The sequence below is a fragment of the Phoxinus phoxinus genome (genome assembly GCF_949152265.1).
Source record: "Phoxinus phoxinus genome assembly, chromosome: 22".
Lineage (NCBI taxonomy): Eukaryota > Metazoa > Chordata > Actinopteri > Cypriniformes > Leuciscidae > Phoxinus > Phoxinus phoxinus.
The window spans coordinates 9963329-10085224 of record NC_136897.1 but is presented as its reverse complement, the minus strand read 5'-3'; the positions used below and the strand labels follow the sequence as shown (position 1 = coordinate 10085224).

The 121896-nt window shown below is 40.2% G+C and overlaps 4 protein-coding genes across 4 annotated transcripts; 1 reads left to right on the top strand and 3 right to left on the bottom strand.

Annotated features, from left to right (window-relative positions):
* Positions 1–2755: 2755 nt before the first annotated feature.
* On the bottom strand, positions 2756–78084 carry gdf11 (growth differentiation factor 11; the record flags this gene model as incomplete). The annotated part of the gene is made up of 3 exons (XM_079596582.1): positions 2756–3162; positions 3981–4354; positions 77667–78084. The coding sequence occupies 3 exons, from the start codon at positions 78082–78084 to the stop codon at positions 2782–2784; spliced, it is 1173 nt and encodes a 390-aa protein (XP_079452708.1). The 3' UTR covers positions 2756–2781.
* Positions 78085–94350: 16266 nt separating this feature from the next.
* On the top strand, positions 94351–97182 carry LOC306990473 (uncharacterized protein; the record flags this gene model as incomplete). Its single annotated transcript, XM_079597349.1, has 3 exons — positions 94351–95723; positions 95806–95902; positions 96239–97182. The coding sequence occupies exons 1-3, from the start codon at positions 95646–95648 to the stop codon at positions 97180–97182; spliced, it is 1119 nt and encodes a 372-aa protein (XP_079453475.1). The 5' UTR covers positions 94351–95645.
* A 418-nt stretch (positions 97183–97600) lies between these two features.
* LOC306990239 (uncharacterized protein) lies at positions 97601–99581 on the bottom strand. Its single transcript, XM_079596793.1, has 2 exons — positions 99148–99581; positions 97601–98685 (listed from the first exon to the last, which is right to left on the bottom strand). The coding sequence occupies exons 1-2, from the start codon at positions 99563–99565 to the stop codon at positions 97634–97636; spliced, it is 1470 nt and encodes a 489-aa protein (XP_079452919.1). The 5' UTR covers positions 99566–99581; the 3' UTR covers positions 97601–97633.
* Positions 99582–102917: 3336 nt separating this feature from the next.
* On the bottom strand, positions 102918–107380 carry LOC306990958 (uncharacterized protein). Its single transcript, XM_079598318.1, has 9 exons — positions 107245–107380; positions 106763–106967; positions 106575–106679; positions 106159–106352; positions 105793–105934; positions 105071–105645; positions 104695–104834; positions 103890–104043; positions 102918–103225 (listed from the first exon to the last, which is right to left on the bottom strand). The coding sequence occupies exons 6-9, from the start codon at positions 105219–105221 to the stop codon at positions 103008–103010; spliced, it is 663 nt and encodes a 220-aa protein (XP_079454444.1). The 5' UTR covers positions 105222–105645; positions 105793–105934; positions 106159–106352; positions 106575–106679; positions 106763–106967; positions 107245–107380; the 3' UTR covers positions 102918–103007.
* Positions 107381–121896: the final 14516 nt, after the last annotated feature.

Genomic DNA, 121896 nt, shown 5'->3' with positions numbered 1-121896 from the left:
CCTCTTGGATGAGACCGTCTCTGGTGTAGAGCCTTGTTTGGCCTCCTCTCGTTTTAGAGATTCGTTTTGCTGAGCCCTCCTCTCATAGAGCTCTGTAAAGACAGTAGCAATAAAGGTGTAGCGTTTAGTCTTTAAGGCTGAGGGGCAACAATGAGAGTGTTGTCTCTCATTCTAGAGCGTCGTCCTGCTGAGGCCTTCTCTCCCCAGGGCTCCACACAGACAGTATTGTCAAGGTGTATGGCTCTTTGGAAATTAACCCCTTTGATAAGACTGTCTCTGGCATAGAGTGTGGTTAGGCCTCCTCTCGGTTTAGGGAGTAGTTTTTGCTGAGGCATTCCGCTCTTTGCTCTGTTTAGCGTGTATGGTTAACGCAGAAGTACTCCCCTTGCTTTTGAGGGTCGTAATGCAGAGTACTTCGCTTTCTAGAGCTCTGTTCGACAGTAATATCAAGCTGAACGACTATGTGAGCCTCCTTGATGAGCTGTTCTCAAGGTAGAGTCTGGATAGTACTCCCCTCGCTTTAGAGGGTTGTAAGGCAGAGAACTCTGTAGCCAAGAGCTCAGTGCACTTACATTAACAAGTTGTTAGGCTCTGAGAGCCTGAGCTTATATTGATGTATAGATCCTGGATAGCCCTCTCTGGCCATGTATCCCTCGCAAATCCCTTGCGTTGGGGGCATCTGTGTTAGTCCTAAATCTAGAGATGCTGCTTAGGCAAACATGTCATAAGCTTTTTCTGACAAAATAGTGTAACTAGCCTGCCTGGTGGTTTTAGGGGTTACGCTGTTGTCACCCTGAGGTGACAGGCTGGGGTTAATGTAATTATGGCTATGGTCATATTCCCTTCAAGGAATATATTTTTTAAGTATGATTCCAAGCCTTTGACCATTACCACTGGGCCTAGCCATATTTGGCCCTGCGAGGGAAGAAGCAAGGAACTGTACCTTCCTCATTTAGGGTACGTAACTTGGGCAGTGGCCGTAGGGGAAGAGTGAATTTTGACTCCCTCAGGTTGGTAGAGTCAATGTTGAGTGCTTATGTCACAAAGGCAAGCATTCCCCTCAGCATATCAGAGTGGGTATCTGTTCCCAATAGTGTCCTCTAGAGCACACAGTGCAAATTCCCATTTGAAAAGGAACATTGCACGTTACGCATGTAACCCTGGTTCCCTGAGAATGGGAACAAGGCACTGCGTCTCATTGCCAGGCTTCTGGGATGCCTGCAGTCTCCTTCAGACAAAGAAGTAGATAACGTGTTCCTCATGTGCCCTTTTATTCTCACATCGCACTGGTAATGACATCATAGGCTGTCGCTGGTCAATGCAATTGTCGCGTTTAGATACGCGCTTCAGCTACCATGTCATGTCGGAAGCATTTCCCATTGTGTTCTCTAAAGGACGCAGTGTCTCGTTCCCCTTCTCAGGGAACCATGGTTACATGAGTAACCTGAGACGTTTTCTACCTTTCCCCTTCTCCATCCTTTACTTTTTCAGCAGTCCTATATAAGTTTACTGTACCATTAAAGGTTGGTAAGGGGCAGGAATGATATTTGATTAAATACAGAAAAAGTTAAATGAAATTATTTTTCTCTGAATTGCAGACACTGATTCAATAAGTGTCTTATGTACACAGGATAGAGCATTATAGTTGTGATCCACAGTGACATCTGTTATTTTATATTGATGTAAATAGTAATACCTTTGCCAGCATAGGGACCTATACTCAACTGTGTTCAGCACAGCTGAAATCTCAGCTGTATTCAGTACAAGTGAATTTAGCCATGAACATGTATTATTTTGTTTTACCTTGACACTGATTTATTGATACCAGACTTTTAAGGCAGAGTTTATATAAGCAGAGAAGACATTTCTAAAAATAGCATTCATGTAAAATTATAGTTCATGGGAAACTTTATCTTTACACAAATTACTATTAAATTACTATGTGTGACACTCTAGACATGTGTGACATTATCTTTTTTTAAAGTTATTTTTGTTATTTCTGTTAAGATGATCTTGTCCATTGCATATGATGAAACACATTAATAGTGCTACAAGCACTATTAGTTATGTTCCTTTTTGTTTTCTCCTTATATAATAATTCCTAATAAAATTCTTCCTTTCACTTCCCATTTAATTTTGCTTTTTACAACAAAAAAAAGAGTAAAAAGAGGATCAAACTAGTTGAGAAAGTGTACCTAGATTATTGAGAATGTCGCACCATAGTGGTAGCAGCATTGTGGATGGGGTGGGGTCGCATGTGTCTGCTGTTAGAACAACTGAAAGAAGAGTGTGTGTGTGTGTGTGTGTGTATGTGTGTGTGTGTGTGTGTGTGTGTGTGTCCTAACCAGCTGTAATTCAGATTTCCAGCATCAAGAATTGTTTCTGTTCTCTCTAAATGTGGAATACTGCACAAATCTTGGCCAATGAGAATATATTTGCTGGACCTATGGATTTTGGACCTATGAATTTATTTGAATGTGGCCAGAGCTACCCAGTGCAATGCATCAAAAATATATGCAACCAAGTCTTGTTGTGTGTAAGAATTGTTTGTAGAACAAAAATTTAGATTCAAATTGATAAATCGTATTAGGATTTATCCTGGACTGTTCTGCTGGACTTGTGAAAGAAACTACAAATGTGTTTTTGTTCTCTGTACATTTTGTAGTATTCTTTCCAAAGAATGTAAGGAAAATTTAAGGAAATTGTAGAGACATGCAGATTTTAGACTGCATCCCTGACACCCTCCATCATTTCCCCTTAGCTAAACCAAAACGCACAATTCTATGAACAGCCACAACGGTCCACCACCATTCCTGGGATTTTGCCATGGATTATCTGCTGTTTATCATTGAAGTAGAGCATGTTTATTGGCGACATCTTTGTGGGTGTGCAGCATGGCCCTGCTGAGCCTCTGGGATTAGCATGCTGCACCAGATGAGTATGTGGGTACTTCTGCATGAACATGTACTCACACTGGCCTGAGCAGTAGTTTGCCTTGTAACGTTTAGGTGCAATGATCCAGTCCCAGCCAAAAGCTTCAAAGTCAACTGTGAGCGGGTAGCGACAACAGCGGGATTCTGTGGAGTGTTCATCACAGTCAAGACCCAGATTCCTTCGTGATCGCTTGGTGGTTTCAAGAACCTTGACCTCCAGGAATGGCTGCTGGAGATTAGGGGAGGAAGAAGACATACAGAAATGGGTCAAGCCGCTGGGACAATTTTTTTTAAAAAGTTTTACATGAATGGTTGTAAGTCCAAAACTTTCTTTGAAACAATTAATTCGAGTCACTTTAAATTCGTATCAGGTTATATCAACACTTTAGCCTCATCAGCATTTTAATCAATACTTTGCACCTTGAATAAACATGAATCTGAAATGTATGTAAATTAATGTTTTTGACCAGATCGTGTAATGATATTTAAGATCTATCACTGAACAATTACATTTGAGTCTTTTCCTCACACAATGGAAATATATGGCTTCAGAAGAATTTGAAAAACTGAGCATGTGTATGGACAAATTTTATTGTGTTTTTGTCTTTTTTAGAGTTTAGTAAAAAATCACCATCATCTCTTCTTGGATCCTGGTTTTGGAAAATAGATTAATTAAATGAAATATACTTTATTGTCCCCAGTGGGAAAATTTGGTGTGGACTCAGTATTCAATGTTTTAACATCACCTGTTACTCTTCCTAAAAATTATCCTAAAATACAGTACAACACAATACAGACACAGAACACCCTTATGGGAATAAATAACTTGTCCTTATTTAACAATTTGATTGATACAGGCACAAACGAGTATTCTTCCAAAGATAATTTTTAAACTTCTGAAATGAGAAAACTAACTAGTAGAATGATTAGGAATGCTAAAGCTGTCATTTATTTGCATGGATGATTCTTCGATGAACAAAAATGTTAAGATTACAACGTTTTCTTTGAAACAGAAATCTCTATTTTAGCAGGTCTAAGGGTCCTTACCAGTCCTTCCTCTCCAGGCCGCAGAGACGTCACAGCCAGGTCATTGCCACTCTCGTCATAGGCGTTTATATCAATGCCCCAATTTGTATGGGGCTGCTTGAACCAGTTTTGCAACACATGTTTGAAATCAATGCTCTGCCAATGACCCGCTTGAGAATTGAGCTCGATCTTGAGTGACCGGATGCGGATGTGTCTGCTTCCTTGCTCAGTGATAGGTTTAAGGCGAAGGATCTGCAGGTAAACAGTGGAAGTTTGCTGTAGTGGCCGCAGATAAACCCACAGCTGGGCTTTCAGGACCTTGGTAAACATCAGTTTTGGACTGAACTTGAAGAAACAACAGCTGGGTTTCCCATCCACCTGCACCAGAGGTTCAGCTGAAGGAAACAAACAAATAAAAAATACTATTAATCACTGAAGTCAAACAGCATGATACCAACAACAACAACAAAAATCTAAAATAGATTCAAACTAAAATTTGACCAGCTAGGCCAAGTTATGTCCATTAAAGGTATGTAATGAAATCTGCACTATTAATATGATCTTGGCACAAAGTATCTAGTCCATTTCAGAAATAGTTTTCTTAAGACACGTTTGCCTTACAATTGGCCTTTATCGGTGTCATTCAAAAGATAGCACACTTTTTGGATGGAAGAAAAAAGGATCAGGGAAAACAACTGCGAAATTTAAGATTAAAGATAATGGTAACTTTACAAGAAGGTCTCATTTGTTAATCAACTGCTCATGAAACTGTAAAGGCCCATTCACACCAAGGACAATAACTATAAAGATAATAATAAAGATATAGTTCTAAAAAAATCTCAATATTGATTAGCAGAGTTCACACCACAGGTATAACGATAACGGCACAGAGAAACGATATCATTAAAGAGACAGACAAGCACATGCTTAGAATAAACAGAACGATATCGTCCGCTGGTGTGGACGCTAATATTATCTTTATATCTCAATTATCATTCTTGGTGTGAACGGTCCTTAACATTAGTTTAATTTGAAAAGTGCCATAGATACTGTATGGATGATATGGATATATGGTAGATATGGGCAGCATCCATTCCAACAGGGAGTATGACAGACCAATGATCTCCACATGAGCGCAACAGTGAAAGATTTATACAAACAGTTCCCGGGTTCTATTTGACCATTAACTAGAAAAGTCTCCTGCCATTAAGTGTATAACCAGAGCTATACATACATAATGTAACTTTTGCTTTAAATAAAAATGCATTGTCACTGAATACTTCAATCAATGTTTATGTATCTGTTTTATATAACCTTGTATGAAAATAACATATGAAAAGTAAATTCAGGATTAAAAACTGTTTTGCAAGACATAAGGGCACACATTTAGTAGAAAACATGACAGTTTAATTGACCGTGTTGAAAAAAACTTATTTTTTTCACCATCGCGTCATATTATTACGTCAAGTCATCTTCATTTATATAGCGCTTTTAACAATGTAGATTGTTTCAAAGCAGCTTTACAGAGATAAAGGTATAATTTAAGGTAACAGAGATTGTTTGGGCTTTATAGCGGTTCTTGAATAATGTTATTTTCCAGCTAAAGTTAGTTTTGACTGATTCACTTCTGTCAAAATGATCATTTGTTATTAAATTAGGGGGCGCTAAGACGACATCGTTCTCTCTAAACAGACTTTAAACGCGAACCTGTGAGAAACGCTGATGGCGCGCACGTTATGGAATTATTTTTGTGCCGATAATAATGAACGTAACTTTTCAAGAAACTGATGAAAATATCAATTGAAACTGAAAAAAATATCTTTGAAACTGAAAAAGAATAAATCGCGGGCACATTTTTTGACTTCGTTTTTAATACACTGCATGTTTTGCTAACTATTTCTCATATTTCTTTCGCTGATCTGAACTTACAAATGCGCTTCCAGAGTTTTCATCTGAAGTTTTCGTTTACGCTCCCTGAGTTTGCGTTTGCAGTTCTGACACATAGCTCTCGTGGGGGCGGGGCTAGTAGCAGTGTGTTCTCATTGGCTACTGAGTTTTTGATTGACAGCTTCTTGACCTGGAAGTGAAGACGTCAGCGTCTGAAAGCGCAGCTTTCTATTTCATTTTACTGATATTAAGTTTGTATCTGTATTTATTTGCTGGTAACGTTACCCTATATTGTTGAGATTATTTATTATAGAAGGAATAGTACAGACGAATGATATCATTATCATTAGTCATCGTCGCTCTATCAGGATACTCGTGGTAAGTCTTTTTTTTAAATCTTTTTTTATGTTTTTTTATACTTTTGTAATGCATTACTTTTGTAATGCATTACAAAAGTAATCATATTACAGTAATATATTACTGTGAAGCATTTTGCTATAAAGCAGTGATAAAAAGCATTACTAATAATATTTTAGTAATAGTAGGTCCTATCTTAGTAACGTGCGTTACAACATTGCATTTTAACCCGAAATTATGTGGTTTCTTTTTTTTATGAATTTGCCAACACCGCGAAACATTCCAGCAGTAGAGAAAATTAATTCTGTAAAATAGTATGTCTGTTTCCTGTTGCTGGAATTCAATTCAATGGTTGAGCTGAATGCAGAGACGGATTCTACATTTGTGAGATTGACATACTTGCATTATTTTCAGTTCGTTAGAGAAAAAGACAAGAACATCGAGTCAAGGGCAATCTATGTGCGACACTGAGGTAACTCTCTACTTCAAGAAATAACATGAGTAACCTGAAAGAAATACCTGGACTGGTGCCACGCTAACACTATGCTAACTGAGAGAGCTGCAGGGTCGGAGAATAGAAAGATTGTGGCAGACGAGAGCGCAGAAAAGAGAGAGCTACAGAAATTAAGTTTCTCTCGGTCTTAGATGCTGCTTGAACCCCAAAAAGTGAAGAGACTCGTGGCTTGTTGTAGAAGATATGCAGCCTCTGTCAAAAGCAGAATCGCCGGCTTTAAGAAAGCTTGTCAGCAAAATCCCTGTCAACACCAGCAATGACAAGGTAAGCTAACATTGCTATGGTTCATATACAGCAAGGCCCGACATTAACACTTGTGACTTGTCTGGATTTCCAAACAAAGATCGCAGCAGAACCATCGCGCATCACACAGCAACACTCAACCGTGTTTTTAATACTGAATTATTCTAGCCTGACTTCGTCATACTCATATTCTAGGCAGAATGTGAGTCTGATACTGCTCCATAGGGCTTTGATTATGAGGCGTGTCTTAACTGAATCAGGAAAAAAACAAAACACTCTGCACTCAATTGGATAGACCTACAACCAATCAGAGCAACGCATGTTGAGTGACGCATAGTTGTCAACAGAGCTCAACTGCACGCACGCTGGAAGAAGTAGTAAATTAATGAGTGGATTAATGATCTTTGCCGTTGTTGTAAAAAGAATTTAAGAATTTGTGTAGTACTTACAAGGTGTGAAATACAAAAGGTTTATGTGTATACGAACAAGTTCTCCGTTTAGAATTAGATCTCGACAATAAAGCAAATAAATCTTCTCGCATTTGTCGGCCCTGTCTCAACCTTATAACACGGTTGCAATGCGACTTGACTGATTTTAACAAATGGAAAGACGACGAAAGAGACCAGGCTGAAGACACGCGTTCATCTGAGGCTTCAGAGAAAAGAGATTGTGAGCCCATCCCTTCCATTGGTTTTCATCGCGTCCCATCTTCTTAGCGACCATCGGAGCCAGCTGATAAATTACATTTTTGCCGAAAACCGTAGGAAGGACGGCAAACATATCTTTATGATCGACAAATGCCTTGATTGCGGTTCTCTGTTCCGTCTTTTCAAATTAATGCGCTGTCGATTTCTTTTATAACAGACGCGATAGCGGAATCTAAACATCAGTCATCTTTGTTGAAAACCAATTTAACTCAAGCGCTCTTTGATGACGTGGGTCACCTGTCCATCATCGATTAAAGCCGCCCTGGCAATTTGATTGGCTCGGCCTTCTGGAGCCGAGCATAATTACTCCTCAACGGATCGAGTCCAGACCGAACTTCCTGACCAAAAAATGCTGTGGGTGGGGTTTGGGCTGGCATCCAGGCTAGAATGATTCAGCATTTTGAATTTAAAAGATTCAATGACCCATCCATAAACAACTGCCTCATACTTGAATGAATCAGCCATTTGAACGAATCGCTTGAATGAATGACTCAATGACTCGCTCATTAAGATGGTCACCTGCCGCGACCTACTGGTGGTTTCATTTAAAAGTATCATTCTTTCCAAAATGTCTTATTTGTATATTCAAAAAAATATTCAAATCAATCTCATAACCTTATTAAATCATTAAATCAGTTAATTTGATTGGTAACAGCCCTAGTGTCTTATCATTCTAATTAAATTTATTGATCTTTAGGAATTTTAAACGAAAGATGAATCATGCATTTAATTGGATCAGAGGGGAAAAATGCAGAATCAAATATGCCAAAGATGATAGATCACAGATCAGAATAGCCTATAGTTTCAGATTAAATCATATTTATTACAACACACACAAAAAAAAAAATCCGGAAAAGCAACTTTTTTACTCGGACAAGTGAATGACGGATTTACTTGTCCGAAGGACAAGCACGACAAGGCTTAATGTTGAGCCCAGTACAGTAATGATTACTAGGCCATGCCTATGCTATCTACCGTGTTATTACAAACAGCAACTTAAACTACAAAGTAACGTTGATGTAGGCCTATATACTGGTATATACATATAATTTTGCCCATTTTAACATAGCATGAGTTTAATATCTAGCCATTTTCTTAATATTTCAGCATGTACTGATAGACAGAAAGACATTTTCCAAAGAGTTGGATAAAGCTTATGCTGACATTGAACAAGAGCTGAAGAAAACAATCAAAGCATAGACATATGGAGTGCCAACAATAAACGTTTTTGGGGAGTGTCTGTGCACTGGATCGATGCAGATACCTTGAAAAGAAAGAATAGCTTGTAAAAGATTGAGGGGTCGACATACACAAGACACAATTGTAACAGAGCTAGAGGAATTTTTTTCTCAATATGGACTGACCAATGATAAGGTGACTCCATGTGTAATGGACAACAGGAGTGACTTTGTGAAGGCATTCAAGGAGAAGCAGCAGCAGCAAGTGGAGTCTGATGAGGAGAGGGAGGAGGTGGAGGGTGACAGCAAGGTTGACTTCACAGTGCGCTTAACGCTGATGGTGAAGATGCTCAGCACAGGCTATGTGTATTGCCTCCCCACCATAGATGGGCAGCCCACACACTCTACACATCTAATCCAGAATCGAGGGCTTTGTATCGTAATGCTACAGCCAAATGTTCTGCGCTGTGAACAAAGGCCACTCTCTCCACAGTTGCAAAAGAGTGCCTGTAAGAGGTCAGTGATAAAATGTTGATTGTCCCCACAGCAACACGGTGGAACACATTCTATGACGCCTATGCTCGGATCTAAGGAATGCCTCTCACTGACGCACTGGACATCCTACAAGGTGAGGACACTTGTTTTTATGGAAGGCTTCAACCAACGCTAGAAGTTCTCATGGTCAAAACATTAGCAACAAAAATGGCATATCGCAAATGACCACTGAGCTGCCTGAAGTTATTGTGGGAGCAATCAAAACTCGATTTGCCGCAACAATTAACTCAAAAGAAGCGCTACTGGCCTGGTTCAGCCAGAAGAAACCACATCAATTTCCTACTCATGAAGGAGTGCCGCTCCCTAACACCAGAACAGCCTGCAGCCCTGATGCCCGATGCCCCTCAGCCTGCTGTCACCTCCAGCCCGGAGGACTTTTTTTTTCCTTTGATGAACATCCCAATGCCATGGCTGATGCACAGCAATGTCAATGGAGACTGAGGTAATGTCTTATATCAGTTCTGCCCCTACAATGGAAAGCCTGCAGCAGTGTCCAAGAATAAAAAATAAAAAATAATAATAATAAATAAAAATACAAAAAAAATCACTATATAAAAATATAGTATATAAAATATATAAATATCACTATAATGCCCCATCAGCATCCAGTGCAGCAGTAGAAAGACTCTCAGAAGATGCTTTCAGCGCCTTGTCCTGATGCGCTTCAAAAGATATTTCAATCAAGTGGGTAGTTGAATAGCTAGCCCCCCATAGAAAAATAAGTATGCTACAGATATTGGCCATAAGTGTCTTCTAGTTCTATTTTCCAGTGCCCCCGTGTCAACAAGCTTTAATTAATTATATTTTAAATAAAAAAATAATTTTATGGCTTGTTGTCAAGGTTGTTTCAGATCAACACCTGCAAATGACCACTAGGTGTCACCGTTGAGACAGGTGTCGGATTGTTTCGAAGCCTCGACACAATATGGCACATTTGCTTCAATTGTTTCATCGTTTCACGAAGCCTCGATCTGCCCACCACTAATAATCACACCAAACAACGTTATGTGCAATGCGCAATTTGTCCTGTGGGTGGCAGTAATGGGAAAATATTTTTTTGTGCCGTAACTTTTATGTCAAGAAGAAATTACTCAAAGCGAGATTGTGCATTTTAGTCGAGAAGCTTCACATGTTCATCAGAGGTGAGCTACACCAAAAAAAAGATACAAGTAATAAAAATATTTACTTTCAGTCATGTTCACGTAGTGAGAAATAATATTAAAGGGCACCTATTATGGAATTTTGAAATTGACCTTTCATGTAGTGTGTAACATAGATCTAAGTGAACAAAAACATCCTGCAAAGTTTGAAATATGAAAGTGCACCGTATATAAAGTTATTGTCTTTCAAAAGTAAGAGTCGACTCTGAGTCATTTTTATGAATCGTTAGAAGACCGAAGCTTTTTCTCTGACTAGATGACGTCAACTTGTCAAGTTATTTGAATACGATACGCCCACTTATTGCGCTCCAAGCCCAGGGAAAACATCATGGCGACGAGACGCTGTGTTCTGAAGTGCGACTCAAACTCAACTTTTTTCATCTGCCCAAGGAGGAGCATTTGAAGACTAAGTGGCTACAATTCATACAACTATACCACAGAAGTATAGTCCGAGCCTTGTGCTTTGTTCGCGCCATTTTGAAGACGATTGCTTTTTAAAATGTAATCAAACTTGGATTCGCGAGCCGGCTGATATTGAAGGAAGGTTCAGTTCCAAGTGTATTTGCATCAGCTTCCTCCTCCGTATCACAACCTGTAAGTGTTATTAATAATTGTTGCTTTTATGTTTTATGTAGCATGCTTAATAATTATTTTGTTTGTTGTGTAAGCACCGTTTAGCTTCTAGGTCTTCAATGGCAATTGTATTGAGATATGTGAAGTGTTTGTCGTTGTTTTCGGAGTTGTCTTAATGAATAGAGTAACGTAACGTTAACTGCATTTTTTTTTTTTTTTTGTAAAAACGTTATGTTTATGCATCGGGCTAATGCAAACAAAGACTGATTGTGCTTTTGCAATATGAACTCTGGGCTATGCTCGCTAACGTAACATTAAATTCTTTATCTTATTTTTAGTTTTTTACTACAAACTACAAAGCAGTGGACTATAATCATTATTATAACACGATTTAATTGATAAAAGCATCATTGTACTCCATGTTAAACAAGTATTATCTCTGTAAACACTGCTGGGTCATCATCTGACCAATCAACGCAGATTAGCGTCGCTCAAAGGAGGGGTTTGGAAAAACGAGTCGTTGAACGAATCATTTGGGAGTCGGTGAGCAAATCAGGTAAAAATAAATGCATATTATACGAAAACAAAAGTGTTTTTTGACATTGCATGCACGTAAAACTGTTGTTGGGGACTCCCTAAACAACATTAGGAACATTTTAAATGTCATAATAGGTGCCCTTTAAACTATCTGCTGTTGCTTATATTAGACTTTATAAAACTACATATCAAGTAATCATGAGTCATGATGACTATGCAAAGAGTCAGCAGCTACCAGAGAACAGATGTACACATTAAAGAAATTTAGATTTCAATATTTAATTTATATCATCCAGTTTTGCCCTACATTAATTTCTTGCCTTTTTAGTAGGTGGTATAAAGCAGAATCGACTGTGCAAAGTCTTTTATTAATTACAAATGATTTGTCAATCACTCAACGAATGAGGTTTTATAAGTCCAGAATTTAGATTTAAAGGAATAACCTTATCAAAATTGAAAATTCCCTCAAATAATTTGAATCTTGATATATTTGTTGATGTGTTTGCAAGGAACCACAAAAACCGCAGATTACAGCTTTTATGAATGCATGATAATGTTAGAGAAGATTATCATAAACACATTTTCAGATGACTGCCTAAGTTGATATGTTTGGTTTTCGTTATATACGTATATGTGTCATAGTTTACAGATATAAAAAGTGCCTAGATGTGCTTAGATGCTAAACATGTGTTATCATTATTGATCATTATATCACATTACAATAGAAAATTACTTGTCAAATAAATGAAACATTAATTTGAGTTGAAATTGTTTTATTAGCTTCTGTTTACACCAGGCCACTTCTTGCGTTTTCTCAGATTGGATAGCTATCTGATTTATCAAAACGATTCCATTTACACCTGGTCACATACCGGTAAATGTGTTTTGCAAAACAGATATAAATTCGATTTTCAATTCCCGCGCTACATGCAGATTAAATTGAGTACACGTCACCGAAAGCAACAGTTATGAGCTGCATTTTATTGATCATCAGCTAAAATTTCGGAATCAAAACCCTGGTAAGATAATTTCGGTTCTTTACTTTTAATGAAGATAATTGTGTGTTAAGCCTCTGCGACTTACTTTTACTTTGATTTGTGATAGTTTGCACGTTGGATTGATGAATAGATGCTCATCTGCTAAGCTGCGGCGATGCGTGTTGCAGTAGCGTTCTCATATCTGGCTATAACATGACATATAGCCTATAACACGCTCTCACACGTTTATTTTTAGCGTTTTTGGGAGGAGTAAAATTTACATGTGCATAATATATGCATTTACACTTGTCCAGTTTCGTCTGGATTGTGGCCCAGACCTCCTCTTGAAGTGGTTTGAGCGATCGGATTCAAATCCGTCTCGAATGCGTTTTGGAGGGCATTTACACCTGGGGCCCTATTTTAACGATCTGAAACGCAAGTATCAAACACGAAACGCAAGTAACTTTGTGGGCAGATGCCCGACGCAAATCTAAAATGGGTTGGTCTGAAGTAGCTTATTAAATTTTGGAGGTAACTTGCCCAACTCTGTTAGTTAAGTACACATGGTACTGTGTACTTTCACTTCGGTCTGGTGGTTTATTCTTGGTTTTGTAACAGAGCCCTGACACAAAATGTATCATCTTTTCTTTGTGCAGTATGCGGCTTCGAGTGGTGCTCGAGCCGTGAGCTTTCTTTTCTACCACAAAGCATAGTGTTCGGATCCCGCCACTCTTGTTTAGGTCGGTTTTGGTTCCGTGTCAGGGTTCGTACATTCATCGGACATTTGTCTCTTGGTGTGAGTGCACAGGATGAGTGTTCAGTCACTCGCCGTGCGCTCATGTGTATTTGTAGGGTGCCTGGTTTGTTTTCATTTGCCAGGCGTTCTTGTGTTGTTGTGCTCTATGTAGGATGTGGTTCATGTTTTCATTGGCCGCATGCTTTCATGTTGTTATGGTTTGTGTAAACACGCTGCTTGTGAGTAAGGGAGCTTCGATCAGGATTTTTGGAGCCGGTCACCGATCGTCAATCACAGGAAGCAGTATCTGCTAATACGATCACCGATATCAATCTATTATTATGTAGAATTATTTATAGGGATGCTCCAATCAGGATTTTTACAGAGATTCATTTCAGGCCTAAATTTCATTTTTTAAAAGGGGGTTAGAGGGTCTTTTTTTTTTTTTTTTATAAATATTTAATTATCTCACCTAAATGTTTGATAATGCATGCAGTGCATTATTGTTTTTGTCAGGACTTCGGTCTGATCTACTGTGTTTTTGTCTTTTCTCGGTGTGCCTTGTTGTCTTTTGAGCACATGTGCTTTGTTTTGACAGCTCGCCATGTGCTCTGCTGTCATTGTGGCGTCTCTCCTCCCACTCGTTTTCCTTAACTATCCTTGTTCACTTCACACCTGTTGTCAATTAATCCCTCATTATCTCCACTATTTTAGATCATCTTGTGTTCAAGTCTTTTGTCGATCGGGAGAAAGCAGAAGAAAGATATACTAATAGGTATGAAATCAATGGTTTTATGAGAGAAAATGTGTATTCTTGTATAGAGATCTATACAGATCTAAAGACCCAGTCGAACAAAAAGTGGGAGTAGGAGTATATATTCTGAAATTTGAGATGAGTTGAGTGACAAAATGTCTGGATATTCAACAGAACTAACTGCTAGTAGGGTTGCAGTGGTTAGAGCAGACTAAGCCAAATAGGATGTCGACTATAATTGGCTCAGATTCTGCATCATCACTTAAAAGTAGGCTATATTGTTAACAAAAACTGACAGAGAAGACCTGCTAGTAGAAATTTAGTTGGGTGCCGGCACATATTGGGATAGTAGGAAACGAAATGGCAGATAAAATAGCAAAAGAAGCATTAAGGAAAGACTTGATAGATATTAAGATACCTTTAGGAAGAAATGAATTTAGATCAATAATTAATAGAGAAATAATAAGAATATGGCAACAAAGATGGAAAAGTAGCAGTACAGGTAGGTGGTATTATAGTAATGTAAAATCAGTAGGGAAAAAGAACCGTGTTATGGAAGACATAGAAAGGAAGAAGTAACGATATCTAGACCAAGGATGGATCATACAGGGTTAAACTGAACACTGGCATTAATGGGAAAGCATAGAAATGGTATGTGTGATGAATGTGGTGTTGTTGAAACAGTTGAACATGTGTTTTTTAAAGGAGAACTCCGGTCAATTTTAACATTGAGCTCTTTTTTTTGTAAATTTGGAGTGCTGTCAATACGGAGAACAACGACAAAAATCTGTGTTGCCTACACCATGTTATCCTCTTTTTAAAATTTGCACCCTGTTGACTTCAATGGGGCAAGTTTTAAACCTGCTTTTATCCTCTTAACATCCTTGATGTGTCATTACAAGTGCCCAGCCATGTGAGTGATTCCTTCAGAGTGAACACGAGTGAATCTGACTGCAGTAGATGTGAAAGATATTAATAAAAATGATGTTATATCAGCCAGCGCACATACCTGTATTTACATCCTGTTTTCGGTCGAAGTCCAAAGTAGTCGATTGTCGAGTTCACGCGCTTGATCATAAGTAACTAAACCTATGCGCGTGAACTCGACAATCGACTACTTTGGACTTCGACCGAAAACAGGATGTAAATACAGGTATGTGCGCTGGCTGATATAACATCATTTTTATTAATATCTTTCACATCTACTGCAGTCAGATTCATTCGTGTTCACTCTGAAGGAATCACTCACATGGCTGGGCACTTGTATGACACGTCAAGGATGTTAAGAGGATAAAAGCAGGTTTAAAACTTGCCCCATTGAAGTCAATGGGTGCAAATTTTAAAAAGAGGATAACACGGTGTAGGCAACACCGATTTTTGCCGTTGTTCTCTGTATTGACAGCACTCCAAATTTACTAAAAATTGAGCTCAATGTTAAAATTGACCGGAGTTCCCCTTTAAGTGTAGTAAATATGAAGAACAGCATGTATCTGTCTTTTTAGTAATATAAAGAACAGGCCAGTGAGTATCATGGACCTATTGGGAAAGGGTTTGATTGATAGACAGAGGTTTAAGGACGTGATACAATTTTTAGCGCTTATAGGACTAGATCACCGGATCTAGAGCCCGAGGAGGAGGAGCAAGTTGCTCTGATCATCCTGGAGGTTGAGGAGCTCAGTGTGGAAGCTGGAGGAGCTAAACACGCAGCTGAAGCTTGGGCTCCTCCTCTGGGATGTTAAATGTTTTTTTTCTTCTTCTGCAACTCGGATCCATTACTCATGTGCGCAACGTATACAGTAGGTGGCGGTAATACTTTCTAAGGAGTGAACACCCATGAAACAGGAAGAAGAAGTCTTTTGTCAGGCCCAGGGTGGATGTTGGAGGAGCTGAACATGCAGCGCCAGCAGAAGGTGGGAGAAGCATTACATCCACAAATAAAAGGAGAGAAGAGGGAAGGAATGTATATAAAATAAAAGGAATATACAGATGCATCACCAATGTTGGCTGTACAGTAGGTGGCGGTAATACTCCTAAGGAGTGAGGGGCCAGTAACAAGAAGTCTTTTGTCAGATTGTTGTTGTTTGTAAAGCCTTTCCTGTGACCAACTTTTTCTTGCCTTGTCTTGCTACTTCAGACTGTGTTTTTGTTTTTGATTTTTGTCCTGCTTCCACTGTCTCCCTCTCGTCCTGCCAGGCCTGGTTTTCTCGACTACCTGTCCAGGCAATTATCTCTTGTTGGGACTTGGATGTACCACCCCAGACCCTCTCTGTGTGCTCATCCCCATTCATCAAGGAATTCAGTGTGACTCGGACACTGCGTCGGGTGCCGTTATAATTGGTTTCTTTTGAGAAGTGCTCTACTAAAGTAGTCTCTAAAGTAGTCGATTGTCGAGTTCACGCGCGTGATCTAAGTAACTAAACCTATGCGCGTCAACTCGACAATCGACTACTTTGGACTTCGACCGAAAACAGGAACTAAATACAGGTATTTGCGCTTGTTGAATTAACATCATTTTTATGAATATCTTTCACATCTCCTGCAGTCAGATTCACTCGTGTTCACTCTTAAGGAATCACTCAACATGGCTGGGCACTAGTAATGACACATCAAGGATGATAAGAGGATAAAAGCAGGTTTAAAACTTGCCCCATTGAAGTCAATAGGGTGCAAATTTTAAAAATAGGATAACACGGTGTAGGCAACACCGATTTTTGTCGTTGTTCTCTGTATTGACAGCACTCCAAATTTACTAAAAATTGAGCTGAATGTTAAAATTGACCGGAGTTCTCCTTTAAGAAGGATGGCTCCCTGCAACCCTACATTGACTACTGGGGTCTAAATGATATCACCATAAAGAACGGGTATCTTCTGCCTCTGATGTCATCAGTTTTTGAGTTGTTATAGGGAGCCAGGGTCTTTACCAAGCTAGACCTCCATAATGCCTACCATTTTATCCGGATACGTGAGGGGATGAGTGGAAGACAGCCTTCAACACCCCAACGGGACACTTTGAATACCGGGTGTTACCATTTGGTCTCACCAATGCCCCAGCTGTCTTCCAGGCCCTGGTGAACTTTGTGTTGAGGGACATGGTAAACAGACTCTGACGTGTATAACAAACCAAACCGTTTGAAAATCGGTAGAAAATTTAGCAAGTTATGGTTATTTAAAAAGTACATGCACCATTAACCCTCTGGGGATGGCAAACGCGCCGGCGCGGTTTGCTCTTTTTTTTTTTACATAGCAGCAAAATAGATTTAAAATACTCCGTCATTTTTGGTCATACATTAAGAAATATGAAAAAATAAGCTGTTAAATGTCAATTTTTTTGTCAAAATAAAACATTGTGCTTTTGTAAAATAAAGAAAAATAAACAGGATATAATTTGTGCCTCTCCGTCTCCGTGAACTTTTTTTTCTGTCTCTGAACATAAACAAAACTCAGCGAATACTATTCACCCAGGCATGAGCAATATATCTTTATAATCATTTAAGTGTGTACTTTTAAATTATCTAATTCAAAACTAAAACAAATATTCTCTGTTTATATAATCTATATAAAAAGAGCGAGTTCTCATTTCAGCTCATTATAGCTAGTTATCTTTATATATATATATATATATATATATATATATATTATATTTTTTGTAGCATTTTCAGACAAATAGACAATACAATCACAGGACAGGACCAAACACAACTACAAAAAAGAAAAAAAAAGAAAAAAAGAAAAAAACTGCTTCAGTTAGATTCAAGTTTGCAGATAACCACATCACCAGGCACAGGCAAGGAAGGTCAAAACAGATTTTTGCCTAGTGTGACATTATAGACCAGGTCAGATTGTACAACTGGACCATATACATAGGTATCTTTACATTGAAGACAGAAGTCAACGGAAATGACAATAAAAAAACATTAAAAAAATAAATGAATAGAAAAACATTTTAAATAGCTTCATCATTGTTGATTTTTAACAAATGATTGAAAAGAGGCCTCCAATAGGCTTCAAATGTATCTATATTTCCAGAAATACTATATCGGAGTCTTTCCACATGCAGAGTGGAGGAAAGTTCTGACAACCAAATCTTGAATAGTGGCTTCAAATTTTTCTTCTAAATGCAGAGTATAGATTTTTTGGCAATCATCAAACCATACTGTATAGGCAATCGGGTAGCATTATTAAGGCACAGCAAGGAGGCCGACCAGCCAAGAATGGCAGTCGCAGGATCTAAGGGAAGCTCACAAGCATAAGCTTCAGAAAGAAACTGAAAAACTTCTGACCAGAATTCACCCAGTTTTGGGCATGCCCAGAAAAGATGACCAAGAGAGCCCTCTGCAGATTCACACTTATTGCAGAGAGGGGATATAGTAGGATAGAAAGAATTAAGTTTAACCCTTGAGTAATGTAATCTGTGCAACACCTTATACTGAATAAGTTGGTGCCTGGCATTAATAGAACAGGTGTATATATTTTTAAGACATTTTTCCCAGTCCTCCTCAGAGAGCTGAACATCTAGTTCCTCTTCCCAAACATTTTTCAGATGAATAGTGAAAAAATCTAACTGACTTTTGAAGAAGTCAACAAATTTTGTAACTAACTTAGGAGTGTTGAGAATGCAAGTAACTAATTTATGTAATTCATTATCGGCTGATAATTTTTCAAAATTTTGCACAGTGGAACGAACATAATTTCTTATTTGTAGGTATCTAAAGAATTGTGAAGCAGGAAGGTCATATTTCTCTGTTAGTTGAGTGAATGTGTCAGAAATTATTGTCAATATATAAATCTCTCAAGGTAAGGATTCCTTTTCTAGCCCAACCTGCGAACACTGGGTCTAATAGTGAAGGTTTAAAGGCATGGTTACGACAGACAGGAGCAAGAAAAGAGGTATTTGGCAATTTAAATGCCTTAACAATCTGAAGCCATATTCTAAGAGAGTTATTAATCATAAAATGGGATCCTACTGTAGTTTTAAAAGTTGCTGGGGCAGCAAAAAGTAATGAGGAGAGTGACGAATTTGAGGCACCTTGCTCAATCATAAGCCATGAAGGGATGTCAGTTGAGGGACTGTCGGGGCGGGGGTCCTACCAATAAGTTAAGGCTCTACAATTGGCAGCCCAGTAGTAATGTTGGAAATTTGGCAAAACCAAACCCCCCAGCGACCTAGGCTTACACACGTGTATTTTAGATATTCGATGTGCTTTGAAGCCCAGACAAAAGGCAGCACAATAGAATCTAAAGTTTTGAAGAACTTTTTGGGTAAATAAATCGGCAAATTCTGGAAAAGATACAAGAATCTGGGTAATGTCACCATCTTAATAGCATTCACACGCCCCATCATTGATAGTGGTAGTGTCCTCCAGCATTTTATATTGTCCTTTAGGTTTTCAAGCATTGTTAAATAGTTAAGCTTATATATATCCTTAAGGTTTCTAGGTATATTAACTCTGAGATATTTCAAACTGTTTATGGCTATTTTAAAAGGTAGGCTACGCCTAAAAATTGGATTGATGATGTTAGTCACAGCCAAGAATTAACTTTTTTGCTAATTTACTGAGTAACCGGAGAGTTTACCAAATGTTTCCAACAGATTTAGTAAGGGTGGAATAGACTGTTCAGGGTTGTTTAGATACAGAATAATGTCATCTGCATAGAGGGAGATATGATGGTTAATTTGGCCTAAATTCAAGGGCGAAATTAAAGGGTTATTTTTAATTGCAAGGGCGAGAGGTTCCATTGCAATTGCAAAAAGCAAAGGCGAGAGAGGACAGCCCTGTCAAGTGCCTCTGTATAATTGGAATTGCGATGACTTGTTAAAATTGGTAAGAACTGAAGCCGAAGGATGGAGGTATAATAACTTCACCCAAGAGGCAAAAGCATCACCCATATCAAATTCTCTAATCACAGCTAAAATATAATCCCACTCAATTTGGTCAAATGCCTTTTCTGCATCTAAGGCAAGAATTGCTAGCCTGGTAATACCAGACTCTGCTACTTCACTTTGCTTCATAGACAGAGTCTGGAATGGCATAATAGAGAAGTGTTTTCTCTCTCGCTAGGGGGCGCTTGTCTGAAGTTTAAAATCATTGGTTACCCGTAAGCAGTGTTGGGTGTAACGCGTTACAAAGTAACGCGTTACTGTAATAATATTACTTTTTTCAGTAACTAGTAGTGTAAGGCATTACTCGTCTGAAAATGGTAATATTATTACAGTTTTCCCGAGCTAGTTACTTGCGTTACATTTGCCAGTAGCACCATCACACACAAGGCACACAACACAGAGAACAGAAGGGAAGGGGAGGAGGGCGTGAATGTAACAGTGATTGGTCTGGGTTTGGCACGAGGTATCATTTACCATCACCGATTGGTCGACACCCGGCAGTCAGCCGCAGAGCGGCATCCTCAAAGACAGATGGGGGAAAATGGAAGCGTCAACAACGGCAAGCTGAGGAAGGTTCCCAGCAACAGAAAGCTAGTTTCGACGGGTGGAGATTCAGTAATTATTTTGAATATGTTCAACGGAAGGAAAATAACTTGACGGTGAAGTGCACACTCTGCCCGGGGAGAAAGCTGCTCTCCACCGCTTCCGACAGCACGGACACATCAAGCTCGTTGCGAAGCGACAGAGTGACATGAATGAGCAGCCCCGCAAGCAGCAAAAAGTTTAGACTTGTTATCCCATACGGAAATGTAATATATGTACATATATGAAATATACATATATGAAATATATCCACATATACAAAATATACCATGACCATATATAAAACCTATAGAAAATGGAATAATTGACATATAAAACCAGCCCATATATTTTATGTATGTATAATAGTTTTTGTTTTTACATACATGTCACATATATATAATTATCAGTTTTCAAATAGGCTATAATTTGTTTAGTATTTGTTTTGTTTTTATGAGCTGGTCAAGAAGAGGTAAAATAATAATAAATAATAGCTACATTTTATTTATAAAAGATTCGAAAATGAAATGTGGATATGTAGACTTGATCTGTAGACTTGAAATAAATAGTTAAATAGTAAATAGTTTGGCATATATAATAATAATTTAACATTTCCGTATGGGATAAATTGACAATCAAATTTATTGATTGTTTGCACCAGACGGTGTTTGTTAAACATTGAGTAAATTAATACTTGTTTTTTGTACTTGATTGCACAAGGACAGTTGTTTGTAGTTATTTGTGCTAGACAGTGCCAGTCTGTTGTTGGCGTAATAAAGACCCTTAAGAACACTCCTCCTTTGTATGTTCTCCCTCCATCTGATGCATCTCAGGCAATTATAAAGTAATTAAGAAAAAAAATGTAACTAGTAATATAACTAGTAATATAACTAGTTACTTTCTCCAGGGAGTAATAAAGTAAAGTAAGGCATTACTATTTTTGAGAGTAATATGTAATATGTAATATATTACTTTTTTGAGTAACTAGCCCCAACACTGCCCGTAAGCCAATCAGATAAGTTTAGTTAGGACGTATGTTATGCGCCTGTACAGCCGCATCGAACTCAAATCTATGATCAAACTTCCACTGTAAACACATGATGATGCGAGCGAAATACCGGAGTGAACATGGCTGTAAACAACTTTTGCAGATTATGCGAAGTTAATCTACGCATCCACGGTACAATCACGACCTCTAAACTTATTTTTGACAGAGTGAAACAAGAAAATATTTGTAGCCAACTCTCAAATTTAGGATTAGATCTTTTAAACACACCCAGTGCCGCTGCTGGCCATTTTGGTGCCACAAGCATCAATTCCTTTATGATGCCCTCTACCCCGAGAAGCTTCATGAGGCACGCGCGCGGTCTCTTGTTCTCTCTCCCTCTCTGCCGTGTACGCGCTACGCGGTTTGGAGCACAGTCTCTGTCTCGCAGGGCGCGCTCGCTCTAGATTCCGGAGATTTTAACTAATTCGCGGGCATCAGTGAGCCGCTATCAATATGCGGGAGACTCCCGGGAGGCTATTTTTTTGGTGCCCCTTCAGCTCTTGGTGCCCTAAGCACAGCGCGTGATGCGCGTGGTGGGAGCGGCGGCACTGGTTCACCATAACAGAGCGAATTGCATCCCGTGTCTCGTTTCGGTTTTCGATTTCTCTGACCTACAATGTAAACTCGGCGCTTAGCGTCTACGTCACGGCTCTCAGCCCGCCCTCTGTTCGTTGATTGGCCCGGCCGTCCGAAGGGCGCTGAAAAACTGAAAGAAAGGCTGCTATCTCAGACTGTCTACAGGAGCGAAATGAAATTAGCCGAAGTAGGAAGTCTGACGTAGTCAGGCTAAAGAATTGCAACGCTAGCTTTAGATTCAAATCTGGTGTATAAGATATTCATTAAACGCCTGACATTAAAAAAAGAAAAACGGCCAGGAATAAAACCAGATTGGTCGGGATGGATAATTTCCCCGATGCAGTTATTTAATCTATTAGCCAGAATTTTAGTAAAAATGTTAAGGTCAGAGTTCAAAAGAGATATGGGTCGATAAGATGATGGGTCAGTTTCTTCTTTACCTTTTTTAAGAATTAGAGAAATATTTGCATCATACAAGGACTGAGGAAGTTTATGTTTGTCAAAAGAATGATTAAGCATCCTCAGCGGCAAAGGAGAGAGCACCTGCGCAAATCTTTTGTAAAATTCAATCCCAAAACCATCTGGGCCAGGCGCCTTGCCACTGGGGAAAGATTTAATCGCAGCTAGTATCTCATCCACCGTTATGTCCGCATTCAAAGCTGCCTGCTCTGTGCACCCCAACTTTAGAAGATGTAATGAATGAAGGGGTCAGAACAACCCTTTGATTTGTATAATTTTTCGTAAAATTCTTTGAATGTATCATTGATTTCACAGGGAATTGTTAGAACGTCTCCATTCTTGTTTTTGATTTTATGAATTGCTCTAGAGGCTTGTAGCCCCCTCAGCTGACGAGAAAGCAATTTGTCTGGTTTATCCCCAAGTTTAAACTGTTTTTGCTTCACTTTTAACAACATATTATTAACTTGGTTCGAAAGAATCAAATTATATTCCAATTTAAGTGCTGTAATTTCGTTAAGCACTTCTGAGTCTGCTGGATCTCTGTAAGTGTCCTCCAGCGATTGACGATTATCAATTTCTGAAAGGCGTTTTACCCTTTGCTTTTTTAGACTGGGACTCGTACGAAATAATATGTCCTCTCAAGACAGCCTTTAGGCTTTCCCATAGTGTCGAGTCAGAAACCTCGCCCGTGTCATTAAATTTGAGAAACTCCGCTAGCAACTCTGTTAATTGTTCACAAAATTTGACATCCGAGAGCAGAGTGGGATTAAAACGCCAGTTATAGCTGGGCTTAATTTCTACGAGATCTAGAGAGATTGTCACTGCTGAATTGTCGGAGATGATTGTGATGCATCATTGATTTTACACAGGGAATAATTTTAGAGTCAACTAAAAAGAAATCTATCCTGGAGTATGATTTATGCACTTGCGGAAAAAAAAGTATACTGCATGTCCGTTGGGTGTTTTAGTCTCCAGATATCAACAAGGTCAAACAGAGGTAGAGTTGGCCAAGGGTATTTTGCAGAGCGAGAAGGAAATCTATCTACAGTAGGGTCCAGCACCAAGTTAAAATCACCGCCTATTATCAGGTGCGTGTTCAGTGTTTGGTAAAAGATTAAAGACTCTGCGAAAAAAAGCAGGGTCATCAAAATTAGGTCCGTACACATTAAGCAGAGTGTCATGAATTGTGGAAAGTAGACCAGATACAATTAAATAGCGCCAGTTAGGCTCACTGATAGTGGATATGTGCTTAAAAGGAGCTGGCTGACGAAACAAAATAGCTACTCCTCTGGCCCTGGATGAGAAGGTAGATTGAAATACCTGGGAGATCCAATTGCATCTCAGTCACCTTTGATCAGAATGCCTAATATGCAAGGCCGGACTTACCATTGGGCTTGACTGGGCTCAAGCCCATGGGCCCCGCTCAATAGGGGGCCCCGCCCTTTTACGTTTGATTTTTTCAATAATATATCAGTCATTTAATTTTTAATTTAAAGCTTGTTGATTGGTCTGGTGGTATTGTTACCTGGCCCTGCCCTGCAATGAAAAATGTAATTTAATTAGCTAAATTAAATGTCAGTCATCTTGAGGTTTCCTGATTGGTTATTGGTAGTTACGTTGTGCCTCGTTTACTGCCGTTGAAAAAACCTGTCCGCATTAGACAGTGATGTAATGGCGGACAAACGGTATCAGAGTGGCGCGCTTAAAAGAAAATTAAAGAATGAAAGACAGCAACGCAAAAAGGAAGTTCTCAGTAAAATGAAAAGGATTACTGGATTTTTTACACCCATGACACCACAACTTGACGTGCAAGCGGAGAATCCAGAGGACAACATTCCGAACCCGCTGGAAGAAACGGTTGGAGATGATTTTAATTCACGAGCAGAGCAGCCCATCAATGAATCATCATCTCTTCAGTCAGAAACAGCGACCGGACAATGTCCAACTACAGATTCTTTATCCACTGATCCTGCTCGCTGGGGTAAAATTGATGAAAACGTGCGTGCTTATTGGGCGCGAAAAGGTCCAGAATCCGTACAAAATAAGGATGCTAATGTCAAGGCTTCTGAACGCCACTACAAACATCAGAAGAGACTGTTTTCAAAAACTCATTTCAAACGCAAGCATTTGAATGGTGAGTACTTGCCCAGAGAATGGTTGCTCTACTCACCATCCACTGGTTGTGTATTTTGTTTTGCTTGCCGCCTTTTTAGCGAGGGTGCCGGTCAATCCCTGTTTGAGACCGGCTATAGTGACTGGAAACATGCTACCAGACGCATTGCCGAGCACGAGAATAGTGACAGTCATAGAAAGGCTATGTTTAATTACATAAACAGAGCAGCAGCTGACGGAGTTATAGATTCAAAGCTTAAAAAGCAGTTCGAGTCGCAATGTAATTATTGGAGTGAAGTTTTGCAAAGAGTGGTTGCAGTTGTAAAATTTCTGTCAGAGCGGGGTTTGGCTTTCCGAGGCTCCAGTGAAATATTTGGTCGAGCTGACAATGGGAATTACATGGGAATCCTGGAACAGATCAGTGAATTCGACCCATTCTTGAAATCACACATACAGGTATATGGCAATGCTGGGGTAGGAACCCCCTCATATCTCTCATCAAAAACGTGCGACGAATTTATCGAGCTAATGAGCAATAGAGTGCTTTCTGAAATCATCGCTGAAGTGAAAGTGACAAAGTACTTTTCCATTTGCGTTGATTCAACTCCCGACATGACGCACATTGACCAGCTTACATTTATCATAAGGTATGTTTCACCCGAGGGCCTCGTAGAAGAGCGATTCTTAAAATTTCTCCCTTTATCTAGCCACACAGGGAAGGCACTCTGTGATGCAGTGCTCACAGTTTTACATGAGATGGACATAGATATTAGTAACTGCCGTGGACAGTGCTATGATAATGCCGCAAACATGTCAGGAGTGTACAACGGGCTGCAAGCTCACATCAAAGACATTAATCCACTAGTAGAGTGGGTGCCGTGCGCAGCGCACACGCTTAATCTGGCTGGAGTTAATAGCGTCAACTGCTGCACAGAGACCGCCGATTTTTTTAACTTCATTCAGACTTTGTTCAACTTCTGCTCGAAATCCACTGCTAGATGGAAGGTGGTAACTGCAGGTTTGCAGCCTAATGAAAACCACCGCATTGAGACACTAAAATCTCTCTCTGACACCAGATGGGCTGCGCATGCACAGGCCACCAAGGCACTGTGCAGAAATTATGCCAATATTCAAGAGTCACTGATGAACATTGCAGAAGACAGCAAACAGAACCCGACAACACAAAATGATGCTTGGTCACTGCATAAAAAAATGAACAGACTTGAGACTGCTTTTCTTTGCACTATGTGGAATTATGTTCTCCAACGCTTTCATGGGACAAGTGTTGCACTTCAAGCTGTGGATCTGGACCTGTGCAATGCTGTTGATTTGGTGAGGTCACTGCGGGAATATATTGTTGGTTTGAGAAATGAATTTGATTTGTTTGAAGACCAAGCAAAAGCGATGTCTCCCACCGTTTCAGCAACATACAAACAAGACACACAAAGACAAAGAAAACGCAAGACTCACGTGGGTGAGTCTGCAACACCTGAGGTTCACTTATCAGGAAGAGAACGGTTCTCATCTGGTGTGTTTCTAGTTGTGATGGATAGGCTGCTGGCTGAACTTGATCGCCGTTTTCAGTCCTATAATGACCTCAACAGCACTTTTGGTTTCCTGAACAACATATCTACCCTCTCTGCAGAACATCTTCAAAAAAAAGCAGCAGATCTACAGAAGAGATACCACACTGACCTGGAAAATGAATTTTGCGAAGAAATCATCCAGTTCAAAGAATTCATCTGCCATGATGAGCCATCATCTGCTAGGGAACTTCTTTTGTGCATTAAAAAAAGAAAACTGCAGACCATCTTCCCAAACGTGGATGTTGCTTTCAGACTTTACCTGACATTACCAGTCACAAATGCAAGTGGGGAGCGCAGTTTCTCCAAACTGAAACTAGTAAAAAATAGACTAAGATCCACAATTGTACAGCAGAAATTAAATCATCTCACTCTGATGTCAATTGAGAGTGACCTTCTACGTAAAGTGGATTTTACTGATTTGATCAAAGACATTGCTGCAAAGAAATCCAGAAGATGCCACTTCTAAATGGTACTATGTTAATATCTTTAAAATGAGATGACATCCATTAAGTCATAACCTGATTACCTTTCTCTCTCTTTCTCTACCTTGCCTGTTGTTTTAAATGATCAGCCTCTGGATTCTGTTGTTGATGTCATGCTTTCTTAAGATATGATAGTGTACTATTTTATTTTATTGACTGTACATTTCTAATCTGTGTGCATAGTTTAGTTTTTCACTACAACACTTACGTACTGCACACACACAATTTATTTTGAACTTTGTTCAATGAATTATTTTGCTATATTCTTGCAATTGAAGGCACTTCCTATATTATAATTGCTATCTTATATTAGCCTACCACTACATTTGAACTAAGTTAGGCATGTTCTATGACGTTCTATTTATGTATTTTTGCTAGAGTACTAAATTACATCTAATGATCTCTAAAATGCCATGGTAATGAGAAAATGCTTATTTCATTTTGTTATACATTATACTCTAAGGTTGTAATTTATGTGATGTAGTAGACATACTGTAGGTCAAAGTCAGCCTAACACTGCCTATATGTATTATGGAGATGTATATAATCTATACAATATGTCAGCATGCACTTACCAAGAACAGTTTTTTTAAAGATTTATACACTCATATATTTAGCTATTTATATGTAATACAAATTATTTGTTATGATTGCAACCTTAAAAGGTATTTGTTTTTCAATATGGTTTCCAGGTAAATACGTGTTTTATTCTCATTCTGACCAAGACATTTGTGCATTGCAATAAACACATGATCACTTTGAACTTTTTTAATCATTATTTATTTAGGCCTATTGGAAAAAACTTTTTCAAGCTTCAATCAGTGGTCATATAAATAAATTAGCACGGTTTTTACATGTAACACTGTATACTGTACCATGTCACCTTTTGAAAGTAGCTTTGCACTTCAAATAACGATTGGATCGATTATATTGTTACGCCACCAGATGGCGACAAATTACTTTTAAAAAACATTTGTGATTGAATCGTTCATTCAGGAGATTCGTTCAAAGATGCTGATTCATCTATGAAACAATTGTATTTGATTGAGGAATTAAATCATTCATTCAAACCTAAGTTTTTTTAATAAATAATTCAGATTAATTAAACATTTTTGTAGACTTCAGCAATTAAGATAAATTGTTATTTTTTTAGTTGTTTGTTCAGAATCGTGATCTCTAGTTTTATTCTCAGTTTATTCAGAATTGTGTTGCTCTAATACATAGCTTGTGTATCATTTTGTTCTATTTAAAGTAATGTATAGACGGTAGGGCCCGAAAGTGACTCAAGCCCAGGGGCCCCCACCACCCTAAGTCCTGCCCTGCTAATATGCATCTCTTGTAAAAAAATATTATGTCTTTTAGTCCATTTTTTTGGTTATTTATGGTTATTTAATCCCCGGACATTCCAACTGGTGAGAGTGACATTGCCACCTTTAAGTGAAGACCCCCTACTTCACGTCATGAAGTATAATATCTATTGTAGTCGCAGCTGCAAAATGAATTCGAAGGGATATTAACCACTGAATAACCATTGAAGGAGATGTACAGACACTAAACACGAGACAACAACCACACAAAAAAATACAAGACCACCCACCCTCCCCTTTTCATCAGCTTCCCCAAATGACGCCGGGGAAAAACCCTCATATGAACAGCGGAGCTGCAGGGCAGTATACGGAGTAAGAGGAAAACCTGCCTACCAAAATAACCTCTAAAAGAGAAACCAGGGGACTCCCACGCAGCCTCCGTATAACTAAGTTATTAACAAAAGAATTGCTCTATAAAGCTGAACTATAGTGTGTAGCACACAGCCCTTGTAACACAGAAATATATATATTTTTTTTAAAACACGGTTTAAACTATATAAATTATATATATATAGGCTATTTTTTCTTTTTTCGAATTTATGCAAAAAGAACATCCGAGAAGAAAATGAAATCAAGTATACAAATCAAATCAAGCATAAAAAACAATAATAATCAACAATAGTTACAGCCAAAGACTTTTTTTTTCTTTTTCTTTTTTTTACCATTGTAATATATTCTATATTAGAATATATCTACCATTCTATATAAATGTATTATATGACGGATAGTACGAACATGTACGTGCAGATAAGGCACTAATAACATGTATAATCTGACCAAGTAACATGATCGTAAGCAGTCTGTACAATGTCTCTCTTTTTTCTTTTTTTGCTTGAAAATACTCACAACCTCTTACTAAAGGCCGCCGGCCGGCAGACAGCAAGAACGAGGATTTAAGTCAATCAGCCATGGAAACAGCATTGAAAAACAATCCATCACAGGAGATCAAGAAGGGTCTTGAACAGTTATGGTGTTAATGAACAATTCAGCATCCGAAACCGAACCAAAGATTTTCTTGTTAGTGCCATGGGTGACAAGAAGACGTGCGGGGAACAGCATTCCGAATTAAATACCAGCCTCCTTCAATTTTCTTTTCACTCTACGTCAAACGCCCTTCGCTGTGAAAGTACCTCAGCCGTGAAATCTGGGAAGAAGGAGATGATGTGAACTCCCTCATATTTTAGAGGCGAGTGCAAGCCGCAGGATCATCTCCTTGACCGGGTAATGATGTATCTTCGCGAACAGAATTCGGGGATGCCCTCCTTTCGGCGGTAAAGGCCCGGTGCGATGTGCACGGTCAACTTTAATCCCTGCAGGAAAGTTATCGGCTCCCAGGAGGTTCGGAATAAATTTTTCCACAAACTCAGTGGGGCGACCAGACTCCACGTTCTCGGGAAGGCCGACAATCGTAATATTCTGACGTCAGGAACAGCCCTCGAGATCATCCAGTTTAGCACGTAGGGCCTTATTAGCTGATAGTATTTCCTGACAGGAGGCCGCCAGGTCAGAAATGCGGCTTTCGTGCTCAGCTTTAACGCTCTCAAGGTCCGCGATACGCGAGGTGGTTTCAGACAGCGCTGTTTGCAACTGAGATAGAGTTGCTTCCAGCGAGTTAAATCTGTCGTTCATACCGTTATTCATGGTTTGAATGGCTGACAGGATAGCAGTCCGTGGCCGTCTCGCGATCAGTCTCGTGCTCAATCGACGACGGATTCTCGGCCAGTTGTTCAACTGCGCTGGTTGGTGAATCACCTTTCTTGGGCTTAGTCTTCTTCATCTCACTGTTAGATATTGTTGAGCAAACTTTCGCGATGAAAATAGTCAAATAGTACTAGTTTATGGAGGCTTGTTGAGGGAGCTCCCTAAATTTGCGTCCACTCCATGTGGTGCTCTCTAGCGCCTTCCCATAGCTAGTTATCTTTTAATGTGACCACGCCCACGGAGAGCGCACGCTATTCAAACGCAAATGATCTGAGGCAATACATGCAAACCGGCCACATCAACTCGATAAAACACTAAGTTTAATCAGATGAATGTACTGTAATCTTGCGAGGAATAATCCTGGGAAATTTACCTCAGAAGTGCTGGGTTCACTTCGAGGAGCAATGGATCCAGTTGAGGATTAGTAGTAAGTTTTTTATTCTTATAGGCTTTGTTCTAATCACGATATGGAATAGTATCTGTAAACCGCAAAAGACTGTTTAAATATGAATCGCGTTTCTGTGTGTGATGAATGAACGGTATATATGCACGCTGTTACTACTTGTTGTGACTAGTTTTGGATAGACTATAAAGTTGTTACTGTAAAATAGACATCAAATAAGCTTTTGTTAGCCAGTTTCTGCTCATATGTCAAATATATAGTATGTTTTGTCAAAAATAAACTCCTCAACTAAGATGTTATAGTGTTTGTTCCAATGTAACATTAGGCTATATCAAACTAATGAATCCTTAACTTTGAAATATGTATGATACTTTAAAAAAAGAAAGATTACACTTGAAATATTGTTAAAATTGTAATTGTTGTTGATTTACATGTGAACACTTTTTAATAAAATAGCAAAAAATGTAGATGTAAAATAATCTTTATAGGTCAATATAAGCCTTCTCATTAAATTATTTATTATTGTTTTTTATTAGTGACACATTTTGGGCAGAGGATGTATTCCAAAACTTTCTGAAAATACAGTATGAGAATTAACTGCACAATTACTAGAAATGTTTACCTTAGTAGTAGCTAATGATATCTCCTAATGGTAGCATATACAGAGTGAACAGCAGCGGTCCTAGTACTGAGCCTTGTGGTACGCCATACTGAACTTGTGATTGATAAGACATCTCTTCATTTACTGCTACAAACTGATAACGGTCAGATAAGTATGATTTAAACCATGCTAGTGCAATTCCACTAATGCCAATATAATGTTCGAGTCTATTTAAAAGGATGTTGTGGTCAATGGTGTCAAATGCAGCACTAAGATCCAGTAATACTAATAGAGAGATACAACCACGATCGGATGATAAGAGCAAATCATTTGTGACTCTAACGAGAGCTGTCTCGGTACTATGGTACGGTCTAAATCCGGACTGAAAATCCTCGCAGATATAATTTCTTTCAAGAAAGGAACACAGTTGTGAGGATACTGCTTTTTCTAATATCTTTGACAGAAATGGCAGATTAGAGATCGGCCTGTAATTGACTAGTTTTGTAGGATCAAGTTGCTGTTTTTTAACAAGCGGTTTAATCATAGCTAGCTTAAAGGTTTTTGGTACGTAGGGGGAGACCGGGGACAGTTGCAACAAGGGATGGTTGCAACATGTCATTTTTCTCCAATCAGAAAGAAGCTAGAGTGATGACACTCACACTGCACATGCTCAGTTGGATGCCCCTCCCTTGCAGAGAAACATCAAGGAGATTCCTGAGCTTCTCCAGGATTTATTAAAAAAAACTGTTTTTGAGGTATGAAAGTATTTATTTTCTTGAGCTTTGTTTTTGTTAAAATGAGGTGATTGTTTTTTGTGATTCAGTTCAAACTTATATGGTTTAAATGAGTGATATGTTAACTTTAAGCTAATATGGTTAACATGTTTCAATGCCACCTTGTTTAGCTAGCACATGAGGTTTTATCATGGCTGACAGGTAAGGGGACAGTTGCAACAACTGTTGCAACTATCCCCATACAATGCATAAATATAAAAACAGACCATATAGCAGTATTTTTAACATTAAAAAAGTTCTTTCATTATTTTTCATTCATCTGCACACAAGTTTTTACTTAAATATAATATAGTTCATCAAGTTTTGACAGTTGTTAAAATGAGAGTTATTGCTGTAAAGTTATTGTTAAAGTAGATGCAAGATGCAGTTATATTGTTGACATTACATTGTTAACCTTTGTTTTGCTAAAATGAAAAATGATAATAAAAAATATAGTTTAAAAAAAATGTTTTACATGACAATAGGCTAAATAAAAGTTAATTGCCTCACAAATCGTTCCATTCTTCTTATTTTACTAAAAGCCTACTGTATTTTATATCAATTTGAATATTTTACATCTGCACATAAGGCCTATTCATCTAGAAAAATCTATAATTGTCATTAATCAAAGCTGATGAATAAATATTTGATAATAATCATTTAGCTAAAACTGACATATATTCCTATTTGTAACATGTTGCAACCATCCCCAAACAGTGTTGCAATTGTCCCCGGGCACGGGGTCAGTTGCAACATCTGACTCCTTACATTCAAATGCAAATTGTGAAAAATGTAGATTCTGGAACAATCTTTAAATGGTTTAGACTATTAACAGACAGATGTAAGTTTATTGTATAAAAAATTGGTTTGTCTAATCCAAACCGTCTCCGAGTAACAGAGCCAAATGCAAAAAGTGTTGCAACTGTCCCCGGTCTCCCCCTATCCTAGAGACAAAGATGAATTAATGATATTAAGAAGAGGATCTATGACATCTGGAAGCATCTCTTTCAGCAGCTGTCACGGTTGGTAGATCCACTGTCTCATTCTAGTCTGTGTGTTTACGTGTGTGAGGGCGTGGGTGTGTCTCGGTTCATTCATTGTTTCATGTGGGCGCGGTCACTGATCATCTGATTAGTGACAGCTGAGGGTAATCTCATCTGCCTATTTAATGCCCTGTCTTCTGTCTCATGTTTGTCAGATCGTTGTTTGATGTCTCCCTGTCTGCGTGCCGGTTCCTGCTCTCCCTCGTGTTTCGCCTGCACTGCACTGACTGGATTACTCACCGCCGATCTCACCACGGACTCTTCACCTGCACCCTCACCACGGATCGCCTGTCTCAGCCCCTGTGTCACGCTCCTCTTCTCCTGCTGTGTCCTGGCGATCTCAACGAGAGGATTTCGTCATCTGTCATCTATCTAGAGTATTTTTTCATCAATAAACACATTGTGCACTCGCACTTGTTTCCTCTCAGTTTGTCATTACAGCAGCTTAGTCGGTATAGGGTCTAACATGCACGTTGTCGATTTAGATGATTTGACGAGTTTGCAAAATTCTTCCTCTCCTATAGCAATGAACAGAGGCGGACAGAGTACACAGCTTCATTACTTGAGTAAAAGTATACCCCTTGCTAAATTTTACTCAAGTACAAGTAAAAGTACTACAGTCAGATGTCTACTTAAGTAAAAGTACTGAAGTACTTGTTTTTAAAAGTACTTGAGTACCAAGAGTACATTTTCTAAATATTGCATTACTACTGCCACAGTGCTTACATTTATGTACAGAAACGTCCTACATGGAGTTGTGAAAAATGTTAATGTTAATACCTTGGAGAATGTAAAAGGAATTGGAAGTAAAATCAAGTAATTGAAGTAATTTTCATATTTTTACCACGTTGCTTTATTTAACATTTCGCACTTGCCCACAAGGCAAGCACAATGGCAACGCTCTGACAAACCTCTGCTAGAGTTTTAATGGATTTTTTGCACCCACATTTGAACTAACAATTGTGTGTACATGTGAGTTTCTCTGTTTTTTCATCAATCAAATCAATAAACCTAAACCAGCAAAGAAGGCAATATAGCAATGTTCTGACACACCTTTGAACCACACCTCTGAAAGGTGATTGCTGATAGGCTGTCCCAATCAGTGACGCCTGCACAATCCAGTCACGCTTGAGAGGCAAATTGAGGGTTTCCGAGATTTTTATTTTTATTTATTTTTTTAGAAGAAGTAACGGGTACTCAGTACTCACGGTCAAGGATAGAAATGTAGTGGAGTAAAGAGTACAATATTTGCCTCTCAAATGTACTTGAGTAAAGTCATGAGTACTCCCCAAAAATGATACTCGAGTAAAGTACAGATCCCTCAAAACCTTAAGTACTGTACTCAAGTAAATGTACTCCGTTACTGTCCGCCTCTGGCAATGAATGAATCAAATTTTCCCTCAGGGAGACTACAATGCACTTCCTGATGCGATACTGTATTAGACGGTTGCATAGTTATAATTTTGTCCCTGATATTATCGATCTTATAAGTGAAGAAGTTCATAAAGTCATTACTGCTGTGTTGCTTGGAAACTTCTGGGCTTGAAGCTTTCTTTTTCGTTAGTTTAGCCACTGTTTCAAATAAATACCTAGGATTATGTTTATTTTCTTCTAATAGGGTTGAAAAATAAGCAGATCTAGCAGCTTTTAAAGCCTCTCTGTAAGCAATCGAGCTCTCCTTCCATGAAATCCGAAACACCTCTAGTTTTGTTTTCTTCCAGTTGCGCTCCATTTTTCTGGCTGCTCTCTTAAGGGCCTGAGTGTGCTCGTTGTGCCACGCCGTTGGACTATGTTCTTTAATCTTCTTTAAGCGCAGTGGAGCAACTGTGTCTAAAGTGCTGAAAAAGAGAGAGTTAAAAGTTTCTGTTGGCACAACGAGCACACACAAAAATGGAGCGCAACTGGAAGAAAACAAAACTAGAGGTGTTTCGGATTTCATGGAAGGAGAGCTCGATTGCTTACAGAGAGGCTTTAAAAGCTGCTAGATCTGCTTATTTTTCAACCCTATTAGAAGAAAATAAACATAATCCTAGGTATTTATTTGAAACAGTGGCTAAACTAACGAAAAAGAAAGCTTCAAGCCCAGAAGCTTCCAAGAAACACAGCAGTAATGACTTTATGAACTTCTTCACTTATAAGATCGATAATATCAGGGACAAAATTATAACTATGCAACCGTCTAATACAGTATCGCATCAGGAAGTGCATTGTAGTCTCCCTGAGGGAAAATTTGATTCATTCATTGCTATAGGAGAGGAAGAATTTTGCAAACTCGTCAAATCATCTAAATCCACAACGTGCATGTTAGACCATATACCGACTAAGCTGCTGAAAGAGATGCTTCCAGATGTCATAGATCCTCTTCTTAATATCATTAATTCATCTTTGTCTCTAGGATACGTACCAAAAACCTTTAAGCTAGCTATGATTAAACCGCTTGTTAAAAAACAGCAACTTGATCCTACAAAACTAGTCAATTACAGGCCGATCTCTAATCTGCCATTTCTGTCAAAGATATTAGAAAAAGCAGTATCCTCACAACTGTGTTCCTTTCTTGAAAGAAATGATATCTGCGAGGATTTTCAGTCCGGATTTAGACCGTACCATAGTACCGAGACAGCTCTCGTTAGAGTCACAAATGATTTGCTCTTATCATCCGATCGTGGTTGTATCTCTCTATTAGTATTACTGGATCTTAGTGCTGCATTTGACACCATTGACCACAACATCCTTTTAAATAGACTCGAACATTATGTTGGCATTAGTGGAATTGCACTAGCATGATTTAAATCATACTTATCTGACCGTTATCAGTTTGTAGCAGTAAATGAAGAGATGTCTTATCAATCACAAGTTCAGTATGGCGTACCACAAGGCTCAGTACTAGGACCGCTGCTGTTCACTCTGTATATGCTACCATTAGGAGATATCATTAGGAAACATGGAATTAGCTTTCACTGTTATGCCGACGATACTCAGCTGTATATTTCTTCAAAACCTAACGAAACCTACCAATTCACAAAATTAACGGAATGCATAGCTGATATAAAAAATTGGATGACTAGTAATTTCCTACTACTAAATTTAGAAAAAACAGAGATTCTAATTATTGGACAAAAAACTTCCACACGTAATAACCTAGAGTACTGTCTAACACTTGATGGCTGCTCTGTTAAGTCTTCGTCGTCGGTTAGGAACCTGGTTGTGCTCTTTGATACCAATCTTTCATTTGAAAGTCATGTGTCTAGTATCTGTAAAACCGCTTTCTTCCATCTTAAAAATATATCTAAATTACGTCATATGCTCTCAATGAATAATGCAGAACAATTAGTTCATGCGTTTATGACCTCAAGGCTAGATTATTGTAATGCTCTACTGGGTGGTTGCCCTGCACGCTTAATAAACAAACTACAGCTAGTTCAAAACGCAGCAGCTCGAGTTCTTACTAGAACCAGGAAGTATGACCATATTAGCCCTGTTCTGTCAACACTGCATTGGCTGCCTATTAAACATCGTATACATTTTTAAATATTGCTGATCACTTACAAAGCACTAAATGGTTCAGCTCCGCAGTACTTGAGCGAGCTCTTAACGCATTATAGTCCTTCACGTCTACTGCGATCTCAAAATTCCGGCCAGTTAATAATACCTAGAATATCAAAATCGACTGCTGGCGGTAGATCCTTTTCCTACTTAGCACCAAAACTTTGGAACAGTCTTCCTACCATTGTCCGGGAAGCAGACACAATCTGTCAGTTCAAATCTAGACTAAAAACACATCTCTTCGGCCTAGCATACACATAACACATTATAGACTTATAATTAGGCTGCATAGTTTAGAACAGCCGGGACCGGGAACACTTCCCGTAATCCTGATGTACTTGGTACATCATAAGAAGGATGGCGTCTACGCTAATATTAGTCTCTCTGTCTATCCCGAGGTTTACTGCTGTCCACCGGAACCAGGCCGTATCCAGATCTGATGAAGGACCAGCGCCAGGACACGACGCCGCTGACCTGAAGTGTCAACCAGTCTCTCCTCCTCTCCACTCCGACTTCAACCAACCGGAACTGGACAAATACTCTGATTCATTCTGAACTTCATACACTGTTCACTCATTGGCCAGAGGAGAACTGGCCCCCGACTGAGCCTGGGTTCTCCCAAAGTTTTTTTCTCCATTCTGTCACCTGATGGAGTTTTGGTTCCTTGCCGCTGTTGCCTTACCTTCTGGCTTGCTTAGTTGGGGACACTTAACCCTCTAGGCGCCACGGTCGAGTTTACTCTACAAGATGCGGCACTGAATAAAACGGCCGATTTTGTCAAATAGGGTGTCAAATTTCCTTCAACCTCCCATCCACTAGTTGGCAGACATGTTATACTTCATCCCAGACTCAAAAAAACTTCATGCTTTTATACAATATCTTCGAGCTAGAGCGCATTGAATCAGCGCGAACAAAAGCGGAGCTAGTGTGCGAGTGAGCCATTTTATCAAAGCAATATTGTCAACGTCAGCGAGTATTTGCATTAGATTATAATAATTATTATTATTATTATCTAATTGCATCAATAAAGCTTACCCACAATGAAGTGTTGGGTCATCTATTCGCGGACCCTGGTTCTGAAGGGAAATATCTGCCTTCAGAAGTTGACGGTGATATGAAAGTGAAAGTAGCCCATTCGTTACACCAAGCACAAACAGTGAATCCTTTGCCCAATGTCAGTGGTGGGAACAATGTTTCCCGCGGTCGGAGTGTTCATCGCGAAGTTAGCAGGTGTGTTATTGTTGTGGGGAACGAGGCGGGAGATTTTTTACCGCGCTAGCCATGTAGTTTGTCTTCTGACCGTGTGCCTCTCCGCAATCGCGGCGACATTATTGTGGTGGAGACTTTGTCTAAAGCTACTGGGTATGTTAGACGAGGTCAAAGTATTCACAGGACAGTTATGGGGCAACGTGGAGGCAGGGTGGGGAGTCGCAATGACAATGACAGTAGTCCGAGCTGTGCGCACTCGGCGCGCGCGCGAGTAGCAGGAGCAGAGGCGGTGTGACACGGGCCAACTAAACAGGTCTTGTCTACTTGTGTTTGTGTGTCATATGAATAATATATATATGTAATATATATATATATATATATATATATATATATATATATAATCAGAGTGCCTACTGTATGTAGTAAATGGAAAATCTCTACAGCAAAAGGCCAACCACTACATGCGTTCGGTTTGTTCCATTTATTAGTAATGATTTACACAGTTTGTTTACTACTTACTATTTACCTGAGCATTCAGTATTGTGCAATATAGCATACAGAAGGTGAGGGACATTTTGGGGGGAAAGAAGTGCTGCATTTTATCATTTAAATTTGTGAATTTTCATGAAAATACTATAATCCAAGATGACCGCCACCATATGACGTCACAATATGCAAATTAGATGGGAAAATGTAATCCCTACATAAACTTTGGGTCATCCTTAATATTTCTCTAATTTACAGAAAGTCTCTATCTTTTATCACTTTTAAGATATAGCCTTTTGAAATTAAGATGTCAAAATCAAACGTTTTAGGAAAAAAACCTCTGGCGCCTAAAGGGTTAATATTCAACAATATTATAGATCTGCCTTAAAGGTGAACGATGATGAAATTATTTTTTGTATTATTTTCATGTTATCACTGTGAAGCTGCTTTGATACAATCTGTATTGTAAAAAGCGCTATATAAATAAAGATGACTTGACTTGACTTGACCTTGGATATTATAAAATTTGCATAAAATTGTGGGGGGAAAAAAACACTTCAAATAAATTTTTTCCAAAGGTGTTTTCTATTATTTTAGGTCGTTTTTTTTCACGCTGATGTAAATTTAAGTGTTCGGGTTTTTTTTATAAGTTTGGTTTTAGTTCGTTATTTTTATGCTATAAAACCGGGAATGTGACGTCATGATTGACAGCTGTGGCCACGCTACATATGGGGTGAGTACCAAACACCATCTCCTGGTACTCACCTGACAGTTATGTGCACCCCTGGATATAACTATAGCCTATATATAATATTGTGCGCAATCTGTCATGGCCACTGGGTGCTTAATTATCTTGTTTGAGTTTGTTATTTATATGGTACCTTCTCCTGCACTTCATTGTCCAGTTCCGTTTATGCGTGTGTGTGTGTTTTATCTGATACGTGTTTGAATCACTACCGGTTTGGAGTATAATATAAGTAAACTTTGTGTTGGAACCTTACTCTTCTGTGCCTTCGTTTGCCTGCCTGCACACACCGTAACAGATGACCGGACAACAAGAAATGGATTGGAAAGCTCATCAGGAGGGAACCAATTTTCTCTCATTTACTGCTGGATTTTTCGTCTTGCCATCACCAGCCCACTCGACGACGAGACCTTGAAGACCTTGTTCTGGACGAGGGTGAACTTTCACCAGCCCATAGACCTGCCAGACACCACATGACTTAACTGGAGGGAGGCCATATGTAGGTGTTTGGAGAGCGTCTGGCCCTGATTCAGAGCACAGCCAGACCCAGAGCCGGATTTACCACCTTCGACCGCAGAGAATTTGGGAGAGCCCCCCTCAGAAGTTGACCCGCCACGAGTGAGCCAGAGCCTGAGGACAAGAGGACAGCGCTCACCATTGATTCTAATTATTGGACAAAATACTTCCACACGTAATAACCTAGAATACTGTCTAACACTTGATGGCTGATCTGTTAAGTCTTCGTCGTCGGTTAGGAACCTGGGTGTGCTCTTTGATACCAATCTTTCATTTGAAAGTCACGTGTCTAGTATCTGTAAAACCGCATTTTTCCATCTTAAAAATATATATAAATTGCGTCATATGCTCTCATTGACAAATGCGGAACAATTAGTTCATGCGTTCATGACCTCGAAGCTAGATTATTGTAATGCTCTACTGGGTGGTTGCCCTGCACACTTAACAAACAAACTACAGCTAGTTCAAAACGCAGCAGCTCGAGTTCTTACCAGAACCAGGAAGTATGACCATATTAGCCCCGTTCTGTCAACACTGCATTGGCTGCCTATTAAACATCGTATAAATGTTTAAAATATTGCTGATTACTTACAAAGCACTAAATGGTTTAGCTCTGCAGTACTTGAGCGAGCTCTTAATGCTTTATAGTCCTTCGCGTCTATTGCGATCTCAAAATTCCGGCCAGTTAATAATACCTAGAATATCAAAATCGACTGCTGGCGGTAGATCCTTTTCCTATTTAGCACCAAAACTTTGGAACAGTCTTCCTACCATTGTCCGGGAAGCAGACACACTCTGTCAGTTCAAAGCTAGATTAAAGACATATCTCTTTGACCTATCATTCACATAATGCATTATAGACTTCTATAACTCAATGTTAGGCTGCATAGATTAGGTCAGCCGGAACTGGGAGCACTTCCCTTAAATCCTGATGTACTCGCTACATCATAAGAAGAATGGCATCTACGCTAATTTTAGTGTCTTTGTTTATCCCAAGGTTTTCCTGCAGCCTGCCGGATCCAGGCCGTATCCAGATCTGACGAAGGACCTTCGCCTGGACCTGATGACAACGCAGTGCTGAAGTGCCAACTAGCCTCTCCCTATGGAGGATCCCTTTACCACTCTACAGATAAAGCATTCTGGAAATTTGCGTATCTACCCCGTAGTGATAAAATAAAATTCTGTACCAAATTTATAGGCAGGACAAGTAGTTTGTTTAGGCTTGGTTTGTAGAGAATTACAAACATGCGCACATATATTCAAACGCATATAACCATAGAATTAATTCTTGATGCGCACGTGAGCGCCATCACCGCCCCTAATTTAATAACAAATTATCCTTTCGACGGAAGTGAATCAATCAAACCTAACTTTAGCTGGAAAATAACATTATTGAGGAACCGCTATAAAGCCAAAACAATCTGTTACCTTAAATTATACGTTTATCTCTGTAAAGCAGCTTTGAAACAATCTACATTGTTAAAAGCGCTATATAAATGAAGATGACTTGACTTAACTTGACTGACCATTGCCCCGGAAGTGGAGCCCCCGAGCTAGTCTGATCAAGGTTGTGAGCCCGCGACACCAGCGGCCGTGGGAATGGGAACCGAGGACTGGCTGATGGACGTCAGTGAGGAAGGATCGATTCCCATCCTAGCCCACCCAGCATCTAATTTTTCATCTTTATTTAAAGACAGCACTAAAAACTGCCTGAACGATAATTCTTCTGTTGTACCTTCATCTCTGTTTAAAGACAGGACTAAGAGCGATATGGATGGTGATTTGTTCATTTCATTGATCTATGTGGACTGTCCCTTACTCAACTTCATCCTGTCCAGTCTCGTGTGACCTCCATCACCACAGAGCTCAGACAGTCATCTAGCCCCGTTGACTTGACGGCTCCGCCTTGGCTCCTCCCACCTTCAGCTCCACCAGAGACCCTCGGCCTTGTGGCTCCACCGGGTTCCTTTGTCCCACCGTCCGCGTTCCGTCCCTCAACCTCTACGGCTGCAGTGGGTTCCTCCTTCCCTTCACCATCACCTCTGTCCTCAGTTACACCGACATCAACCCAGTCCTCAAATACTCTCAAATACTCCGTCGCAATGGCATCACCTAGGTATCCAGCACCAGTTATGTCGCTCAGCTCCATCGGCTCTCCATCTGCACCTTCGGATCCTGGGCCCTCATTTCCGTTGGTCGTCCCCCAGATGTTGACAACCACACCTACTACATTGTGGCTCCTCCCGCCTTTGTCTTCGCCATGGGCTTTTGGCTCTGTGGAGCTCTGGTTCTGCGCCATCGGGATTCCTCCACCTTCACCATCGGGGTCTCATCGTCCTGCCATCACCATGCCTTAGCCACATCCTCGTCCTCCTCCTAAACCCCCTCCATCCCTCCCTCTGCCATCATTCTGCTATGGTGAGGTCGTGCTTTGCCAGAAAGGGTGTGTGATGTCACTGTTATGTTCAGTTTGTTTCTGTTTTCATGGCCTTTCAAATTTTTTTAAATTTGTCACGTCTTCAGATTCCCTCCACTCGTTTGTCTCCTTGGTTACCGTCTTATTAGTTTGTTTGTTTCAGCTGTGTTTGATTAAAGGGGGGGGGGGGGGGGGGTAAAATACTTAGTTTCAGTCAATCTCATGTTAATCTTGAGTACCTATAGAGTAATAGTGCGTCCTTCATATCTCCAAAAAGTCTTTAGTTTCATCATATTTATAAAATAAAAATACAGCTTTCCGATTCTAACCGGAAAAAGCCGAGGTCCTTGATTCTGGGCGTGGGCGGAGCTATAGAGTCAAGCGGGAGCGCCCGGGAAGGTTTGCTTATTATCGATCGTGGTGCGGTAGGCCATATTACTATATAGTATTTGGTTTGCAAATCCAGCGACGACCTGGGCCTTGTTAATAAAACATTCGTCACTGAAATGACCAGAACACAAAACCGCACTTGCCACACTCCTTTGCTGTCCCGGAAATACAAACTGCATCCACTGTTCCAGTAACACTGGGTTCTTTGGGAAGCTGAACAAGGTAAACTTTCCCTCACATCCCAAAACACACTTTTTTGGAGACATTCTTGACATCAACCATTCCTATTTAGCGCGGCTGATGATGATTTCCGGTAGTAGCGCGTCGATGCATAGATATTATATAGAGATATATGATGTCTATGCGTCGATGAGCGCGGTCTTTCTCTCCTCTGGTCGACGTGTGCGTGAACGCGCTTTTCCGAGAGCAATGCTCATATAAGGAGTTCCACTCTGGTCTACGTCATTAGATCTACGATAGAAAAAAACCAGCCGAAACGTGTTGCAATCCGGAAGTATGATTTTCAGCACAGAAATTCTCTGTTATTCGTTCAAAATAACTTTTCAAACTTTGGCCATTATTAGCATGAGAATCCATCTCTTTAACACTGTAAACAACTCTGAATACATGAAACACCATTGTACCCCCCCTTTAATGATCTTGTTTGAGTTTGTTATTCATATGGTACCTTCTCCTGCACTCATTGTACAGTCACCTTTATGCCTATGTGTGTGTTATTCTGATATCTGTTTGGATCTCTACCCGTTTGGAGTATAATATAAGTAAACTTTGTGTTGGAACCTTACTCTTCTGTGTCTTCGTCTGCTTGCCTGCACACACCGTAACAGACGTAGGACCACCGTTTAGGAGCCACAACCACAGAAATCATCACGAACTGTCAACTTTCGACTGGGACAGCCCATAATCATACAATGTGCACTGGGCAGTAAATAACATCTACTGCAAACAAAATCAATGATATCTCACCCGAGGATGCTTTACTCCAAAAACAGTCATGTTCACTTATTATAAACCAGTTTGGCTTCATTTATTTCATATAGTACATGTACAAAAGTTATTCAAGTCTGCCACCATTATCGTGAGTAGTATTCCCTTTAGATGGGATCTTGGCCCTTTCATTTATTCATTTATTTATCTTACAGCAATTGTTGAAAGTGCATCCTAGCACTATTGTCTAAAATTATTTTGTGCTCCTGATTGCAGGGACTTACCTGGGTGTGAAAAAAGTTTAACATACAACTGCAACATGTAAAGAAAAAGCAGCAACAAAATGAGAAAAAAAAATAGAGGGTTGAGGTATGTAAAGAAAATCATTAGCTGCACTTTTATGCCAAAAAAAATCTACTTTTTTTGTTTGTACATGACCATTGGACACTGAATCGTATGATTAAGTTTAGATTGTTGCTTACCTAGTATGCTACATTTTTTTACCCTAGGACCTAGGTGGTACTTTAATACAAATATAACTAGAACTTATTTCTGTCTTTTAAAAAAAAATATATATATTTATGTTTATGTATTTTACATTGTCATGAATTTTAATAGTACAGTTTAATACAAGTTTAATAGCAGCCATCACCCTGTGGCCCACCATCCCCAATAAAGCTGGTGTGGTGTACGTTCTGGACTGGTGCAATATGGCTGCCATCACATCATCCAGGTGGATGCTGCACATTGGTGGTGGTTGAGGAGATTCCCCCCTTCTAATTTGTGAAGCACTTTGAGTGCAGAGAAAACGCTATATAAATGTAACAAATTATTAGAGGCCAAGCACCGAAGGTGCGGAGCCACCTATTGTATCTGTTCCCGTTCTGAATATTATTATTATTACGTTTCTTCTTCCGCTCTGGGAGTCTATGACAGCCCATTTGGCACACTGATTGAGGACAGTCTGATCTGTCACCATAGCAAATTTGGAGTCTCCAACTCAATTCCTCTAGCGCCACCAACTGTCCAAAGTTGCACTCATGTTTATGCTAATAACTTTTGAACCATAAAGCCTAGAAACATATAAACCCTATGACGTCATTTTCTGTCATAAAAATTTGTCCGCCATTTTGAATTATTTGAAAAACCTACTTTTTCTATCTCCTCCTAGGCCGTTGCTCCGATTTTCATGAAAATTGAACCAGATAATCTTCAGACCCCACCGACAAAAAGTTATGGAATTCATAAAAATGCTTCAAATCGTTCTCGAATACCACGCAAATAAATTTGACTTAGCACTTACGAAGCAAAAATGGACATAAGGCTGTATCAGGAATGGTGTTCCGCAGGGTTCTGTCCTCGCACCGATGTTATTCAATATCTACATCCATGACTTACCGGAAACAACATCCCGGAAATATGGTTATGCTGACGACCTGGCCATTATGATGAGACGACAAACATGGGAGCAGATGCAGGCCAGCCTAAACCAGGACATGGACACCTTGGCAGCCTACCTGCGTGAGTGGCATTTACAGCTCAGCATCGGCAAGACAGTTGCAGCAGCTTACCACCTGAAAAACAGTGAGGCCAGACGGGAACTGGACATATTCGTTAATAACAAGCGTCTTGAGTTCCAGCAAGCCCCACGGTACCTTGGCGTACGCCTGGATAGATCCTTAACATTCAAACAACACCTTAAATAAAAGTATAAGTTTTTACAGGTTTGCCTTTCATGTGGTTTGGTATTCAGTTTCAGTCAGTTAATTATTGATATTGTTTAGTAAACTTCCATCTATAGGTGACACAAAAATTCAAATATTGTTTTTCTGTTACAGTTAGTTACACTTGTTAACTAGGGCTGCCCCCTAATTGTCAACTAACCGTTAGTCGACTAGAAGAGGCTTGGTCTAAGATTTTATTATTATTTGGTCAGTCGCGGAAAAAAAACTTTAATCCATATAAAACGTGCATGTAAGGCTACTACTGTCACGGATGCAACAGGAGTCAGACGGGTGGTAAGTGAAATAGCTTTTTTTAACAGAAAACACAGAACCAGATGGAGATATGGTAAGTATGCAAGCAGATGATAATCAGTCAGGAACTTAACTGAAGAATAATCAGAGTCTCTGTTACAGATGGCGGCTGGAGGATCTCAGGAAGAGAGCTGAAGAATGAGGAAGGCAGACGGGGCTTCGGATATAGACGGGAGGCGGATGAATCTCGGGTGAGTAGCGGGTAAGTAGCGTAAGAGAGTCTGTGTGTCTTGTAGAGACGAGACCAGACAATGAGTGTGAGGAGAGGAGCTGAATATAAAGGGTGGTGTGATGATGAGATGCAAGTGATGATAATTAGTAGTTCGGAGATGATGAGCGAGTGGGAGGAGTGAGTGAATTTGGTGGAACCCTGACAGTGCCCCCCCCCCCCTCCCTCCCTCCCGCCCGAGGCGGCTCTTGACGACTGTGAAGAGGGACGACGAGTTCTACCATGACCCCTGGGGGCAGGGCGATCAGGATGGTCGACATGGAACTGAGTGAGGAGAGCTGGGTCCAGGATGTCTTCGCGAGGTACCCACGAACGTTCCTCTGGGACATAATCTTCCCAGTCGACCAGGTATTCTAGACGAGGACCTCGTCGCCGTGAGTCCATGATGGTGTGGACTCGGAAGATGGGCTCCTCTTCGACAGGAACGGGAGGAGGAGGTACGTCACCGGCAACTGGGTCTGTGGGAGGAGGAGCGACAGGTTCAGTGAAGGGGTTTAACAGGGAAACATGGAAAGAAGGTGAGATCTTGTACTGCGGAGGAAGGTTTAGACTGTAGGTGACTTCGTTTAGCTGCCTCTGCACGGTGAAGGGTCCAACATATCGAGGACTCAGCTTACGGCAGGGCAGGCGGAGGCAAATGTCCTGGGTCGAAAGCCATACCTTTTGACCAGGCTGGTACTGAGGAGGATTGGATCGACGAGGATCGGTTCTTGTGCCTCCGCACTGCCTGTTGGAGTTGCACGTGAGCCGAGTCCCATACCCTCTCGCTCTAATGAAACCAGTAGTCGACAGCTGGAACCTCCGAGGGCTCACCCGACCAGGGGAAGAGTGGAGGTTGATAACCCAGGATACACTGAAAGGGGGTGAGCCCTTTGGTGGATTGCAGAAGGGAGTTCTGGGCGTATTCTGCCGGGTCGGTATGATACGATGAAATCAAAGTGGGTAAAGAAGAGGGCCCATCGTGCCTAACGAGGATTTAGCCTTTTCGCCTCTCTGAGGTATTCCAGGTTGCGATGATAGGTTATGACCTCAAATTGGTGATTGGCTCCCTCCAGCCAATGCCTCTACTCCTCCAATGCAAGCTTGATGGCGAGCAGTTCCCGATTCCTGATATCATAGTTCCGCTCCGCCGGGGATAGCTTCTTAGAGAAGAAGGCACATGGATAGAGTTTGGGAGGATCACCCTGCCGCTGAGAAAGGACCGCTCCAACCCCTGTTGAGGACGCGTCGACCTCGACAACAAAAGTCAGATCAGGGTTAGGATGGACCAAGATTGGAGCGGTCAGGAAGGCTTCTTTGAGACATTGAAAGGCTAAGATGGCTTCAGGAGATAAGGACAGAGACTTGGGCCGGCCCTTTAGAGATGAGGTCAGAGGAGCACTGATGAGACTGTAGTTATTAATGAATCTTCTATAAAAAATGGCGAACCCGAGGAATCGCTGAAGATGCTTCACAGTTGAGTGCAGGGGCCAGTTCCGGATAGTTTCCACCTTCCTCTGGTCCATCTGGACTCCATGTTGGTCTATGATGTAGCCCAGGACCCCAAGGGTCATAGTTGGCAGAGGGGGTGACGAATGCCATCTTCCATTCATCACCCCGATGAATACGAATCAAGTTATACGCACTGCGTAGATCTAACCTGGAAAAGATGCGGCTGGGACCAGAGGAAGGGGATGACTAAACTTCAGCGTTTGAGAGTTGAGATGTCGATAGTCTATGCACGGCCTCATGCCTCCGTCCTTCTTAGCCACGAAAAAGAAGCTGGAAGCGGCAGGGGACATAGATGGACCAATGAACTGCTGCTGAAGAGCTTCTTCCACATACTCCTCCATGGCCTTCTGCTCTGGGATGGACAGAGGATAAACGCAGACTTTAGGTAGAGTGGCCAGTGAGGTGAGGTGGTAGCTTGGTCGCCAACTGCTTGCTGAACACATCCTGGAATGCCCTGTACTCTGCAGGAATCTCCACCTGGTGCTGGACTTCTGGATTCTAAATGGAAGTGGAGCAAATGGGAATCTTGGGTCTTCCCATTGAAGATGAAGAAGGGGAAGAGGGAATTCTCTGGATCTTCTTAACTGGAGCTAAACAGGTATGAGAACAGTTCTCCCCCCAGAGAAGGATCGATCTCCCCAGATTTCCAATCGATGGCGGGTTGATGTTGTACCATCCAAGTGCGTCCCAGGATGAGCTCAGCAGTGGACTCCTCCAGCACTATGGAAGAGATGTTCTCTGAGTGTAAACAGCCTATCCGGAGCTTCAGTGTGGGGGTGAAATGGCGAATTCGACCTCTGCCCAGCGGTTTTCCCTGGATGGTTTGGACTCTGAGATCTTGATGACTCCGGCGCTTACGGACGTCCAATTTTTGAAGGAGCTGAGTTGAAATGAAGTTCCCCGCTGAGCCGGAGTCGAGGAGAGCTTGCGCTGAGACACAGACACGAGAGGTTAACAAATGAACAGTAGTGCGATTCAAGGTTTAAATCTTAGGAGGAATTTGAATGGAGCTTACCGCTGTGGTCGAACTGGGCAGTTGCTGATGAGGTGTGTATCACCCCCACAATAAAGACAGGGGTTGAGTTTAATACGGCGCTGACGCTCCGTAGGAGAAAGATGAGTGGAGTCGATCTGCATAGGCACGGGTGCTGGAGGAGCGACAGATGGAGCCGAGGGCGGAGGACTTACAGTGGTTGCAGGGATATCACAGGCAGACAAGCGTTGAGATACTCGAATGGTTTTCTGAATGAGGCTCTCAATCCCCATGGAATCATCATATATGACCACCAGCTGATGGATATTAGGATTGAGACCATGTCGAAAAGCAGTAATCAGGGCGGTCTCATTCCAGCCACTAGATGTCGCCAGTGTGCGAAACTAAAGAGCGTATGTACTCAATGAAGAATTTCCTTGACGAAGGTTGTAGAGTTGATCGTGAATGGTGAGATCTGAAACTGCCTGGCCGAAAACTTCCTTGAAATGTTGAATGAAGCTTGAGAGGGATTTAACCACTTGAGTATTCAAGTTCCAAAGGGATTGAGCCCACTGGAGAGCTCGGCCGGAAAGCAGGGAGATACCAAAAGCCACTCAGGCTGAATCATCGGGGAATTGATGTGCCTGCATTCTTGGTCTGGTCTTCAGTCATGGATGGAACAGGAGTCAGACGGGTGGTAAGTGAAAAAGCTTTATTTTAACAGAAAACACGGAACCAGATGGAGATATGGTGAGTATGCAAGCAGATGATAATCGGTCAGGAACTTAACTGAAGAATAATAAGAGTCTCTGTTACAGATGGCGGCTGGAAGATCTCAGGAAGAGAGCTGAAGAATTAGGAAGGCAGACGGGGCTTCGGATGTAGACGGGAGCCTAGCTCTCACAGTACGTCGTCATTTGGTCAGCGTGACATTACTTTATGACAACGTTGTGAGGACGTCGTGGTAAAGTTCCATTTTTTATAATCTTGGCTAACGTTCCAGAAACATCGTGGGCACGTCCTCAAAAGACGTCGCTAGTTTATCCCATGGAGAACGTTGTAGAGACGTTGTCCACTGGTCCCCATGTATTTTTAATTATTATTAAGCGTGTTAGTAAAAACAACAATACAAAATCTTAAATTATAAAAGTGACACTTCACGTGGAGTGGCGGCATTTTGCACATATGAGCGGGTCGAGCTTCAAAATGACTTTTAAATTCATGAGATTTTTATTAATGCAGCCTAATGTGTTAATTCTAGACGTTTATTTATGTAAATGCTGCTTGGCTGACTATGGGCGTGTGCGTTGAGCATGCGAGTCGCTTTCAAACACTGGAGTGGTTGCAATGGAAACGGCGCAGGACCACTGCAACTGACAAAAACCAAAACTCCATCTCTCGCTGTTGTTTTCACTACTTTCAGGTGAGGTAAGTCTAAAATCACACAAATAATACACACAACTGTTCCTGACATTTTTCTTACGTGTTATTGACACACATCTGTTGAATATTTACTTCATAGAAATAGTTTAGTGTCTTCGAAAAAGTTTGTTAGCATCTCAACCGTTTTCAGAAGAGGTAACTGTTAGGCTAACCTAAGCTCTTGTTTATAAAAGTTTAGGCTTTTAATCACATCTTTATGTGTAGGTGAGATGTTTTGTTAGTTTTGCAAAGGATTTGCTGGCAGTTTAATGGGTGATTGTAAGTTGGCTAATTAATTTATCCAACTGATAAATCATCCAATATTATATTATATATAAATTAGTATTTGCTGTTTATCGATGACGTCACTTACACAGAGCCACTGATCTAGAATGACTGGATAGTATTAGAAATGTTAGAATGTTAAAGAAATGTTTTTTGAGCATCAAATCATAATATTAGAATGATTTCTGAAGGATCATATGACATTGAAGACTGAAGTAAGTTAATGATGCTGAAAATGTAGCTTTGATCACAGGAATAAATTACATTTTAACATATACACAGTCAGGAATGAGAGATCTCAGATTCTCTCTGAGAAAGTCATCATGCTCATTTTCTTGAACAAAAAACTCTTGATGTATATTTGGGTGGGTGAATTATAATTATAAATTATAAAGAGTAGTATCAATAAGAGTATTGATAAGTATTGAGAAATTGGGAAATATTCTTTCTGTGTTGGAGCCCCTCGTGACTGAACAGTCTTCCTGCATCCATTCGCTCGCTTACGCCTTTTCCTCTGTTCCGAACTGCTTTGTTAACACATCTTCAGAATACTTGTCTATGTTTCTAGCATTTCAGATTTAGCATCGATATGTGTCATGTTATGTATGTGTGTATATATGAGTGTGTTTGTGTATGTATGTGTACATATATAGTTATGTTAACTTTGTCAGTTATATTTGGGATTATTGTGTTATATGCAATATGTTACACCAGTTGTTCTCAAATATCTCACACCAAACACCCCTCTTAAAATGCTTGACTTCCAAAGCACCTTCATGCTGAGTCCTAGATTAAAAAGGTTTAACTTAAAAGGGGTATAAAATAAAATGTGTTTAGTGGTATACATACCACAGTTTGGGAACCACTGTGGCTTACTTTACTCTATCTGTGATGGGTGGGGATAGTGAGAGCTTGTGTGTGTGTGTGCGTGCGTGCGTGTCCGTATGGTGCGTGTGTTTTTTTTATTTTTTATATATATATATTATGATTTTTTGTTTTATTTGATTGTATCTACTCTGTTGTTTTGCTGTTCTAAGTTGTTTGGACATGATCCTGAGGACCCCCATGAAAACGAGATGTTTCATCTCACACTCTAAAAAATGCTGGGTTGTTTTAGACCACTACGGGGTCAAATTTGGGTCAAATATGGACAAATCCAAACGTTGGATTAAAAATGCATTATAAAAATTTAACCCAACGGCTGGGTTTGTCCATATTTGACCCAAAATTGGGTTAAAACAACCCAGCATTTTTTAGAGTGCATGGGGTTGATCCTCTAATAAATGTTTATAAATAAATAAATAAATCAGTGGTAAAATTATTATTTAACTTATTATTTTAAAAATTATTATTTTTTCAATAAAAATAATACAACGTTTTAATAGTTGGTTACATTATTAATTGATTATGTTTTTTGATTAATTAATTGATGTTTCATTTCTGTACTCGTAACTTGTTAACACTTTACATGGTAAAAATCGTTAATATTCAAAATGTATTGGCTTAGTAATTGTACAAAGTAACACTGAATAAATGCTGATTAATAAATTAATACAGTGTGGGTTTTGGGCCATTTTCTATTTGGAATTTAATAGGGGTTTGTATTGGTTTCCATTACATATATGCATTGATCCCTAAATGTATTAGCTGAAAACGATAGTACACAATTCCCTATTAGAATATATAAGGTTTTACTGCAAATAATGAAATGTTTGAGTTTATCAGTTCTATGTGGATTTCGAGGTTATGGATCAAGCACATCTTAATTCCCAGGACTAAAGGTGAGAAGTATGTAAAAAATAAATGTGAACGTAGTATTTTGGTCATTAGGAAGAACCAGCCACGTTCTAGCAACTACCACTATAATTTCGCCACGACGATTATGGGAATCACAGTTACGTCGCTGGAACGTTATGTGGTACGTCGCTACGACGAATATGGTCCGGTCCGGTTACGTCTTCACAACGTAACTGTGTTAGTTGGGAGGCAGATGAATCTCGGGTGAGTAGTGAGTAAGTAGCATAAGAGAGTCTGTGTGTCTTGTGACGAGACCAGACAATGAGTGTGAGGAGAGGAGCTGAATTTAAAGGGTGGTGTGATGATGAGATGCAGGTGATGATGATTAGTTCTCCGGAGATGATGAGCGAGTGGGAGGAGTGAGTGAATCTGGTGGAACCCTGACAACTACACTAGGCTACTGTGGAGATGGCGATTTTATATAGGGAATAGAAGTCGCATTGAAAGCTACAAAATGTTTGTTTTTTCACCGCTGGGGGTCACTAACCTATTACAATAACAAAGGCGTAGCTTGATGACGCAAAGTTCCAGCGGAGTTACCCAGCAAACACATTTATGTTGTGGCAACGTCTCTGGCACGTTGCATTTCTGCTATGGCAACGTCGCTGTCTACGTGCTTGCAACATTGTAACAACGTAGAATTGTAAGACGTGTCAGGGCTGTAGCAACGTTGTTATGCGTCATTCAGCAACTGAGAGATGACGTTCTGACAATTTTTTTTATATGCTGCTACTACATATGCCTATATCCCCCATTTAGCAATTCGTTAGATAATTATATACTTTTTAGATATTGTTTATCCTTATTATTATTTAATGGGGCTATGAGTAAATTAGTCTAATTATAATCAACAAGTGTACACTTTGAAAAGTAAAAATGACAGAAGGTTTCGTTAATTCAACTTTATTAAAACTGCATATGGTAATCAAATTGCACTTCCAAAAGTCATACATTTTTGGGAAAAAAAAAATATATATAAGTTTACGATGCGGACTCGCCATGAACGCCAGAGAGAAATGCACATTTCATATGGATTACATAATCAGAGAGTAGGCTAGCCTATTTATTTGGTTTTCAATAGTTTCATTATAAAGTAGACATTTCAAGCTTATCTATAATAGATAGAACCTCCAGTTCATGTGCAATGCAAGTGATCGTGCCGGCACCTTATTGGATTTTCTGCTATATATTTGCTTCTTATTTATTAAATACAGCCAATTAGTTGATAAAACATTGATCGAAAATCTTATAAAAATTGTCTTTCTACAAAACAAAACTCAATGAAGTGGAACCATGGAGAGCGATCGCGGATAGGTACGTCCTATGCACTGAAACATTTTACAATGCAACAAAATATTTAAAGAGCATCAAGCTATTAAAATCTCTATTATGTATACGCACAGATAATATAACAGTATATTAGTCAGTCATTTTTATTAGGTTAAACAGTGATTGGATAAAGTTTTTAATTTAAGGCCCACCCACAATTGGAGCCACTTGTCTGGCCCATCCAAAACTGGAATCCTGGCGCCATGCCTAGGATAACATAGATTGCTAATGAGAGACAGATATCAGCGCCACACGCGAGTACCGCAGATATGTAGGGTGCTCTACATGTAAGCTCTACATGTAAACATGGGTTAAGTGCAGACAGTAGGACATACTGAAAAGTTGGTCCTACTGTCTGTAATGTATGTAGACAAGGCAGGGATATCACAATACATGCTGCAATCTCGAGGGCTGGTTTGAGTCCTGCAAAAATGCCAGATTGGTCCCTACAACACTCACTGAGCACCTTCTTTTGTTTTTAGTTAACCTGCACGAATAACTGGTGCAAAAAGCTGAAAGGGAACATGCTGGAAGAAACATGAGGACAATGGTGATTGCATGGTATGAACAGAAACTGATTTGCAGTCCATCCAAGAAGGGTTTCCTATTTCCTTCCCCCCTACTTGAATTTCCTCAACCCTATTGAAGTTTTTTTTTTCTGCCTGAAGGTGGCAGTGGTCATCTGCCACATGATCAAATGTCCCTGCTGGATGCAATGGATGCCAACTGCAGAGACATCTTAGCTGAAGACTGCCAAGGATGGATAAGTCATGAAAAGCGTTTCTATTGAAGGTGCATAGCAACAGAGGACACAAGATGTGATGTAGACAAGAACAAATGGTTAAATGCTAAAGATCATATAGATTTTAACGAGAACATTTTTCCCCCCTGTGTTTTATTTTATTTTATTTTTTACTGTAATTGTGTGTTTTTTTACACATTTGGAACCACGTGTCATGTCTATTGGATTTCTTGTTTATCACTGGAAGCAATTTCATGTTCTTAATTAAAGCTGCAAGCAGCGATTGCGGGCCCAAGCCGGTGGCACCGCCACCCGGTGCCTTTAGTTACACTAAAGGCACCGGGTGGCGGTGCCACCGGCTTGGGCCCTCCATCGCTGCTTGCAGCTTTAATTATATATATATATATATATATATATATATATATATATATATATATATATATATATATATATATATATATATATATTAAAAAATATATATATATATATATTATGTAAATAATTTTTCCCCCCTATTTTTAACATATATATTATTAACATTTTTGGATGCTAAACTATTCTTTTTATAGGCTTTGTACTTTGTACACTCACGTTCCAATATAGAAAAATTATCCTCTTCAAATGCGCAAAAATGTGCTTGGAAACATCACAGTGGAGCGGTGCTTACTATGAACGGCACAAACTGTACAAATGACTATTTAAACAGAGCAGTGTAATTTTTATATGTAAGGTTGACTATTTTATTATTATATTTTATTAAGGCTATAATGAACATTCTGCGATGTCAAGATTGCAATGCTGGAATGCTGTGTGTGTGTGTGTGTGTGTGTGTGTGTGTGTGTGTGTGTGTGTGTGTGTGTGTGTGTGTGTGTGTGTGTGTGTGTGTGTGTGTGTGTGTGTGTGTGTGAGGCTCGATCGAACAATGGAGACATAAAAACACACTCCGTCATTTTGTTCATACAGAACATCATTCAAAATGCAAAGTGTTTCCTTATATTTGTGTACACTCGCAATGAAACACAACATTGTGCTACTATAAACTCTTGTCAAACTGTAACCTACAACTGTCACCCAACCAAAATCACACACATACGCGCACACACACACACACACACACACACACACACACACACACACACACACACACACACACACACACACACACACACACACACACACACACAGAATGGCAGAGAGACAGAGAGAGAGAAAATACACATTCAAACCACAATATCTGACTTCCTGTTGGTCGGAGCTAATGACTGTAAATTAGAAAGTTGTCCGGATCGAAGAGAAGAATATACGTACCGAGTTTGGTTACTGTAGGTAAAACTATAACTAAGTTATAACACACTTTATGCATCCTTTTTTAATCATAAATTTGTTTCCTCGCCACGGCCAAACCGTTCGAGATATCAAAAATCCCCTGGCAATTTATCATCTTCCATGTCTTGACTTCATGCTGACCGAGTTTCGTGGTCATCGGATGAATTCTCTAGGAGAAGTGTTTCAAATGCGAGAGCAAGCGTTCTCCAATCAACCCGTAATAGCCGACTTCCTGTTGGGCTGGCTTAAAACTTGACCCAGGGAAAGTTGTTCGGCCCGATTAAATCTATATGTGTACCGAGTTTCATATTAATTCATGCAAGCGTGTTTGATATACGGACAAGTGTTCAAATCCCATTCCAGGGGGCGCTGTCGAGCCCCCCTGCCACGCCCGGGTACCAGCTTCAGCCCGGCCCTAATGGCCGCGGGTTCTGACCTGTGTGCAAAATTTCAAGAGTTTTCGAGCACGTTAAGGCCCTCAAAAGTGCCAGAGATTTTGCACACAGCAGAGAAATGGTTAAACTAAACTAGCCCCCCTCCTCACATACACACACACACACACAGAGGGGCAGAGGGAAAATGCTCCAAACAGTACACATTCAAACCAAAATATCTGACTTCCTGTTGGTCGGAGCTAATGACTGTAAATTAGAAAGTTGTCCGGATCGAAGAGAAGAATATACGTACCGAGTTTGGTTACTGTAGGTAAAACTAATACCCCATTTTTGACTAAAGATGGCGCTACTGAGCCCCTTACCACGCCCGTTTCTGAAACTTCGCACAAGTGTACTAGGCAATAAATGTGATATGCATGTTGAGTTTCATGCAATTTGAAGCATGTTAAGAGCCTCAAATGCATCCAAAAAGAATATAAAAGTTTAAAGCGTTGCCATGGCGACAGTATTAAAGATATCAATAATCCTTTCACAGGTCTACATCTGTCGTGTGTTTACATTATACAGATGAAGTTTGAAGCAAATCGGGTAAAAATAAGAGGGTGATTTTAAAGCATTTTGAAAGTGACACACTTCCTGCTGCCAGTTGGTGGCGCTATAACTTTGACTCACAATAGTCACATCCATGTGATGGGCCTCTTACAGCGAACACACTGCTGAAGTTTCATCAAGATCAATTAATGTATGAGGATGTTATAACACACTTCCTGTTTCCAATATTCGCCATAAATTCGTTTCCTCGCCACGGCCAAACCGTTCGAGATATCAAAAATCCCCTCGCAACTTTTCATCCTCAATGTCTTGACTTCATGCACACCGAGTTTCGTGGTGATTGGTTGAATCGTCTAGGAGGAGTATTTTAAATTCCATTGTATGTGTTTTTTAAACTACGCCAAATAGCCGACTTCCTGTTGGGCTGGGGTAAAAAGTCAGAGCATGAAGGATATATGAACCGATGAGATCTATAAGTGTACCGAGTTTCATATTATTTCATGCAAGCGTGTTTGATTTATGGACCAAGTTTTCGGACCCCGTTCCAGGGGGCGCTGTCGAGCCCCCCTGCCACGCCCGGGTACCAGCTTCAGTCCGGCTCTAATGGCCGCGGGTTCTGACATTTGTGCAAAGTTTCAAGAGTTTTTGAGTATGTTAAGGCCCCCAAAAGTGGCAAAAACCTTGAAAAAAAATTTATTATAAAGAAGAAGAAGAAGAAGAAGAAGAAGAAAAACAAAAAACCCTTAGAAGAACAATAGGGCTCTGCGCCCTTTCAGGGCTTGGGCCCTAATAAAGCTTTTACTTTCAGCAGTTCTGTCCAACACGATCTCATGAAAATACGTATCTATAGCACGAATTGTATTTATCATGCAAAAAAATAGTTTTTACGTGCAAATGATACACACTGTAAACCCCTTGAGTAGGATTAGTGGTGTGGAGTACGCGCCTATTACATGCCATATAGTGCGTATCATATGCACCCGAGAACTGCGTATCATATGCATGTAAAAACTATTTTTTGCGTATAAATTGCACGATTGATGTAAATACAATTCATGCTATAGATGCACTTTCATGAGATCGGGCTGTTCTGTCAGTTACTATTTTTACTAGTGTACATTTTATAAAGTAATGATGACTGATCACTTTTAGATATTGTTGCCAAAAATGCATACATTTGACACTCATGTATGTACAGTGTAAAATGTACAGTGGATTACAGTAAAAGGAAAATCAATTATTAGTAAATTAATTATTTAAAAATCTAGTATTGCTGGTCACCAGCATAAGGTATGTTTTGCAGGCCCCAATAGTATCCCAGCTCTAACCAGCATAAACCAACCTTGCTATCATGAAGGAAGTGTCAATCAGTAAAAGCTTGCAAAATTTTATACACATTATCTGTAGAAATAACCTAAAAGGAAATCACCTGTACATTACTTATTGGACATCAAAGAGGCCAAGCACTGCTACAAGCTAAAGATAGAGGGACACTTTTCCAACTCTGACCCTCGACGCATGTGGCAGGGCATTCAGGCCATCAGTGACTACAAACCCTCTCACTCCACCCCCGCAGCCACTGATGTCAACTTCCTGAACGAGCTGAATTACTTTTATGCTCGCTTTGAAAAAGACAACAGAGAAACTGTCACCAAGCTCAAACCCTCAGCTGACCTCCCACCAATCACACTCTCCTCCACAGATGTTTGCAATGCACTAAGCCGGATCAGCGCGCACAAGGCTGCTGGACCAGACAACATCCTTGAACGTGTACTCAGGGCATGTGCGGAGCAGCTCGCTGGGGTCTTCACAGACATTTTCAACCTGTCTCTTGCCCAAGCAGCTGTACCAACATGCTTTAAATGCACTTCCATTGTGCCAGTGCCAAACACTCCAGCCCGATGTGACTTAACGACTACCGCCCTGTAGCAGTCACACCCATCGTTATGAAGTGCTTTGACCGGCTGGTCCTGGCACACCAAAAAGACTCTCTATCATCCATATTGGACTCACACCAGTTTGCCTACCGTAGCATAAGGAGCACAGAGGATGCATTTTCCATGGCACTGCACTCTGTGCTCACACATCTGGACAATAAAAACACTTATGTATGCTTGCTGTTTGTTGACTTCAGCTCAGCATTTAACACTGTCATCCCAACCAAGTTAACCCTCTGGGGTAAGCAATCACGCTCTTGTGATTTGCGCAATTTTTTTCACATATCAGCTGAATAGACTTAAAATACTCCGTCATTTATGGTCATACAGACTTAATAAATATGAAAAAAGAGTCTGTGAGATGTCTACTTTTGTATGTGTACACTTATAATCAAAACAAAACGTTGTGCTTTTATAAAATAAATAAATTAAACAGGGTGTGCTTTCTGCCCCTCCGTCTCGTGAACTTTTTTTCTTGAGCACGTCTCTAGACATAAACAAAACTCAGCGAATACTTGTCACACATTTATGAGCTCTATATCTTTATAAACATTGAAGTGTGTAGTTTTAAATAATCTGATTCAAAACAAAAACAATTATTCTCTCTTTAAGTCATTTGTATAAAACCAATAAGATATCCAGTTTCTCTAACGCTTGCTCATTAGTTTTAATGTGACCACAACCACACGCGCAAAAGATCACATGCAAATCGCGAACGTGCTCATTACCTCAAAAACAAAGCGGCAAACTTCATCAGTCCTCTGCTGTCGTCGAGTTTGGAAGACACGCTGTGAGCTTACATTGGATTTACATCAGAAGAAGACAATTTGAAGACAAGAAAGATTTTAAGGTAAGAAATAATTCTGAATTATATTAGTTAGTGTTATTGTTGCATAAACTTCACATTGCCATTGAACTGTTGCTCGATGCTTCAGTAAATGTTCTCTGCACGCGCTGTGAGTTTGAGTCAGTCGCGCGACGTGCGTTTGAAAAGCAAAATGCACCAAACATTATCATGGTTTTTACTCCAATCTCATTTCATAACGTCATATCGATTGTAAACATTTGAAGTAACATATGATAATCAATATATTTTTCTCTAGTGTAGTGTTACTGAAGTGCTCTTTTTTAACAATGCCTGCTATACTATTGTTATTATTATTTTATTCAGCCCTGCACGTATATGCCTACAAGGCACAACAAACCTGGTGTTCATTATATATGTAGGCTATATATATATATATTATATATATATATGTGTGTGTGTGTGTGTGTGTGTGTGTGTGTGTGTGTGTGTGTGTGTGTGTGTGTGTGTGTGTGTGCATTTTGTAAATTTTAAAAAGCAATTTTAACCAGAACAAATCTAAAATGTATTCCCAAAATCGTGCAGCCCTAGTTTCTCTTGATATTAGCATGTTCACAGGTTTTTTTTATTTAGTTTTTTTTTAGGTACCAGTCCTGCTGACGTCAACATGAGCAGAACATGGTAAAGTGAAAAATCAAACACCTTGGAAATGACAGGTATGTTTCAGGAATGGCACAAAGGTGTGTGACTGGTTAAGTCTCTGTCTTTAGTTCAGTGTGTTAAATAATGTGCTTTTTTTTGCCATTTGTTGTGTATCTTTGGATTATGTTGTGTTGTAAATAAATCCAAACAATCAAAAAGCCATTCTTTTTTAAATCTCCTCATTCTTTTTGCAAGGTTCCTCATAATGATAGGCCCTGATAGCTCCTAATAGGGCCATTATGGGAGGGTTTTTGTCTCTCTCATGTGTGAAACATTCAATATTCATGGTGGTTTACGCCTACTCGCATAAAGCTTTCTTACACAAGACATGTCTTACAAATTTTAAATCAATATATTTTCTTATCTGAATAAGGATTCAGGGTGATGTTCACATAGTTTTGTGGCTACGTGATATTAGGCTACGTGATACCATTTTCAAAAGTCTTGTGAAGAAATAATCAGTTTGGGTTTCATGACCTTATTTCAGTGACATTTTTTTTTGTCATTTTCACAAACCACGCATAAATGTTTGACATATTATTGTAGCAGAGTTTGTTCTGAATACAGTGTAATAAGACTTTAGCCATGAAAATGTCACAAGTAACAGAAATAAGCACAAATGTTAGAGCATGTCAGAACACCTCCAGGACCCAGAAAACCCCTCAAACCCCAGAGGGTTAATAGCCAAACTTGGAGACCTGGGCATCAACACCTCCATGTGCAACTGGATTTTGGACTTCTTGACCAATAGACCCCAGAATGTTCGATCAGGCTCCACCTGCTCCACGTCCATCACACTCAACACTGGTGTACCACAGGGCTGCGTGCTAAGCCCGTTTCTCTATTCCCTCTTCACCTCCGACTGCAAGCCTGTGTACGGATCTAATTCCATCGTCAAGTTTGTGAACGACACTAACAATGATGAGACTGCCTAAAGGGAGGAGATAGAGCACCTGGCCACATGGTGCACTGAAAATAACCAGCTCCTCGACACCACCAAAACGAAGGAGCTCATCGTGGACTTCCGGAAAGAGTCAAGAGGCACACACGACACCATCCACATCAATGGAATGGCTGTTGAGCGTGTTTCAAGTTCCTGGGCCCAGTTTTTAAAAAAAAAAATTATCTGGATCAAATTGATCCGGATTTGGAAATCCCATGTTTTGCTATCCAGGATCACCGGATCCATCTTACTTTTTTGCCAGTTTTTTAAAGGAACCTTGGTTTGGATCACTGTGATCCAAATACCAAATTTCAGGATTCCCAAATCCTGTTTACCAGAGCCTTAAATGGAACCAACAGTGTAGCTTACTGGCTTAGCAAAGAACAACAGGTAGGCAAATCATTCTCTCATATACCTAATCTTCAGACCAAGTCTGCAAAACTGCAAGCACATTATATGCTTTACATTCAGTTTGCAATTGTAAAACAAACTTTTAGCAAAATGATGAACATATATATCTACATTAGACACATCATTTAAAACGAACAGCTCTTGTGTTTAATTTAGAAAACACTGCAATTTAAGTACCACAATCATTTCCCAATGACCTACACCCAATGATCATGTGTGAAAACACTTATACAAAAACTGATCGCAGAAATCAAAACTTAGTGTTTTTAGAAGAAGAAAAAATTGTTGTACCCTCTTGCATTTCTGTTTATATTGTAAATATACCTAATATTCTGAGAAACAAATACTTTGCTCAGCCTTGCATTTCTGTTTATTTTCTTGCATACTGTTTTTCTTGATTGCTTAAACACATTTCTTGAAATGGTGACTCCTTTTCTCGAAACTCTAAAACGAAATCCATAACTTGTCACCCAATTCCCCATACTTCCTATTTTTAGGTCAAAATCAAGCTCTCCACTCAAAACCCTTCTATCTTGCTATAAAAACAAACAAAACTTTGTTCTCAGACATGACACACAAGCCCTCAAAAACACACATTCACATTCACACACACACACACACACACACACACACACACACACACACACACACACACACACACACACACACACACACACACACTATAACATAGTCTTACACACTAGTGAAATCAATTCAAAACTCTGTTACAAAAACCTACTTTTGGCAATCAGGAATCATTTTACAGCTCAATGTCTATTACAGCATACAACATATAAATAGAGCAGATATATGTTAAATATTGCAGATAGAGTGAAATTCAACAATAAGCTTTAAGAAAAGTTTATTTTCAGTACACTACTGTAACAGTTTTTCTTGATTGCTTAAATACTATAACCAGGCTTTTGAACTAAAATTTCAAAACCAAAACGCCATTTATCAAAAAGCACAGCCATTTCTCTGAACTATAAACACTATTCCCATGTTTTGACACATGAATCAGATTTGTTGAACTGTCACTGCAAAACTCTACACACAAACTCCTTCATTTATCATTTTCTACACCATATTGTCATTTAGAAGGCACTAGCAATCAATATTGTTCACTCAAGTCAGCACAGCTTCAGCTCAGTTAGCACACAATTACCCAAGTGGAATTATTAAGAGTCAAAATTGAACACACAACCATCAGATCCTTCAATAGATAAATAAAAGGGACAGAGTCAGTTCATTCAGTTTTGGAACAATGGATCAATGGAAAGACATGAAGGAAGAGGTTGAGGACACTGGAGTGGTTGGAGGAGGTGGAGGAGGAGGAGGAGGTGGAGGAGGAGGAGGTGGAGGAGGAGGTGGAGGAGGAGGAGGAGGTGGAGGAGGTGGAGGAGGAGGAGGAGGAGGAGGAGGAGGTGGAGGAGGAGGAGGATGAAAAAGGTGAAGGGCAAGGGCAAGGAGACAAGAACAAAGCAACAAAACGTCTCAGGTTACGACTGTAACCCTAGTTCCCTGTGAAGGGAACGAGACGATGCGTCAATGGCGCTTTGGGAACGCTTTCTGCGTCATTGCGTCTGAAGCACTTATGTCAACTAGTCCAATGGCGAGAGTGGGCGTCACGGGCGGGTGACGTGACGACCAGAAAGTATAAAGGACATCCGGATTAGAACCGCGCTAGCTTCGAAAAGGGCAGAAGAAAGTCGATCACAGGGATGTAGGAATAATGGCAAAGTGATGCATCGTCTCTTTGCCTTCTCAGGGAACTAGGGTTACAGTCGTAACCTGAGACGTTCCCTTTCGAGGGAACTCACGATGCGTCAATGACGCTTCGGGAACGATAATACCAAATACGCCATACAAAACAGAACCTGTCTGTGTGAATACTGCACAACCAAGACAAGAGCATTTGAGAACCTGGGGAAGCGCCCAGGTCGAAGTTGCAAAATCTTACAAATGTGAGCGGAGAGGACCAGCCTGCCGCATACCACATCCTACAGGGATATCTACATATATAATAAGGAATCTAAGCCGCCATACTCCTGTCCTGGTCTAAAAGCACCATGGAGGAAACAACCAAAGGTCCCCCGTAGCCTCGGCCATGTCCATACCACAACGTCCAGCCCCAAGGGAGGACCATGCGTCGTATCCTGAGACGCGAAGAGATCCACTTGTGCCTGGTCATAAACCCCCCAAATGTGCTCCACCACCTCAGTGTGGAGCCTCCATTCCCCGGGCCTTAGCCCCTGCCTCAACAGGATGTCTGCTCCTACATATTTATGTAAGAGATCACCGATGTGTTGTCTGTATGGACAAGCACATGATGGTCCCTCAGGTCTGGGAGTAAAGTCTCAACGCATTGAAGACTGCCATCATCTGCCATCATTTTGCCATAGGCCAAAAAAGATGATGACTCCTCCACAGGCCCTGGGATGAGCGGCCTCCCATTACCGCTCCCCAGCCGGTGAGGGAAGCATCTGTCGAGATAGCAACTCGATGGCAAAGAGCTCCCAACACCGGAACCTGGGAAAAGAACCAGTATTTCCTCCATATAACCAAAGCGCGGAGACACCGTCGCATGAACTTGATCGTACAATGTGGGTTCCCCCTCGGGGAGCACCCTCTGGTTCTGAGCCACCACTGCCAGGCTGTCATGTACAGTAGGCCAAAGGGTATTACATTGGACGCTGCTACCATGAGGCCCAACAGTTTCTTGAACTGTTTCACAGTGCGTGACTGGCCTAGCTTCAACTCTTTTGTGGCTGTGAGGATAGCAGCTACACAAACGGGCGATAGTGTGGCTCGCATCATGACTGAATCCTATACCACACCAAGGAAAGTGGTTCTCTGTAATGGAGAAAGCACACTCTTCTTGGCATTGAGTCTCAACCCCAATTTCTTCATCTGAGCGAGGACCTGCTCTGATTCCGCCAGTATCAGCCAGTCATCGATGTAGTTCAGAATGCGTAGCTCTGCAGCCTGGCGGGGCCAGAGCTGCATCTACGCACTTCGTGAACATGCAGGGTGATAGAGCACCCAATGGAAGCACCCGATAATGGTATTCTTTGCCCCCAAAAGAAAATCACAGGAACTTCCTTTGTTGAGGAAGGATGGAAGTAAGCGCCTTTTAAATCTATCGTGACAAACCAGTCCTCGGATCTGATTTGAGTCATGATCTGTTTGAGTGTGAGCATCTTGAACTTGAGTTTCATGACTGCACGATACAACAGACGAAGATCTAAAAAGGGACGCAACCCCCCATCCTTTTTCGGAACAATAAAGTAGCGGCTGTAAAATCCTGAATCTCTGTCGGGCGAGTACACCTCCTCTATAGCTCCCTTCGCTAATAGAGACTCTACTTCTTGCTCCATTACCAGAGCCTGCTAGGAATGTACTAACACGAGAATCACCCCGTTGTAACGAGGTGGTGGAGAAAGAAACTAGATTCTGTAACCTCTCTCTATTATCTGAAGGACCCATGGAGATATATTCGGCAGATTCTTCCACTCTGTCAGAAAATCTACTAAGGGTACCAGTCTCAGAGAGTGCGAGTTTGACACAGTGTCGTGGTGACACTGAGCCATGTGCTCACTGGAGACCGCTGCGCCCCGAGGCACCAAGGGTAGCGGGGTTGGCAGAACGGCCTCCTGAGGGCACCGAGGTGGGGCGGGCACCGTATACTGAGGTGTACACCGCTCCACCCCGGTCGGGGTTGCCCTCAGAGGTCTGACACCAGTGGCATCAGGACCTTGGCCGAAGCCTTTTTCACAGAAAAACAGTCCTCAGATCCATCTTCTGCGTTAAAGGCTTTTGTTGAGAATGCCATTCTGGTCCCCAATCTTTCTGAGGGGGAGCACAGGAAATGGCACTCTGCCTGTACAAGGAGTTTGTTAATGGCTAGTACTGCTCCGCCCAGCAGCCCCATTTACGAAGTTATAAACTCCAACTCATTGCACACAGGAGATTGAGAATATTAAATTCCCTTAACTCGATGCTCAGCACATAATTATACCATATAATTCTTCAAAATTAAATGTAAAAGATCAACCAGACAAGTTACACGGTCTGGATGAAATGCTGAACTTATGCATGAATCTAACTGATGAAAGTCAGATAAGCTAATTTAAATGCAGCCCACTTATTTAATTCCTCAGAATCAAACAGCAAAAAATCAACCAGACAAGATAATATAGTCTGGATGAAAGGCTGAATATATATTTATATATAGCTTATATATAAAAATAGTTTCAACATACAATAAAAGAATCCTAAATTCATAGCTTGCAATACACTGTCTCTTTAATCAATGCATTGCATTTGCATAACCACTGGATTCGTATTGCAGTCTTTTAAATAAACAGTAGCATGGGGAAACTCCCGATAGTGAACACACTTAGGTAATGTTCATGAATGAACGTAGCCAGTCCACTATTATTATTGCAGACCCTGTAATCTACGCGCTGCCTCAGCACACGCGAGAACCGAGATCGAGTAACAGAATCTTTATTGCAGACTCGTAATCTATGCGCTGGCTCAGCAAATGCGAGATCCGAGCCAAAGAATCTTTATTGACTTTCTTCCCTCGAGAAGAAAGCTATCGGGAGCAGAGCTAAATTCTCGATAGTGCTCGATAGTTCTCCTCAGAGATAGACTGCTGAAACACCGGGCTCTCTAACCAGGGCGGAAGAAGACGCGGTGCGGGCTTCCGAACCCACAGAGAGAGAGCGCTGGATCCCCTGGCTAAAGGCCGAGAAAAGGCGGCGCCCGTCTCAAACCCCTCCGTGAGATCCATTTGTGAACCCCACAATACCAACTTCCGTGCTGCCTCGGCAACATGGGGCCGCTACTGCGAGGAACGCGAGCCTGAACACCCTCCTCAAAGAGTGACAAGCGGGAACGGAGCGAGTACGATAGTAACTCGCAATGCTCGTCAGCACCCTTGAGCGCTGACAGAACATGCTCCGTTCCAAACAAACAACAGATACATTGTGTGTATCCCCACCCGTAAAGACAGAGGGCAGGGAGGAAAACACGATCTAAGGTTGTTTGTTCACCATAATATCTATGCTTGAGACTGAAATAGTGACAGACAACAATAAATAAGACAGACAGTATAACACAGAGGGATTTGCTGAGGCACAAAAGCTATTGCGGTTCTAAACCTGATGTCCTTTATCCTTTCCTGGTCGTAACGTCACCCGCCCGTGACGCCCACTCTCGCCATTGGACTAGTTGACATAAGTGCTTCAGACGCAATCACGCAGAAGCGTTCCCAAAGCGTCATTGACGCATCGCAGAAATGTTTTTTTGAATTTATTGCACCAGTGTGTTGTTCAAGAAAAGTTGCAATCAAGAAAAACTGTTACAGTAGTGTACTGAAAATAAACTTTTCTTAAAGCTTATTGTTGAATTTCACTCTATCTGCTATATTTAACATATATCTGCTCTATTTATATGTTGTATGCTGTAATAGACATTGAGCTGTAAAATGATTCCTGATTGCCAAAAGTAGGTTTTTGTAACAGAGTTTTGAATTGATCTCACTAGTGTGTAAGACTATGTTATAGTGTGTGTGTGTGTGTGTGTGTGTGTGTGTGTGTGTGTGTGTGTGTGTGTGTGTGTGTGTGTGTGTGTGTGTGTGTGTGTGTGTGTGTGTGTGTGTGTGTGTGTGTGTGTGTGTGTGTGTTTGTGAGTGCTTGTGTGTGATGTCTGAGGGCAAAGTTTGTTTTTTTTCAGCAAGAGTGAATGGTGTTTTGGGAATTGGGTGAGACGTTATGGATTTGTTTCCAGGTATGACCATGTACTAAAAATTAGCTTTTGGCTTTCATTTATATTTGGATTATATATATATATATATATATTGTCCTCACATTCTTTCTTGTGTGACACACCTGAATATAAGGCTCATTATGCAGCTCATTATGCAAGTAATTGTCTTCTCAGGTGTGAACCACTCATTATTCATGATGGTGTTGGATCATTGTTGGATCATCCGCATACCCTGCGGATATTGCCTTTCGAAACAAAAAGTGTTTTACAAAATTTAAATCAATGTATTTTTTATGTGAATAATTAGGCAGGATGATTTTCAGATCATTTTGAAGGAAAAACTCTAGACATCTAAAACATCCATTACTCAAAAGTATTGTGGACACATATTTAGTATGTGTTTTGTGGCCTTATTTCAGACACTTTCATTTTTTGTTTTTTTTTTAATAAGCATGCATAAACATTATTCTCTCAAAAATACAATTATATACATGCATGTTGCTCACAAATAATGGTAGCCATGTTTGTGCTAAATATAGTGTAATTACACCTTTGCCATTAATATGCTTATAAGTAACTGAAAAAAGCACAAATGTCAGGGCATGTCAGAACATCTCTAGGACCACAAAAACACCTTAGACCCCAGAGGGTTAATGCTGTTCATTGATTCAAGTATTTTTTTTAACATTTGAGTATAAAGTGTTTTACAGTTTTTCTCGATTGCTTAAACACATTTCTTGAAACTATGCCTCATATTCTCAAAACAGTAAACACAAATCCATAACATCATACCCAATTCCCCAAACATCCTATTTTCAGGTCAAACAAAGCTCTACACTCAAAACCATTCAGTCTTGCTGAAAACCAAACTTTGCCCTCAGACAGGACACACAAGCCCTCACAACACACACACTACAACATAGTCTTACACACTGGTGCAATAAATTCATAACAACATTTCCAAAACTGGTAAGTTATGTTGCTTGTGGTTCCCCCCTTCAGAAATATTTTCACATGATGAACACAAAAGACACAACCAATGGATACATTGGCATATTTTGTACTACACAGTACAACACACACACACACACAAATTATTTTTTATTGTTACTTATTTAAGATGTGTGTGAGCATCATATGACAGTAAAAAAGCAAGCACAAAACGTATTCTAATATGGAATTGTGTTGGAATGGTAAAGAGTGTTGGTACGTGACAGGAGGGCCTCCACTCAAGGATACAATATTATGAACAAGTCTAAGAATGTTCCATGTACAGTATGGTTGAAATACCATCATTGGCCTAGAAAGATAACATTCTGGGAGTCAAGTCTATAAAGGAGAAAGGATGCTTCACTGTAACATGCAGCCACTCTTTGATTGTACGACTGCTGGCCTTTTCTTGCAAGAATATAAACCTAATCAAAGACAATTGGAAATGTTTGTCTCTTACTCAGAGATAGATGTTTGTTTGCCACCACACCTCCCTGAAGGTTCTGATGATGGATGCGACGGTGAAGCGACTCAAATTTGACTGTACTCGTTGCCCAGCCTCCCTCATAGTCATACAATGGACAAGGACATGGTCAACTAAAGTGGCTTGAATTTCATCCGAGACTGCTTGTCTTCCCCTTCCTCCTCCTCTTCCTCTCCCTCTCCCTCCTCAACCTATTGCTTAATTTCTCTGTGGATCCATTGTTCCAAAACTCAATAAACTGATTTTTATGTTTTATAAAAGATTGTATAATCTTTTATCTATATATTGAAGGATCTGATTGATGTGTTTTCAATTTTGACTCTTAGTGTTTTCACCTGGGTAATTGTGTGCTAACTGAGCTGACTTGAGTGAACAATATTGAATGCTAGTGCTTTCTAAATGACCACATCGTATAGGCAATGAGAAATGAAGGAATTTGTGTTTAGAGTTTTGGTGTGACAGTTCAACAAATCTGACACATGTGTCAAAACCAGGGAATAGTGTTTATAGTTTAGTGAAATGGGTGTGCTTTTTGATAAATGGTGCTTATAGTGTTTAAGCAATCAAGAAAAACTGCAATATGTGGTGTAAAAACGTCTGAGTGCTGCCCTCTTCAGGTTGAACGTTGGCTACTGCAGTTGAATTTTCCTATTGGATGTTGTGGGGCCCTGTAACGTAAGAGGGTACCAGCTAACCACCCCCTTGCCTACAGAGAATCGTGTCTCAGGTGCACGGTCTCTGTCCATTGGCCCTGTCCCAAATGACGCACTTCATGTGGACTTTCGGTCTCGTGGACTTAAATTGCGCGTGCTCGCTGAGTCTACGAGTCCGTAGACCGTCCCATTCATCATGTTAACGCTCTGAAGTGTGCTCAGCAGCGCCCCCTTTGTACCCTTGAAGCGGTCTTCCGCGAAGCCCGCATAGATGCAGGCTTCACGCACTTTAACTACCCAGGAATCCTTGCGAATTTGCGAAAGGCCAATCAGACAACGAATGGGAGGAGCTTTCGCTCACGTTAACATGAGAAGAACATATTTAAGTGTAAATATCATTATGTTTTTTATGACCTATGTGTACATTTTACCAGTTATTACCTACAGTTTATACAAACATATTGTCATCAACCAGTGGTTGATGTCTCAAACATAAATATATATTTATATTTAATATAAACTTAAATAGTGCACTGAATAATAGGCTACGATTGCATTATGATTCATTAAATAAATATAACCGAATGTCAGGGCTTTACTGAATCATATGTAAATGTAGAAATATAATATTTAAACAACAACCGGACCGTCTTCCTATTTCCGGCGTGGCGATCGAGTCTGTCCCAAAAATACCTCTCAATGCGCCCTCGTGGACTCGCGCCAAGGGCCCTATAGGTCCGCACTACATGACGTCACCAAAGTGTGGACTCTGAGGAAGTCCACAAGTCCGGAGTGTGCCAATTGGGACAGGGCCCTAGTTGACATACATTTTTCAAAACAGGTAATCTGACCTTTGACCTATTTATAGGCCTATACTACATAAAGCAGTGATTGGTTAGTGATTGGTTAGTGACGTAAGCAATTAGTGTTTGCACATGTGAGGAGTGTGTGTGTGACCTGATGAATAAGTGTAGCATTTTGATTGGTTGTGTTTGGAAAAGGAAAGCAAGTCACTTCCTGTTAGATTTTTGTGTTTTAGGTAGAGAATTGTGTGTAGTGTTTTATGCTATTGAAAACTGAGTCAAAGGCTGAGAAATAGCTTATGGTTTTGGAGATTTGGTGTGTAGTTTTGCACTCTGAGTGAGAGCTTTTAAAAATCGTGTGACATGAAAAGATTTTGTGTGTAGCAGTTGGAAAAAACTGTAAAAAGTTTACTGAGCATGATTGATAAGGCACAGATCAGAGTACTACTGATGACTTTTTTAAAGAGAATCAGGGGTTTTCAATAGGATCGGAAAAGTAATTAGTTGTATGTGAAGGAGGTATTATAATATTAGTCGTATATAGCAGAACAGAGAGTTATTTGGGAGAATTTTTTTGTGTGTAAATGCGTCTCTATAGCACGCATTGTGTTTATCGTGCAATTTATACACAACGTTTTAGTTTTTAAGTGCATATGATACACAGTTTTTGTGTGCATTTGATACGCACTTCTTTGCGTGTAATACACACACACCCCACACCACTACTAAACCTACCCTAATACCCATGCATATCCTATACACGTAAACTCATTTTCGCGTATAAATTGCACGATAAACACAATGCGTGCTATAGAGACGCATTTAGGGTGATCGGGTTGCAACGTGTGTGTGTGTGTGTGTGTGTGTGTGTGTGTGTGTGTGTGTGTGTGTGTGTGTGTGTGTGTGTGTGTGTGTGTGTGTGTGTGTGTGTGTGTGTGTGTGTGCGTGCGTGCGGGTGTGTTGGGAAAGAGAGGGTAAGGAATACAGATTGTAAACCTATTATCTGATGCACACTCTGGAGCAGAAGGTGGCGGTAATGCACCAATAAGCTTGGACGCTCGCCTTAAAACAAGAAAGAAGAAGAGTCAGCAGAATGTAGGCTGCTCTCTGTTTGACTCATCCACAAATAGGCTATTATTTTTCTTTGCAGTAACGTAATGTCTGAGTATACAATATTAACCTTTTAAGCCCTGAAGATTTATATTCCATTAAAGATATCTACATTGTCTTCTGATCTATTAAAGCTCCAATCGTAGTTGATAAGCAGTATTTTGATATATGTTGATTATAGATAGTTTGATGGTAAAGGCTGATGTTCAGTGGTGAAATTAATATTCTTGAAGGAAAAAAAAGAAAAGAAAAAAAAATGATAAAGAATGACATTCAGTTATCTGGTACTAAAAATGGATGGGGGGGGGGGATACAACAATTTCACACTTAAATGTCAGAATTTTGTTGTAATGTTATTACCTTTTTGTTGTTGTTTTTGAGTGGTATAGCTAGGTAAACAATTCTATACAATTTGTAATTGTATGTACATGCATTATATTCATATTTTCTTTTCTTAATTTTCAAAATATCAACTAAACACATCAGGGGATGTGTGTGCTAGAGAGCTCAGAGTCTGGATAAATGTGGCTCAAGGGTATCCCTGTGCACCTCTGCAAATTAATCATTCTGACACATTCACGACCCTTCTAATAAGACAGGGGCCACAGAGCTCCCCACCCCGCCATCCCAGCCTATGCCGCCTCGCTCCTTCTTTGTTTGGCCCCCTTATCCCAGGAGATCGGAGAGCATAAGTGGGGGAGGACACGGGACAGAGGAATGGTGTGTGTTGGGAAAATGGGGGGTACAGACCGCAAGTGACACCCTCATTCAGAATACTCCTGGGGGACAGAGCCAGGCACAAGACTCCTATCACAGTTTTAGCAGCGCAGCCCCCCACGCTCAACAAAAGCATGTCCTACATGCTCCCCAAAATAATAGGGTATTTAGCTAGTGTACTAAAAGTGTAAAAGTGCCCATTGCATACATTAAACAAGAGCAAAAATAATACATATACAAAAGTGCAGATATGAGATTGCTTATGAGCATGCTCACCATGTTTTTAAGGACACATTGGAACCACCAGGATCAAGAAACAGTGATTAAGGTAATTAAGAGCACAATCTTACAGTTGATTGTACATGAAACTAGAAACTAAAACCATATATAAAAACTAAACACACAAAAAAGTGTCTTGATAGGACTATTTCTGAAATTAAATATCAGTGCACAGCAGTATAAACAGACAATATCTTGACAGATGGCTGATCCATAGGCTCCAAAATTCTATGCAAATAATGCAGATTTGTCACAATTTGAATGATAAGAGAACAGCTATATTTAGTTTTAGTTTCACATGCTAACTCAGATTTATTTGACTGATTTATTAAACGGGGCCATCTGAGCAATATGGTGCCATACAATAACCCAGATGTATTTAGAGTTGATAAAAAATAAAAAATAAAACATTAAAATGTCCCCAAAAACATTTTATTTTTTATGAATAAAAACATTTGCGATCTATTAAATCCTGACAATTTTGTTTAATCAAAAGTTTATATATAATGTAGTTTGTTCAACATTTACATTTACTTTTTTTTGGACAGGGCATTAATAAATGTTTTATGCATAACTCTAAATACTCTTAAAAAAAAATGTATATATATATATTAACTGATGATTCAAAAGCTGTCTAAAGACTGCTGATAAGACTAAAGCTTGATATATGCATGTGTGCCTCCATTTCAGTTTCCATTTAAAAAAATAACATCTGAGCCATAACCTTTTTTTTCTTTTTTTTTTGGTTCCCCTTTGGCTCACAGATCATTGTTGTGGCCTAATTTTAAATGGCAATCTGTCCAAATAAATAATTCATGAAATGAATTAATTTATATTCATGTTTGCTGACATTATTTTTCTTTTTGGCACTGAAAATGAGATGACTGACAATGAAAAAGGGGGCATCTTCTGACCTCTGTGCTCCTTGTTTTCTCTCTGTATATCCCATATGTGATGGTGCATATTTTCCTGATATTACTCAACAGAGATGCTCAGCATTGTTGAATTACCCCAGCCCTAGTGTTTTTTTATTAATAAATAAATAATAGCTGCAATTCACATTTCTCTGGTGGCTGTTTATCATGTTTATCAACTTGTTTTTCACACTTAAAGTGGTTTTCCACAGCTCACTGTAAATCCTTGGTTTGACCGAGTTTGCTTTATACATCTGGTATAACGCTCTTATTTGCCAGCCTGGTCTCAGTGTTAATACGTAGTTATCAATATGTAACATTTTCAGGTGCAAAACATTTTTTTTGTTAGATGCTGAAATGTACAATATGGACATATTGACAATATTTAAAGAAAGGTAAAATATTTACGAATCTTTTATATCATAAAGATAGTTGTATAATTTACCTTTTACCATTTTATAGATAAATTGTAGATCCCTACCCCAGAAAACCAAAACAATTTTATATTAAAAAAGGATATATAGAGCGTTGTAGAGCTGTCTACAACAGTAGAGCGTTGGCGCTAGCAACGCTTAGGTCATGGGTTCGATTCCCATGGAAAGCAAGAACTGACAAATATGTAAAATGTGTACCTTGAATGCAATGTAAGTCGCTTTGGATAAAAGTGTCTGCCAAATGCATAAATGTAAATGAAATGTAATAAATATATAAAGTGGACATAAATTTGTAGGAAAATTACACTTTAAGTAACAATATAGCATTAAAAATATATATTTTGAGCCACTAATCCCACTCCTACCTCTAAACCTACCCATGACCAGTTCTTAAAAATATTTAGAAATGGCCTAACAGACAGACAAGTGTATTAGAACAAGCATGGATCAAAAACTTGTCACCTTGGAATTATAAGATTCTATCAGACATTTTTGTCAAAATTGAGTTATTCACTTAATCTTATTCTGAAACTTATTTACATTATGTGATTATTATTTATTTTTTAAAGTTGTGTACATGTTGTGACTTTTTTTTTTTTTTAAGCTAAAACAGCCTATCCACAAAGGAGAATGCTAAAACTTTGAAGGTATGTATCTCAAAAGTGCTCAGAATGCAGATAGATCCTTATAATTCCGAGGTGGTGAACTGTTGAAAAACTACAAACACGGCGGATGTGCGAGTCCGACAGTTAAGTAGAGAGGTTTATGGTGAGTTGATATGTTAAGTCATGTCGAAAAGATCATATTGATGAGATGAACGTACATGAACGCCACCACAAAGTAGTAAATATGAGTGGGAAGCTCCGGATTTTCTTTAAGCCCTGATCTTTCCGATTAGGGGGTGTGTCAATGAGAAATGTGGCGGAATACCACAGTAGGTAGCAGTGACATTGTCAAGCTTTTTTATTTACAAAAAAATTCCCGCACAAAATATAATAGCATTGTCATAAAACAATATAATATGTAACAATAAGTTTACAGTGGCTTCATAAATTAATTAAAAACATTAAAAAGCAAAACACACCTGCTATACATTTTCTAAAAGTAGAGTTTAAAAACCATGCTGTATTTTTTTGTAGTTAAATAAGGTACACCGCCATCTTGCTCCGATGAAAGTGACTGGACGTACCTGATGTCGTAAACACGACTTCCCAGGAGAGTTCAAACACTTCCGAACACTTGAGGAGAGTTCTCTGCAGGAAAAACCCACAACTGGCAGATCAATGTGCTACTATATTTCTCTCTGATACTGTAGGAAATTAAATTAAATTGAATGTAGAGAATTTTATCTGCCAATTCGTCAATATTGTATGTTACAGTGTGTGTGAAGACGTAAGTAAATGTACGTGTGGTAAAACCACACTTTATGAAAAAATATTCACGAAAACTCATGAGATCATTTATTTCAAGCTAAAAAAAAAATGATAGTAATGAGAGAAAGAGCTACAATTTTTATTAAACACATTCCTGGAAAGTCTGGAGTTTCTGGATACTCTCTAGTGGACTATGATGCTGGTTCCAAATGACCAGAAAATACCCAAAATGCCCTCTCCCTTAACAATCCCAATGCAAGAGAAATGCATAGTGAAATATACAGCAACAACATTTCTCCAAATGTCAACTATTATAGTGCCTCAAATTCATCACCATCAAATTATATATTATATATCACGTTAAAAATTATATATTATGTTCTGTGTGCAACCTTTAAATCTTGTCTTTAAATGTAGTTTGACTGGAAAAGACAGATACAGCATGAGATTGGTATACTGAAATTATACTCACTTTAATGTAAACTCTGGCATTACATTTCTGACTCTATGGATGCTTTATAACATAGTCCTTGTTATACAAAGTTTGCTACAAAATACTACACAACTTTTGAGTTGTCAGTATATACGTATATTATTTTTTTTACTTTAAAGAGCTGTCTTTATTATGTTCAAATGTACAGTTTTATTTGTAGCATGAGATGACTTCAGTACCTGCTTGTCTGAGTCTGGAATTGCTCCAGTAGGGGAGGAGAAGCATTGAACCGTGGGAAGAGGAAAGAGAATGAATGAAAGAAAGAGAGGCATTCTTGAGAGAGCAGTGAAATTGTACCCAGGGTATAATAGACTTCAGTTCCATTGAACGTTTATTAGCCCCCAACCCAACCCACCCCCCAATTTTTTTTTTAACTACTTTGAGTGTTATTTCTACAGTACTTTAACTTCTTCACTTTTTATTTTATATTTACAAAACCGGAAAGGAAAAGTTTTCAGCATGAGCTTGCTTTCTTCCTTCCTTTATTATATCCCTCTTTCATCCTCTTAGATGAACAGGAAAGAATGAAAGTAGTCTCAGACACAGGTGTTCACACGGTTAATTAATAGTAAAAAAAAAAAAACTTCCCACACACTTCCCATTGATCAGAGGATGGTCGGACAACCGTCTTGTCTTTTTAGCATTCTCTCTCTTAATGTTTATGGTTCCTGCACCTTCAGGAAATTACCCTTTTATAGGGTCAACACAATAAAAGACCTTTGGGGTTTTTTCTAGTTGGGAGTGGTTAGTGGGTTAATGTTTGTGAATGTGTGTGTATATAAGTCTGCATGTGACTTTGTGTGTGAGAGAGAAAGAGACATTTTAGGTGGGGGAGGCAGCATTTGGTAGTGTTGTTTAATCTCCTACCCGTCCTTTTTGACATTTTAGGTGGGGGTAGTAGTGTTTAATCTACTAGTTCTCTTTTGCGGTCAAAGAAAAAGACCTGAAGAGGTTAATTGGCTCCTCATCCAATATATCACATTGCTGTGAACTCTCTGACCCTTCTTGTCAATAGGAGGCCTTTTCCTCTCTGACTTGATGAATGTGTTTCTTTGGGAGTATACTACAGAGTAAAATATTTGGGGAACAAAAAGAGAAGTTATGGCAATTTAAATTTTATTTATGTGGTAATTTATCCTCTTATAAGGCCATTAGCAGAGCATAGTGACCACCGTTTGGAAATGTATTTTAGCACATTGTAATTAGTTAAACAAGTCAGTGAAATCAATGTCGAAGCGAGGTTGGTGATTGTGTGGGAGGGGGGTTGAGGGTGTAAGCCGACAAATTACTGACAAAAAAAAAACAAAAAAAACACTGACTGTTATGAAAGCACACTGACAAGGGAGGAAGATGTGTTCTAAATAGACAGGTGACAAATGAGTTCCAAGGGTCGATTTTCTACTCTTGCCTGTACACAGTCAAATTCAGAATAAAGGCAGAGCAAAACCTATACCAGTGCAACATCTAAACACAATATCCACCACAATATCTGACACCCAAAATATAAACTGCTAACAGTGGGAATATCCTTATTTTAATACTTGGCACTTTCCATTGCACCTACTAAAGCAGCAATGTTTTGAGTACCGTGTCTATTTCACACTTGAATATCGTAAATTTGATATGTACTATTTTATTAGTCACTTATTTTTGTTGGTTTCAGTGCCTATGTTTTAAACAAAGGATCGATTGGGAGACGATCAAAAATACAGTGATGATAGAGGGAAACAGAAGAAACAAGGTTTTCTGAAAAATAATGAAAAAAATAATTAAAGACTGTAAAAAACTACAAAGTATCAAAATGTTAAAATCAAAACTGGGAAGATTGTTTAATTTGTATGATATTTAATTTAACCTTTAACAAATATTAATTTGTTAAACAAAGTGAAAACAAATTGTTTGTTTTTTATAGGTATAAGATTAACTAATTCTAAATCGAACTATTAGACGTGTATAATCCCTGTAGGACATCAAAAGAAGTTGAAAGGTAAAATTAATTTAAAAGTCATTAAAACTTCTTATTGAGATTTCATTGAATTCATCAGTAGACATTATTTCAACACAACAAGGCTTCTGTTAAAGATTACACTACAATATCCAATAGAACTTTTAGATTTAGAACCTTTACATAAACTAAAAAAGAACAGAAAGATGACTGGAACTACAATATAATTTTTAAGACCTTAACATTTAAGTTAAAATTCCAAAAAGAAAGTGCTTGCTTTTAAATACATGCTGCACTCGTTGAACCATCCTGCTAATGACTAATGAGTCAGTTTTTCATGCTGCTCTCATACTGCACCTCTACAACAATAATCTCTGACAACAAAACGCTATTTATAAAAGGCATCTATGAGCTCTGCAGCCGTTAAATGATCATTTATGTGATTCGTCCCCTGAATGTCAAGCGTGTTCATTGTGCCAGCGGGAACGTGGGCTGTGTGACAATCAACGCAGAGGTTAGTTAGGGGAACACAAACCTATCTTTGTTCAGTCTGGTCAGAAAAAAAACGGATTATTTGCTTGGCTTTTCATCTGCCTTGTGCGGAATACATTATGTGTGTAAATGTTGTTGAACCCCGACTATTCTCAGCGGAAAGGTCACACACTCCCCTCGACCCAAAACTCCTCCAAGGGCTTTGTGTCCCCACTGAGGTAAAAAAAACGGGCTATGCCTATAAACTTCACATTTTAAAGGCAAGTGCTGTCGTATGGCACTGCTGCTTATTTAGGGGAAACAATAGTATTGTGGGACACTTTTTCTAGCAGAGTCTAACAGCAAGAGAACCTGCTTGTGCAATACGGTTATGACACAACTGCTTTTAAAGCGCATAATTTATAATTCAACTCTCTGATTAATAATCTCCTGCAATAGGCTACTGCTCTTTATTTTTTAACATAATCTTGTAGGCTATAATGTGTTCGAACGTGGCTACATTCAGCGCATCTGCCTGTCATGTCTTAAATTACATAGTCATTATTGAATTATTACACGGACACGGGCGCAACCAAGTGAAGACGGTTTTCAAAAAGAAATTTTATGAATCCATGTCTTTCATGACCACCCGCTTATATCATATTTAAATAAATAAACGGCAATTTGACACTACTTTTAAATAGTTGCGTAAGCTATACATTTATTTAAAGGAAGCAAGGAACACCGAGCGTGTTTTCGATTCGATTTCGATTCGATTTCGAAAACGGTCATTATCTTAAGCGGTATAACTTAAACAACTAAACAAATTTAAGTTCTGTAACTCACGCTCTGAGGCCATGGTGATGACAGACTCGGTGGTGGCGTGATACTCATCGGCGTCCAAGAAATCATCTAGGGAGGATGCGTCACCCTGGAAGTCATGATGGTCCAGGAGCTGTTGCAGCGGAGGTGCTTTGGGAAGAAGCTGATTAACCACCTCTCTGCTGATGTTAGGCGCTTGTTTTAAGCGCAGTTTGCTAAGGATTTGTGATTTGATTGTTTCCAGCCGTAAGACTTTGCTCTGTTCTCTCCAAACGCACGCGGAACACTCAGGAGAGTCCACATCCTCCACATCAAAAAGAGAGACTCCAGCATCCGAGGACATCTCGCTCACTGGGGGCAGAAAGAGGTCCGGCTCATCGCTCCCGGACAGTCCCAAAGAAATAAGAACCGTTAAGCACAATGAAAAGTTATACCTTGCCATGATGTTAAATGGTCAGGACCAAAGGTTTTCCTCGTGGCTTTGCAAGATACTGTTGTTTTTATCTTGAGAAATGTTATTCGAGCAACGAATTAGCTATCTAAAACAGGAATAAAGACGCTTTTCAGGAGATGACGTATTCCATTTTATACGGACAAAGCGACGGCTATAAAAAAAAAAACCCGTTCCTTAATGCATTTCTATTTGTGTTTTCAAATCTTTTTGCCAGCTACCTGCTTCACTGTTGATACCTAAGCATGTCTTTTTCAACTGTACAAATGCGGCTAACAGCCCCCTTTATATATAGCTGCTGCCTAGTGGCGTAATCCGTCTGTATTGGCTAACATTTCAACAAAAGGCTCACAGGTTTGTCACTAAATCGAGAGAGAGAGAGAGAGAGAGAGAGAGAGAGAGAGAGAGAGAGAGAGAGAGAGAGAGAGAGAGAGAGAGAGAGAGAGAGACCACAACCAATATTTAACCACAACAACCTTTATATTTACAAAAATAATAATTAAATAGAAGGAAAGAAAAAGGGGGAAAAAATATATATATATATAGATATATAATAAAATATGATATCATACACATATATATTTTCTCAAATGTACATAAATACGCATTTATACCCAAACAAAAACTATCATAAATTTTGCAAATTATTGAATACAATTTTACAATCCTCATTTAAACAGTCAAACTTTTAAACTTTTTTTTTTAACTTAAATTTAACAAATTTAATAGCAGCTCATTTTTTATGAGCACAAAACATCATTCAAAAAACAAATTTCAATAAATCTGTACAGATTATTGTCAGTTTAAAGTTCCCCTGTTTGGAGTCGTTTGGAATTCGAATCATATACTGACGCTTTTGACATATCGTCTACATCCAACGCACATGGCACCCTTTAGCGTCAATATGAGACGCAGATAGATATGGGCCAGAAGGCGCCTCCTAGCGGTCTAACCCTAACCCTACCCCAGACCTAAACCCAACCATAAGTCAAGTCAAGTCAAGTCATCTTTATTTATATAGCACTTTTTACAATACAGATTGTATCAAAGCAGCTTCACAGTGATAACATGAAAATAATACAAAAAATAATTTCATCATCGTCCACCTTTAAGGCAGATCTATAATATTGTTGAATATTAAATGTCCCCAACTAAGCAAGCCAGAAGGTAAGGCAACAGCGGCAAGGAACCAAAACTCCATCAGTTGACAGAAGGGAGAAAAAAACCTTGGGAGAACCCAGGCTCAGTCGGGGGCCAGTTCTCCTCTGGCCAATGAGTGAACAGTGTATGAAGTTCAGAATGAATCAGAGTATTTGTCCAGTTCCGGTTGGTTGAAGTCGGAGTGGAGAGGAGGAGAGACTGGTTGACACTTCAGGTCAGCGGCGTCGTCGTGTCCTGGCGCTGGTCCTTCATCAGATCTGGATACGGCCTGGTTCCGGTGGACAGCAGTAAACCTCGGGATAGACAGAGAGACTAATATTAGCGTAGACGCCATCCTTCTTATGATGTACCAAGTACATCAGGATTACGGGAAGTGTTCCCGGTCCCGGCTGTTCTAAACTATGCAGCCTAATTATAAGTCTATAATGTGTTATGTGTATGCTAGGCCGAAGAGATGTGTTTTTAGTCTAGATTTGAACTGACAGAGTGTGTCTGCTTTCCGGACAATGGTAGGAAGACTGTTCCAAAGTTTTGGTGCTAAGTAGGAAAAGGATCTACCGCCAGCAGTCGATTTTGATATTCTAGGTATTATTAACTGGCCGGAATTTTGAGATCGCAGTAGACGTGAAGGACTATAATGCGTTAAGAGCTCGCTCAAGTACTGCGGAGATAAACCATTTAGTGCTTTGTAAGTGATCAGCAATATTTTAAAATTTATACGATGTTTAATAGGCAGCCAATGCAGTGTTGACAGAACGGGGCTAATATGGTCATACTTCCTGGTTCTAGTAAGAACTCGAGCTGCTGCGTTTTGAACTAGCTGTAGTTTGTTTATTAAGCGTGCAGGGCAACCACCCAGTAGAGCATTACAATAATCTAGCCTTGAGGTCATAAACGCATGAACTAATTGTTCTGCATTATTCATTGAGAGCATATGACGTAATTTAGATATATTTTTAAGATGGAAGAAAGCGGTTTTACAGATACTAGACACATGACTTTCAAATGAAAGATTGGTATCAAAGAGCACACCCAGGTTCCTAACCGACGACGAAGACTTAACAGAGCAGCCATCAAGTGTTAGACAGTACTCTAGGTTATTACGTGTGGAAGTTTTTTGTCCAATAATTAGAATCTCTGTTTTTTCTGAATTTAGTAGTAGGAAATTACTAGTCATCCAATTTTTTATATCAGCTATGCATTCCGTTAATTTTGTGAATTGGTAGGTTTCGTTAGGTTTTGAAGAAATATACAGCTGAGTATCGTCGGCATAACAGTGAAAGCTAATTCCATGTTTCCTAATGATATCTCCTAATGGTAGCATATACAGAGTGAACAGCAGCGGTCCTAGTACTGAGCCTTGTGGTACGCCATACTGAACTTGTGATTGATAAGACATCAACAACAACAACAACAACCTTTATTTATAAAGCACTTTAACACAATACAAATTGATCCAAAGTGCTGTACATAGTGCATAACAGGACTACACTATAACAACAATTACAGGTTTCCGAAAGCTAAAGAATAAAAATATGTTTTCAGAGTAGATTTAAAAATGTCCAATGAAGGAGCAGACCTCACATGATAAGGCAGAGCATTCCAAAGCTTGGGTCCAGCCACAGAGAAGGCCCGATCACCCTTTAATTTGTAGCGACTTCGTGACACATTTAAAAGCAAGTGATTTGAAGATCTAAGTGCCCTAGCAGGACAGTATGGCACAATAAGATCACAAATATATCTTGGTGCACAGCCAGATAATGCCTTATAAACAAACATAAGGATCTTAAAATCAACTCGAAACTTAATAGGAAGCCAGTGAAGGGATGCCAAAACAGGAGAAATATGATCCCTCTTCCTAGTCCCAGTTAAAAGTCTTGCAGCTGCATTTTGTACAATTTGTAAACGAGATAGTGAAGATTGAGGAAGACCACAATAAAGAGAGTTGCAATAGTCTAATCGTGATGTTACAAATGCATGAATTGCAACTTCTAAATCTTTGCTTGAAAGAATGTTCTTCAATTTTGCAATCGATCTTAAATGGAAAAAGCTTCCTCTAATAACAGCACTAATTTGTTTATCAAAAAATAGTGAAGAGTCAAAGATCACTCCCAGGTTTTTGATTTGTTTGCGCACATTTGTTGAGAGAGGACCTAACTGGCCTTTCAGAGCAGGAGAGGAATATGCCGGACAACCTAAAATTAAAACCTCTGTTTTATCCTCATTTAGCTGCAAAAAATTATGTCATCCATCTCTTGATATCATCTACACAGTCCAATAACACATCACATGAAGCGGTGGTGTCAAGCCTTACTGGAAGGTAAAGTTGAGAATCATCTGCATAACAGTGTATGAAATGTTGACATCTCTTCATTTACTGCTACAAGCTGATAACGGTCAGATAAGTATGATTTAAACCATGCTAGTGCAATTCCACTAATGCCAACATAATGTTCGAGTCTATTTAAAAGGATGTTGTGGTCAATGGTGTCAAATGCAGCACTAAGATCAAGTAATACTAATAGAGAGATACAACCACGATCGGATGATAAGAGCAAATCATTTGTGACTCTAACGAGAGCTGTCTCGGTACTATGGTACGGTCTAAATCCGGACTGAAAATCCTCGCAGATATCATTTCTTTCAAGAAAGGAACACAGTTGTGAGGATACTGATTTTTCTAATATCTTTGACAGAAATGGCAGATTAGAGATCGGCCTGTAATTGACTAGTTTTGTAGGATCAAGTTGCTGTTTTTTAACAAGCGGTTTAATCATAGCTAGCTTAAAGGTTTTTGGTACGTATCCTAGAGACAAAGATGAATTAATGATATTAAGAAGAGGATCTATGACATCTGGAAGCATCTCTTTCAGCAGCTTAGTCGGTATAGGGTCTAACATGCACGTTGTCGATTTAGATGATTTGACGAGTTTGCAAAATTCTTCCTCTCCTATAGCAATGAATGAATCAAATTTTCCCTCAGGGAGACTACAATGCACTTCCTGATGCGATACTGTATTAGACGGTTGCATAGTTATAATTTTGTCCCTGATATTATCGATCTTATAAGTGAAGAAGTTCATTTCACTGCTGTGTTGCTTGGAAACTTCTGGGCTTGAAGCTTTCTTTTTCGTTAGTTTAGCCACTGTTTCAAATAAATACCTAGGATTATGTTTATTTTCTTCTAATAGGGTTGAAAAATAAGCAGATCTAGCAGCTTTTAAAGCCTCTCTGTAAGCAATCGAGCTCTCCTTCCATGAAATCTGAAACACCTCTAGTTTTGTTTTCTTCCAGTTGCGCTCCATTTTTCTGGCTGCTCTCTTAAGGGCCTGAGTGTGCTCGTTGTGCCACGGCGTTGGACTATGTTCTTTAATCTTCTTTAAGCGCAGCGGAGCAACTGTGTCTAAAGTGCTGGAAAAGAGAGAGTTAAAAGTTTCTGTTGCAATATCAAGTTCTTCTAAGCTATCCGGGATGCTGAGATGATGAAACTGATTAGGAAGATTATTGATAAAGCAATCTTTAGTGGCAGAAGTGATCGGTCAAACATATTTATAACACGGAGTCGGCTTTGCAGCCTTGGCTAAATGTAATTTACACGAGACTAGATAGTGATCTGAGATGTCATCGCTCTGTTGCAGTATTTCAACGGCATCAACATCTATTCCATGTGATAGTATTAGATCTAGAGTATGATTACGACAATGAGTCGGTCCTGACACGTGTTGTCTAACTCCAATTGAGTTTATAATGTCTTTAAATGCCAATCCCAATGCATCTTTTTCATTATCTATGTGTATATTAAAGTCACCAACAATTAGTACTTTATCTGCAGCCAATACTAATTCTGATAGAAAGTCCGCAAATTCTTTGATAAAGTCTGTATGGTGCCCTGGTGGCCTGAATACAGTAGCCAGCAGAATTTTCAAACGTGATTTATCGTTTACACTATATATTTGTACATTAAGCACCAACACTTCAAAATAATTATATTTACAACTAGATTTCTTAGTGGTTTTGAAAATATTACTATAAATTACAGCAACACCTCCTCCTTTGCGTTTCAGACGAGGTTCATGTTTATAACCGTAATCTTGTGGGGTTGACTCATTTAAAGCAATGTAATCGTTTGGTTTTAGCCAGGTTTCTGTTAAACACAGCACATCTAGGTTATAATCTGTAATCATATCATTAACTATTAGCGCTTTTGAAGTAAGAGATCGAATATTCAGCAACCCAAGCTTTATCATTTGCTCATTTGTATTATATCTGTTTTTTATTTGTTGAAGATCAATTAAATTTTTAACCTTAGATGGGTTTGAACGTATTTTGGATTTCCAAGTTCGGGGAACAGACACAGTCTCTATATGATGATATCTAGGTGAAAGAGTCTCTATGTGATGGGATTTATCTGACCTTGGTGACGTGAGGCCGCTAGCAGACGGTCGGTTAAGCCAGTCTGTCTGCTTCCTGACCTGAGGCCCAGATTGTCATGTTTTATCTCTAAGACTATGAGCCAAATTACTAGAGAGAAGAGCAGCACCATCCCAGGAGGGATGAATACCATCTCTTTTCAACAGGTCAGGTTTGCCCCAAAAACTTTTCCAATTGTCTATGAATTCTATATTATTTCGTGGACACCACCCAGACAGCCAGCCATTGAGTGAACACAATCTACTAACTATCTCATCACTCCGCCGAACAGGAAGGGGGCCAGAGCAAATTACAGTGCTTGACATCGTACTTGCAAGTTCACACACCTCTTTAATATTAATTTTGGTGATCTCCGACTGGCGGAGTCGAACATCATTAGTGCCGACGTGAATAATAATCTTAGAGAATTTACGTTTAGCATTAGCCAGCACTTTCAAATTTGCTTTGATGTCAGGCGCTCTGGCTCCCGGCAAACATGTGACTATGGTGGCTGGTGTCTCTATTTTCACGTTCCGTGTAATAGAATCGCCAATAACTAGGGCACAATCAGAATAATTCTCAGTGGGTGTTTCACTGAGCGGGGCAAATCGATTTGTTATCGGAACGGAAAAGTGGTTTTTTGATCCGCGACTAGAGCGATCCCTCACTGTCACCCATCTGCCCTGCTGCACGGGCTCTACTTCAGCCGGAACCGACTCATGTAAGGAATTAACTAGGCTAGGCGCATCCAAAATAGTATCTAAAGCTCTAGCACTCTTCTTACTATTCTCGATTAAAGTTTGGATGCGTGTCTCTAGTTCTGAAATCTTCTCCGTCAGCCTGACTGTCTCCTTGCATTTATCACATATAAATCCTATATTGCCGACAGAGAAGGCTATGGTAAACATGTGACATGAAGTGCAGGTGACAATAACAGGAGAAGACATTACTCACCGTGTTTGATAACTGATTCTTACTCACCTGGGCTTTTATGAACTCAAAGGCGCGGGCGCGCGAGAGAAAAATAAATAACTGAGCGCACGGGTGGTGCGTTAAAAGGCTAGCGAGTTAGCGTGTTGTGCTGACAATAACGTAAGCTAGCAATGTCAGGTTAATCTGAGATGTTGAGTAAGCTGTATTTAGTAGTATAAACAACTAGAATTTATAATAAATGATGGTTCAAAACAGAAAGAAATACGAAGCTAATACGAGGCTTAGACGCAGCAAACAAACTCACAGCAGCAGCAGTCACAGCGAGGCAGACAGGAGCAATCCAATCTCAATCCATAACCGAACAAAGCTCTGTGCGTGTCTTATTGACGCTAAAGGGTACCATGTGCGTTGGATGTAGACGAAATGTCAAAAGTGTCAGTATATGACGCCCTAGGATGAGAATGCGTTGCAAGTTCACACATCACAATTTTCTACATTTGCATAATGGTAAATGGTAAATGGACTGCATTTATATAGCGCTTTCACAGACCCAATGGCCACCAAAGCACTTTACATATTGCCTCACATTAACCCATTCACACACCAACGGCGGTGTCAGCCATGCAAGGCGCCATCCAGCTCGACGGGAGCAGCTGGGGTTAGGGGTCTTGCTCATGCACACCTCGACACTTGGTCAGGTGGAACCGGGGATTTAACCACCAACCTTTCGGTCTGTCAACACTGCATTGGCTGCCTATTAAACATCGTATAAATTTTTAAATATTGCTGATCACTTACAAAGCACTAAATGGTTTAGCTCCGCAGTACTTGAGCGAGCTCTTAACGCATTATAGTCCTTCACGTCTACTGCGATCTCAAAATTCCGGCCAGTTAATAATACCTAGAATATCAAAATCGACTGCTGGCGGTAGATCCTTTTCCTACTTAGCACCAAAACTTTGGAACAGTCTTCCTACCATTGTCCGGGAAGCAGACACACTCTGTCAGTTCAAATCTAGACTAAAAACACATCTCTTCGGCCTAGCATACACATAACACATTATAGACTTCTATAATTAGGCTGCATTGTTTAGAACAGCCGGGACCGGGAACACTTCCCGTAAATCCTGATGTCATAAGAAGGATGGCGTCTACACTAATATTAGTCTCTCTGTCTATCCCGAGGTTTATCGCTGTCCACCGGAACCAGGCCGTATCCAGATCTGATGAAGGACCAGCGCCAGGACACGACGACGCCGCTGACCTGAAGTGTCAACCAGTCTCTCCTCCTCTCCACTCCGACTTCAACCAACCGGAACTGGACAAATACTCTGATTCATTCGGAACTCCATACACTGTTCACTCATTGGCCAGAGGAGAACTGGCCCCCGACTGAACCTGGGTTCTCCCAAGGTTTTTTTCTCCATTCTGTCACCTGATGGAGTTTTGGTTCCTTGCCGCTGTTGCCTTACCTTCTGGCTTGCTTAGTTGGGGACATTTAATATTCAACAATATTATAGATCTGCCTTAAAGGTGGACGATGATAAAATGTTTTTTTGTGTTATTTTCATGTAATCACTGTGAAGCTGCTTTGATACAATCTGTATTGTAAAAAGCGCTATATAAATAAAGGTGACTTGACTTGACTTGACTCTGTAGACAACCTATATGAACCACTGAGCCACTGCCGCCCCAGTGGTACCTGCGCAGTTCTGCGTGGACAGGGCATCTTGCTGTAGCTCGTTAGTGTGGATATCATGTTGTCGAGACGCTGAGCTCTCTGCTGTGAAAGTAGATTCGGTTTATTTTCACTTCCAAAGGATGAGGCTGTGAAGAATCAGTGGTTAAAATGTATCTTTATCAAGATACCACATCAGTATAATCCCAAACCTTTGCTATAGTCCCTTCATTTTACTAACGACTGCTTCTCAAACCTTTAATATTTAGAGTTTAATTCACAAAACACTTGCTCTAGAAAGATGGGTCAGCACCCAGTTTATTTGGACCAACTTGCTCCTTAGAATCCCAACCTGTAAGTATGAATAATTATTGATGTATATATTTTCTACCGGGTGTTCAAAATACTTAGTTTTATGTTTTATATTGTGTAGGTCTCCTGCTAACTGGCTAACTCTAGTTATCACTGTCTTACTGAAATACTAATCAGCTAATCAGCTGTGGGCTACTATTGCCTAAAACTGTAACCATTAATGGAGATTGTCTGTCGTTCTTACTACTGTGTGTAAAGATAAAGGATGGAGCAAGATTTGTTTTACCAACGATTATGCTACATCAGCCATTCATGTTAGTGCTGGGCGAACATATGTCAAGTCAAGTCAAGTCACCTTTATTTATATAGCGCTTTTTACAATACAGATTGTATCAAAGCAGCTTCACAGTGATAACATAAAAATAATACAAAAAACAATTTCATCATCGTCCACCTTTAAGGCAGATCTATAATATTGTTGAATATTAAATGTCCCCAAACTAAGCAAGCCAGAAGGTAAGGCAACAGCGGCAAGGGACCAAAACTCCATCAGGTGACAGAATGGAGAAAAAAACCTTGGGAGAACCCAGGCTCAGTCGGGGGCCAGTTCTCCTCTGGCCAATGAGTGAACAGTGTATGATTATGATTCAGGAGCATTACAGGTCAGAAGTTCAGAATGAATCAGAGTATTTGTCCAGTTCCGGTTGGTTGAAGTCGGAGTGGAGAGGAGGAGAGACTGGTTGACACTTCAGGTCAGCGGCGTCGTCGTGTCCTGGCGCTGGTCCTTCATCAGATCTGGATACGGCCTGGTTCCGGTGGACAGCGATAAACCTCGGGATAGACAGAGAGACTAATATTAGCGTAGACGCCATCCTTCTTAGGATGTACCAAGTACATCAGGATTTACGGGAAGTGGTCCCGGTCCCGGGACCATTGCACCATTATTGATACAGTTCCTGCATGTGAACCGCAATAAATTAGAATTGGTACACATCGGTTTGTTGAAATCGGACATACACTTGTTAATACTGATGGTGAGGAATGACAACTTCAACATCTCATAATGTACTTCAAACTGAGTAGTGTATCACTGAGAAACGTCCTGCTCAAGTTGTCCTTGTGATGGAGGTTTGGTTTGAATAACTAGTTCTTCCAATGTTTCATCATCGGACTTGCACTCAGATTGATATGGTAAAATCAACGTTATTGTTAATTCCTATCTTTAGTTTATGGTGTGTACAATCGCTGAGCTGTAGGAAGCCTCCGGATGGATCTGAAGTTCAGTTATGCCAATGGGAGTTTTTGTTTCTGACACACAGTATGCAGTAGACCAATCACAACAGACTGAGCTGTCTTTCCAATCAGAGCAGAGTAGCTGGCGGAAAGGAGGGATTTAGAGAGATTGATTAATCCATAAAATTGTTTGAGAATCATTGAAATATGTGATTATGTGCAATGTATATTATGAGAAAATGAAATCGTTTTTTTTACCTTTGATGCATGTAAACTTGTTGTAGGAGACAAAATAAGGATCCTTTTAAACAGCATAATAGGGGCATTTTAAAAATATACGAACTCTGCCTTGATTCTAATTGCTATAAGAGCCTTTAAAACAACCTCAGGACCTACTTCCCCCTCTATTTTTATGAGGTGGCTAATTCGTACGAATTCATACGACCTCACTCGTACGAATTTGTTAGAATTTTGCAAACGAATTGGGCAACTCGTAAAATATGTACGATTTAGCAAAAATCATATTTGACGAATTGACCAATTCGTTGAAATTTATACGAATTACCTACCTCTGACCCCGCTCCTAAATCTAACCGTCACTGGGGTTAAGACAAATCATACGAGAATTCGTACAAATTAGTCTAATTTTACTCACTCGGTCGTGATTTGTCGTGAGATAGCACGATTTTTTTCCTTTCTGATGCAACATATTTTGGTCATTTAATTATTTTAAAACTACTCCCAAATCTCTAGCCCACCCTGCCCTCTACACCTCGTACACTGAAGAAATGGCCTCTACTATCCATCTGCTAATAGTTTGTTTAGAGGCAGGGGAACCCTTCTTAGGTGACCCAAAACACACAAGCAGTTGGTCCGACTTCCTCCAGCCCGAGGACCTTTGTACATAGGCCTCCAGAGCTTGGACCGGGCATAATAGATGTAGCTTAGCTTGATCAGCCGACACGCGGTGGTGGATGGAAAGCCTGAAGAATTATAGACCGTGCCACATTTTTCAAGGCACTTTAGGCACACAGCCGGGTCTAGGTTGGAGAATGGCTCTCACTCTGCCAGGAGCAAACTCGAGGCAAGAGGGAGCATTGGATAGCGCCTGCAGATCGCCGACTCTTTTCAGGGAAGTAATAGCAGGCAGGAAAGCTACCTTTAAAAATAACATTTTCTCAGACACCTCATCCAAGAGTTCGAAGGGTGCCAGGGATAACCCCTCAATAACCACTGCCAGGTCCCAATGTGGGGACCCTGGACTGGATGACAGGCCTCATCCTCCTAGCTCCACAAAGGAAACATACTATAAGTGGGTGTGTCCCCAAGGTGCCCACCCTTAAAGGCATGTGGAAGGCAGCTTTGGCCGCCACATAGACCTTAAGCGTGGACGGGGAGAGCCCATCAGAGAAACGACTCTGGAGGAACTCCAGTACTGAAGCCACTGGGCAGTTAACTGGGTCCAACTGATATTCTCTGCACCATAAGTTTAATACATTCTATTTTAATGCATACAGTTTCCTCGTGGAGGGGGACTAGAGTTTAAGATGGTCTCAACAACCTCAGTTGAGAGACCAGCATTTACGAGTTGGTCCCCCTCAGGGGCCAGACCCACAGCTTCCACAGCTCCCGCCAAGGGTGAAATATTACGAGCCCGGCCTGAGAAAGAAGGTCCCTCCTGATCAGGATTTGCCACGGAGTGCCTGCTAGAGGAGCCATGATGTACGAAAACCATACTCAGGCCGGCCAGTACGGGACTACTAGGAGCAAGCTGATCCCGTATAGCCAGACCCTCTCTAGAACCCCAGGGAGCAGAGCGATCGGGGGAAATTTGTACAGACGTAAGCTCGGCCACGCCTGAACCATGGTATCCAGTCCCAGAGGAGCTGGATGTGTGAGGGAAAAGCTGAGCAGACAGTGGGTGTTCACGTGAGAGGGAAACAGATCCATTTCCGTCTAACCGAACTTCCTCCATATCAACTCCACCGACTTGGGGGTGGAGTTGCCATTCCCCGGGCCTCAGCCCCTGCCCCCATATTTTTGTCCCCAGGAATAAACAATGCTATGATTGGGAGTAGTTTGTCCTGGCAGCACAGAAGGACCTGGTGCGCCAGGGCGCGATCTCAGGCCCCCCTGTCGATTTATATAATAATAATAATAATTCATTACATTTATATAGCGCTTTTCTGGACACTCAAAGCGCTTTACATAGAAGGGGGGAATCTCCTCAACCACCACCAATGTGCAGCATCCACCTGGATGATGCGACGGCAGCCATATTGCGCCAGAACGCCCACCACACACCAGCTTACTGGTGGAGAAGAGACAGAGTGATGAAGCCAATTCATATATATAGGAGGATGATTAGGAGGCCATGATGGACAGAGGCCACTGGGCAAATTTGGCCAGAATGCCGGGTATACACCCCTAATCTTTCGAAAGACATCCTGGGATTTTTAATGACCACAGAGAGTCAGGACCTCGGTTTAACGTCTCATCCGAAGGACGGCGCTCTTTGTCAGTATAGTGTCCCTGTCACTACACTGGGGCATTAGGACCCACACAGACCACAGGGTGAGTGCCCCCTGCTGGCCTCACTAACACCTCTTCCAGCAGCAACCTGGTTTTCTCAGGAGGTCTCCCATCCAAGTACTAACCAGGCTCAGCCCCGCTTAGCTTCAGTGGGAAACCAGTCTTGGGCTACAGGGTGATATGGCTGCTGATATATGAGACCACCCACGTATTGTCTGTTCGTACTAGAACATGATGGCCTCTGAGGTCTGGAAGGAGATCACTCCTACCAGACCTCATCATGTTGGTAGTACCAACATCTCCAGGCAATTGATGTGCCACGAGAGATGGTGGTCCTTTCATGGATGGTGTACCAGTCCTCTATGACCGCTGCCCAGCCTGTGAGGGACGTATCCGTGGTCAATTATTTTTCTCTGAACCGGTGCTCCCAACACAGGACCTAGGGACAGGAACCATGGTTTCTTCCACATGACCAGAGAACGAGGGCAGCTGTGCGTTACTCTGATCGTGCGAAATAGGTTCCCCCTCAGGGAAAACCCCCTGGTCCTGAACCACCACTGCAGGGCCCTCATGTACAGCAGGCCAAAAGGTATTATGTTGGACGCTGCTGCCAGAAGACCCAAAACTCTTTGAGAATGTTTGACAGTGATGGCCTAACCTAGCTTAATATTCATGACTGGTCCAGAAGGTGTTTATACGAGCAGGAGACAACTGTGCCCTCATCGTAACTAAATCCCACACTACCCCCAGGAATGTTATTCTCTGAAGAGGAATAAGTTAACTTTTCTTGACATTGACTCTCAACCCCAAGCACCTCAAATGGCTCAGAACAACATCTCGATGTTGAACCGCCATCTCCTCTGACTGTGCCAGAATGAGCCAGTCTTCCGGAATACGAATGCTCTGAAATCTCAGTGGAGCTAGAGCAGCATCCATGCATTTTTCGTGAAGGTGCGAGGTGACAATGCTAGGCCGAATGGAAGAATTCGGTATTTATACGCTTTTCCCCCAAAAGCAAACCTCAGAAACTTCCTGTGATGGGGAAGGATGGATATGAGGAATTACGCGTCTTATAGATCAATCGTGACAAACCAGTCCTCGGACCTGATCTGACTCACAATAATAGGTATGGTTAGCATTTTGAATCTGAACCTCCTCAGAGACCGATTCAACACCCTGAGATCTATTATAGGGCGCAACTTCCCATCCTTTACGGAAACTATGAAGTACTGGCTGTAGAACCCGTATTACCCTTCTTAAAGAGGAACCTGTTCTAAGGCTTCCTTTGCTAAGAGGGAATGAACTTCCATGACCCGATCCTGCTCGGGGCTGACAAGCATGTGAACCACCCCGCTGAATTTCGGTGGGCGATACTCGAACTAAATTCTGTACCCTTTTTCCACTGTGCACATGACCCACTGAGATATATTTTGAAGACCCTTCCAGGATGTCTAAATATACTACTAGGAGCTATAGTAGTATATATATATATACTCTCGGGACTGGCCTCGACTGTTGCACTTTGAGCGATTTCGGTGACCTGAAGCAGTTGACTGCCAGGAATTAACCGATTAAAATTTTCTACAGACCTCCTGAGAGGAAGCGAACTCGACAGGGCCGCAACATTTCCATTTCCGCAACGTTCCCCTGGCAGCAGCCCCACGAGACCTGGAATGACAGTGGGGTATGAGCTGTTTAAATACAGCTGACTGTCGCTTCGCTTCCTGAAACCTCTCGACAACAACATTGGCTGCATCGCTGAAAAGGCCAGAAGGCGAGAGCGGGGCATCGAGGAGGAAGGCCCTGTCCTTCTCCCCGATGCCCGACAGGTTCAACCACAGGTATCTCTCCGTGGCAACTAATGCTGCCATAGAGCGGCCAATAGCACAGGCTGTCTCTTTAGTAGCACGACCTCCCAGCTGTCATCCACCTCCTTGTCATCCAACTCCTGACCCACCGCCATATATGCCTTCCCCACCAAGGCCGATGTAGTACAGCAGGGCTTGGAGGGGAGCGCCAGAGCTCTTGGGGATGTCGCAGCTTCAGGTGAAAAAATATTATACAATAGTTTCTTCCACCCGCGGCATCACCCAATAACCGTTCTCCTTCGAGCCCAAAATAGTTGAATAAAAATTAACATGGGGGCTAAATCGAGATGAGAACGGTTTACTCCACAATCTCGACACCTCTGTGTGGAGATCAGTGAAGAAAGGAAGGCTCTGGCGTGAAGGCTGCGACCGGGTTTGCAGGAAGTAATCATCGAGTTTACTCTTTCTAGTCGCTTCCTGCTTTGGCCATTCAATATTTAATTTAGCCACTACCCTGGTCACAACATCCAGCAGCTCCTCGAAGGCAGGAGAATGGGGTGGCGAATCCTCACATTCTCCTGCCTCGATGCTCAAAATATCGAACTCCTTGGAGCCAGATAATTCGAACATCGGGTCCTTGTCACGGGCGGAAGAGGCCACAGAGCGGGCTTCCGAGCCATGCGCAGGACCAATGGAGCTGGTTGCTGAATGCTGAGAATGGGCCAAAGCCGTCTCAGCATCATCTGCCAGATCCATTTGCGATCCCCCATGAGTGCAAGCACCTGCCTCAACAGATGCAGGACCTGACCCACGGGGAACTCGAGCCTGGTCTGATTCATCTAACAGGCTCAGACGGGAGCGGAGCGTTCTTAGTGGTAACGGAACACAGTTTGCACAGACAGCACCCTCGAGCGCTGCCCGTGCATGCTCCACTCCCAGACAAAAAACACAGAGCGAGGGTGTGTCACCCTTGCTCAAATAGTGTCGGCAAGGGGACGCACACTGTCTGAACTGCTTCTCTTTATTTTGCCATATTTATATATAAGTGAGTGATTTTGACATAACAGCAAATAAGACAAACAGTCACACAGAACGCTTGCTGAAGACTAGAAAGCTGACGCTGTTATGATCCGGCATCATTTTATAGCTTCCGAATCGCCGTCACATGCGACGTCACAAGTGACTTCATGACGCAACACCAATCATGATTGGACTAGTTCCGTACGGGCTTCAGACGCGTCACGCTGAAGGCATTCCCCAAAGTATCGATTCTCGACGCAGCGCGAGTTCCCTCGAAAAGGGAACTGTTTATAGCTACCGCCCAGTGAACATTGGAACATTGGAGATCCACAGTGGGTTTCTCTATAGGGAGTTGTACAAGGACCTCCAGCAGCCCCTAGAGGATGAGTCTGGCCAGAAAAAATCTGACCATGTCTCTTTGCAATATTTTAGTATTTTGTACTGAGACACTTTCACACAAATATAATATCCCACTAAACATTGGACAACGGGTAGACGAGTTAAGGACCAGTGCTGGTGGCTGCTGTTTCGATGAGGGAGGAGAGAGTCTAGTTGACACAATCTCTGCTGACACTTCAGGGATGCGTTGTGGTCGTGTCTAGGCACAGGTCCTCGATCTAATCTGGATCCGGCCCGGATCTGGCTGAGTACATCATGCGTTGTGGTCGTGTCTAGGTGCAGGTCCACCATCTGATCTGAATACGGCCTGCATCCAGGTGATTACAGTAAACCTCGAAATAAGCAGAAAGACTAATATTAGTGTAGATGCCATTGTTCTTATGATGTAACGAGTACATTGGGGGTTATAGTAAGTGTTCCTCAATAGGAAAAAGATCTACCACCAGCAGTCAATTTTGATATTCTAGGTATTATCAACTGGCCAGAGTTTTTAGATTGCAATAGACGTGAACTATAATGCATTAAGCGCTCGCTCAAGTACTGGGGAGCTAAAGCTTTTAGTGCTTTGTAAGTAATCAGCAATATTTTAAAAAGTATATGATGCTTAAAGGAGCATTTCACCCTTGGGAACATTAATCTGTATTGAAAGTGCGTCATATATGTAGTCGAAATGTTTTAAAAAAATCGAATTTGGTGCCTTCTTGACCGAGAAAAGACAGAAAGTAACTTTAGGGCGCGTTTGTATGAAAGACAACAACTCCCACAATAGGCCTTTTTCACGGAAGTTAGAACGCACATCCGGTTCAGCGTTTGTTGTGTAAAGCGATTTCCGGTTAAATGGAGTCAGGCGCACTGTTCACAACCTCCCTGAAAAATATACCGTCAATGACATCAGCGGATGTTTTTCGTTTAGTCGAACTTAATTCAATCGCTCCGCACTCAAAACTCAACAAAGGGTACAAGTTTTTCCACGAAAATTACATCTTTAATTACGAAGGTAAGGAACGAACCATACATTCGCATGCTTTTGCTAACGTGATATTTCTATACATAACAGTTAAGTTACCTTTATAACATATAATGTCAAGTCATCTTCATTTATATAGCGCTTTTAACAATATAGATTGTTCCAAAGCGGCTTTATAGAGATACAAGGATAGTTTAAAATAACAGATTGTTTTGACTTTATAGCAGTTCTTGAATAAAGTTATTTTCCAGCTCAAGTTATAGTAGACTGAAGAGTATTTTAAACAGATATAAATAGTCAGAAAATGTGTCTTAATAATCTTTAATGTGATTGTTCTTTTTTGTCATGCAATATTCAGTGTCGAGTTTGAGAAACAGGGAGATTATCGTGAGGTGTAGGTGTTATAGGTCGATGAGGAAGCGTGAGGAGCCACATTCTCTGCAGGTTTGATAAGAAATGAAGGCTTGGTTTCACAGACAGGGTTTAGCCAGGATTAGGTTTTAGTCCAATTAGAACATTTAAGTAGCTTTTCTTCTTTAATAAATGTGCATTAGAAAGAAAAACCTTACTGGTGTGCATCTTAAGACAAAACAATGACACTGGCCTGTTTTAAGATATGCTTTCAGTTAAAACAGCTCAGACATGCATTTTAGTCTGAGACTGTGAATTTTATGTCTTTTCTGTGAAACCTGTTATGATAAAAACTGAACCCTTACACTAGAAGTTCAAAATTTCTACACCTAACATGACTTGCCTTCTTGCACTTTTCAAAAGTGATGCAGTACTGTATTGAAACTATAAAGCTTACAGTGAAAGGGGAAGTTTTTATTTTCGTATTGCCATTGCAATTTTTCTATTTTGAGGGGGTTTCTCCTATAAAATCTTTTTTTTTCATGATGTTCTCATGAATGTTCTATAGTCTAGTATTAAACTTGCTATATTAAACTATACTGATATTGGATTTTGTCTTTTACTTTAGATCACTTTGAATGTTGACCCAGTGCCTGTTGAGTTCACTAGCTCGTCATGCACGTGTACTGCAGGCAAAGCTTTATGCAATCATCTGGTTGCCTTGCTTTTCCAAACTGCCCACTTCAGCATGATGCAGATGCAGACAGTACCACCAACTACGGCATGCACAGACACTCTGCAAACATGGCATAGACCAAGAACACAGGTAACATTACAACTAGCTATACATTAGTTTAGCAAATTACTGACAGTTAATTAAAAATATACTTATAAAGTTTCGGTGTCAGGGGGTTTCTGCAGAGACTACAGATCAGTTGGTGGTTAGAAAACCAAAGATATCTTCCAGAAGTGTATGCAAATCTACACTCTACAGAGCATACACAGGTAACAAAGAAACGTTTCATTCAATAAATATGTATATTTTACCTTACATAAGAAATAATCAAGCCGTGCATAAAACTATTTTAATATATATGGAGGTTTACTTTTTTTTTTACATGAATTATAGCATTTATTTTAATTATTGAGAGACTTTTAGTAATTACATTTGGTGTGATAGAGCTAATATAGAACGATGATTAAACTGACTAAAACTACCTGTGGATTAAACTGTTTTACTGCACACTTCCAGCCAATAAGAATCGAGTATTCAGACAGATCATGGTATAACAAATGTAATACCCATGTGATGAAGTTTCCTAAATGTATAATTTGTTTTAGGTCACTTCCCTGACCCAGCAGTATTGGCTATTGGAGAAGCTGTCAAAGGACTCACTCCCCAACCTCTGATTTCCTGCGTCCTTACTGGTTTATCAGAACTGGTTTTGGTGGACTCCAGATTTGGTCCTGTGCCTCGAGGTTCAGTGCTCTCCTACCAGTGCCCTCCTGTTGTGACCAAAAACTACATTAAACATCCTGATGCTCCTGTGTACCCTAAACTCCCTATTAACGGTTCTAAATTTCCGAGGAGCTTGCACTTCGTGCCAAACTGCCACCAGTTCTTCCATTTGGAGAGCCTAAGTGTCACACAAGAGTTGGCAGTTATAATAGAGGAGGGGACTCAGGAGCAATCCGAGTGTCCACAGTGGAAAAATATGCGCAAGCCTAGAGTGACTGCTAGCAGATTTTATGAGGTTTCTCATGTGCGAGGGGAGACATCTGGCCAGGCACTGGCAAGGCGGATACTCAGGGGTGTAAAGCAAACTAGGGCAATGAAAAGAGGCCTTGACAGAGAACCTGAGGTGCTGGAACGTTACTCTGAACTGTTCAATGTGAATGTCTCACCATGTGGTTTTGTTGTGCACCCAGATGCGTCCTACCTTGGTGCCAGTCCTGATGGCAAAGTTTTTGACCCCAATGCAGATCCCTGTTTCGGGCTTGCTGAAGTGAAATGCCCAGATGTTCCTACAGTTTCTGAGGTTGGGCATATTCAAATCGTGAATGGAAAGGCAACCCTGAAAAAATCGCATAAATATTACTGGCAGGTTCAAGGTCAGCTGGCTGTAACTGGACTCAGTTGGTGTGACTTCATCACTGACACTGAAGAGGACATGACAGTTCAAAGAGTGTGGAGGGACAATTCCATGATAGCTCAGATGAGAGAAAATCTGGACCTTTACTACTTTGGTGCTTACATGGATGAATATCTTAAGGGTGGTATCTAATAGGCCTATTTGCACTGTATACTACTAACCCTGTAAAAAAAAAAAAAAAAAAGATAGTCTGGAATTTTTTGTAAATCATTTTTATTTATGATGTAATTGTTCTGATTATTTCAAGATTTTATATTTGTATAAATGTATGTTTTAACACTGAGATATGATTTTCAATAAATGTTTTATGAAACTACAATTGTTACTTTTTCAACAATACACAGCTGATACTAATCGTCTATTAAACTATACAATTAAAAAATATAATACATGAGGTGTAACATTAAGATATAATACATTTTATTACACAAGTCACTCTTTATGGGATAGTTCACTTTAAATCAAATCAAAATTGGTCCAATTGACTTCCATAGTAAGAAAGAAGATTGACTCACACTTGAGGGTGAGTATATGATAACATCATTTGCATTTTAAAGTGAACTATTCCTTTAAAATAAAATGGCTATGATGGACATACCCCTTTGTGACCTTTAACATCAAGCCGCCACTGAAAATTGCTCATTAAGCAGCAGTTAGTCCACAGCTGGTTAACTGTTCCAGATAAGGTTAAAGGTACAGTGGTGTCCCAGATGTGAAACTCCTTCACTCTTCTGATGGCTCTCTCAACAAGAATTCGAAGACGAGCTATGGCTTGTGTTCTCTCTGCATTTTCTTTGCTGAACTGAGCTGCTGTTTTAAAAGGTGGCATGATGAGTTTGGCCCCCCGTTCTGACAGCATCTTTTCAATGGTGAATCCTTTGTCAGCCATACAAGCATCACCTGGCTCCAGCAAGTCAAGAATCCCTGACAGTTTCGTCAACGCTTGATAGGAGATGGAACCTGTGTACAGGCTGGAAACAAAAGTAACTGCTCCGCAAGGAGCAATACCGATCAACCCCTTGAAGGTAGTGGTGTTTTTATATGAGGAGAACACCTCAGACTGGAGCGTGAGTGAAGATGGATTCTGGCATCTTATCTCTGTGCAGTCAATGATGACTCTCACCTCTGGACAAAACTGCCTAAATTTGTCTGGCATGGTGGCATTCACTTGCTCTCTGCTCATCCATATGGGAAGTGATCCCAGGACAAGATACAGATAACTAGCCCAAGTTATGATGATGCGGCTAACAGTGGAGACACTTACTTTGAAAATGTCAGCCAACACTTTCTCCTTCAGTCCTGCAGCAACACGACAGCAGTACAAAAAAAACTCATCAATCAGTGGCAAGCTGCGGAGATGACAGAGAGAAGCTTCCACAGCAGTTGCCTGTCCTTTCTTCTGGGCCTTAGACCAGTAGACTAGCATGGATGCTGAGGGCTCAATAGACTTCCAGAATGCTTGGAAGACCTCTTCAGATGGAAACCTGGTGTAAAAACGTATGTCTTCATCTGAAGCACAGAATCTCTGAAACTGAGACAGAGAGTGGCCTATTCTCAGCTGCATGACCTCACTTTCCAGTTTTCTGACTTCAGCTTCCAAATCCTGTATTCGTGCAGCTGCTGCATCCTGTGCACCTAAAAAAAGTGGCAAACCATTATTAATTACTTATGTTAACACATATTATTATAGCTACATATTATACCCAAAATTATGTCCATATCTCAAAGGTGTTGTGCAGTAATACAACCTGCCTGATTTACAAATTCATATATATATATATATATATATATATATAAATTATCTGGCTTTTATTATGATTCAAAACAAATGTTAATTGTAATGGTCATTTTATATCATTTTAAGACTTTGTTTATCTTAATTTTATTACTGCTCAGTTGTGGCAGCATTAATATGAGAAATAAAGTATGGTGATATCTTCCTGGAACAGTAATTTGTTTCAAAATGTATTAAAATGATAATATGACTTTGAAGTGAAAAGACATAAATGTAATAAGGGCTTCAATAATATATTTAATATAATATAACATAACTGGAAAGTTGCATCATAATTTGTTTTCAGAAATGCATAAACATACCTGGAAGAGGAGTGATTGCATAGTCATGATCTGCTTCAGCTGTCACCTCAGTAACTATTTCATCGTCTTGGGCATCGTCGGATGGTATGGTTTGAACTCCAACTCGTTCGTAAACAGACTCACGTGAAGTTTCTCCCCAGTTGTTCCACATAAAGCGGGTCGGGACCGCCCCTTTTCTGAGGCGCTTACGACCAGTAGCGGCAGTGTAATCATCACTGATAAAGTGCCGGCTACAAACGAATGTGCTGCCTCTAAGGATCGTAAACTTCGGTCCTTCTACTCGTCTAATAGCATGTATCCACTTCTTTCTCAGACATTTATCGCTAGGAAAACCATGAAAACTCAAATATGGTTGCCGCTGCTTATTATTTTTGCATTGAGGGACACTACAGTGACACGTCGATGTAGCTTCAGCCATTGTTATTTCGACCGGAAGTGGCTTTACACAACAAACGCTTAACCGGATGTGCGTTCTAACTTCCGTGAAAAAGGCCTATACACCACATTGCAAAGCTCCGCAAGCCACACCCACTAATCCAGAATGGTGCGTATGAGGTAACTTATCCGTCTATCAGAGAAATCACTCTTCCCTCTACAAAGCTAGCTAACCACCAGAGCTTGAAATTAATTTCACACAAACATTAAAGTTAGTTGGCGAACTCATTAGTGAATTACTCCTCGCTTGTATTTCTTTAGAAATGGTGAATTATTGCATGGTACCGGGATGTTCAGTCAGAACATATGCGGTGTGGAACTAGGATGGTTCACAACACAAACGTCCATGTCCTCGTCTGATTCAGAGATTTCGTCCAGGAGAAATTGGCATCGTTGAAATTCTTAGCAGCAGACGGACTAATCAGACGAACTAAAAAGGCACCACCAGTCCGCCCCAGCTCGAGCCAGTCCGGGCTTCTCGTCCGCTTCGTCTTCTTCCATATCATGTGTAGTTCCTTCAGCCATTCTCGTAAATTCCAATCTGACTCCATAAGCGCTTGTTAGCTTAGCTTCCAAACAAGATGGCGGATATTTATTTCAGTTTCTGTAAGTTTAGTCCCACCCACTGATTTGTAATAGGCCTGTAGGGTGAGTGGGTCCCACCCCCTGGAATAATGAAGAGCTAGTGTTTGTAGTCTCATACAAGTCAAGTCACCTTTATTTATATAGCGCTTTTTACAATACAGATTGTATCAAAGCAGCTTCACAGTGATAACATGAAAATAATACAAAAAACAATTTCATCATCGTCCACCTTTAAGGCAGATCTATAATATTGTTGAATATTAAATGTCCCCAACTAAGCAAGCCAGAAGGTAAGGCAACAGCGGCAAGGAACCAAAACTCCATCAGTTGACAGAATGGAGAAAAAAACCTTGGGAGAACCCAGGCTCAGTCGGGGGCCAGTTCTCCTCTGGCCAATGAGTGAACAGTGTATGATTATGATTCAGGTGCATTACAGGTCAGAAGTTCAGAATGAATCAGAGTATTTGTCCAGTTCCGGTTGGTTGAAGTCGGAGTGGAGAGGAGGAGAGACCGGTTGACACTTCAGGTCAGCGGCGTCGTCGTGTCCTGGCGCTGGTCCTTCATCAGATCTGGATACGGCCTGGTTCCGGTGGACAGCGGTAAACCTCGGGATAGACAGAGAGACTAATATTAGCGTAGACGCCATCCTTCTTATGATGTACCAAGTACATCAGGATTTACGGGAAGTGTTCCCGGTCCCGGCTGTTCTAAACTATGCAGCCTAACATTGAATTATAGAAGTCTATAATGTGTTATGTGTATGCTAGGCCGAAGAGATGTGTTTTTAGTCTAGATTTGAACTGACAGAGTGTTTCTACTTCCCGGACAATGTTAGGAAGACTGTTCCAAAGTTTTAGTGCTAAATAGGAAAAGGATCTATCGCCAGCAGTCGATTTTGATATTCTAGGTATTATTAACTGGCCGGAATTTTGAGATCGCAGTAGACGTGAAGGACTATAATGCGTTAAGAGCTCGCTCAAGTACTGCGGAGCTAAACCATTTAGTGCTTTGTAAGTGATCAGCAATATTTAAAAATTTATACGATGTTTAATAGGCAGCCAATGCAGTGTTGACAGAACGGGGCTAATATGGTCATACTTCCTGGTTCTGGTAAGAACTCGAGCTGGTGCGTTTTGGACCAGCTGTAGTTTGTTTATTAAGCGTGCAGGGCAACCACCCAGTAGAGCATTACAATAATCTAGCCTTGAGGTCATAAAGGCATGAACTAATTGTTCTGCATTATTCATTGAGAGCATATGACGTAATTTAGATATATTTTTAAGATGGAAGAAAGCGGTTTTACAGATACTAGACACATGACTTTCAAATGAGAGATTGGTATCAAAGAGCACACCCAGGTTCCTAATCGACGACGAAGACTTAACAGAGCAGCCATCAAGTGTTAGACAGTATTCTAGATTATTACGTGTGGAAGTTTTTTGTCCAATAATTAGAATCTCTGTTTTTTCTGAATTTAGTAGTAGGAAATTACTAGTCATCCAATTTTTTATATCAGCTATGCATTCCGTTAATTTTGTGAATTGGTAGGTTTCGTTAGGTTTTGAAGAAATATACAGCTGAGTATCGTCGGCATAACAGTGAAAGCTAATTCCATGTTTCCTAATGATATCTCCTAATGGTAGCATATACAGAGTGAACAGCAGCGGTCCTAGTACTGAGCCTTGTGGTACGCCATACTGAACTTGTGATTGATAAGACATCTCTTCATTTACTGCTACAAACTGATAACGGTCAGATAAGTATGATTTAAACCATGCTAGTGCAATTCCACTAATGCCAACATAATGTTCGAGTCTATTTAAAAGGATTTTGTGGTCAATGGTGTCAAATGCAGCACTAAGATCAAGTAATACTAATAGAGAGATACAACCACGATCGGATGATAAGAGCAAATCATTTGTGACTCTAACGAGAGCTGTCTCGGTACTATGGTACGGTCTAAATCCGGACTGAAAATCCTCGCAGATATAATTTCTTTCAAGAAAAGAACACAGTTGTGAGGATACTGCTTTTTCTAATATCTTTGACAGAAATGGCAGATTAGAGATCAGCCTGTAATTGACTAGTTTTGTAGGATCAAGTTGCTGTTTTTTACAATAGTATCTGTCTGCATCCTGCAAGACTTCAAGTTACTCCCCTTCAAGTTACGCCCCACTTCAAGTTACGCCCCTTCAAGTTAAGCCCACGTCTGGCCACGCCCCTTCAAGTTATGCCCACTTCCAAACTACCGCGAGAGCGATTAGATAACAGTTCCGTTCCAAACTACCGCGAGAGCGATTAGAGAACAGTTCCGTATGCTTTTTAATTCGCCCTCGCACGAGTTTAACATAAACTGAACTGGAGTTAATTAAAGGGACTCTTAGCTGTTCAATAACAAACCTCTGAGATTACATCTTCAAAATGCTTGTTTTGTCTGTATTCAGTAAAGCAAGTTGCAATCTGCATTAGTGCCAAAGGTATTGCTAGAAACCATTTTGCAATGTTTTTTCCATTACTTGTCCCACCTCAACTACTTTGGAGCAAGCACTAATATAGCTATGCTTTTGGAATTGGGCTTTGTAAAACTTTTTATAAATATTTATAAATAAATATTTTTTAAATATCTTTTCATGTCATATTGTATGCCTGATGTGCTGACAATTAATTTTTGACAACACTAATGAACAGCTAAATGCACTGCTGTCAAACACATCTTATGATACTTTGAGACAAATGAACCACAAGCACACTCATCACAAAATATTTTATTGAAGGGCAACACAATTAGGGTTTATGCAAACCCAATCCGTAAATTCTGGCACTAATATTGTCATAGAAAATCAGATCGTGCCTCCAGCCGAATAAAAACAGTCCATGCAGCAGTATCCTGCAAAATCATTTTCTGAGTAGAACCCTTGAAGTTTTCCTCTTTGTCCACATCCCCAGTATCCTTCACAGTCTTTGTACATATCATCGCATTGAATGCAACGGGAGATCAGATAGGGAATTCGATAGGTTCTTCTATGCTCCTCTGAAAAGGAGTTCCAGTTTACCACACCTGTTGACAAAATAAGAGAAAGTTTCATGTGTAACATGTTTGCATTTTTTTTTTTTTTAGATACATTTTTTGGTAGTGTTTTTTCATAATTCATTTTAGTATGGTGTGCCATTACTACAAGAAAATTCAGAAATGAAAGAAACACTTATTGCCTAAAACAAAAAGCATTGTAGAATAGCAAAGTAGCATAGTGTAGAAGAGAACATAGAATATAACATTATGATGATTAAAATAATTTTTAGCACTAGAACCTTGACTTGAATCATAACTGGACACACAGACAGATAAAGGACAAATGTAGAATCGTCACTCAAAAGCACCACAGCTGCACAAAAATCACAGAGGAAACAGTCATATACTGGTATGGAAAAGAATACATTAGGTACAACTATGTACAACATGGATTTACATTTTAATAAAGGCAAGTGACCACTCCAGGGACCATCTAATGTGTTGTGTTGCTAGCATCTGCGGGGCACAGATTGACAAGCTCAAAGTTCCAAACGCTTTGCTCTGCCCTTGCTGCAATGTAAAAAGCAGCAAACCGGCATGTCCAAGTTGAGTGCACTGTGATCCTGTGAGTGAGTTCCTTTCACCTATAGATCAGAGGTGCTTTACCTCTAAAAATATGGGAGGAGGGCAGAAGGAAAGAGACTAAACTTACTGTCAAGCCAGCAGAAGTGTGCTTCCTTCAGAAAGGATTCCTCTCTCACTATCCTCCAGAAACGAGTGCATGTGAGAGCAAGGGTACGAATTGCAGGATCACCATCTTGTAGCACCACAAGGATGAAGATCTTGTGCAAAATTTCCTCGGGCAGCTGTGAACATAAAACATGAGTCACTACAAAATCAGTAGGCTCAATAACAGGTCTCCATCATCATCATCAACCACCACCAGGAAAGGGTGAAGGACCAGTCTTAATTGGTATGTTCTGTAGCCTTCACATTTGTATCCTGCAAATAGCATATACTGGATGTCTTCAACCCTGCTCCTGGGGATCCACTGTCCTGCTAAATTTATTTCCAACCCGCTTCAGCACACCTGCCTGTGATTTTCAAGCGATCCTGAAGAGATCAGGTGTGTTTGATTAGGATTGGAGCTAAACTCTGCAGGATAGTGGGGTCCCCTGGAGCAGGGTTGAAGACCTCAGCCATAAATGTAGTTATTGTTGCATCTTGGATTAAGCTACAGTATGTAAGTGGCAAGCTGGCATGTCTACATACTGGAGTGCACATATAACTAACTGTGATCCTGTGAGTGAGTTTAAACTTTGGCATATAGATGTGCTTCACAGATACATGCCTGCAAAATGCCAATTCCCTCTGGAGAGGACTCGACTCCACATGGCTTTAAGGGGATGATAACTTTAAGCTCTGACACTTAAAGAATTGCAACAATACAAAAGAAAATGACAACACAATAACATAAATGTGAAAAGAAATTGTGATAAAGTAATGCAACCACATACCAACTGCTCTTGAAGGGGATGATGCACTCCTAGTGTCCATGAGGCTCGACAGGGCCTGAGGTTTGATGTCACAGTCAGACCCTCACACTGCTCCCCACAGTGGTCTGCCATGTCCACATCTGTAGGGATATTCACATGCACTGCAAAACAATGACAGTTCTAAGCATTGACAGTGATAAGACGTTAAAAAATATTATATTTTGGATTATGTAGGCAAACAAACATTTAAACAATGTTATCCATCTGTGATGTTTTGTTGAACGGTAGTTGCCTAGATGCAGACATTTTTATGTATCTTTGTTCATTTAAGTGCTAGTTATTTTAAAACAGATCTTAATGTAAATGCATCAAAATAAGGAAATCAAAGTATAACTACCCAAAGTGGCTTTTCCATGTGCGTCAAGGGTGACATCTCCATGAGAAACTCGTTTAAAGTCCTCCATTGTCTGCTGGTTAACTTTCTCATTGTGGTGATGTAAAATGTTACGCATAAGGAAGATGTGGCTTGCTGGGGAGAGAGAGTTCATGAAATAATTGTTCTTTCGCAAACATCAGAGCATCCTTTTCATCTCTTGTGTTGAACTGATGGAACGTGTCATATAATGCATAGTGTTCTGCAGAACCAGTTGCAGGATGGCCAATAAAATCAGATGGATCTTTTTTTTAACTGCAACCATGGCAAATTCCGTTTCAGTTCCCCTCTCTTGGCAGATGCAATATTTTCTGGGGTAGCTGCAGCCACTCTTCCTTCATATGGACTGAAGGGCAGTCTCTCTGGTTCCCGAAGGTTAGTATGACTTACTAATCCACGAGCAAAATCATAGATCACAACATTTGGGAAATGTTGGAAGGAAAGCAACATATCAGCATAATCGCGTGGGCTTTTAGCTCTTATATTGAATTTGACACAGTTCACAATGCCACAAGGACACATGATCACTGCCCAGCCACCTTGAAATGGAAATACACACGATTAGCTTGAGCATTAACCTAGCTGTCTTCAGGTACTAGTACAGACACATAGTGACATGTTTACAACAATTAAATATTTTCTTATGTCATCACATAAATAGAACTACATATATGTAGGATACTTACCAGATGCTCCCCAAACTTTTTGAAAGACTTTGTCATAAGTGCTCCTTGTTTTCATCTCCTCCCTCAAACGGAGGAGAAGATCCATTTTGGAGCCCTTTGAGTCAACGCCACATTCTTTGACAAGTTTTCTCAAGGCATCAACCTGTGTAAAAGTAGATGCAACAACAGCCATTAATTACAAAGCAGGATACATCACCGTAATCTTCCTTGCGTTTTTTGCATTTAGTAAATAGTCAAATCTGGAGCGGTTTCAAAAACATCCAGCAGAGTAGACATCCAATACAACAATGTACTTAATATCTATAAATAAATAATAAAAAGTTCAAGTGCATTGCTATTACATTTACATAAAATTTCAAAATTCACCTTTAAGTTCATTAGTTCACTTGACAGCCGTTCTTCTGAAATGTCTATGTCTGCCTGTTCTACAACAGACTTCTTTGCTGTCAGTTTGGCATACTCAGTGTTGAGTACTTTTTTGCTGGCTCTGGTGAGAGGCCCAATCCATGGTGCCCATTTCACATAGGAAGGTGAAACTTTACATGGATTCTCACGATTACCTTTGTAGTTGAAAAACAAAAGCTCTCTTAAATGTTATTGCATTTAATACAATTTATGGCAGTTACAATTATATACACAATCATCCATGGCACTAGAAAAGCATGCACATAAATAATTACAGGCCATTGTAGACCGATAGAAAGATCCATCTTTTGGAAAACTTAATTAAATATGGCTGCAGAATACTCCCTTTTACAGAAAAATTTATATCTATAACTTACTTTGTAAAAAGCCTCTGCAAACAATTTCTTGGTCAACAGATCACCAGAATTCTTCAATGTCAACGTGACCTTCAAACTGTGGCGGGGGATCCTCAATATCACTCACTGTAAGACATTTTGCTCAAAATCAGTGTTATTTGGTAGTACTAGTCATGACTCATGTTAAGAGAAGAGAGACCACTACCTACCTGGCATGCTAAAAACTCCCTTCTTGTGCAAGTCCATTATCACGACAGGTGGATGGACTCCACAGTGCACACATGAAAAATTGTAATTATGTTCTGTCAACACCTCAAAGTGAAGATAACCATGAAGAAGGGAGTCATGGTTCGGATACTTTTTTTGGTTTGTCTGTTCCAAGATGTCCAAGGCCCTGCCAACTACAGTGTGATTCTGTAATAACATTTGAAATTAGATCACGCCAGATTAGAAGTCATGTTTGCTTTTCTCTTGACATTATGTGAGTGTTTACAAAACAGGATTTTCAGGGAGACACTTTAAGGGCAAATGCTTATATATGCTTATATAGACTTCAAACTATCCAAATTCCTACATCACCGACTCTTTAAAATAATTATTAATGTAGTACATGAGAAAAACATGCAAGTCATGTGTTTATTAAAATAGAATGGGTGCATTAAAGTTGCATGAATGCAAAAGTGAAGATTACCTGTACAGACTGTCTCAAGAACAGGCAAAGATGCAGTGTTAATATTGTGTGGTCATCGAAATTGTGCACCCCCTCGGCCCATTCCTGGTATCGGTAAAAATGACCACATACACCACACCTTTTACAGTATGTGGTCACATCTATAAGGAAGAAAAATAATACTGTATTCGTCATGGGATCACTGTAGGTTTTAATTTAAATTAACAATTTAACTGGATGTAACTGGCCTGTACTTAAGAAATAAACCTGATATCTTAAAATGTAAAACTTTCATTAGTCTAGGCCACGTAAATATTAAGAAACAATAATGTATCCCTAAATAACACACACCTTCCAAGTATGCCAGTAAACGTGACAATCTTTGCTCTTTGTGTAATTAAGATTGGATCCGAAAGAGGGATCTTCCCTGGGCATACAGTGCAAAAGGTCTCAATTGGAATGAGGTGCTTGGGGAGAGTCTCCATGTTCTGTGGTGAACAAACATCTTTTGGCAGAACTGCTGGCAATTTCTTGTTGTTCAGCAAGTAAAGAACCATTGCATTCAAAGCTTTTTTTTCAGGTGGATAGAGAAGAATTTCCTCAGTACTGTGTACATCTTGAGGACCAGATTCTGCAAAGGTGTCAAACACATCACTGTCTGTACTTCTGACTTTTAAGAAAAGTTCAGGTCGAGTCTGGTTCAAGTGCCATTTTGCAATGGACTTATGAGGACATGAATTCCTTGGCTTAGAGCATGGGCAGTGCCAAGTATTTCTTTTTTTGTCAAAACAAACAGTTACTCTCCCTAACCGAGAATAATATGAGGTGCATGTTTCCAGGACTGACACACATATTTTTGATGTCCCATTCCCTAATGAAACTTCTTTACTCAGTGGGCAGCTCTCAGACTCCGCTTTTTGCTTTCTAGCAAGACACATTTTCTTTGTATTGTCAGAAATCCATTTTCTTTCTACCATATCTGACAGAACTTCTTCCTGAAGTGTGATGTCTGGTTCGGATGAAATAGGACAGTATGATATCGACTTCACGTGGATGCACTGAAACCCCATTAAGCCACTTCTTCTGGAAAATTCAGAAGCCCGTTTGCATTGCTCCAGCTCACAGCTCACATGATGGTTGTTACCCCAGGTGCATTTCTGCACATGTATAGGGTTACTAAACCCAGAAAAAGTTCTTCCGACAGCGAAAATGCCATTATTACGGTCAATGCATTGGGATGGAAGATGGTGATTTGCCGTTACATCTGCATTTGCTGATGAGTGACGTCTTTCAATGTGTTTCTTGATATTTTTCTTGTTCACAATCAAATTACAGAACGTGCATGTCGTTTTTTTGGGCCTAGACTTGAGTATTTTTGTATTACTCATACAGGTGGTTTGGGCTGGAGTTGATGAGACAGGTGTGTATTCACTGTTAGAAAGTGTAATGACTGTTGGATAGCATGCAGAGGCACTGGAGGCTGCACGGACGCCGGAGGGTTCACGGGCGCCGGAGGCTGCATGGACGCTGTAGGGTTCACAGGCTTTGGAGGGTTCAGAGACGCCGGAGGCTGCACGGACGCCGGAGGGTTCACAGGCTCTGGAGGGTTCACGGACACCGGAGGCTGCACGGACACCGGAGGCTGCACGGACGCCGGAGGGTTCACGGGCGCCGGAGGCTGCATGGACGCTGGAGGTTTCACGGATGCTGGAGGCTCCACGGACGCTGGAGGGTTCACAGACGCTGGAGGCTGCACGGACGCCGGAGGGTTCACGGGCGCCGGAGGGTGCATGGACGCTGGAGGTTTCACGGATGCTGGAGGCTGCACGGACGCTGGAGGGTTCACAGACGCTGGAGGCTGCACGGATGCCGGAGGGTTCACGGGCGCCGGAGGCTGCATGGACGCTGGAGGTTTCACGGACGCTGGAGGCTGCACGGACGCCGGAGGGTTCACGGGCGCCGGAGGCTGCATGGACGCTGGAGGTTTCACGGATGCTGGAGGCTGCACGGACGCTGGAGGGTTCACAGACGCTGGAGGCTGCACGGACGCCGGAGGGTGCAGAGACGCCGGAGGGTGCAGAGACGCCGGAGGGTGCAGAGACGCTGGAGGGTGCAGAGACGCCGGAGGGTGCAGAGATGCCGGAGGGTGCAGAGACGCTGGAGGGTGCAGAGACGCTGGAGGGTGCAGAGACGCTGGAGGGTGCAGAGACGCTGGAGGGTGCAGAGACACAGGGAGCTATTGACGTATCAACTAAGCCACATTTCTGCACATGGATCAAAAACAAATTTTGCCGAGTAATAATCCTTGCACAATAGCAGCAGTGATAATGATGACTTCTGCAACATCCACCGTGGCATCTGTACATTTTATACCCTATAAACAAATAGAAATCCAGGTTTACAAACTACTCATACATACCTTATCATGGCAAAATTAAAACTGTACACAAATTACCATTGGAATTAAATGCTTAACATTACTAGTGGACAATTTGAAACATTTATTTAAACTGACAGATACCTCCATGTTTAACAGCGGTATTCTCACATATGCATACTCTCCCATTTTGCTGCAGAACTGGCATTTGTAGTTTGGGGCTTCAAAAATTTGATTTTTTGAAATACCTTCCCTACAAACTGTTGGATGAAGCTGGAAGAAAATAAATTAAGAATTCCATTTTTTACACACATCAACATTTCATTTGCTGGTGGACAAGACCTTTAGAGTTACTAGTATGGTACATGTAAACATGCACTAGTAATCACAACTAAGAGTCTTGCATTATTCTGAATGCAGCGATATGTGGGGGGAAATAAAATACATGTTGGGCTCCCAAATTACCCTAATGTTTACCATTAACTTTAATTAATACAGCACATGTTAAACATCAGTTCAAACAACCACTAATATTATTTTATTAACGTAAAACTAACGTAACGACAAATTTAGTTATTCATTGGGCAAGCAATCTTATTTTGTTCTGCCCGCCAATAGTTATGCTGCCTTCACGTGCTATCAGAAATGTGATATTTACAACTTCTGATCACGAGCTCATAGCATTCAAGTTTCGAAATGGGAGGGTGTTCATGTAACGTTACATTTGTATACCAAGGAAACTCATATTTACGAGTATTCCGAGAGCACGAGAAGGCAGCATTATTATCCCGCCAGAACGTAAAATATTGCTTAACAACAAGGACGGTAGATTACCAACTCCAGAAACAATACCAAAATGTGTTACTACTGTATGAAAATGACTAATACGCTTCAATTTAAACGATTCATCTCTGGAAAATATTCTTACCGTTGTCTCTAAACGAGCTGCCATCTTGCCAACAAAATCTCGTTCTGACATCTCGTGTGGTTCGGTGTGATTTGGACAACTTCAAGTTACGCCCCCTTCCAGTTACGCCCCCTTCAAGTTACGCCCCTCTCTTGCAGTCCGCAGACAGACCCATCTCGTTTTTTAACAAGCGGTTTAATCATAGCTAGCTTAAAGGTTTTTGGTACGTATCCTAGAGACAAAGATGAATTAATGATATTAAGAAGAGGATCTATGACATCTGGAAGCATCTCTTTCAGCAGCTTAGTCGGTATAGGGTCTAACATACACGTTGTCGATTTAGATGATTTGACGAGTTTGCAAAATTCTTCCTCTCCTATAGCAATGAATGAATGAAATTTTCCCTCAGAGAGACTACAATGCACTTCCTGATGCGATACTGTATTAGACGGTTGCATAGTTATAATTTTGTCCCTGATATTATCGATCTTATAAGTGAAGAAGTTCATAAAGTCATTACTGCTGTGTTTCTTGGAAACTTCTGGGCTTGAAGCTTTCTTTTTCGTTAGTTTAGCCACTGTTTCAAATAAATACCTAGGATTATGTTTATTTTCTTCTAATAGGGTTGAAAAAAAAGAAAAGGTCTAGCAGCTTTTAAAGCCTCTCTGTAAGCAATCGAGCTCTCCTTCCATGAAACGCGAAATACCTCTAGTTTTGTTTTCTTCCAGTTGCGCTCCATTTTTCTGGCTGCTCTCTTAAGGGCCTGAGTGTGCTCGTTGTGCCACGGCGTTGGACTATGTTCTTTAATCTTCTTTAAGCGCAACGGAGCAACTGTGTCTAAAGTGCTGGAAAAGAGAGAGTTAAAAGTTTATGTTGCAATATCAAGTTCTTCTAAGCTATCCGGGATGCTGAGATGATGAAACTGATTAGGAAGATTATTAAAGGAGAACTCCGGCGCAAAATGAACCTTTGGTCTAATTACACATTGTTACCTAGTCAACCGTTATCTGAGATTTGTTTTCATGATTATCGAATGTAAATAGTTTTATCTCTAAAAACAGTTTAGCCTATAACGCTAGTATAACGCTAGTATATGGGGCATTGAGTAATGACAAATAAAAATCGCTTGTTAATACCACTAACAAGGCTCAAAATAGCCCCACACTAACACGGTAGCATAATGAGGGTCTCTACATGCAAACCGAAGAATTGAGAACTGTGTAAGTGTCCAGACAGTTTAAGAAGAAGATATTTTATACATACAGTCAACTTCGCGAATACAGGCAGAAGCCATCTTTGAAAAACAGTCTCTATCAATCGATCTACGAACCGCCTATCCAAATGCGCTGAACTGTGTAGAATCTCATATGGTCCAGCGCATTTGGATCGGCGATATAAAATATCTTCTTATTAAACTGTCTGGACACTTACACAGTTCTCAATGCTTCGGTTTGCATGTAGGGACCCTCATTATGCTACCGTGTTAGTGTGAGGCTATTTTGAGCCTTGTTAGTGGTATTAACAAGCGATTTTTATTTGTCATTACTCAATGCCCCATATACTAGCGTTATAGGCTAAACTGTTTTTAGAGATAAAACTATTTACATTCGATAATCATGAAAACAAATCTCAGATAACGGTTGACTAGGTAACAATGTGTAATTAGACCAAAGGTTCATTTTGCGCCGGAGTTCTCCTTTAATAAAGCAATCTTTAGTGGCAGAAGTGATAGGTCTAACATATTTATAACACGGAGTCGGCTTTGCAGCCTTGGCTAAATGTAATTTACACGAGACTAGATAATGATCTGAGATGTCATCGCTCTGCTGCAGTATTTCAACGGCATCAACATCTATTCCATGTGATAGTATTAGATCTAGAGTGTGATTACGGCAATGAGTAGGTCCTGACACGTGTTGTCTAACTCCAATTGAGTTTACAATGTCTATAAATGCCAATCCCAATGCATCTTTTTCATTATCAATGTGTATATTAAAATCACCAACAATTAGTACTTTATCTGCAGCCAATACTAATTCAGATAGAAAGTCAGCAAATTCTTTGATAAAGTCTGTATGGTACCCTGGTGGCCTGTATACAGTAGCCAGCAGAATTTTCAAACGTGATTTATCGTTTACACTATATATTTTTACATTAAGCACCAACACTTCAAAATAATTATATTTACAATTAGATTTCTTAGTGGTTTTGAAAATATTACTATGAATTACAGCAACACCTCCTCCTTTGCGTTTCAGACGAGGTTCATGTTTATAACCATAATCTTGTGGGGTTGACTCATTTAAAGCAATGTAATCGTTTGGTTTTAGCCAGGTTTCTGTTAAACACAGCACATCTAGGTTATAATCTGTAATCATATCATTAACTATTAGCGCTTTTGAAGAGATCGAATATTCAGCAACCCAAGCTTTATCATTTGCTCATTTGTATTATATCTGTTTTTTATTTGTTGAAGATCAATTACATTTTTTACCTTAGATGGGTTTGAACGTTTTTTGGATTTCCAAGTTCGGGGAACAGACACAGTCTCTATATGATGATATCTAGGTGAAAGAGGCTCTATGTGATGGGATTTATCTGACCTTGGTGACGGTGACTTGGATACACTATTCAATGAAATGTGACTTCCTGCTTATAATGATGCAAAATGACCATTTTTACGTCATTATAAGCAGGAAGTGAAACACTTAAATCCTTATTTCTCCCATCTTAAAAACCACGACCATTATAATATATGACTGGTTTTCTAACAATACAAAGCTTAATGCAAATGGGTGAAGTGTCCCTTTAATAGGGAGCCAATGCAGTGTTGACAGAACCGGTTTAATATGGTCATACTTCCTGGTTCTAGTAAGAACTCTAGCTGCTGTGTTTTAGACCAGCTGTAGTTTGTTTATTATGCATGCAGGGCAACCACCCATAAGAGCATTACAATAATCTAGCCTTGAGGTCATGAATGCATAAACTTACTGTTCTGCATTTTTCATTGAAAACATATTCATTGGATTCACTTGTAATCGAGAACACATCTGATAGGATCATTGTGGACCAGCAGAAAGTTTGTTCAATATTCAGTCGACTGTGTACCAAGAAGTCCACAGGTCCTGATGGTATCTCGGCATTATTGTTAAAATCTTGTGCCGAAGAACTAACTGTGGCATGGTGCCCAATTTTTCAGCAATCGGTGGATTCTCATATCATACCTGATTTATGGAAAAAATCTATTATTGTTCCATTACCAAAAAAAACAGGTTCAAGTGAAAATAAGGACTTCAGGCCAGTGGCCTTGACATCATGTGTGATGAAAAGTTTTGAGAAGTATATGGTGTCTATTTTAAAGACTGAAGTTAACTCTGTACTTGACCCATTACAATTCGCATACAGGCCGGGCCGCAGTACAGAAGATGCTGTTAACACTGTGACTTATTTTATTACTAAACATCTGGAAAATCCAAAAGCTTATGCATGTTTATTATTTGTTGATTTTAGTTCTGCTTTTAACACAGTTCAGCCCCACCGTTTAATTCAGAAACTGAATATGTTTAATGTTAATTCCTTTTTAATTAAGTGGTATCTTTCTTTTCTGACTAATCGGACCCAACAGGTTACAACAGACAACAGTCAATCATACTTTATCGGAGTTGAAACATATCAGTATAGGCGTTCCACAGGGATGTGTTAGTTCTCCGATTTTATTTACATTGTATACTAACGAATGTTCAAGTTGTGATCATAACAATTTTATAGTGAAGTTCTCAGATGATACAGCGATACTTAGTCTTTTGTATGAGAAGAATGATTTGTCAGTTTATTTCTCAGTGATATCAAGGTTTGCAGAGTGGTGTGATCTAAATCATCTTATTTTTAATATAGAAAAGACTGAGGAGATGATTTTTGATCTTAGATCAATAGGTGATCACACACCAGTGCTTTTACATGGAAAATCAATTAAGCAAGTATGTTCCTATAAGTACCTTGGTATCTACGTGGATAACACACTTAGTTGGGGGATTCACGTTGATTCAATTTGTTCTCGTGTGCAGCAAAGACTGTATTTTTTACGTAGACTCAGACTTTATGGAGTTGACCAGAAAATTATGTGGTTGTTTTATTCGGCAGTTATAGAGAGCATAGTTAGATATGGCATTACGGTTTGGTTTGGTAACCTTACAATCCAGGTAAAGTCGAAGCTTGCACGTTTGGTTAGAATAGCGATGAAGACCATTGGGAGAAAATAATTTTTGTCTCTTGAGTCATTATATGAACAATCGGTTCTGAGAGAAGCACATAAAATTGTGGTTGATCCATTGTATGTTCTGTACACTGAGTATGAATTGTTACCTTCTGGAAGACGATACAGATTTCCGATGTGTAGATACAACCGTTTTAAGAAGTCTTTTATCCCTTTTTCAATTAAATTGTTAAATGATGAGTGATGTGTATATGTGTGTATGTATGTATGTGTGTGTGTGTATAGGAATTGTTATTTATTATAATACTAGTGATTTTTATGTATGCATTTCAATGTTTCAATGTCAATGTAAACACCTTGAGTCCAACACAAATTTCCCCTTTGGGGACAATAAAGTGTATTTGATTTCATTCATTCATTTCATTTCATTTTATTTCATTTCATATGTTGTAATTTAGATATATCGAGCACAGCGTCAGTTCAGACAGGCCACATAAGCTGACGTGGTAAGCTGTCAAATCGCTCCAACCACTACCTTTCTCCTATTAGACGTAGGATATATATTCGTGGCATTACTGCTCGGTAAGCATGCTCAAACTACTCACAACCCTCCCGCCCTCACCTATAAGTATCAAGCATTTTTCTGTGCACCTTCTGGCTGTCATCTCTTTGTTTCAGATTACCAAGGCTTCAAGTCCTAGCCATCATGGACATCATCACCGAGAGTCAGTCATCCTCCTAGCAAAGCTACAGTATAGACGTCCCGGGAATTACTGCTACATCTACATGTTAAAACCGTTTTGCTTAAAGACATTTCAAAACTGTCTTAATCATCTGTATATCACTCAAGCTGATGGTTCCATAGGGGGGTTAATGCTAAAGCTCTGTATGTCATTAATCATGGAGCAAGAACCCCCATAAGGAACCATACCGCCAAAGATAAATTGTGTTCAATAAACTCAAGTAAACTTGCCAAAGTGGTCTCGTCTGAAATATTTTAAGATGAAAGAATGCGGTCTTACAGATGCTAGAAACGTGGCTTTCAAATGAAAAATTGGTATCAAAGAGCACACCCAGGTTCCTAACCAATGACGAAGACTTGACAGAGCAGCCATCAATTGTTAGACAGTATTCTAGGTTAGTACAGTACGTGCGGAGGTTTTCGGTCCAATCATTAGAAAATCATTTTTTTCTAGTCATCCAACTTTTTATATCAGCTATGCATTCCGTTAATTTCTTGAATTGGCAAGTTTCGTGCCAAAGAAAAGGGCTCGAAGAGATATAGAGCTGAGTATCATCGGTATAACAGTGAAAACTAATCCCATGCTTCCTAATGATATCTTCCAAGGGTAGTATTTACAGAGTGAACAGCAACGGTCCTAGTACTTAGTAGTTCTACCAGAAAGACTCGGGAGTATAAATACTGTGACAATTAACATTTATTAAGAGCTCAGCAAGTAATCAAGATCTTTGGCGTAGGCCCCTTCCGTAGCTTGCAATCCTAGAGTTCGGACTCTGCATATCCTGCCTGAAGAAAAAGGGAGGGGCGCAGCCGACCCCCTGCGAAGTAAGGGAAGGGGCCATCTGGTAGTGGTGGGGTGGATGGAGGAGAAAGACAGCTTGGTGTTATGTGGAGGATGGAGGGAAGGACCCATCTTGGTGGTGTTGGGGAAGATGAAGCACAGCACTGCTAAAAAATACCTGATAACACCTGAAATAGCAGTTCACTGCGGTTTTTATGTTGCTAGGCAACCACCGAGTCAGCTGTCAGTCTAATAGCGAGCGCGCACGCAAAAAAACTTTGGTTTGTTGTCAAGTAAACTGTCACATTGTAAACTCGTAAAATCGTAGAGCTCCGGGTAACCCGAAACAGCCCCCAAAAGTTTCTCCTCCATCATAGTCTGTGGACGTTGAAGCTATACTGTAAACTTCCGTCACAACCACAACGGAAGGCCCGCCTCTCCATTCATTCGATTGGACAGTGGGAAAAAACGCGATGACGTCGGGCGCTTTTTCCGCTTGGAGTTGATTTTTTTTTCAACTTCAAACACGCGGGGCGCAGCAGGTGCATAAACAGAGCGCAGAACGCTCACTGCCATAGGAAAACAATAGAAAAAAGGAGCCCCTCACTGCAAAAAAACACGTTAGGTGTGATCCGGGCCTAAGAGAGTAAAAAAATAAGCAGATCTAGCAGTTTCCAAAGCCTTTCTGTACACAATCGTGCGCTCTCTCCACGAAATTCTAAAAAAGTCTAGTTTTGTTTTCTTCCAGTTGTGCTCCATTTTTCTGGCTGCTCTCTTAAGGGCTCTAATCTTCTTTAAGCGCTAAGGAGCAACTGTGTCAAAAGTGCTGTAAAAGAGAGAGTCAAAGGTTTCTGTCGCAATATCAAGTTCTTCTAAGCTATCTGGGATGCTGAGGAGATTAAACTGATCAGGAATATTATTAATAAAGCAATCTTTAGTGGCAGAAGGGTATTGTTCTAACATATTTGTACATGGAGTTGGCTTTGCAACCTTGGCTAAATGGAGTATACACGAGACTAGATAATGATCTCATCGCTCTGCTGAATAATTTCAACAGCATTAACATTGATTCCATGTCAAGTCACCTTCATTTATATAGCGCTTTTAACAATATGGACTGTTTCAAAGCAGCTTTACAGTTTTAAGGCCCATCTAAATCGAACCAATGGGGGCAGTCGATCAGCGGGGAAGGTCTCTGCGTGTTACTGTCTTTTCTCTTGGCAAAGTATTCTTGATTAAATGCAATACATTTTCTCATATGTATTTTCTCGTTATTTCATCTGACTCCATAAATGAAAAGGTTTTAATGATATCTGTGCATCATTAAATGTGAGCCAATGTTTGACTATTCTTTCTAACTCTGTTGGAAAATAATGTCAAAGTCAGTTAGAATAATCAAATGTAACCATTTATTACGTCAGGATAAATGTATTATGTCAATTACATAATCAATTAAAACATAATCGATACAAAACATCAAATGCTCTGGAATAAAGAGAAGAGATGCAAACCCAACATTAGGCTGAGAGTCTCTGCGGTTCTCAACATTCACGGGCTGATCTGAGATACAGAAGGCCCCGAACTCTTTGCTGTATCTCATTATATAGACAGAACCTCTTTCACATGGAAACGTCCTAACAATGGACATTTGCATTCAGAGGCTACACCTTCTGAGAAGAGGAGACCATTTGCCTACCTTAATTTGTGTGTCAGTTATCTATAAACTCTTAAAAACCTTATTACCTTGTGTTTTACTCTTTGGGAATGAGACATTTGTACCAATCACCCTGAGACATTTTAAATGATACTAAACATGTATTATACTCGATGATAATCATTCAAATTAAACCATATATATTCTTGTGTGAGTTTTGGTGATGGGAAGAAATCTAGATTAGGCAAGACTTTTGTTTCAAATGGTGAGTTCAAATGGTAATTTCCAGCAAGGTCCTTTGTCTTTGAGGAGTGGTGGTTCCTCAACTTTTTTTTCCCAGTCTTACACAGTGATAATAGGAAATATATAGGTTTAGATCAGCTCTAGAATAAAGTCCAAACTTTACAGCAGCTCTAGAATAAAGTTATTGTCCAGCTAAAGTTAGTTTTGATCGATTTACTTCCGTTGCAAAGATCATTAGTTATTAACTTAGGGGCCGCTTACTTGACACCGTTCTTACAGAAAACCCTTAACGTGCTCCGGCCTACTCATTCGCACAACAACAGTGCCTGATGGCTCGGAAATGCAAACCTTGAAATAGGTTCCAAGGTGCAAACCTTGGAAGAAAATCTATCTATCTATATATCTGTATCTAGTGGGGAGAACAAGTATTTGATACACTGCTGATTTTGCAGGTTTTCCTACTTACAAAGCATGTAGAGGTCTGTAATTTTGTATCATAGGTACACTTCAACTGTGAGAGACAGAATCTAAAACAAAATCCAGAAAATCACATTGTATGATTTTTAAATAATGAATTTGCTTTTTATTGCATGACAGTATTTGATCACCTACCAACTAGTAAGAATCCCGGCTCTCACAGACCTGTTAGTTTTTCTTTAAGAAGCCCTCCTGTTCTCCACTCATTCCCTGTATTAACTGCACCTGTTTGTACTCGTTGCCAATATAAAAGACACCTGTCCACACACTCAATTAAACAGACTCCAACCTCTCCACAATGGCCAAGACCAGAGAGCTGTGTAAGGACATCAGGGATAAAATTGTAGACCTGCACAAGGCTGGGATGGGAGACAGGACAATAGGCAATTATTAGAAAATGGAAGAAGTTCAAGATGACGGTCAATCTCCCTTGGTCTGGGGCACCATGCAAGATCTCACCTCGTGGGGCATCAATGATCATGAGGAAGGTGAGAGATCAGCCCAGAACTGCAAGGCAGGACCTGGTCAATGACCTGAAGAGAGCTAGGACCACAGTCTCAAAGAAAACTATTAGTAACTGTAACGGTCACCAGCTGGAGTGCCCTTGAGAACTACCAGAGGGCAGTCCACATCAGACTATTTTCACTCCCTCACAAACTACATAACAAATCCCAAATCCCTCACAAACTACATCACAAATCCCATAACTCACTGCCCGGACTCAACATCACTGATCACATTCACCTGTGTCTCATTATCTTGTTTAGCTCATCCCCATGTAAGCCTGGTTCATCCATTCACTCTCTGTGAAGTTTTGTTTGTGTCATACTGCATCTATGAGCATTTTCCCTGGTTTCCTGTCTCTTGGTTTTTGGATTTCTTAAAGGCCATCTTGCAGGGGTTTTTTTTTCTTCAAAATTAATATATAACCTTGTATGAAAATACCATATGAAAAGTAAATGCAGGATTTAAAATCGTTTTGCAAGACATAAGGGCACAAATTTAGTAGAAAACGTGACCGTTTCCTTGACCGTGTTGAAAAAACGCTTTTTTCACCATTGCGTCATATTACGTCACATGAGGTAGTCGTTTGCCGCCGGGCTCTGCGTTGTGCGTTCGCTCAGTGCAGAGTAGGTTGGTATTCAGTTGGAGCGGTAGTGTGTTTTCGGTGGCTATTGTATTTCAATTAATCATCGTCGTGGTCAGTGGTGTAGTGGTAAAAAAAGAGGTGGGTAAACTATAAATTCTGGTGAACCACGACGTGGTCACCCGGTAAGGTGGGCCACTGCCTACCGGTGTAGTGTATCCTGATGACATCGCTATAGGCTATCATTTGATGGTACTACCAAGGTTATCACTGGTTGTTCCTTCATCATAGGTCACACAATCACTATTCAATTCATACATTAATCTAAATTCTTGTTAAAAAGACTCAAGAAGGAATAATATGGTTGAAATCTATAAAGTTTACTAAATTACAAAACAGAGAGAACAAAAATATTTTTAACCCGTAATTACAAAACAAAAACGGTTGTTGTATTTTTAAAAGGCAAAATTTTAATTTGAACTGTAGGCTAGGCTACACCAAATGCTGCGCAAAAAAATTTATATTGACGAATTTTTGTTTATTAGGCTACTTGTTGCCCCTTAATTAAACATTTAAAATATTCACAAATTAATAGCTATGGATTTTGTTGTTGTTGATTTATTTTTCTGAGACAAAATTAGAACCTGGAAATGATATTATTCCCGCAGTGCTGAATGAGAAGAGCCATATGTCTCTGGAACCACAGCCTACAGAAAGGTGATTTATAGGCTAATGATAATAAATGTGTCTGAAAAAATAACGAGGCATTTTAATTGTTTATTAATAAACTATTGTTTTCTAAATCAGTGTCAGTTAAAAACATATCTCCATCTCCGCTGTTAAGCAGATGCGCTTTTAGAGAGAAATGCACCTTTCATACGGATTACATAATCAGAAGGTATTAGCTTTCGATTCGAATTTGTTCGTTTTGAAGTGGACATTTCAAGCTTTAGCCTACATATATATTTAGGCCCCGTTTACACGATGGGAAAACGCAGATATTTCTCTGCGTTTTGGCCTGTCATTTACACGAAAACGCCGTTTTTATCCCAGAAAACGATCATTTCTAAAAACTCCGGCCAAAGTGGAGATTTCTGAAAACGCTGGTTATATGTTGTCGTGTCAACTGGGAGAAACGGGGTTTTAGGTTCTCTCTTGTCGATTCTGAGGATTCTGATTGGCTTGCATGGCTTTATCCTTCTCCCTACACTGCCGCCCATAGGTTTAGCATAGTTATAAATGCGCTCGACGGTGTATTTATGCGGGTTGTGTGCACGATGTTATTATTGAAAACGGAGGGGGAGAAATATTCGTTTCTCTAAATACCCGGCTATGTGTAAATGTGGCCTAAGTTTCAGTTCTCGCGCTCCAGTTCACGGAGATCATGAAAGCGCGCCTGATTGTTTTATTTTATTTGACAGAAGCACAACGCTTTCTTGTTATTGCGAGTTTACACAAATAAAAGTAGTTGCGAATAATGTATTATTATTTTCTGTATGACCAGAAATTATAGAGTATTTTAAATTTTTTCACTGTTAAGTGTTCGCGCCCGCGCGTCCGTGCCATGCAGTGCGCGCTCACACCCCGCTCCACTCTCGGATACGCGTCAAAATCTTGTGTTTATTTAATCTCGGCGACATGGAGTTATATGATGACGGCGATATGTGCACTGCACACTGTCCCGGCTCCTTCATCGGGTCGCCCGGTCCGCCGTAAGATTGTGTTTCGGCCGCGGGCGGGAAACATGACGGTCACGGATCCGTCAGAGATCACTTATTGTACATCTATTTTACAAAATGCATAGGCTACATGTAGCCTACCTGTCTTAATGTGCCTTGTCTTAATTTAATTAACATATCCTACATAAACTTGTAATGTAATGCATTTATGTGTTTGTTATTAGTCTGCAGCCGACACTTATTATAAATATAATATATTAAGTTCATTTCCAATCTGTACTCCGAATTCTAATGTTTGTGTTGGCTGTTTCTACATATAAAGTTTTTATACAGTAAGACAGTTGTGATTGTGATAATTTTTGTATTCATTGTCACCAAATGGGGCTATTCAAAGCCTTTATAAAGTCCCTCTTCCTCTTGAAACTGTCTCCTAATGGCTGACATACACAACACACGCAGGTAAGGGTCTAAATAATAGCTTTACTTTTGCCTGATACATGATAATAATCTGTA

What these genes read in the sequence shown, in the direction of transcription:
- LOC306990239 (XM_079596793.1), bottom strand. Translation starts at nt 99,565, where the DNA reads ATGGCTGAAGCTACATCGACGTGTCACTGTAGTGTCCCTCAATGCAAA. An exon ending in TGCAATCACTCCTCTTCCAG is followed by an intron (nt 98,686 to 99,147) that starts GTATGTTTATGC and finishes CACTTTTTTTAG; the next exon opens with GTGCACAGGATGCAGCAGCT.
- LOC306990958 (XM_079598318.1), bottom strand. Translation starts at nt 105,221, where the DNA reads ATGAACTCTCTCTCCCCAGCAAGCCACATCTTCCTTATGCGTAACATT. An exon ending in ATCCCCTTCAAGAGCAGTTG is followed by an intron (nt 104,044 to 104,694) that starts GTATGTGGTTGC and finishes TTATGTTCACAG; the next exon opens with CTGCCCGAGGAAATTTTGCA. An exon ending in ACACTTCTGCTGGCTTGACA is followed by an intron (nt 103,226 to 103,889) that starts GTAAGTTTAGTC and finishes TTTTGTCAACAG; the next exon opens with GTGTGGTAAACTGGAACTCC.